This window comes from Tachypleus tridentatus, chromosome 13 (genome assembly GCF_004210375.1).
Source record: "Tachypleus tridentatus isolate NWPU-2018 chromosome 13, ASM421037v1, whole genome shotgun sequence".
NCBI classification, from domain to species: domain Eukaryota; kingdom Metazoa; phylum Arthropoda; class Merostomata; order Xiphosura; family Limulidae; genus Tachypleus; species Tachypleus tridentatus.
In genome coordinates this window covers 268,447,662-268,577,597 of record NC_134837.1, presented here as the reverse complement: position 1 = coordinate 268,577,597, position 129,936 = coordinate 268,447,662, and the positions used below count along the sequence as shown (strand labels likewise).

The window sequence follows — 129,936 nt, the reverse complement described above, 5'->3', positions numbered from 1 at the left end:
ATTATAATTTCAAATTCATTTATTTGTAGACTATATGTCTACAAGTAAGCTATTCGAATGACACGCTTTATTATAGTTAACAATTCCAATTGTGTCAAGAGCATTATTTAGGTATTAAAAATAAACTTTGTATTCCGAAAATGATTAAATATCGAAGTATAAGTTTAAAGAAAGTCCAGTTCAATCTATACTTTGATCAACGTGTGTTATTTGGTTATACTATTTTCGGAGAATTCCATTCCCCATCAAAAACCCTGAACACAGGTTAAACAAAGAGAAATAAGCTAGACCTGTATCACACTGAAAAGTACCAAACATACTGTTGGTTTAAACGTGCCTTGTACTTACTATGAGGAAAACCTATACACTAGATTGGTGAAGTGAAAGGTGTCATTGGCCACCATATAATGTGAAGAACTGAATAGTGGCCAATGACACTTTTTTTTCGCTTCATATGTCCAGTGTATAGGTTTTCCTCATAGTAAATACAAAGCACGTTCACACAAACGGTATGTTGATTATTCAGATATGTTGATATGCTCTTCACTCGTCCACAACTACTGCTGTTAAACCAGTCAAATAGTTGAATACTGTCTCATAAAAACCTGTACAATTATTATATTATTAGTTTCTTTTCATTCAACTAAAGGAAAAATTGAAAATATAATCTGTAATATAGAGGCCAAATGCATTCTTTGATTGGCAACAACCTGTACTGTGACGATTGTTTCTTTTGTTAAGGGCTCTTTAGTACAAACTGCAGGTTGGGGCAGTAAACCAAAGAAATACAGTCAGGGTTCTTATAATAATTATTTGTATAAATAGCACCTGAACAAATTTTCTCACTCCTTTGTTTAAGACAGTAGTATATTGTCAGCCGCAACGTGGAATCATAAAGAAAATTATTAATAATTAACTAGCAGTTACGCCCAGAAGATCGTAAATGCTTAACAATCATGGACATAATTTAATTTTCTATCTGAGTAACTACTGGTTTCATGTCGTATTTTGACACTAAAATATCCCCAAGAGATTCTGAAACTCGATTTTAAGTTATAAAATCTGAAAATAAAACTAAAAATCTATATATATCTAACATAGAAATGTGCAAGTTAAGAAAATTTAAGACAACTTGATACATAATAAATCATGACATAACTTAAGTAGATCTTTTTATATTCATGTTAGTTTAATTTATAAAATTTCAAAAGTTCCAAAAAGCATTCGGAATTTAGAGGCAAATTATTCGAGTTATACCATATCCACTAACTGAAAACGATTTCTATTTTCAAAAGTGAGAGTTGGTACAATTCACTCAGTGGACTAGCTGTTCTGTGCCTATTACGAATATCGACGCCCGATTTATAGCAGTATGAACTTTAAGACTTAATGCTAACCCATAGGGGGAACAAGCCAGGTGGTTAAGGCACTCGACTTGTAATCTGAGTGTCGCGGGTTCGAATGCCGTCACACCAAACATCTCGCCTTTTCAGTCGTGGGGGCGTTATAATGTGACGGTCAATCTCACTATTCCTTTGTAAAGAGTAGCCCAAGAGTTGGTGGTGGGTGTTGATGACTAGTTGCCTTCCCTCTAGTCTTACACTGCTAAATTAGGGACGGCTAGCGCAGATAGGCCTAGTGTAGCTTTGTGTGAAAATCAAACCAAACCAAACCTAGGGAGCAAATAAATAAATAAGAAAGAGGTGAACAGAATAACGAGGTTCGGCACATATTAACAATTAGCATAATGCTAGGACTAACGTGTTGTTACTAAGGCTGGTTATTAGTTGTAACAAGTTGTTGCTAAAGTTGATTATTAGTTGTAACAAATTGTTACTAACATTGGTTATTTGGTATGAACCATGATATTATTCTTTAGATTTGCTCGTGTGTAGGGTTATTGATGATAAATGTATTTCTCTTAAACCGGTATAATTTGTAGGTGGTGTGAAGTTTGTTTGTAGTACTCTGTAATCCAGCTTATAAAAGAAGTTCAAATAGACTGTTATAAAGCAGCATTATGATCGTGTCTGTTTGTAAAAAAATGATACAAAAATGTTTCTGTCAGCGAAAAGTTCATATATCCGGTGATTTAGGGTGTGAAATGTCCAAGAATTTAATAACGTGTTTACAGAGATCACCACTTCGCCCTTCAGAGAAAAACAGTCGATAGTAATAGCAGGGTAGTGATTTCCGCTTTTACAGACAAAAATCATGAATCTATCGGTTTATTTCTATTAGTAGTCATGAGATGTTATTTTTGTTCATCAAATTATTCAGAGCAGTTTCTTCTGTCCATGGTGCTTTGTTTACAAACTGAAAGTACGGATCCCTGTTGATGGTTTTTAGACGATATTTAAAGGTTATTACTTGAGATGAAATATAATCAACGTAATATAGAAACTATATTGTTTCCACGTTATACTTATATAGCTTGTTCCAAGTAGCAGATGCGGTAGGTATTCCATAAATAATTATTTTCCGTCTGTCCGGTCGACAGATAAATACGTATTGACAAACTGAATACGTGGGCATAAGCTTCCACAGATATTTCTCCGAGAGGGGCAATTTCTAAATCAAAGATATATATATATACTGAATTAATAAAGAAATGTTTTTATCATCTTCAAGGAGGAATTGTCCCCTTGCGAACACCCATGAATATGGTTGGATATTCCTTATTCTGTTACAATCAGCATTAAAATAAGACTTGTTAGCTATTGTTGTTTTTCTCTCGTTTGATTCGGTTTCATGTAAATTACCACAATTTATTTTACGACTTTAAGTAACCTGTTGGCAGGATTAGAGTACCTATTGTTAATGCTAAGACCCTCCGATATGGCCGGGTTGTCACGAGATTCAGTCCCGACCCTGAATATGTTCCTTCTTTTAGCCGTGGGGTTGTGATTATGTAATGATCAATCCTACTATTTGTTACTAAAAGAGTAGCTCAAGAGTTGGCGGTGGGTGATGTTTACTAGTTGTCTTCCCTCTAGTCTTTAACTGTCAAATTAAGGAGGGCTAAAACAGATAACTTTCGAGCAGTTAGTGTAAAATTTACAACAAACAAACTTTAGAGTTTTGATATCTGTGTTACAGAAGTTTGCTGCTACTGGTACTTTAGTTGAAACTTTTATTACTAATTATAAAATTGATTATATTAGTGTTGCTGTGGCAAGTACGTCTACGCTCTACAATATAACTAAACAATATGTTAACCTTAGAAGTCTGTATTACTGAGCCGTTGCTGCTGTACAATTAATTATAAGACTAGACGATTGAGACTATTTGTTTTGGTTATCTGTTGTTTCTATCGTGTGGAGTCGAACCACGAATTTTAGATTTGTATTTCTGTAAAGTTACTCCTGTCTTAACCAGGACTTATTTTAAGTACGGTAGTTTTTAGTATAAGGGATTGACAAGGGTTTTAAATACTTCAAAGTATGGGTTTCGATATATTATGTGCACACATACTAATAATACTCTAAAGAAGTCACTTACATTACTGGTATAACATTTAAACATTTCTAAGAGAGCAACATTTTTGTCTCCTACCCACCTACCTGATCACGTCAGGGGGACTGGACTCTAGGCAGATCGAATTAGCGATACAAAATTTATCCAGCTAACTTGAGTAGTTCGTGGGCATCCGCTTTAAAAATTTCGATGAAATTCTGTATATGCACAGGTATAATATAAATGGTAAATATATTATGCACGTACCTAAATATATATTAAAGCCAATTTAATCCACATGATGGCGCTACATATTAGTGAATAGGCACACGACGGTTTCCAAAGATAAAGTATATACTTTATACACGGGTATAACATAAAAAGTCAATAAACAAGGCTATTAAAAATGATGAAACTTAACATAAAGAAGAAATGTTGTTGTAAAAATAATGAAACCAGAATTACAATCACAAGCACGAATTTATAAAAATTAATCTCTACTTTAACAGCTTTATATAAAGTTAAAATAATGATTAAATTTTATATATTTGAGATTGTGATTTTAATTATTGTTTTATTATTTTATAACAAGATCTCTACTTCATTTTGAAATTCATAATTTGTTTAACATTCTTGTAGGAAGTAAGAAAGTCGTTAACACTATTTATAAACGTTCAGGTATCGATTGTTTTTCCTCTTTATTAACTTGAACTAAATAACTGCACAATATAAATTAAAGGACGTTTTTGTAAACATTTAAGGAATGTTCTAAGCCAATCCGATCCATGCATTTGGTATTAACAAATTCACATATTTTCTCTTGTTCAAATGACACGCGTTCATAAAATTGTTCAATTGCTGTTAGTGTGTCTTAAGACTTTTTAGAAAATATTGTAAACCAGTTTATGATATTATACTTAATATAATTTAAGATGTAGGCATTCAAACCATTGTCATGTCAAACTCACGACAGCCAGGTTGTCACGATTCGTGTTTTACGGGAAATGTTCTAAGAATGTGTCGTTTCACATTTTGTCAAATCGTATCCAATTAGAAATGGTCACACATGCGTCTTCTAATTAGAAATGATTAAACATATAATTATTTTAGGATAACTGTAACACAGACGTGGATCATGTGGTGTTCCAAACTTACGACATGGTTTGAAATGACCGGTATTAACGTATTTAACATGTACGAATGTATATAAAACATTAAGTTGTTAACACATTTAACAAGTATGTATATACATAACACGTTAAGGATGTCAAGACAAATATGTATATATAAAACACACTAGGTTGTTAACACATTATTATACACTAAACTGGAATTTTTCATTTGTTCTCCAATGTTGTTGTGTTTTTCACACTCGAACTTGGACAATAAAATAAAGACAGGTGCTAAGCGATAGTTGTAAACATTTTATAACTTATTTAATGTTTTCTCAGTTGTACAGACATCGTTTATTTAATTGTCATGATATTTCAAATCAAATTATACTAAATCACAAAAAAGTACATATTTTTACTCTTTAACTTCCAAACTAAAATAAACATCTGCTTTGAAATATCATGGCATTTTGTACGAAATACGCCTTATCGCGTCAAATTAAACATTTTTTTTGTTTTCTCCTATAAAACTGATTTTTTGGCATGACAATGGCGACTTCTTATCGACTTTGTAGCGAATTTTATATAATTACGTTTTGTAGAACACAAATTCTGATATTTTTTATATTCTTTTACACTAATTATGAAATGTTTAAAACATAATTTAATGTATTATCCATGAAATAAGTGGTAGTCTAAATAGTCTAAAATTAAAGAGTTTTACAGTTTGTTTAGATTCAGCCATGATGGCGCCAGTACTGTTGACGTTGTACCATCATATTTGGTGGTAAGTCAGTGTAGAATAATTATAATATTTTATTGTTTCAGAATTATCCCGGATATGTAAAACTTATTAATCTCGAAAAGCTGCCAGCTACTTGGGGCACACAGGAACAAAGAACTTGATTAACATGAAGAGTCTGGGAGACGGCTCCAGGCTGGCCTCATTATCTTATTCATTTCTCTGTTTTCACATTGGTACCATATTCCCATTTTCTACTGGGACTGAAAGGTCCTGGCGCCGTCAACAAATGCCTCAGCCGCCGAGTCCACCGCTTTTTGACGCTCTACTTGGGCGTGCTGCCAGCAGAACCCTGGCGTCCGGCAGATTACAAACACGCTTCGTTAGGCTAGACAGAACTTTTCGGCGCCCTCAGTCACTCTACTGATAGTCCACCGCCCATCAGCGTCAGAAGTTTGCTATTAGTCGTGCAGATACAGCGGGGACTTAAAAAAAAACTTGTCTTACACAGTTGTTGTCTCTCCACTATTAGTTTGGTTTGGCGGCTAGGGGTAGTAATAGTAACTTATCACGATAGAGTCGCCAGGCGGGTCGTGGATACTACATGAACCAACAACCACTAAAAACGTTATTGTTAACTTCATTGAAAAACATTAATAAATTCTACTTTCTATGGACAGTAACTAAACTTCTTTTTATTGTTTTTTAAATAAGAGAGAGACAGTAACTAAACTTCTTTTTATTGTTTTTTAAGTAAGAGAGACAGTAACTAAGCTTCATTTCATTGTTTTTTAAATAAGAGAGAGACAGTAACTGCACTTCTTTTCATTGTTCTTTAAATAAGTTTGTTTGTTTGTTTTTGGAATTTCGCATAAAGCTACTCGAGGGCTATCTGTGCTAGCCGTCCCTAATTTAGCAGTGTAAGACTAGAGGGAAGGCAGCTAGTCATCACCCTTTAAATAAGAGAGAGACAGTAACTAAACTTCGTTTCATTGGTTTTTTTTTAAATAAAAGAGAGATAGTAACTAAACTTCTTTTCATTGTTTTTAAATAAGAGACAGTAATTACCCTTCTTTTTATTGTTTTTTAAATAAGAGACAGTAATTAAACTTCTTATTGTTTTTAAATAAGAGAGAGACAATAACTAAACTTTTTCATTGTTTTCTAAATAAGAGAGAGACAGTAACTAAACTTCTTTTCATTGTTTTTATAAATAAGAGAGAGACAGTAACTAAACTTCTTTTTATTATTTTTTAAATAAGAGAGAGACAGTAACTACACTTCTTTTCATTGTTTTTTAAATAAGAGACAGTAATTAAACTTCTTATTGTTTTTAAATAAGAGAGAGACAATAACTAAACTTTTTCATTGTTTTCTAAATCAGAGATAGACAGTAACTAAACTTCTTTTTATTGTTTTTAAATAAGAGAGAGACAGTAACTAAACTTCTTTTCATTGTTTTTAAATAAGAGAGAGACAGTAACTAAACTTCTTTTCATTGTTTTAAATAAGAGAGACAGTAACTAAACTTCTTTTATTGTTTTTAAATAAGAGAGAGACAGTAACTAAAACTAAATCAGAGATAGACAGTAACTAAACATTGTTTTTTAAATAAGAGAGAGACAGTAACTACACTTCTTTTTATTGTTTTTAAATAAGAGAGAGACAGTAACTAAACTTCTTTTCATTGTTTTTAAATAAGAGAGAGACAGTAACTAAACTTTTTATTGTTTTTAAATAAGAGAGAGACAGTAATTAAACTTCTTATTGTTTTTAAATAAGAGAGAGACAGTAACTAAACTTTTTTATTGTTTTTTAAATAAGAGAGAGACAGTAACTAAACTTCTTTTATTGTTTTTTTAAATAAGAGAGAGACAGTAATTGTTTTTAAATAAACTTCTTTTCATTGTTTTAAATAAGAGAGAGACAGTGATTAAACTTTTTTTATTGTTTTAAATAAGAGAGAGACAATAACTAAACTTCTTTTCATTGTTTTTTAAATAAGAGAGAGACAGTAACTAAACTTCTTTTATTGTTTTTTAAATAAGAGAGAGACAGTAACTAGACTTCTTTTCATTGTTTTTTAAATAAGAGAGAGACAGTAACTAAACTTCTTTTCATTGTTTTTAAATAAGAGAGAGACAGTAACTACACTTCTTTTTATTGTTTTTTAAATAAGAGAGAGACAGTAACTAAACTTCTTTTCATTGTTTTTAAATAAGAGAGAGACAGTAACTAAACTTCTTTTCATTTTTTTTAAATAGAGAGACAGTAACTAAACTTCTTTTTATTGTTTTTAAATAAGAGAGAGACAGTAACTAAACTTTTTCATTGTTTTTTAAATAAGAGAGAGACAGTAACTAAACTTCTTTTCATTGTTTTTTAAATAAGAGAGAGAGAGTAACTAAACTTCTTTTCATTGTTTTTAAATAAGAGAGAGACAGTAACTACACTTCTTTTCATTGTTTTTTAAATAAGAGACAGTAATTAAACTTCTTTTTATTGTTTTTAAATAAGAGAGAGACAATAACTAAACTTCTTTTCATTGTTTTTAAATAAGAGAGAGACAGTAACTAAACTTCTTTTTATTGTTTTAAATAAGAGAGAGAGAGTAACTAAACTTCTTTTCATTGTTTTTAAATAAGAGAGAGACAGTAACTACTTCTTTTATTGTTTTTAAATAAGAGAGAGAGAGTAACTAAACTTCTTTTTATTGTTTTTTAAATAAGAGAGAGAGTAACTAAACTTCTTTTCATTGTTTTTAAATAAGAGAGAGACAGTAACTACACTTCTTTTTATTGTTTTTAAATAAGAGAGAGACAGTAACTAGACTTCTTTTCATTGTTTTTAAATAAGAGAGAGACAGTAACTAAACTTCTTTTTATTGTTTTAAATAAGAGAGAGACTTTTCATTGTAACTAAACTTAAACTTTTTCATTGTTTTTAAATAAGAGAGAGACAGTGATTACTCTTTTTATTGTTTTTAAATAAGAGAGAGACAGTAACTAGACTTCTTTTCATTGTTTTTAAATAAGAGAGAGACAGTAACTAAACTTCTTTTCATTGTTTTTAAATAAGAGAGAGACAGTAACTACACTTCTTTTTATTGTTTTTAAATAAGAGAGAGAGAGTAACTAAACTTCTTTTCATTGTTTTTAAATAAGAGAGAGACAGTGATTACCCTTTTTATTGTTTTTAAATAAGAGAGAGACAATAACTAAACTTCTTTTCATTGTTTTTAAATAAGAGAGAGACAGTAACTAAACTTCTTTTTATTGTTTTTAAATAAGAGAGAGACAGTAACTAAACTTCTTTTCATTGTTTTTAAATAAGAGAGACAGTAACTAAACTTCTTTTCATTGTTTTTAAATAAGAGAGAGACAGTAACTAAACTTCTTTTCATTGTTTTTAAATAAGAGAGAGACAGTAACTAAACTTCTTTTCATTGTTTTTTAAATAAGAGAGAGACAGTAATTACCTTCTTTTATTGTTTTTAAATAAGAGAGAGACAGTAACTACACTTCTATTCATTGTTTTTTAAATAAGAGACAGTAATTAAACTTCTTATTGTTTTTAAATAAGAGAGAGACAATAACTAAACTTTTTCATTGTTTTCTAAATCAGAGATAGACAGTAACTAAACTTCTTTTTATTGTTTTTAAATAAGAGAGAGACAGTAACTAAACTTCTTTTCATTGTTTTTAAATAAGAGAGAGACAGTAACTACACTTCTTCTCATTGTTTTTTAAATAAGAGAGAGACAGTAACTAAACTTCTTTTCATTGTTTTTAAATAAGAGAGAGACAGTAACTAGACTTCTTTTCATTGTTTTTAAATAAGAGAGAGACAGTAACTAGACTTCTTTTCATTGTTTTTAAATAAGAGAGAGACAGTAACTAAACTTCTTTTCATTGTTTTTAAATAAGAGAGAGACAGTAAATTAACTTCTTTTTTCATTGTTTTAAATAAGAGAGAGACAGTGATTAAACTTTTATTGTTTTTTAAATAAGAGAGAGACAATAACTAAACTTTTCATTGTTTTTTAAATAAGAGAGAGACAGTAACTAAACTTCTTTTTATTGTTTTAAATAAGAGAGAGACAGTAACTAAACTTCTTTTCATTGTTTTAAATAAGAGAGAGACAGTAACTAAACTTCTTTTTATTGTTTTTTAAATAAGAGAGAGACAGTAACTAAACTTCTTTTCATTGTTTTTTAAATAAGAGAGAGACAGTAACTAAACTTCTTTTATTGTTTTTAAATAAGAGAGAGACAGTAACTAAACTTCTTTTCATTGTTTTTAAATAAGAGAGAGACAGTAACTAAACTTCTTTTTATTGTTTTTTAAATAAGAGAGAGACAGTAACTAGACTTCTTTTCATTGTTTTTTAAATAAAGAGAGACAGTAACTAAACTTCTTTTATTGTTTTTAAATAAGAGAGAGACAGTAACTAGACTTCTTTTTTCATTTTTTAAATAAGAGAGAGAGAGTAACTAAACTTCTTTTCATTGTTTTTAAATAAGAGAGAGACAGTGATTATCCTTTTTATTGTTTTTAAATAAGAGAGAGACAGTAACTAAACTTCTTTTCATTGTTTTTAAATAAGAGAGAGACAGTAACTAAACTTCTTTTCATTGTTTTTTAAATAAGAGAGAGAGAGTAACTAAACTTCTTTTCATTGTTTTTAAATAAGAGAGAGACAGTGATTATCCTTTTTATTGTTTTAAATAAGAGAGACAATAACTAAACTTCTTTTCATTGTTTTTAAATAAGAGAGAGACAATAACTAAACTTCTTTTCATTGTTTTTAAATAAGAGAGAGACAGTAACTAAACTTCTTTTTATTGTTTTTAAATAAGAGAGAGAGAGTAACTAAACTTCTTTTCATTGTTTTTAAATAAGAGAGAGACAGTGATTACCCTTCTTTTCATTGTTTTTAAACAAGAGAGAGACAGTGATTACCCTTTTTATTGTTTTTAAATAAGAGAGAGACAATAACTAAACTTCTTTTCATTGTTTTTAAATAAGAGAGAGAGAGTAGCTACACTTCTTTTTATTGTTTTAAATAAGAGAGAGAGAGTAACTAAACTTCTTTTCATTGTTTTTAAATAAGAGAGAGAGAGTAACTAAACTTCTTTTCATTGTTTTTAAATAAGAGAGAGACAATAACTAAACTTTTTCATTGTTTTCTAAATAAGAGAGAGAGAGTAACTAAACTTCTTTTCATTGTTTTAAATAAGAGAGAGACAGTAACTACACTTCTTTTCATTGTTTTTTAAACAAGAGAGAGACAGTGATTACCCCTTTTATTGTTTTTAAATAAGAGAGAGACAATAACTAAACTTCTTTTCATTGTTTTTAAATAAGAGAGAGACAGTAACTACACTTCTTTTTATTGTTTTTAAATAAGAGAGAGACAGTAATTAAACTTCTTTTCATTGTTTTAAATAAGAGAGAGACAGTGACTTACCCTTTTATTGTTTTAAATAAGAGAGAGAGAATAACTAAACTTTTCATTGTTCTTTAAATAAGAGAGAGAGTAACTAAACTTCTTTTCATTGTTTTAAATAAGAGAGAGACAGTAACTAAACTTCTTTTCATTGTTTTTAAATAAGAGAGAGACAGTAACTAAACTTCTTTTCATTGTTTTTTAAATAAGAGAGAGACAGTAACTAAACTTCTTTTCATTGTTTTTAAATAAGAGAGAGACAGTAACTAAACTTCTTTTCATTGTTTTTATAAATAGGAGAGAGACAGTAATTACCCTTCTTTTATTGTTTTTTAAATAAGAGAGAGACAGTAACTAAACTTCTTTTTACTGTTTTTTAAATAAGAGAGAGATAGTAACTAACCCTTACTTTATTGTTTTTTAAATAAGAGAGAATGTAACCATCCTTATTTTTCGGTTTTAAATAAGAGAGAGATAGTAACAACCCTTATTTTTATTATTTTTATAAATAGGAGAGAGATAGTAACTACCCTTATTTTTATTATTTTTATAAATAGGAGAGAGATAGTAACTACCCTTATTTTTAGGTTTTAAATAAGAGAGAGATAGTAAGTACCCTTATTTTTAGTTTTTAAATAAGAGAGAGATAGTAACTACCCTTGTTTTTTATTATTTTTATAAATAGGAGAGAGATAGCAACTATCCTTATTTTTAGGTTTTAAATAAGAGAGAGATAGTAACAACCCTTCAATTTATTATTTTTATAAATAGGAGAGAGATAGTAACTATCCTGTTTTTTTTTTTTAAATAAGAGAGAGATAGTAACAACCCTTCTTTTTATTATTTTTATAAATTGGAGAGAGATAGCAACTATTCTTATTTTAATTGTTTTTAAATAAGAGAGATAGTAACAACCTATCTTTTTATTATTTTTATAAATAGGAGAGAGATAGCGACTATCCTTATGTTCATTTTCTTAAATTAGGGAGATAGTAACTACCCTTGTTTTTATTATTTTTATAAATAGGAGAGAGATAGCAACTATCCTTATTTTAATTGTTTTTAAATAAGAGAGACATAGTAACTACCCTTCTTTTTATTGTTTTTAAAATAGGAGAAAGAAAGTAAGTAACCTTCATTTTTTTGCTTTTAATAATAATAAACAGATCCTAGATAAACATCCAAATCTTAAAAATAATATTAAACAGATCGTAGATAAACAACCAATTCTTAATAATAATATTAAACAGATCGTAGATAAACAACCAATTCTTAATAATAATAATAAACAGATCGTAGATAAACAACCAAGTCTTAATTTTAATGATACTGAACAGTAGACTTCAACTTGTTTATCACCTGTACGTGATATTATATTATTATTATGATATTATATTATATTATATATTATATTATATTATTGTCATTATCTTAATATTATGATATTATATTATATTATATATTATATTATATTATATTATATATTATATTATATTATTGTCATTATCTTAATATTATGATATTATATTATATTATATTATTGTTATTATCTCAGTATTATGATAATATATTATATTATTATTATATTTTTTAAACAAATATTTAGGGCAAATGTCTATGTTTTATTCAGAAGGGGCTTGCTGGCTCTTGTACTTCAGTCAAATACCTTTCTTCTGGAGATATCTTGGCTGATACATCCATTCCAAAACACATCAAACTTTTCTTGCAGACCATTGAGGATATACCCATTAAGGTACTCCCAATGCTACTTTGAATTAGTCACGAGGAGTTGTCGTTGAGAGGGATTTAAAGAACATTCCCGAGTCGGAGATTTTCGCTGGTTTTTCCAGGTAGGGCATTTCTGCGGTGTGCCGTATCTTCACTCTGAAGGACGGAATAATGCTACCTACAAATGGTTTTTATTTTTACATCACCACGTTCACTTGTCAGATGTTCTGTCATTCATAGACATTATACAAATGGTTTTTATCTTTACATCACCACGTTCACTTGTCAGATGTTTTCACTGTCATTCATAGACATTATACAAATGGTTTTTATCTTTACATCACCACGTTCACTTGTCAGATGTTCTGTCATTCATAGACATTATACAAATGGTTTTTATCTTTACATCACCACGTTCAGAAATGTATATGCAAAAACGGCTCATTTGGGCTGAGAAAACACTTTACATAGAAGAGCGAACAACAAGTGGGTTTCTCGTCATCACTGATCACCACGTTCACTTGTCAGATGTTCTGTCATTCATAGACATTATACAAATGGTTTTTATCTTTACATCACCACGTTCACTTGTCAGATGTTCTGTCATTCATAGACATTATACAAATGGTTTTTTACATCACCACGTTCACTTGTCAGATGTTTTCAGTGTCATTCATAGACATTATATCGTGGTTCCTTTACGTATGTTCGTTGCGGTGGTTAGAACAAAATACCAATGATTGTAACTAATTGTGTTAACTATAGCGGCTCCCACCCCTTTTACATTCTTTCTTACCCTAAGTGAGTGGAGAAAAAAGAAGTACAGCATTTGAAACATTTCTTACCCCAAGGCTCGAAAAGTTACTGTCCACCACTACATTTTGGATATATGCTGCTGCACTGCACTCCATTGCTATAGTAGGTGTGGAGACAAAATCTCTTCATTCCTCTGACAGAGCCATTTTCAAACCACGTGAAGAGTATTTTGTCCTCTGTGGTTAACAGAGTTGTCGAGTCAACACCAACACCTATCTCTCTCCCCACCATTCTTTCCACTGGCTCCCCAGATCCACTTTCTTTGGCTCTGTCTTCTGGCATTTCCTCGGTTCCATCTTATTCTTCGGGCCAAGGATGTTTAACGATTTTTTGTTCCCGACCTCAGTTACTGGACTCTACATCTACTGACAAAGACCTCTTCACTTGATCCAGGGCAGAATCTATGGAGGTCGAAAGTCCTCCTTCTAATAAATAAAAATAACTTGGCCATAAATCTAAATAAAAATGGCCACATTGATATAGTGGAACTGTCAAGGTTTCTGTTCCAATATAGATGATATTGAGGATTTGATTGATTTCTGTCATCCCATGTGTCTCTCCTTACATTTGTGAAAATCTGTCGATGCAGTCAACTTTCAGCAGTTTTCCTTGTACATTTGGTCAATCAGCACATACCCACCCTGCCACTTGATACACCCTTGGAAGCTATAACCATCCATGTTTCCTTGGGTCATACTATTTGTTTTTCTCTACCTGTCTTCTGGAGAGACATATAATCAATGAGAGCATCAAGGGGTCGCCATCTTTTTTAAATCCTGGAGACTTTTAATAGACATAGTCCTCTCTGGAGTGGTGTTGACATCGATGAAAGAGATCATCTGTAGAGCATATGCTCTCGAATCACAACCTGTCCCTCTTCAATACTAGTTATCATACTTATTTTCATGCACCTAGTCAGCCTTTTACTGCCACTCCATTTGATCCAGGGCCCCTTCATTTTTCTCTCATTTCTCTTGGGGGGGATGATAGATGCCCACGCGGCAGTAATCATTTTCCTGTCATTTTGAGAGAGACTGGCCATGTTGATGCCACCCAACCCGCGTGACTCGGTGGAAGCTGGATCAGGTAAACTAACCCTCTTTCACAGCTCTCTTGGAAACTAATCTTGCTATTGTCTGTAAGCCATCAAAAGACCACTGCATGGGAGAAGTGACTGACTGTATTACCCAAACAGTTGCTCAATGTAATCCTAAAATCTTGACAGGTTTTCCACAGTGGTAGAATCCTGCCTGCGAATGGTATGGAAGGCTCAAAAATGGCCCTGGGATACCTTTCATAAGTATCCTACACTTTTAAACCACATTGATTTTATGGGGGCTTGTGCACGTGTTTGGTAGGTAAGACTTCATAGCCAAAAGAAATCTTATATTAAGTTCACAATTACAATATCTTCTTTCAAAGTAATATGGGACAAGATTCGAAATGTCAGTGGGCAGTATACTTTCCCTCCCCTTTCGATCTTCCTCTCTGATGTCCAGAGCATCGCCAATCCTATTGACAAAAGCTTTTCTCGTGTATCTAGTGCTTCTGTTCCCCCCACTTTTTATCCATCAAGGCTCGGGTAGAGCGATTGCTTATTTCCTTTCAGGCTAATTGCCTCTATGACCATAATCGTCCCTTTACACTGGTGGAATTCAAGCTTGCTCTTCATTGGTCTGGCAGTACATCAGTGGAACTTCATGATATTCACTATGAGATGCTGCACTATCTCTATCCTGTCTGTTTTGTTATTATTTTGGTTCTTTTTAATTGGATCTGGAAGGATAATTTTCTTCCTGATCCTTGGCACCAGGCTATTGTCCTCCATTTTTCCAAGCACGGGAAGGATCCTAAAATTCCTTCAACCTACTGTCCAATTGCTTTCTCGAGGTTTCTCTATAAAATCTTAGAGAGGAAGGTTAATGCTTGTCTTGTTTGGTTCCTCGAATCAAACAACCTCCTCTCGCCCATCCAGTATGTGTTCTGATGACAACACTCCACCATGGACCATCTGATTCGACTTGAAACGTCAACCAGGAAAGTCTTTCTCAAGTGGCAACATCCTGTTTCTGTGTTTTTTACCTCAAAAATGCTTATGACACTACATGGAGTTATGGCATTCTGCGAGACCTCCACCCATATGGGTTGTTTGGCCATTTGCTCAAATTTAATAAACATTTTTTAATGCAGTGGCGATTCCAAGTCCATGTGGGTTCGACACTTTCCCATTCTTTCCCACAGGAACTTGGAGTCGCTCAGAACTGTATTTGTGAGCGTCACACTTTTTATTATAAAGATTAATTCCAACACTGGACAACTCCCTCCTACAGTTGTAAACAGGCTCTACTTCGACGACTTCGCATCTCGTGTAGGTCGTCGAGCATGAGATTTATTGAGCAGCAGCTACAGATTGTCCTCAGTCGTTTACTAAAGTGGACCACAGAAAACGCTTTTAAATTTTATTTCTCTATGTCCGTTTGCATGCACTTTTGCCACCAGTGGGGTATTCGCCCTCATCCTGAGCTCTGTCTCAGTGAAGTTGTGCTTACTATGGACACTGAGGCAAAATTCATGGGGATTATATTTGGCTATAAGCTGACTTTCATTCCATACACCAAGCAGCTATATATCAAGTGTACAAGGGTGCTGAACATCCTCTGTGTCCTCTCTTCCACCCCTTTGGGAGCAGATTGATATTTTATGCTAAAGATCTATTGTGCCCTCATTCAATCAAAACTAGACTATGGGTCTCTGATCTATGACTGCCAGAATCTCACCCTTGAAGATGTTGGACCCCACTCACCATCAGGGTCTTCAGCTGTGTATGGGAGCTTTCTGCACTTCTGGACCCCACTCACCATCAGGGGCTTCAGTTGTGTATGGGAGCTTTCTGCACTTCTCCAATTCAGAGTTTGTACACTGAGTCTCAAGAACCTTCTCTACACCTCTGCTGTTTGCAAATGTCTTTACTGTGTTCTTCAAAACTTCGATCCTTACCCCATCTGTTTATCTTCCTCATTGGGCCATGCTTTCTCAGAATACAGAGTCTGCCATTGTTCCTTATGGGCTTTGTATCCAGGTGCATTTTACTGAATTGGGTCTGTTCTTCCATGGCTTGTTACCGTTCCCTTCTGTGACCTTTCTTTGAGTCATCTGAGGAAGGTGGATATTCCCGATTGGAAGTACAGTCTCCTATTTGCCGAAATCTCTTCGAATCACCTTTTCATTCCCATATATACTAATTGTCCAAAACGAGGTGACTATGTGGGCTCTCCCATGGCTGTTTGTGGTTTGGTGGTTGCACACAGGGTCCCCTCTACAGTTTCTGTGTTCACTGCCGAACTGTATACTTACCCTGGATCAAGGAGAAGCTATGCAGTACATACTATTTATACTGACACGCTTAGTTCTATACTAGCCCTGGAATCGCTTCACGTTAGTTCTCACCCTGTCCTCGCCGATATTTAAAACCGACTGGCCCATTTCTGCTATGCTCTCACCGCCGTGCATGTCCTATATAAGGAGACTACTGTCCTTTATTCGGCTCTGCGACTTCGAGCAAAGTGACTTTGGCTGTCTTGCTTCCGTAAGGATTGGAAGTTGTCCTGGCTAGGATACACACTTGTCAGAGTTTTTTAACTCATCATTTTCTTTTATCTGGGACCGATGCACCAATGTGTGGCACTCAAGTATAATAGCCCACATTTTACTGTTGGTAGGACTGTGATTGACGGCACTATTTTAGTATGTTTTTACTACAGATTTACCCCTACATTGGACAGTGTCGTTGAGGATGGTGACACTGTTAACCTCAGTCGTGTTTTGAAATTTTTAAGGGCCATTGGCCTTTTAACTCTATTTAAGTTTTGAATTTGAAAATTGGACTTTTTTAAAAAACATGATTTCGTTTTACATATTATAATAATTTCACATTTATTGTTAAGTTGTTACCGGTTGTTTGCCACAGATACTATAGTTGCTTTGCATGAATAATCGCCAAACAGCCAACTTTTTATTGGAGTTTAAATAAGAGAATAATGGTAACTAGCACTAACTACCCTTCTTTTTATTGTTGTTTAAGTAGGGGAGAGATCGTTCTTAGCTCGTGACTTTTAACAATCCGTGTGTTTCTGGAACAGGTTTTTATTTATTTAGTTAGCTAATTAGGTAATCGCTTATCGGTCATGACAACCAGATACCACGTCGCTTCCTGAAAGCGAAAATGATAGTAAGAAATACGATCTCAGAAAGTAACTCTGTAAAAGACAATTGATGCTGTACCCATAATCCTTATCGTGCTCAACAGTGGTGTCATAAAAATTGTAGATGGTGACATCTAGTGAGGGGCCCAGGAAAGTGACACGCCCTTCTTTCTTATAGCATTCTTATTTCAAGTTCAAAAGTATCATAGAATTATTAGGGGTCATAAAAGAACAGACCAATAAGTGTCACTAATGACGAATCTTAATATAGCAATTGACCAATAAAAATCAATATTGAGAAGCAGATCTTCTTTTGTGAAACATAACCAATGTGAATTGAAATATATGAAGTTATGAAAATTATTAAGCAACTCATGAACGTAGAGCAGTGATATATTTATGGACTCATAATGCTAAAATCCAGGATTCTATTCTACACAGCGGATGGAACATTGTGTAACGTTATGCTTAGACACCAACAACTCTAAGTTAAAATCCAGGATTCTATTCTTCACAGCGGATGGAACATTGTGTAACGTTATGCTTAAACACCAACAACTCTAAGTTAAAATCCAGGATTCTATTCTACACAGTGGATGGAACATTGTGTAACGTTATGCTTAAACACCAACAACTCTAAGTACACTAAGTTTTTTTTTTTATTTTATGTCGTGTACATATGAAAAAATTTAAGTCATTATTAAATTACAGGGACGTAGATCCTGGGGGGGATAGAGGGTATACATCCCCCCTTCACTTTAGGTGGGGGCATGGTGCATACAATCATCCCCCCCCCCTACAGTTTGGTCTGTTGAATTGTTTTATTGCATCACAGGCTTACAAATTGTTTGTTCTTGTGATTCTCATGTTCTTACCAATCGAATTACATAATTAGGCCTAGATGTAGGCTTTTTCAGTAGCCGAAATGTACATCTTTAATATAGGCTTGCTTCTAAGCTTTCGATCTAAGCGATAGATCGTAAGTATCAGTCAGTAGGCCTAAGTATAATGCAAGCACTATCACAGAATCTACCTACGTCTTGTACGTAGTGTAAGATTAAGTAAAATTTTCATCACAACAGATTGAACAGAGCATGAAATACGAAAATATTACCCCCAAGCGTAAACTCCTGTGATCTAGATACGGCAGGCCATTTGTAGCTTGTAGCTGCATCAATCTTATATGTATATTGTGCGGTTTTCCTACGCCATTTGTTCTTATGCATGTCTAGCCGGTTTTATTGTCGAACGCCTTACTCTCCTTAGCTGCCGAAGTCGCTGACCATAGTGTACGTTTAGTGTACAGATAACGACAGGTTCAGGCCGCTCGGATCCAGATGTGCCCTACATCACCCACCTCTGCTTCCTTTAGTCTCAGCCTCGATTTTACAACAGGGCTCATCAGACCTGTGTTTGTGGTCCTCATTAATCCATGAAATTTCAGATTATCACCGACCTCTAATAAAGTGCTGGTGCTTTATGGTAAAAGAACAATATGTTCTCTTATCATAGATAGTTAAAATATTGTATTTTCTTGTATAATTAGAACACAAAAGAAGCGATTTCCACAGCCTGAAGCCTCTACTCTAATTGTATTGCTAGTTTTTGTTTAGGTTTTTATTTAATAGACGTGCTTATAGATATTATATCACAACGTGTTTGATGAACTTTAACAGGAATATAATATATTTGTGATTGTTTAAGTATTTTTCGAGAAACTTGCAATAACTTGTGTTGTAATTAGCACACATTATTGTCCCAGCGATGCCCAGGAGGTCAGTCGGCTCGGTAATTACTCTGAAGTTTGCGCGTTCGACTTAAATACGTTGTACAGTTCAGTCCTACTTTCATTCTGTTCTATCTTCGTTCGTTGTACGTTAGAGTTTTTCAATAAAGACTGTATTTTAGCCTGTTGAGTCATCTGGGAAACAAATTCCAATTATGATAAGCAAGCGTCTGAAACTTTCCAATATTAGACAGTTCTGCAAGTCAGTTACTGGTACTACAAGTGACAATGTAGATGCAGATAATCCAACAACCTCAAGCAAAGGAACAGAAACTTGCCCTACAGAGGAAATACCATGTTCATCAGAGGACGAGTGTGAAAATGGTTGTGCAACTATTGCACATCATGAACCACCAGATAGTTGTGAAACAAGTTTGTGCAGTAATGAAAAATCTGACACTCCACAGATACAGTGTGGAAAGTCATATCATCCAGACGCACAACTAATACCTACCACGACAGAAAGAAATAACGAAGTTATTATTATAAACTACTAGAAATGCTGAAGTTGTTATTATTATAAACTACTAAAAATAAAGATGCTATTATTATTATAATCTACTATAAGTAACGTCGTTATTATTATCAACTACTAAAAATAACGAAGTTATAATTATTATAAAATACTAGAAACAACATAGTGATTATTATTATTATAAACTACCAGCAATTACGTAGTTATTATTATTATAAACTTCTAGAAATAAAGAGGTCATTATTAGAAACTACTAGAAATAAGGAAGTTATTATTATTATAAACTTCTAAAATACCCAAGTTGTTATTATTATTAACTATTAAAAATACCCAAGTTGTTATTATTATTAACTATTAAAAAAATATTAAAATAACGCAGTTATTATTATTATAAACTACTAGAAATAACGTAGTTATTATTATAAACTAATAACAATAAAGAAATTATTATTATAAACAACTAGAAATAACGACGTTATTATTATAAACTAATATAAATAACGAAGTTATTATTATTATAAACTACTAGATATAACAAAAAAATACCCATGACGTAGTTGTTATTATTATAAACTACTAAAAATACCTAAGTTGTTATTATTATTAACTATTAAAAATAACGCAGTTATTATTATTATAAACTGTTAAAAATAACGCAGTTATTATTATTATAAACTACTAGAAATGACGTAGTTATTATTATAAACTACTGGAAATAACGAGGTTATTATTTTTATAAACTACTAGAAACAACGTAGTGGTTTTTATAAACTGCTAGAAATAACGAGGTTATTATTATTATAAACTTCTAGTAACAACATAGTTATTATTATAAACTACTAAAATAACGTACTTATTTTTATAATTTAGTAGAAATGACGTAGTTATTATTATAAGATAATAAAAAAATATTATTATAAACTACTAGAAATAATGAATTGTTATTTTTATAAACTACTAGAAATAACTTGTTTATTTGTTTTATTTTTTCTTGTAGCAAAACCACATCGGGCTATCTAATCAGCCCACCGAGGGGAATCGAATCCCTGATTTTAGCGTTGTAAATCCGGAGACATACCGCTGTGCTAGCGGGAGGCACTAGAAATAACGAAATTATTATTATATAGTCTATAAATAACGTACTTATTATAAACTACAAAAAAGTAACGAAGTTATTATTTTTATAAACTACTGGAAATAATGAAGTTATTGTTAAAAACTACTAAAAGTAAAGTACTTATTATAGCCTACTAAAAATAACGACGTTAATATTATTATAAAGTACTAGAATCAAGAAAGTTATTATTATTATTATAAACAACTAAAATACCGTAGTTATTAGTATAAACTAGTAAAATTAAAGAAGTTATTGTTATTATAAAATATTAGAAATAACGAAGTTATTATTACTGTAAACTACTAGAAACAACAAAGTTATTATTATAAACTACTAGAAATGACGTAGTTGTTTGTATTGTAAACTACTATAAATAAAGAAGCTTTTGTTATTATAAACTACTGGACATAACGAAGTTATTATCATTATTATAAGCTACTAGAAATAAGAAAGTTATTATTTTGAGAAACTACTGAATATAAAAAGGAGTTATTATTATAAACTTCTAAAAATAACGAAGTTATTATTATAAACTACTAGAAATGCCGAAGTTGTTATTATTATAAACTACTAGAAACAACAAAGTTATTATTATAAACTACTAGAAATGACGTAGTTATTATTATTATAAACTCCTAGAAATAAAGAGGTTATTATTAAAAACTACTAGAAATAACAAAGTTATTATTACTAAAAACTACTAGAAATAACGAAGTTATCATAAATATAAACTACTAGAAATAAAATTGTTATTATTATAAACTACTAGAAATGACGTAGTTGTTATTATTATAAACTACTAAAATTAAAGAAGTTATTATTATTATAAACTAATAAAAATAAAGAAATTATAAACTACTAGAAATAAGGAAGTTATTATTATTATAAACTACTAGAAATAAGGAAGTTATTATTATTATAAACTACTAGAAATAAGGAAGTTATTATTATTATAAACTACTAGAAATAAGGAAGTTATTATTATTATAAACTACTAGAAATAAGGAAGGTATTATTAATATAAACTACTAGAAATAAGGAAGTTATTATTATTATAAACTACTAGAAATAAGGAAGTTATTATTACTAAAAACTACTAGAAATAACGAAGTTATTATTATAAACTACTAGAAATGACGTAGTTATTATTATTATAAACTCCTAGAAATAAAGAGGTTATTATTAAAAACTACTAGAAATAACAAAGTTATTATTACTAAACACTACTAGAAATAACGAAGTTATCATAAATATAAACTACTAGAAATAAAATTGTTATTATTATAAACTACTAGAAATGACGTAGTTGTTATTATTATAAACTACTAAAATTAAAGAAGTTATTATTATTATAAACTAATAAAAATAAAGAAATTATTATTATTATAAACTACTAGAAATAAGGAAGATATTATTATTATAAACTACTAGAAATAAGGAAGTTATTATTATTATAAACTACTAGAAATAAGGAAGTTATTATTATTATAAACTACTAGAAATAAGGAAGTTATTATTATTATAAACTACTAGAAATAAGGAAGTTATTATTATTATAAACTACTAGAAATAACGAAGTTATTATTATTATAAACTACTAGAAATAACGAAGTTATTATTTTTATAAACTAGTAGAAATAACAAAGTTATTATTATAGACTACAAAAATATCGAAGTTATTAATTTATAAACTGCCGGAAATAATGAAGTTATTATTATCAACTACTAAAAATAACGATGGTATTATTATTATATAATACTAGAAAAGATGTAGTTATTGTTATAATGTTATAAAATAATAAAAATTAAGAAATTATTATTATAAACTTCTTGAAATAACGAAGTTATTATTGTAAGCTAATAGAAATGACATAGTTGTTGTTATTATAAACTATTAAAAATAAAGAAGCTATTATTTTTATAAACTACTACAAATGACGCAGTTATTATTATAAACTACTAAAAATAATGTTATTATTATTATAAGTAAGGTGCGTTTTGTTTTAGTGCGTGTTCTCTTGTAGCAAAGCCACATGGGGCTATTTACTGTGTCTACTGAAGGGAATCGAATCGCTGATTTCGGTGTTATAAATCCGTAGACTTACCGCTCTACCAGCAGGGAACTGGTTTGTTTTTGTTTAAGTTTGGATCACTTGGAACAGACCTGGCATTTTTATGAGAGAATATAATTAAAATTGCAAAAATTATATCGATAAATAAGTTTTATTTCTGGTTAGAAAGCAGTGAATGTTAGACGGTAAACCCAGCTGGTCGCTCAGTGGTAAGTTTGAGGGCTTATAATATTAATAATTACTTTTGGATCGACGAACAAGACACAACTCACGTAGCGTATTGTGCAGTGTACCCGAAAACAGCCAAACAGTAGATTAGTTAAAAATTAATACAGAAACATTATGATTATTTGATCACCTATAACTAATAAATATTGCATTTTGAGAAATACACCACATAAAAATGGAAACAGTGGGTTCACATGACACACAATAAGTTTTATACAAACATAAATCACCGATGTCTTTAGATCAGTGGTTTATTTTCATTGTTATATTTTATATATAATTACAAAATAGGTTTGTTCTTCAGAATTGTGGGTAATAAATTATAAGCACAGATGTTACTGTCTCGTCTGTTTTAACGAACATAGACAAAATATTTCCTGCTTTAACCAGCGTACAACAACAAAAACAACTAAAAAATAAACATTATTATACAAGAAACTAACCATATTACAAATAAAAGAACGAAACAAATCTCGCTACTTTACCCAACGGCCCGGCATGGCCAAGTGGGTTATGGCGTTTGACTCGTACTCCGAGGGTCGCGGGTTCGAATCTCGGTCGCAATAAACGGCTCGCCCTTTCAGCCGTGGGGACGTTATAATGTAACGGTCAATCCCACTATTCGTTGGTAAAAGAGTAGCCCAAAGTTGGCGGTGGGTGGTGATGACTAGCTGCCTTCCCTCTAGTCTTACACTGCTAAATTAGGAACGGCTAGCGCAGATAGTCTTTGAGTAGCTTTGTGCGAAATTCGCAAAAACACAAACACTTTACCCAACGAAGCCAGCATATCGCTTACTTCAACCAGTCAGTGTAGCATGTATCCAACGTTGTCTTACTGACCTACAGTGTGCTCGTTTAGGTCTGCCATCTAGTGTCAAAAATAAAAATGCAATAAAAATGTACGTATCTTAATTTAAACAAATGAAATAGAAACCCTGTAACCCGAACGGTTTTGAGAGGTGGATCTTTCTTCTTCTGTTTGCTCCTGAATAAGAAAGATCTACCCTTCGAAAGCGCTTGAGTTATAGGATTTTTATCAATACTTCTTGAACCTAAGTGTTTTTATAACATCATTAATTTAAAGAAAGTAATTCCAAAAATTAGCATTTATTGTTGTTGGAACGTATCAAAATCAGAACAATATTATTATCGGTTAATTAAATTTTAACATTTTTTTTTAAAATAGCTAACACCGCATGAATCATTTGTTTAGTATTAAATGGGTATTGTACTCTTAACATAAGAATTGTCTTTAACACTAAAAATTGATATACATTTTGTTAAGTGCAAAACTAAAGCTTAAATGGCACTAGCTAGATTAGAGAGAATGCAGAAAGTCCCCACCATATCTTGGACTGCTTCTAACCAATGAACAGTACAATAGCTTTACAACGTCCTTATCGAAAGCGTGAGCATATTCAGTGACGGATTTCGAAACCGTGACCTGAGTGTATGAGTTGAGTGCCCTAACCTTCATGCCATGTCAACCTTCAAAGTAAAAATACATAGTATAGAACCACGACAATGGTGATGTTTGTTGCGTTATCATAAGTTGTGGAATAAGTTCAGTTGATTGTTTTTCCAGTAATAAAATATTGCTTTATAATTTAATCATAGCTTGTTATTGAAAAGTTCCGAAGGTCGAGATTTAATTAATGACTTTCAAAACTTTACACCAAGAAAGCTTTAACTGTAGATTGCTAACTAAGTGTGACTTCAATTTGATGTGAAAAGAAATTCTCAGATAATTTTAATGGCCAAAGAAATAAGTTTGGTATCCTCATTACATAAATGTCGGTAGCTTTATGTACGGCATATTAGTGGAGAACTTATATAGGATTCGAAGAATAGTAGTAAGCATAATAAGTCATTATTATAAAAAAAGGAATAATCTTTGTGCTGGTGTGCAACATAACCAAACAACTCTTATAACATTTATAATATTCAAAAACTGGTTCCGATACTCGAGGACAGATAGACAACTGTGTAACTCTGTGTTTTACAACAAATCTTCGTGTTTCGACTGCTGGAAAAGGTAACATATTTTAATATTTTTCTTATAAAATATGCATTTTCTAAAAATGAAACCTTCTTACTACGAGTACAAAATATTGTCAAAATCGACATTTTTTTTTTTTTTTAAATATACAACTCGTAATTTCTTAAGTAGAACGCGACATGACGGCTGGCCTAGTAAACGCCTACCGCATTTCGACCGGCTGTACATATGCCGTATCAAGGCACTGAGACATGATGGCGACAACATGTCGCAGATAAAACAAAGTAACGCAGTGCCCCAGGTAATCTCCAGATAAGAATGAATTTCTAGTTTGTACGAAAGGTGTTTTAAAAACACTCGAAACCGTAGATTCACACGTGCGTTCGTTACTCCGCAAGGATTACCTCTAAATGACGAATTACTCTAAATTTATCCTTCGGTTAGGAGGAGCTAATTCTAATATAGTAATTTGAGCTCTTATTTGCGCAACAATCGCCTCAGACACCAGCGCGCCAAAATGTCTAGACGCGTACGTAATATACGTAGCCAATAGCTGCAGCTTATTTACAACATCCCTCACACCGTGGAGGAGTCTATTCAATGATAGGGAGGTTGTTGTATAACCAGAACGCCAAGTACTTCTATAAAATCTGATATTAAGAAAATGCTTACTTTCATTCAGTCGTTTTTAAAAATCGGACAGTATAACCATTGTGAACTCTAGATGATGAAGGATTATTTCATTTAGAGTAAGAAAATTAACTTATCCTTGATAGTAGTGTTGTTTCTTCCCCCTTCGAACGAGTCTACTACGCGGAGAGGTTATTCAGACTTAACACGACAAAAGCTCGTAGCGAGAAGAAGATATTCAAAATGAAACAGTGATTGTGTAGACGTCTGCTACACGAGAAGTTTAACAATATAGATCTGTGTAGCCGTCATAACTTCATGAACATGGAGCGTTTGTGGATTTAGTTCTGGAGGAGTAAAAGTGTTAAATCCATCTTGTTTTTTTTAGGCAAACAAGCTGGTTTTGTAATTTTATTTATAAAGTTACGACCTGAAAGGTGGAGAGTTCTGAAGCACACCTCGTTAGTTGACACAGCGGTTACCCGGGAAATAGTGACCTTACCGTGTCATTATTGCAGACAACACGAGATTGAATGCTACCACGAGCTCGGAAACAGAAGATTCGCAGAAATTATGCTGCGTGTTCATGTTTCGGCCTAAGCGAAACGCTTTAGTGAAACGGTTGTGGAAATATCGGATAGTAAACAACACTGGTGATGATGAAGCCGCATGTGCGCTGGAAAACAGTGAATACTTTGAGATGAAGTCTGTTGTTCATTCAGTGTTGAAACGTTTAAAAGAGGCCCAACTCGAGAAGCTCGTGCAATCTGTGGAGAGTCGTGGGGCAGATGTTTCAGACTGCGTGCTGGTTCCACGCGGAGACCTGCGTTTTGGACGACGGACAGCGGCGCCCCATGTGCTCTGCTGTCAGTTATGGAGGTGGCCTGATGTCCGGCATCCGTTTGAGTTGAAGAGGCTTCATTGGTGTCAAACTGCCAATGATCCTTTGTACATTTGTTGTAACCCTTATCACTGGAGTAAACTGTGTGAACCTGGTTAGTATGTGTAGACGTTTAGTGTAAAGCAGAACAACATGTTTAAGATTCACCAATAAATGTTATATTAGTAGGTTAATAATAGATATAATATAAAAGACTGCAGTTCTTGTACTTTTAAAATAAAATATATTAATTATTGTTCGTTTTCAACTGGTCAGTGATACATTTAACTCAATAGGAGGTTAATTTTTGTGGAAGCGGTTCAGGCATGTTTCTGTTTATCATAAAATATTAACACAGATGTCGCTGATATTTGTCTTTGTAATATTAAAAAAAATCAAAGATGATAATAAATTTTATTAACTTTTAATTATTTCACCATATTCAGTAACATATATATTGTGCACTTTTTCAGGAGATAGTTAGAAGTTAAAAGTGATAAAAATTGTTATTGGTGAGGTTAATGCACGAACTTAGGGATAGGTCTTCTCTCACATCTTCATTTTTACAGTAAAATGGTATTTGAATATCCACTCGTTATCATAACCTTAAGCCTAATATAGTGGGAAAACAACAACTGCCTTGTTTATACGAATTGCTTAAGTTTCATAAGCAGTTTCTGGTGTTTAATTATCACTTAATGTTCATGAGGTACAGAAAATAAGCTGAATGATTAATACTCATTTTTAAGAAACTGAAATTGTCGTAGAAACGCGTGACTATCTCGTGTTAGTCTGGTAGACGCCAAACAATTGATTTATCCAAGTTATTCATTAGAGGTTAAAGGTGGTGCTTCTACGTCACTGAATCGTGTAGGTAATGTAAGGCGTGCAAAAAAGTTTCTCGTTCGTACTATAATAGAATTGTGTTACTGTTTGTGAACTAAAATATAACTCTTGAATCAAAATTATGTGGCAAAGGGTGAACGCTTTACAAAACTTAGACTTTTTAGTAAATTTGTTAGCTAAAGTCACAATTGTATTTTCCCTATAAACTGATTACTGTTGGTGTGTAGAGTTAACTTTTATCTAATAACTTTATCCGTGCTATATATAAATAACTTCGTTATGTATAAATAATTAGTTACAATTTCTGGAAATAACTGTCTTGTCATTGGGTTTGTTAGAAGGGACTAGACAGGTATCTAACGTCTGCTCGTTATTGACTCTTATTAAGGTACAAGTTTGACTGTGGAATCTTATGGTTCTACTATGTTTTTTTTTCGTTAATATTGTTAGTATCTAAGACAATTTTTAGGTGTTAGAGACGTAAATCGCTGTTAGAAGTCACATCCATGAAATTTTATGATCGTTGATCAGGTATTAACGGATGTTGTCGTCCCACAACGTGGATCGGTTAGTCGTAATGTCACTGGGTGAGGCCCGTACATATCGAGCCTCAAAATTCGCTCTAGTAGCGTGGTGAGGAATGGGGACTTCCTGAGCCCCAGTGCCTCGAGCAAGCGACGGAGTGGCGCTGCGATTAGCGTAGGCAGTACTGAAGTCTTTTTTTTTTTTTCTGTTTCAAAAGTTATTCTGCTTTTTTTGTTTTTAAACAAACTGTATTACCACCACTTAAAATAAGTAGATCAAACACTGCTCTTTAAAACTTAACTACTAGTATTCAAATTAATTTAATCAGTGTCTGTAATGTAACAAAATAATTACGCGTGATATTATAAGGTTTTATGTGATGAGTCGTTTTCCTTCTGTTGTTTTTTGTTGTTGTTCATTTAGATGAAATATATCAGGGAAGCAATGTTAATTTACTGTGAAGTTGGTTACCTATGTAGAAATAGGTTATGCTGAACCCAACAGCGCAAGCACTTTCTAATAGGACGTGCTTATTGGCTAAGAATGTTCTGTGAATGTAGCTCTGGTGACAGTAGGGAGGAAGCTAGTTCTGGCCCTTTCTACCTGCCTACACGCGTGAACGGACAGACAGACGCCAAGTGTGCATCTACGTCTGCGAATAGATTAAGTAGTAGGATTGGCGGAACAAGCGCTCATTAAAGAGAATGCGATTAAATAATCCAAGGGATGTATGTGTGTTTTTCGGTCCTTATTAAGTAGTCACAGTTCAGCTCACCCCCTCGGTGCATACACATTGGAAGAACACGCACGTTCGTTATAATTTCTAATGATAGGGTTAAGCGTAAATGACAGAAACGGAATAACCAAGAACGTATAAAACCGTCTGACATGAGAAAAACTGTTCTTACTTTTTCCATGTTTCCATCATTCTTTCTTTGTATACGTATAAAACTGTATTCTATACGTTACAGCGATGTATTGCATTTCAAGTCTGTCGCTTCTTGGTGTTAAGCTTTGATTGTACAGATTTTTTTAATCACATGGTTTAATATCCCAAGATGGGGTCAGTGTAATCCAGGTTTCTGGTTTAATTTACTCAAAATTTTTAATATACAAAAGTATATTTATATTACGTCAACATTCTGTAATTTATTAGCAAGTATTGTCAGTTAAGATATTATTTTAACTTTCCCAATTTCACTGTTTTCTTGTAGAGTTGGACTCGTCTAAAATTTTTTTAGCTTAATAATAACTTTGAAGACTTTTTATGTATACAGTATAGGATTTCCACCTTTTAATGGAAGAGTTCAGTTATCGGCTGTTACTGATTTTCATTTGATTAGACACCATTTAGTGTTGATACAAACTCCTAGTTTTGTTACGTTGACTAGTTTATATTTCAGTATTTATTTAATTAATTTTAATTTTATTTGAAACTGACCAAACTTTGAGTACTGTTTAATGATATTGGATAAGTTTAAGTTTTAAACACACACATATATATATATATATATATTTTATGTTCGAACAAGTTTCGGCTAGCTTTGAAATAACTTCCAGCTTGTCATGTCAGTACGTAATCTTCTGGCACGTGATTTACAGTCCACGTGCTCACTTCTATGTAATTGATTTACACCTTCCGCGAGTTTCGTCTAGACATATTTTCTGACATAGTGCCATTACATGTTTATTTTGTTTTGTATTTATTATTAAAGTGAAATACAACATACATGTAGAAGTAGCTTCACAAAATACGTGGAAATTTATTAGTTCTTGAAATACGATTAAAAATATTACTATAGTTTTGATTAAATTCAATTTTGCAGTAAAGTGAAACATCGTAGACGAACCGTATTGTCGACATTTACTAAGCCAGTTAATATACTGCATAAAAATGCTACATACATACTAACTTTAACAGTTTCAGGAAACTGGTTTAGAATGTGTAGAGAACTGCAACGAATTGGTCGTTCAGGCTTACTTTTCTTGGTTACTATAGATGGTCAAAATGACCGATTTAGTTGACCTACACTGTTCTCATTGCAATTAGCCAGACTAAAGTTCGATAACTGTAATAAAACAGAAAATATAAAATATAACTAAAAGTAATGAATCAATAGCTAGTGTTACCAAGACCTTTAAACTCTGTTTTACTTTTGTTACGTGTTATAACTTACTCGGATGAGTCACCAATTTATTGTTACGTATTATAGAATTTAATTGAATGTCAACAATATTAAATTTATGGTAATTCCCACATCATTGATACACACAATTTTCATGTATAAACAACAGTCCAGTTTATAGTAACAGTTATTACAAATAATGATTTACGTACAAAAGTTGTGCAAACTTACAAACAATATTGAGTCTTCTATCTGGTCTGGAATTGAATATTTTATCGACCCTTTACGATGATCAAGTTAATTCTATGTTAATACACAGGTACTGTTCACTTAACGGGAAGCTAGCTATCTATTTTTGGCTAGCATCACGCGGTTTACAAGGAAGATATCTAATGTCCTTGTAGAATTATTAACGACTAAAGTTAATTCACTGAATTTGAACGGTCTGTAAAGTTCGAAATCTATAGAGATTCCTGATCAAATATCTGTAGTTTTCCGATTAATAAGCGTTAATCATAATTATAACTTCCGCGGTTTATAGTATCTTAAGTGTAGCAAACTAACATTATTAAAACTCTCTTGGCTAAACTTTAGGCTAGAGTTGAGTTGACGACAATATTTTACTTACACATATAGTACACTATTATTAATTGTTACATTCGAGAATCTTCTACAAATTTATAAAATAGGCGGGAATTTCGCAAAACATATTTAACATTATAAGCACTCGCTGACAATACTTGGACTTGTCTATTAACATGCGATTTGACCATTGGTTTAATAACACATCTACTCTCCTATAGTAAGATTTTGCGGCAAACGAGCAAGTTTCGAAATATGGGTCTACAAGCCGGCACTCAAAACACTAGGCCACACTAAGTACGGAAGATGTTTCGTTTGTTTGTTGTTTTTTTTTTAATTTCACGCAAAGCTAAACGAGGACTATCTGCGCTAACCGTCCCTAATTTTGCAGTGTAACACTAGAGGGAAGGTAGCTAGTTATCACCATCCACCGCCAACTCGTGGGCTACTCTTTTACCAACGAATAATAGGATTCACCGTACATAATAATGCCCCCACGACTGAAAGGACGAGCATGTTTGGTGTGACGGGGATTCGAACCCGCGACCCTCAATTACGAGTAGAGTGCCTTAACCACCTGGCCATGCCGGGACAAGACGTGTCGTACTAGAAAATTAGTCAGTCTGAAGTTGTGGATAGTATCTAACATTGACTGTTTCCTCCTCGCTAAACCGTTACTGTAGATCTATCGCCGTGAATTTCAAATTTTAAAATTCCAGTTTTCTGCCAATTGCTTTTGCGTGAAAGAGATTCGTGTGCGTGAACCTCCTTGGGGAGGTGATCTCCAAACTACTGCTTTTGTTTCCTGTGTTTGTTTTGTAATTTCTGGGAAAGAGAAGAAACATAGTTTGTTAAATTAATTGAAAGCTAAATCTAAGAACCTATAAGACGTTGAATACGTTGCATATCGTGTGAAGAAACATAGTTTGTTAAATTAATTGAAAGCTAAATCTAAGAACCTATAAGACGTTGAATACGTTGCATATCGTGTGAAGAAACATAGTTTGTTAAATTAATTGAAAGCTAAATCTAAGAACCTATAAGACGTTGAATACGTTGCATATCGTGAAGAAACATAGTTTGTTAAATTAATTGAAAGCTAAATCTAAGAACCTATAAGACGTTGAATACGTTGCATATCGTGTGAAGAAACATAGTTTGTTAAATTAATTGAAAGCTAAATCTAAGAACCTATAAGACGTTGAATACGTTGCAGATCGTGTGAATAACTCGTCATTTGAACATACACCAGTGAAATTACAAGAGTAACTTCCGCGGTAGTACGAGATTTGTTTTATAATTCAGCTGAAAATCACAGAGTAAGGAAATATTTCGGTTCATTATAAGCCTGGAGGTTTAAACACTATAGAATCAGGTTTCGATACTGGTCGTGGGCAGAACACAGAATGTGTAGTTGAACCAAGTGTGTTTTTAGTGTTTATTTGACCTGTTTTGGTTTTTTTATATTTAAATTTGACGTGACCAATATTTTAAAAACAATAGTCACAGATTGTTTTCTCATAGTTCTGTAAAATCTATATAATGCATTTATATTTTGTCGACTCAAATCAATCCGTAGAATTCACCACTAATTAGATCAGTATGTAGGATCCACCACTAATTAGATCAGTATGTAGGATCCACCACTAATTAGATCAGTGTGTAGGATCCACCACTAATTAAATCATTGTGTAGGAGCCATCACTTATTAGATCAATGTGTAGGAGCCATCACTTATTAGATCAATGTGTAGGATCTACCACTAATTAGATCAACGTGTAGGATCCATCACTAATTTGGTGAGTGTGTAGGATCTACCACTAATTAGATCAGTGTGCAGGATCTATCACTGATTTGGTTAGTGGGAATGACCATCCGTCATATTGTTAATGGGGAGTACCGTCCGTCTGACGATTTCCGTCAAGGTTTGACTACCCTGTAAGTTGTTCTCGTGCCATGTAATGTTTAACATACATCATTCTAAAGATTCTTATACTGCATACGTCATGAGCATGTGCCGCGTGCCTATCGTGGTATAGTTTTTCATTTTTATAAAACTACTTTATAGCATGAGTTGTATACGACCTACCTTCATAAAACTTAATTAATTCTTCGTACATTATAACGTGATGTTTAAGTCAGTTCTGTTAGGACAAAGACATGGATTTTATTTAGCAATTACGTTAAAGACCAGTCTTTGTTATATTTTTATCCCTGTGCAAATTAGTAAGATTTTCAGATTTATTATTAACGTTTATTGGATACCATGTGACTCCCAGTAGGGTGAGTTGTTCAGAAATATGGTGTACTAATTATATAAAAAAACATTTTAAAATTTAAATTAATTGTTTAGGACTTAAAACTAAGACTTCCATCATGAACTGGGGCTATAAACATGGATGGGAGTGTTCGTTGAACACTTGGTTTTAGTGTATTGTGTGTAAGTGTTTGTGAAACTTTAACAATTTCTACTAATCTAAAACAAAAAAATGTTTGTTTTACGTAATACACTTCGTTCATAGCCGATTTTGACCCAAATTATATTTTTCTTCTCAAGTCAGATACGTTTTTTGATCTAACAGTTGATAAATTGATGGACACGCTACTGTGTGATGTTACATTCTAGTTCTCTAATCAAAGTTCGTGCATATACATATAAAACAAAGTGTAGATTAATTTCGACGAAGATTTCATACTGTGTAATTACAAGAAGAGCTGTTTTCACCTTAATTTAGTTAAATCTATATAACTCTTATGTACAGGACCACATTTAAAACCCTTTGAAGTCCCCTACGATACTGGAGGGTCCTTGTTTGATACTTGGGAACCCCATACAATTACCTGTGCTGCACCCCCTCTAAATCCAGTGCTACGTGTTTCTTAACTTAAAATAGAATGAATAATAACTACAGCACATGTACATGAACTAACACTGACCATGCACAAGTCACGTGCGTTACGTGTATCGCGAACTAACACTGACCGTGTACAAGTCACGTGCGTTATGTCTATCACGAGCTAACACTACCTGTGTACTTATCACGCATTTTTCTTTATTTTTTTATGAATATTTTGAGCCTGATGTGCAAATCAAGTTAACATACAATTAAATGTCCAGTTATATTTCGTAACGAAACACCCTCTTGTAGCGACTCGTTTCCATATATAAACGCACTCCGAACCTTGGTGTCGATCACATCGGACTATTTGATAAATGTTTTGCGGAAGATGTTATTGACTATTTCATGCCATGTAGTCTGTAGGTATATTTAAGGATGACCATGTGTAGTTTTGGGCGAAAATTCTAGAACATTAACATAAACTTTACAACTCACCTTAGTCATACAGAGCTGTGAAAAATATAATGAAGTATTGGTTATAGAGAATAAAACAGTCGGGGTTATTAAGTATTGTCTAATGCGACAGATTTTTAATGTTATAAGCATACTGGCTTATCACCGAGTCGGAGGGGGATATTGTTTGTCTAACAAGTAAGTTGATCGAAGTTTCTAGAAATTTTAACTGATTCAGTATTGAAGATCTTGGTGTTGACTGGGAAACTACGGTTGGAAATGGTACGGATATCGAAGATACGGCAGCAAGAGCGAATTATGATCATGACGTCATAGAAGATTGGTCAGTTAGTGTAAATATATTAGACATATTGTTGTGAAATGAAAATAGATATCCTAATAATTTAACCTGATAATTTGTTTGTTATTCTATTATAACGGTTATTCAACATTTAAATCGTTATTGAAACGACAGATAGAATGGTTCATTACAAACCTCGTCAAGTTTTAGATCGTTGTTGAAACGACAGATGAAATGGTTCATTACAAACCTCGTCAAGTTTTAGATCGTTGTTGAAACGACAGATGAAATGGTTCATTACAAACCTCGTCAAGTTTTAGATCGTTGTTGAAACGACAGATGAAATGGTTCATTACAAATCTCGTCAAGTTTTAGATCCTTGTTGAAACGACAGATGCAATGGTTCATTACAAACCTCGTCAAGTTTTAGATCGTTGTTGAAACGATAGATGGAATGGCTCATTATAAGTCTCGTCAAGTTTTAGATCGTTGTTGAAACGACAGATGGAATGAATGGTTCATTACAAATCTCGTCAAGTTATAGATCGGTTTTGAAACGACAGATGAAATGAATGGTTCATTACAAATCTCGTCAAGTTTTAGATCGGTTTTGAAACGACAGATGAAATGAATGGTTCATTACAAACCTCGTCAAGTTTTAGATCGTTGTTGAAATGACAGATGAAATGGTTCATTACAAATCTCGTCAAGTTTTAGATCGTTGTTGAAACGACAGATGGAATGGTTCATTACAAATCTCGTCAAGTTTTAGATCGTTGTTGAAACGACAGATGAAATGGTTCATTACAAACCTCGTAAAGTTTTAGATCGTTGTTGAAACGACAGATGAAATGGTTCATTACAAATCTCGTCAAGTTTTAGATCCTTGTTGAAACGACAGATGAAATGGTTCATTACAAACCTCGTCAAGTTTTAGATCGTTGTTGAAACGATAGATGAAATGGTTCATTTCAAACCTCGTCAAGTTTTAGATCGTTGTTGAAACGACAGATGAAATGGTTCATTACAAACCTCGTCAAGTTTTAGATCGTTGTTGAAACGACAGATGAAATGGTTCATTACAAACCTCGTCAAATTTTAGATCGTTGTTGAAACGACAGCTGAAATGGTTCATTACAAATCTCGTCAAGTTTTAGATCGTTGTTGAAACGACAGCTGAAATGGTTCATTACAAATCTCGTCAAGTTTTAGATCGTTGTTGAAACGACAGCTGAAATGGTTCATTACAAATCTCGTCAAGTTTTAGATCCTTATTGAAACGACAGATGAAATGGTTCATTACAAATCTCGTCAAGTTTTAGATCCTTGTTGAAACGACAGATGAAATGGTTCATTACAAACCTCGTCAAGTTTTAGATTGTTGTTGAAACGATAGATGAAATGGTTCATTTCAAACCTCGTCAAGTTTTAGATCCTTGTTGAAACGACAGGTGGAATGGTTCATTACAAACCTCGTCAAGTTTTAAATCGTTGTTAAAGCGACTGTTGAAATAATTCAGTGCAAACGTACTTCTAGTTTTTATTAAAGTTTTATCGTTGTAATTAAAGTCGTTTTAATGCATAATCGTTTTGATTGAATTACTAATAAAAAGGTTGTAAGTCCTAACGAACTTCAATATTTTGCCAACTCCGGTATTTTAGACCACAGACTATTTTTTTAGTGTTTATTTTCAGTGCATTATTAATATTAGTTTGAGATTAATTACTTTTATAATATTCTTGAAACTTTTTAATTTCTTTTTAATAAGACACATCGTTCTATTATTAGCTGAGCTCAATATGTCAGATAGGGTTGTATGAAAATCTCTTATAAGTTTACGTGTTTTATTAATTATACAAAACTTTTATTGTAATAACAATAATAAAGTTTTACTGGCCATCTTTACATAAATCATCGATTTGCATTATGCAATTTGTATTAAAAATAGTTCGTCTGACTGTTATTACGTTTGATTAGATCTTTTAATTTATATTCCGTGGTATTTCAGTCGTTTGTATTATACAACCGTCAGGTCTTACCTAAACCTGTAGTGATAAGGTATTTATAAAGTAAAATATTACTCATAAAAGATTAAACACTTTACAGCATAACTGTCATTTCGTAGTTAGGCTTACTAACGTGTCATCAAGTCCGTTACACGTAACGGTACCAAGATTTGAAAAATTTTAAAGTTAGGAAAGAAAGAGAAACTTTCCTATTTGTATTCCAGCCAACGCTTCGTCATTGGGGCTAATAGTACAAGAATACGTTTGTTTTCGTCGATTGTTGAAAATTATTAATTTTTCAGAATTTGTAATGCTGTTTAAAACTATTATCTGTACAGTTAAGGTCGTTTTTTTCTAACTTTATTGCCAAAACATAAATTTCCTCAGTATGCACTACAAATTCTGAAAACAACAAAAGATTAGGAACTGTGTACCATCCTTAACATTTATATTTTTGTGAACGGAGCTTTGTACTTCGTAAGCTGCTTCATTTAATAAAATAGGAGCATGCGCTATTTTCACAGTGATGTCTTCATGATGAAAACTACAATGGCCTACGTGAAGAAAAAGTCTGTTAGTGTGTATAGATATCAAACATTCGGATGAGGCTAACATAATTTGTGTATACTTTGTTTTAAATGATATAACTGTGACTTGGATAAGGTAGATAGCTTTATGATTAATTTTGTATTATTTGTTATTAGTTTATAATAAGATGTGACCTAATGCAGAAAGGTGTGGATGCATATAGTGTCCGTGTTGGTAAAAAAAAGTTCTGTTGCGTAAGTTTTTTGATATAAAAATCAACCCAAATAGTGGGGAGCTGACCGTCACTCTAACAGAGCACTTTTATTGCAGTAACGAACTTTTGAAACTTTACATTCGGTTTTGGCTCAATAACCATTGTGTCACGCTCCCACCTAATGCATAAAGACAGGTGGTAAAAAGAAAAAAAAAATGTTAATAAATGTGAAGTAATCAAATTCTGTATAGATGGAGAAGGAGTACTGGTAAAATGAAACTTAAACATTTTATATGAATTATCGTCATTGTATATAATACCTCCTGTAATCACACGATAATGGAAGTCTTGCTTATATGATCCTGGGAAAACTTTTTTGTTACGCGATATGCATCCACCAACTTTGCGAAATTTTCATCCTCTGTGCATTTAGATTTGTAATAGGTATCACAATTTTCTCATTTCACCTCCGTTTCCCATCACGGATAACTTTATTTTTATCTATTCTCAGGGTGCAGATATGACGTCATGAATACGTCACACACAGATCTAATGCACTGGCGTCATGGGAAATCGGCTAGTATTATTAAAGCAACGTTTAGATGTACGAAACCCAACATAGAAATTGTAATAATATAATTACATAGCCTCCAATGGATTTGCATAAAGTAGGCTAGTACTAGCGTTTTAATTTATATTTTAAAATTATTTCAACATGTGATAATTTCACGATACTCTTGCTTCAGAGAATACTTAATTTTTTTCTAAATTTTTTGATACCTTGAGAAAGGCATTGCCCTAAACGTTGTAACGACAATAGTGTATGTGCATATATATAGTTAACTTCTTGATGGATTTTACCTTCAACATTTTTCTTTTATAATTGTTTTCGAAGAAAATTTTCCGACGTGTCTGATGATATGTATCATTGATATACAAATTTTCCTCTCTTATCTAAGACGATAGCTTATAAAATATTCCTTATGATATAATGCAGTAAGAATGAAACAAATGGTTCAGTGTGTTTGACTTAATATATTTCAAAAGCCGATTTTTATTTGCTTTACCATGAACGCTTTTATGAACGTAAGAATTTCTATACCAGAGAGCTCTTTAATTTTTGTTGTTGTTAGTAAAAAACATTATAGGCTACTCGCTGACTAGCCAAGTTTTGTTGTTGTTTTCAAAATTATTAGGCAGTCCTAATGTGTGAGGTTTATGACTGATATTTAATAACAGCATTAAGAGTTTGGAAGTTTATGTGTATGTTAAGATAGTGTAATTGAAAGTGCACCTTAAAATTTGTACGCCTGTCGGAAGTTTTTTGTTTTTTACTTGATATTTACGTCTGCTCAAAGCATCCCAATAATTTGAAAATAATAACTACGAGAAGGCCTTTCATTGTTTTCACTTATTCGAGTAGTTTTGACCTTATTTTCCTATGTTACTGACATATTTTATTTTTGTTACTAAATAGAGTAGTTTTGACCTTATTTTGCTATGTTATTGACATATTTTTTATTTTACTATGTTACTGTCATATTTTATTTTTGTTACTAAATAGAGTAGTTTTGACCTTATTTTCCTATGTTACTGACATATTTTATTTTTGTTACTAAATAGAGTAGTTTTGACCTTATTTTGCTGTTACTGACATATTTTTTATTTTACTATGTTACTGTCATATTTTATTTTTGTTACTAAATAGAGCAGTTTTGACCTTATTTTCCTGTTATTGACATATTTTATTTTTGTTACTAAATAGAGTAGTTTTGACCTTATTTTACTATGTTACTGACATATTTTATTCTTGTTACTAAATAGAGTAGTTTTGACCTTATTTTGCTATGTTACTGACATGTTTTATATTTGTTACTAGAGTAGTTTTGACCTTATTTTCTTATGTTACTGACAAATTTGGATTTGTTACTAAATAGAGTAGTTTTGACCTTATTTTCATATGTTACTGAAAAATTTGGTTTTGTTACTGAATAGAGTAGTTTTGACCTTATTTTCCTATGTTACTGACAAATTTGGTTTTGTTACTGAATAGAGTAGTTTTGACCTTATTTTGCTATGTTACTGACAAATTTGGTTTTGTTACTGAATAGAGTAGTTTTGACCTTATTTTGCTATGTTACTGACATAATTTATTTTTGTTACTAAATACAGTAGTTTTGACCTTATTTTGCTATGTTACTGACATATTTCTTATTTTACTGTTACTGACATATTTCATTTTTGTTTCTAAATAGAGTAGTTTTGACCTTATTTTCCTATGTTACTGACATTTTATTTTTGTCACAAAATAAAGCAGTTTTGACCTTATTTTGCTATGTTACTGACATATTTTATTTTTGTTACTGAATAGAGTAGTTTTGACCTTATTTTCCTATGTTACTGACAAATTTGGATTTGTTACTAAATAGAGTAGTTTTGACCTTATTTTCCTATGTTACTGACAAAATTGGTTTTGTTACTGAATAGAGTAGTTTTGACCTTATTTTCCTATGTTACTGACAAATTTGGTTTTTTTACTGAATAGAGTAGTTTTGACCTTATTTTCCTATGTTACTGAGAAATTTGGTTTTGTTACTAAATAGAGTAGTTTTGACCTTATTTTCCTATGTTACTGACATATTTCTTATTTTACTATGTTACTGACATATTTTATTTTTGTTAGTAAATAGAGTAGTTTTGACCTTATTTTACTATGTTACTGACATATTTTATTTTTGTTACTAAATAGAGTCACCTCCGCCACCGTACAGACGATATCCTCAAGAACTCCTCAAGCCAGAAGGTAAGGGCTACTTTCTTAAGCGTGATTCGAGTATGGCCCGTTTTAGGTTGCGTTGAAAATATGTGAAGTATGTATACTGATTATGTTTTTAAATATTGTTTAGATACCTTATGATAATAGTTTAAGATAGTTTAAATAATATAAACACAGTCTTATTTATTCGCATGCCATCAAACGATTATTTTGTATATTTATATATTTTTATAAAATCCGCTATTCGATTTAATAATATTTTCGATGAAAAAGAATGTGCATACTTTCGTCAGGCATAATAATGGTAAATTTAATTGGGTTTTGTCAGGTTCGAATGTAAACAGAATTAAATTGGTAGAAATATTTTGTAAGCGTATATTTGTATCCATTCTGTCAGTTAAAATACGGTCAAGTATTTGTAGTGACTGTATGTTGTGTGACTGTTGTGGTTCATTTCAAATAAGGAGCTTAAAGCTACCTAGCGTTAGATTAGCAATCACGTGACACGAATATTTTGCTCTTTTCAGATCGGGCGCCAAGTGAGCCTGTTTCCTTGGAAACTGGAGGTACCAATCAGTACGGGTCTTATCGCAGCCATTCATCTGGTAGGTAACTTAATTTTTTTTTTGGAAGTTTGGTTCTAGTGTTAATTTTTCTATATGTATTTTTTATTTCAAATACCTTTTGTGAAATTTTTAATTGCTTTGTTTTAAAAAATTAATCTGGTCTCTTTTACAATATGGACGAATGTTTATACGTTTTTAGCCATTCATCAAGATACTTTTATCATTTTTTTTCCTGAATTAGGGTAAAAGGTAGCTCAGATTCGTTACATTTTTTTTCAGCAGAATTAGATAGAGATCGAAGTGTTGGTCTGTCTTTGTATAGTCTTGTATTTATTGTGTGTGTGTGCATTTAACCTCTGTTTTTTTTTAATCTTGAAAGTCATCTGAACCAAAATTTACTATAAAATTATAGTCCTTGTGTCTTATTTATGATTAAAAGTCAACATTCTTACAAAGGTCTTGGTAACACAATAGTCAAACTTCTAGTTTATATAAGTACTTATTGTACATGGAGATCGAAACTGTTCCAAAGGTCAGGGTCACACAAGGTGATTGTAATACATCGTGTGAGAAAAAAATACACTAAACCGATTTTCTCACTCATAGATTTTCGTAAGTCACCTTTCATTGAGAAATACAAAGTGATTTATATTGATGAAAATAGGGTAAGTCGAATTACAGCCCAGCCTCGAAGTAGAAGACTCGTATTCTCTCTAATTGTTATATAATCTGTAGTTTCGATTTTGTGGCCTTATGTCAGTAATGTTTAATGATCATTTAAAATGAACATGCGTTATCTTCTGACACTAATATAAATAGTATAAAGAACCATTTAAAAGTCCCTGTTGTTGGCATTGGAAATTATGTAATATAGAAAAAGGTTTTACTGCTGGACATCATGTGATGGACTTACAAGTGACACATCACAATGGCCAACGCAAGTCTACACCCCTACCTGCTCGAGGCTCTTGGCGCCCTCTACAAAAGGCCTCTTGTTTTTTTTAGGTAAATACAGGCGGGCGGTGAGGAGACCGGTTAGGGAGAGATAAGTATACCATTCAGAACGCGCCCCTTCTGAGTGACTGCTAAGTACTTGTTTGCTAGTTTTCTTTACTTACCAAAACACGGTAACATGGATAAATAATGACTAAGTAACATGAAGTTTCAGTTAAAATAACATTCAACCAACTCTCTCCTATACTTGAACACCATAACTCTTGGTATTGAAAGACAAGATACGTCTCATGCCATAGCTCCGTCTTTTGAAGCAAAAATAATATAAAACGAGATGCATTACCCTTTCGTAAGGACCTGAGCTACTTGATGTGTGCCACGTGAGACGGGCACAGTGTAGCCCTCTGCCCACGACCTTCACCTCTAACGCTTTCAATTCACTATAGAAAGCTCCTTATCTGTACAATAACACTATGTAACACAAATTTTGTTCCTGGATAGTATGTGTTATTTCTTAATTGCTTGTGTTGTAAAAGTACAGAATATGGCCATTATTCCCTTCAAACTTTGCTTTTGTGACCTGGATAATGAAATTTAGAAATTAACCTATTTTCTATGTAAAAAACGAATAAATTTTCACATTTTCATTTACATCAGGTCTGAATAAAATAACATATGAGTCGATATTTACATGTATTTATACTAAAGTTATACAAAAATGTTTAGAAGTGAGTAGTTTTTTGAGATTTGCGACTGTGATGTAAATCACTTTCACGTATCAGCCCCCAAATATAGTTTCCCATCATGTTTTCGTTATACGCCCCTTGGTAGAAGTGTTCAAAGTCCAGTATATCTTGGTAGAAGCGCTCACCTTGCTCCTCTGAGTATGATCCCATGTTCTCGTTGAATTTATCAAAATGAGCCTAAAAGATATGGACTTTCAAGGATATCCTGCAGCCCATTTTGCCGTAGTTCTTCATTAGAGCCTCAATCAGTTCCACATAATTTTCGTCCTTGTGATTGTCCAAGAAGCCCCGAACCACTGCGACAAAGTTGCCCCAAGTTTTTTTTTCCTACCTACTGAGCTTCTTGGGGAATTCTGTGCACTCCAGAATCTTCTTTATTTGTGGTCCAACAAAGACATCAGCTTTGACCTTTGCCTCAGACAGCTCAGGGAAGACATCTCGAGGAACTTGAAGGCTGCAGACTCCTCATCAAGAATTGTGACAAATTGTTTTATAAGACCCAGTTTTATGTGCAATGGTGGGAACAACACCTTCTGGAGGTCCACTAGTGGCTCACACTTGACATTGTGCCTTCCCACAGAGGACTCGGTCTATTGTGGCCAATACTTCCTGTTGTAGTGTGCTGCAGTGTCCCTGCTGTCCCAAAAACAAAGATAACAGGGAAACTTGGTGAAGCCTCCTTGGAGACCCATCAGGAATGCCATCATTTTGAAGTCTTTGATAACCTCCCAGCCATACTCATCATACTTCAAGGCTTCTAGCAAGGTCTTGATACTGTTGTATTCCTCTTTGAGGTGCACCAAAAGATATATAAATTTTAAGAGGTCTAAAATTTGTATGATATAAAATCTTACTATTCAAGTAAGAAAAAATTGTCCATCTTACCTTCTGGTAAAACGAGGTGCCCAGGGTTTGTCTTGATCCCTGATAGGCATGCTGAAATATGACTTGTAGGCTTCACACATTTTAGCAGATGCTGTCACAGAGTACTTTTTTGCTCTTGTCTTGATAAATTGGCCACATACATAGGAGAATGCTTGCAGCTTCTATATGCCATCTCTGATAAAATCAGATAGGTCTATGTGTTTGTTCACTTAGGCAGCTAGAACTAAACTGATTTGTTTGTTTGTTTGTTTGGGAATTTCGCACAAAGCTACTCGAGGGCTATCTGTGCTAGCTTCTCTAATTTAGCAGTGTAAGACTAGAGGGAAGGCAGCTAGTCATCACCACCCACCGCCAACTCTTGGGCTACTCTTTTACCAACGAATAGTGGGATTGACCGTCACATTATACACCCCCACGGCTGGGAGGGCGAGCATGTTTAGCGCGACGCGGGCGCGAACCCGCGACCCTCGGATTACGAGTCGCACGCCTAACGCGCTAGGCCATGCCGGGCCTCAAAAACTAAACTGAAGTGGTGAGTGGTGAGCCTCTGTACATATATATTACTATGGAATGTTCTAGAAAATTATAAAAGGTTCTTGAAAATTCTCATAAGTTTTACAACATTCTAGAAAGTTCTTGAAAATTCTTGTAAGTTCAAGAAAATTCTCTATCAGCTGCTCAGCACTGAATCTACCTGGGATGTTCTGGAAAATGGGTAAATTTGAAAATTTCATTACACAGGTCACAAAAGCAAAGTTTGAAAAGAAAGATAGATCTTTTCATTTACTTTAGACATAAGCAATTGGGAAATAACACTTTCTGTCCAGGAACAAGAAAAAAATAAATATATTGGTACATAGTGTTATTAATTCATGAAACACTGTGATAATGACCATGATGAATATTTAACATATGAAGTTAGATACTAATGGATGGATAACATATAGTACATACCCTAGAATATAGATACTTATGGATAACGTACAGTATATATATCCTCTGATACATATACTGATGGATGGATAACATTTAGTACATACCCTAGAATATAGATACTTATGGATAACGTACAGTATGTATATCCTCTGATACAGATATTGATGGATGGATAACATATAGTACATACCCTAGAATATAGATACTTATGGATAACGTACAGTATATATATCCTCTGATACAGATATTGATGGATGGATAACATATAGTACATACCCTAGAATATAGATACTTATGGATAACGTACAGTATATATATCCTCTGATACAGATATTGATGGATGGATAACATATAGTACATACCCTAGAATATAGATACTTATGGATAACGTACAGTATACATATCCTCTGATACAGATATTGATGGATGGATTACTGATATATCTTCTGATATAAATACTGATGGATGGATGACATATATTCTTTGATACAGATACTGATGGATGGATTACTTATATATCTTCTGATATAAATACTGATGGACAGATGACTTACATATCCTCTGATATAAATACTGATGGACAGATGACTTACATATCCTCTGATATAAATACTGGTAGATGGATGACTTATATATTCTCTGATATAGATACTGATGGATGGTTTATATATCCTCTGATATAAATACTGATGGATGGACTACGTATTTATCCTCTGATGTAATCATACTGATGGATTGATGACATATCATCTGATATATTCACACTGATGGATGGCTTATATATCCTCTTATATAGATACTGATGGATGGACTACTTGTATATCCTCCGATATAGATACTGATGGAAGGACTACTTGTATGTCCTCTGATATAAATTCTGATGCGTGGATGACTTATGTATATCTTAAGAAGTTCGACAACAATATATTTATTTTCTTTCAAGAATTGTGAAGATACAAAGACTGTAAAAGTTTGTGAATGTGAAGATTCTCTGTTCGTGTCCTGTTGTCACAAGATCGTACTTTGAGGTCGCGGATGCGTTAAAGGAGTGACAACTGAGTCCCACTAGTCGGTCAGACAAGGGCAGTGGGTGCTGCTAACAATCTGCCTTCCCTTTTATCTATCAGCTGAAAATAAGGGAGGGCTATAGGCAGGTACTCCTTGAGTCGCTAAAAGGAACAAACAAAATGAATTACAGATGGACAGTGAAAGTGTAAATAAAAACGTTTCATTTTAGAAACATGTTAGAAAACGCGCTCATTTCAAATGGTCACTAGTAGAGGTAGAGTAATTTATCCGGTATTTGTTTTTTTCTGAATATTAACATTAAGAGTACCAACGGAGGGTGTCGAAGAACGACTTAACGGAAACTATTTGCTGGGCGGGGAGGAAAGCTGGCTTTTGGAACAGCGACCCAGACTTTCCGGAGTCAGCGCCGGCTAAGATAGTAGTAGCTCGGAGAAACTTTCAGCTAAGCAGGCTGGCGTCGAGTCAAACCAGCGGTACAAGGTTAGTGACGCACGCTCTGGTAAAAACACAGGCAACACAATATTCATGTGAACGACAAGTAACCCTTGGCAAAGTTGGTTGACGCCAGTGTATGGGCGCCTAATAGTCCAAACCTCTGTTGCTGGCCTACTTTTCACTCAAGTTTGAACGAAGGCAGCTTTGCACACGATCATCAGATTTGTTTGTATCTACCGCGAGGTAATGTGAAAGATACTTAAATTTATCTCGGTAGAACCGTTACAGTAGGCGGTACTAGGGGTATTATATTATCGTGCGTCTAAACCAGACGACATTGAAGGTGAAATTTGTTTAATTTCCACGTATGATTGATACACGTCATGAATTACTTTCTGTCCATCCTTACAAGGAGAGCTTCCTCTAAGTGAATGTTGTTTTTTTCCCGGCACGCAACATTGTTTACAGGTCCTTACATCTAATGTCGACAGTAAATACACTTCGATAATTCTGTGACCACTCATTTCGGATAACCTCGTAGTTAGGAAATCAAACACTGAACACACTAATTAAAGCGTCCAACCTTTATACATGTATAAATGTCTGTACTATCTTTAATATGTGAAAATGTTTTAAGAGCTGACGTATGTTCCTATAACCCTGAACAACATGACATATTTCGAGGAACCAGGACAACCATAATGTACTTCGAAATGTCTGTATATTTGATATTTCTTAATGTTTGGACAATATGACATACGTTCGGACGTACCGTAACATACGTAGTATTATTTTTTATCTGAACAATGCCACAGTATTTTTCTTCATATTTCAAAGTATTAACTCTTTAAAAGTTTCGTTACTGTTTGACTGGGTTATGAAATGACTTTATTATAAATGCAAAACTTGTCATCCTTCGTCAACATTACCCACTCAAACCGTCTCGAACCTTTTACTGAACTACCACGTATTAACGTTCTGTTATACTCTGAAACAACGATGTTTTCGAGTGACATTTTGGATACTTCTGTTTATACAAGAAGTTAACTGACAGGTAGTAGTAGTTATACACACCTCTCTGAACACACACACACACATATATATATATATAGTAATAGAGCAGTTAGGTTAACGATATATTTTCACTGAATTATTTATGGTTTATGTTAAATTGAAATTTGGAGTCATGTAGGATAAATAAATAAAAACAAATATGTGAAACTGCAGTGAAAACGATTCGCACGTGTTAATTTATGACATTTTTGTTGTTAAATTTTGCGAAAAGCTCCTTGAGGACTATCTGCGCTAGGCGTGCCTAATTCAGTATTGTAAGACAACAGGAAAAATAGCTAGTCAGCACCACCCACCGCCAACTTTTGGGCTACTCTTACCAACAAAGAGTGGGATTGACTGCACTTTATAACGCTTCCAGGGCTGAAAGGGCGAGCATGTTTGGTGTGTCGGGGATTCGAATACGCGACCCTCAGATTACGAGTCGAGTGCCTTAACCACGTGGCTATTACCGGGGCTTGAGATTTTTGCAAAAACAGTTTATAATACGTTCTCACTATAAACCACTCAGGATAGAAAGGGAAAAAAGTTACATCAACAAAAAGTAAAGCCTGACGGCGCTTTACAAGTATACATTCTAGTTGTTTAACACCACTATTTACAAGTACACATTCTAGTTGTTTAACACCACTATTTACAAGTACACATTCTATTTGTTTAACACCACTATTTACAAGTACACATTCTATTTGTTTAACACCACTATTTACAAGTACACATTCTAGTTGTTTAACACCACTATTTACAAGTATACATTCTAGTTGTTTAACACCACTATTTACAAGTACACATTCTAGTTGTTTAACACCACTATTTACAAGTACACATTCTAGTTGTTTAACACCACTATTTACAAGTATACATTCTAGTTGTTTAACACCACTATTTACAAGTACACATTCTAGTTGTTTAACACCACTATTTACAAATATACATTCTAGTTGTTTAACACCACTATTTACAAGTACACATTCTAGTTGTTTAACACCACTATTTACAAGTACACATTCTAGTTGTTTAACACCACTATTTACAAGTACACATTCTAGTTGTTTAACACCACTATTTACAAATATACATTCTAGTTGTTTAACACCACTATTTACAAGTACACATTCTAGTTGTTTAACACCACTATTTACAAGTATACATTCTAGTTGTTTAACACCACTATTTACAAGTAACACATTTTACAAGTACACATTCTTGTTTAACACCACTATTTACAAGTACACATTCTGCTTGTTTAACACCACTATTTACAAGTACACATTCTAGTTGTTTAACACCCACAGTTGTTTAAAAATTTACAAGTGTACTCTAGTTGTTTAACACCACTATTTACAAGTGTACTTTCTATACATTCTAGTTGTTTAACACCACTATTTACTAGTGTACTTTCTAGTTGCTTAACACCATTATTTACAAGTTTACTCTCTAGTTGTTTAACACCATTATTTACAAGTGTACTCTGGTTGTTTAACACCATTATTTACAAGTTTACTCTCTAGTTGTTTAACACCACTATTTACAAGTTTACTCTCTAGTTGTTTAACACCACTATTTACAAGTTTACTCTCTAGTTGTTTAACACCACTATTTACAAGTACACATTCTAGTTGTTTAACACCACTGTTTACAAGTACACATTCTAGTTGTTTAACACCACTATTTACAAGTACACATTCTAGTTGTTTAACACCACTATTTACAAGTACACATTCTAGTTGTTTAACACCACTATTTACAAGTGTACTTTCTAGTTGTTTAACACCACTATTTACTAGTGTACTCTAGTTTTTAACACCATTATTTACAAGTGTACTTTAGTTGTTTAACACCATTATTTACAAGTGTACTCTAGTTGTTTAACACCATTATTTACAAGTGTACTGTAGTTGTTTAACACCATCATTAATTTCAAGTGTACTCTAGTTGTTTAACACCATTATTTACAAGTGTACTGTGGTTGTTTAACACCATTATTTACAAGTGTACTCTGGTTGTTTAAAACCATTATTTACAAGTGTACTTTAGTTGTTTAACACCATTATTTACAAGTGTACTTTAGTTGTTTAACACCATTATTTACAAGTGTACTCTCTAGTTGTTTAACACCATTATTTGCAAGTGTACTGTAGTTGTTTAACACCATTATTTACAAGTGTACTCTGGTTGTTTAACACCATTATTTGCAAGTGTACTCTAGTTGTTTAACACCATTATTTACAAGTGTACTGTGGTTGTTTAACACCATTATTTACAAGTGTACTCTGGTTGTTTAAAACCATTATTTACAAGTTTACTCTCTAGTTGTTTAACACCACTATTTACAAGTTTACTCTCTAGTTGTTTAACACCACTATTTACAAGTTTACTCTCTAGTTGTTTAACACCATTATTTACAAGTTCTAGTTGTTTAACACCATTATTTACAAGTTTACTTTCTAGTTGTTTAACACCATTATTTACAAGTTTACTTTCTAGTTGCTTAACACCATTATTTACAAGTTTACTTTCTAGTTGCTTAACACCATTATTTACAAGTTTACTCTCTAGTTGTTTAACACCACTATTTACAAGTGTACTCTCTAGTTGTTTAATACCACTATTTACAAGTGTACTCTCTAGTTGTTTAACACCACTATTTACAAGTGTACTCTCTAGTTGTTTAACACCACTATTTACAAGTGTACTTTCTAGTTGTTTAACACCATTATTTACAAGTTTACTCTCTAGTTGTTTAACACCATTATTTACAAGTTTACTCTCTAGTTGTTTAACACCACTATTTACAAGTTTACTCTCTAGTTGTTTAACACCACTATTTACAAGTGTACTCTCTAGTTGTTTAACACCATTATTTGCATGTGTACTCTAGTTGTTTAACACCATTATTTACAAGTTTACTCTCTAGTTGTTTAACACCATTATTTACAAGTTTACTCTCTAGTTGTTTAACACCACCATTTACAAGTTTACTTTCTAGTTGTTTAACACCATTATTTACAAGTTTACACTCCAGTTGTTTAACACCATTATTTACAAGTTTACACTCCAGTTGTTTAACACCATTATTTACAAGTTTACCCTCCAGTTGTTTAACACCACTATTTACAAGTGTACTTTCTAGTTGTTTAACACCATTATTTGCATGTGTACTCTAGTTGTTTAACACCACTATTTATAAGTTTACCCTCTAGTTGTTTAACACCACTATTTACAAGTTTACTCTCTAGTTGTTTAACACTACTATTTACAAGTTTACTCTCTAGTTGTTTAACACCATTATTTACAAGTGTACTCTCTTGTTGTTTAACACCATTATTTACAAGTTTACCCTCCAGTTGTTTAACACCATTATTTACAAGTTTACCCTCCAGTTGTTTAACACTACTATTTACAAGTGTACTTTCTAGTTGTTTAACACCATTATTTGCATGTGTATTCTAGTTGTTTAACACCAATATTTACAAGTGTACTTTCTAGTTGTTTAACACCATTAACAAGTTTACCCTCCAGTTGTTTAACGCCACTATTTACAAGTGTACTCTAGTTGTTTAACACCACTATTTACAAGTTTACCCTCCAGTTGTTTAACACCATTATTTACAAGTTTACCCTCCAGTTGTTTAACACCACTATTTACAAGTGTACTTTCTAGTTTTTTAACACCATTATTTGCATGTGTACTCTAGTTGTTTAACACCACTATTTATAAGTTTACTCTCTAGTTGTTTAACACCACTATTTACATTTTACTGTCTAGTTGTTTAACACCACTACTTACAGGTTTACTCTCTAGTTGTTTAACACCATTATTTACAAGTGTAATCTCTTGTTGTTTAACACCATTATTTACAAGTTTACCCTCCAGTTGTTTAACACCACTATTTACAAGTTTACCCTCCACTTGTTTAACACCACTATTTACAAGTGTACTTTCTAGTTGTTTAACACCATTATTTGCATGTGTATTCTAGTTGTTTAACACCACTATTTACAAGTGTACTTTCTAGTTGTTTAACACCACTATTTACAAGTGTACTTTCTAGTTGTTTAACACCACTATTTACAAGTGTACTTTCTAGTTGTTTAACACCACTATTTACAAGTGTACTTTCTAGTTGTTTAACACCATTATTTACAAGTGTACTCTAGTTTTTAACACCACTATTTACAAGTGTACTTTCTAGTTGTTTAACACCACTATGCCTGAACCTGTTCAAGCACATTGATATTTCGGATCAAATACAGAAGTTAATTTGTTTCTCAAAAATTCCACGTATACGAGACTTTAAGAGAAAAAAAACCCAAAAAGCGAGAATGCAGGTGATTCTTAGGAGAAATTCAGTCCCTCGAGCCGTAACCATAGCAACAAAGGAACAAACTCTAAGTTGGCCTTGAAATTATAAAAAACTCTTTCTTCATCCAACCCTTCACCCGTAAGACAAAGTGCCTCTACGCAAACCTATCGGCGAATCGAAAGAAAATGTTTCATTTTCTAAAATTACAGTTGACGAAAGAAACATTCACCTCCGTAATATTGTTGTACAGGAATAGTTTATTGTGGTTGTACACTATTGTTATACACGAATAGTTTATTGTGGTTGTACAGTATTGTTGTACACGAATAGTTTATTGTGGTTGTACACTATTGTTGTACACGAATGATTTATTGTGGTTGTACAGTTGTTGTAAACGAATGATTTATTGTGGTTGTACAGTTGTTATAAACGAATGATTTATTGTGGTTGTACAGTATTGTTGTACACGAATGTGTTTTGTGGATGTTCAGTATTATTGTATACGAGTGGTTTATTGTTGTTGTACACGAATGGTTTTTTGTGATTGTACACGAATGGTTTTTGTGGTTGTGCAGTATTGTTGTACACGAATGTGTTTTGTGGATGTTCAGTATTATTGTACACGAGTGGTTTATTGTTGTTGTACACGAGTGGTTTTTTGTGATTGTACACGAAGGGTTTTTGTGGTTGTCCAGTATTGTTGTACACGAATGTGTTTTGTGGATGTTCAGTATTATTGTACACGAGTGGTTTATTGTTGTTGTACACGAATGGTTTTTTGTGATTGTACACGAAGGGTTTTTGTGGATGTTCAGTATTATTGTACACGAGTGGTTTATTGTTGTTGTACACGAATGGTTTTTGTGGTTGTGCAGTATTGTTGTACACGAATGTGTTTTGTGGAAGTTCAGTATTATTGTACACGAGTGGTTTATTGTTGTTGTACACGAATGGTTTTTTGTGATTGTACACGAAGGGTTTTTGTGGTTGTGCAATATTGTTGTACACGAATGTGTTTTATGGATGTTCAGTATTATTGTACACGAGTGGTTTATTGTTGTTGTACACCAATGGTGTTTTGTGATTGTACACGAAGGGTTTTTGTGGTTGTGCAGTATTGTTGTACACGAATGTGTTTTGTGGATGTTCAGTATTATTGTACACGAATGGTTTATTGTTGTACACGAATGGTTTTTTGTGATTGTACACGAAGGGTTTTTGTGGTTGTGCAGTATTGTTGTACACGAATGTGTTTTGTGGATGTTCAGTATTATTGTACACGAGTGGTTTATTGTTGTTGTACACGAATGGTTTTTTGTGATTGTACACGAAGGGTTTTTGTGGTTGTCCAGTATTGTTGTACACGAATGTGTTTTGTGGATATACAGTAGTATTGTACACGAATGGTTTATTGTAGTTGTACAGTATTTTTGTACACGAATGGTCTTTTGTGGTTGTACAGTATTGTTGTGCACGAGTGGTCTATTGTGGTTGTACAGTATTGTTGTGCACGATTGGTTTACTGTGGCACAGTATTGTTGTACACGAATGGTTTATTTCGGTTCGATAGTATTGTTTATGTAAAGGAAAGGTTAATTTTACGCACACTAACCACATAGATAGTTCAGAAATATGTAAGTTGTAGATATACATTTTTTGAAGAAAATTCATTGTTAAAAGAGACATTGTATGGTCGTGTAATGTAAGATACATACAGTTATGATTAAAACCAAGTTCGTTCTATTTTGATTGTAAACTGAATAAACCTTAAGTGGGTTTAATATAACATATTACACGTCTATCCTGTTGGTTCAGTTGGAAAAATGGGTCGATAACATGAGTAGTATGTCTTGACGTTAATATTTGCTAAACAACCTAAGCCTAAATGTAATGTCAGTTTCACATCTGGTATCCAGAAAATAGCTTCCCTACGAAATACAGAATCTTTGTAAGTTATAAATTTTATTTTCTTCTGTCTTTAAATATATTCACTAAGTCTTGGCTTTAGCTTTGTAACATTATTTCCCATGTCTCACTTACCTTCTGACACAATCACTTTATATTGGGTTGTAGCTGATACATAAACACGTATAAATCAATTATTTCACTGATGTCTTCACTTGACTTGCCCATTTCTCTGTGTTAGGGATATCTTGTAATATATACAGGCACGTGAGAGTAATTATGTTCGGCGTGCAGAAGATCTCTGTACCGCCTTTTTAGGCTTAGCACATGATGTGATGGAGAAACTTGTTCGTATATAACGCGTTTTTTTGTCCGTAGGTGGGGTAATGATCTATAGTTGTGAACTATTTTTTTTATGCGCACTGAATAATTAATTCGAGTTATTATGTTTTATTGGTAACTAATGTCATTTAAATATTATGCATAATTTTTGGGGAATATGACGTAGATCAACCATTAAATTAGAATACCGGTAAAATAAACCGGTGTTAATTGGTTCATTTTAAGTAACATCCCCAAATAATTAAATGTATTGGAATGTCGAGTTAGAGAATCGGATGGTGGCTGAAAAGGAAAGTTTTAGTGTGAGAGTGACTAGTTTCGTAATAAATAATTACTTTGTTATTATGACTCACCACAGTAACCTCTTATTAAAGACGGAACTTCCTGCTATTACAGAGGTTATAGAAGTCCTAGGGCTTCGAAAGATTGAACATCCACTGGATGGACGATGATTCGGTGTTTCAAACCGTAACCATATAATCCCAAGTTTATCAGATTGAATAAAGATATCACAGCAGCTTCTTTGTAACTTATTAAGCCTGTATATGTGAAGCATATTTTAAATATTTTGTTAACATATAAGAGATAAAAGGACTGAGTTTGGATGTTGGGGTCATTGGTCACGCTCAAAATGGAAGTTTGGCCCAAAGGCATTATGTTTTTTCATAAGACTCACCAGACCAGCAAACTTCTGGAATACGTTTATTTGTATTTTCGTAATCGTCTAACCCTAAAGTATATCGTTAAAAGAAGAAAACCAGTTTGTTCGGATGCTTGCTGCGTTGTGTTCTTCATACTGTTAAAATTGACATTTAAACTGATAAATATTCACAAAATATGCAGTGGGTTTTTATATGTAGATTTTAAAAACCACGTGAATTGTAAAATCAAGTTCGACCTGTGACTGTAATTATCCAGTCGTATTCTCATTAGTTCAAATTACCACCAAATAATATTCCTTATTTAAAGTCTTATTATTTGTTTTTGCAAACCACTGTTAAAGTTTCATATATGTGTATTTTATAAACTTTGATATTACAAAATCTAAAACCAGTAACGCTTTTATTACTGCAGCTATTTTTACAAAAATATCATCACATTGGGTTGTCTTAAAAAACAGTTAACAAAATAAAATTATATTATTGCAAAATTATTCCATGTGATCTCAGTTGATCAGGAAGTCCATGATTTGTTTTATTTTTAAACATCCAACAGAGACCTAATTAGAAATTATTTTCTTGTTTTATTTTTTAAACATTTGACAGAGATCTAATTAGAAATTTCCCTACTTGTTTTATTTTTAAACAACCAAAAGAGATCTAATTAGACATTCCACGTCTTGTTTTATTTTTTTAACTTTCGACAGAGATCTGATTAGAAATTCCATGATTTGTTTTATTTTTAAACATTCAACAGAGATCTAATAGGAAAGTCCATGATTTTTATTTTTTCAACATCCAACAGAGACCTAATTAGAAATTCCACATCTTGTTTTATTTTTTGAACATCCAACAGAGATCTAATTAGAAATTAGAAGTCTTGTTCTATTTTTGAAAATGCAACAGAGACCTAATTAGAAATTCCACGTCGTTTTATTTCTTAATCATTCAACAGAGATCTAATTAGAAATTTCCCGACATGTTTTATTTTTTCAACATTCAACAGAGATCTAATAAGAAATTCCACGTCTTATTTTAATTTTTGAATATCCAACACAGACCTAATTAGAAATTCCACGTCTTGTTTTATTTTTTAAACATTCGACAGAGATGTCGTTAGAAATTCCCCGACTTTTTTATTTTTTGAAAATCCAACAGAGATCTAATTAGAAATTCCCTGTCTTTTTTCATTTTTTGAAAATCCAACAGATATCTGATTAGAAGTTCCACGTCTTATTTTATTTTTTAAACATTCGACAGAGATCTAATTAGAAATTTCCCAACTTGTTTTATTTTTAAACACCCAACAGATATCTAATTAGAAATTCCACGTTTTGTTTTATTTTTAAACACTCGACCGCGATCTAATTAGAAATTCCCCGACTTTTTATATTTTAAACAATTAACAGAGATTTAATCAGAAATTCCATGTCTTGTTTTTCTTTTAAAAATTCGACAGAATCTTAATTAGAAATTCCACGACTTGTTTTATTTTTCAATATTCAACAGAAATCTAATTAGAAATTTCCCAACTTTTTGTTTTTTGAACATCCAAGAGAGATCAAATTAAAAATTCTACGTATTGTTTTATTTTTAAACATTCGACAGAGATCTACTTAGAAATTCCATGTCTTGTTTTATTTTTTGAACATCCAACAGTTATCTAATTAGAAGTTCCACGTCTTGTTTTATTTTTTAAACATTACACAGAGATCTAATTCGAAATACCCAGACTTGTTTTATTTTTAAACATTCAACAAAGATCTAATTAGACATTCCCCGACTTTTTTATTTTTTGAACATCCAACAGAGTTCTAATTAGAAATTCCACGTCTTATTTTATTTTTTGAACATCCAACAGAGATCAAATTAAAATTTCTACGTCTTGTTTTATTTTTAAACATTCGACAGAGATATACTTAGAAATTCCATGTCTTGTTTTATTTTTAAACATTCAAGAAAGATCTAATTAGACATTCCCCGACTTTTTTATTTTTTGAACATCCAACGGAGTTCTAATTAGAAATTCCACGTCTTATTTTATTTTTTGAACATCCAACAGAGTTCTAATTAGAAATTCCACGTCTTATTTTATTTTTTGAATATCCAACAGAGATCAAATTAAAATTTCTACGTCTTGTTTTATTTTTAAACATTCGACAGAGATATACTTAGAAATTCCATGTCTTGTTTTATTTTTAAACATTCAAGAAAGATCTAATTAGACATTCCCCGACTTTTTTATTTTTTGAACATCCAACAGAGTTCTAATTAGAAATTCCACGTCTTATTTTATTTTTGAACATCCAACAGAGATCTAATTAGGAATTCCATGACTTTTTATTTTTTGAACATCCAACAGAGTTGTAATTAGAAATTCCCGACTTTTTTATTTTTTTAACATCCAAGAGAGATCTAATTAGAAATTCTACGTCTTGTTTTATTTTTTAAACATTCGACAGAGATCTAATTAGAAATTCCCCGACTTGTTTTATTTTTTGAAAATCCAACAGAGATCTAATTAGAAATTCCCTGTCTTTTTTCATTTTTTGAAAATCCAACAGATATCTAATTAGAAGTTCCACGTCTTATTTTATTTTTTAAACATTCGACAGAGATCTAATTAGAAATTTCCCAACTTGTTTTATTTTTATACACCCAACAGATATCCAATTAGAAATTCCACGTTTTGTTTTATTTTTAAACACTCGACCGCGATCTAATTAGAAATTCCCCGACTTTTTATATTTTAAACAATTAACAGAGATTTAATCAGAAATTCCATGTCTTGTTTTTCTTTTAAAAATTCGACAGAATCTTAATTAGAAATTCCACGACTTGTTTTATTTTTCAATATTCAACAGAAATCTAATTAGAAATTTCCCAACTTTTTGTTTTTTGAACATCCAAGAGAGATCAAATTAAAATTTCTACGTCTTGTTTTATTTTTAAACATTCGACAGAGATATACTTAGAAATTCCATGTCTTGTTTTATTTTTAAACATTCAAGAAAGATCTAATTAGACATTCCCCGACTTTTTTATTTTTTGAACATCCAACAGAGATCTAATTAGGAATTCCATGACTTGTTTTATTTTTAAACATTCGACAGAGATCTAATTAGAAATTCCCCGACTTGTGTTATTTTTTGAAAATCCAACAGAGATCTAATTAGAAATTCCCGACTTTTTTATTTTTTTAACATCCAAGAGTGATCTAATTAGAAATTCCATTTCTTGTTTTATTTTTTGAACATCCAACAGATATCTAATTAGAAGTTCTACGTCTTGTTTTATTTTTTAAACATTCGACAGAGATCAAATTAGAAATTCCCCGACTTGTTTTATTTTTCAACATTCAACAGAGTACTAATTAGAAATTCCACGCTTTGTTTTATTTGTAAACATTCAACAGAGTACTAATTAGAAATTCCCCGACTTTTTTATTTTTTGAACATCCAACAGAGATCCAATTAGAATATCAAACGTCTTGTTCTATTTTTAAACATTTGACAGAGATCTAATTAGAAAGTCCATGATTTTTTATTTTTTCAACATCCAGCAGAGATCTAAATAGAAATTCCACTTGTTTTATTTTTAAACATTCAACAGAAATCTAAGTAGAAATTGTCTTATTTTATTTTTTAACATTTGATAGAGATCTAATTAGAAATTCCACGACTTGTTTTATTTTTAAACATTTGACAGAGATCTAATTAGAAAGTCCATGAGTTTTTATTTTTTCAACATCCAGCAGAGATCTAAATAGAAATTCCACTTGTTTTATTTTTAAACATTCAACAGAAATCTAAGTAGAAATTGTCTTATTTTATTTTTTAACATTTGATAGAGATCTAATTAGAAATTCCACGACTTGTTTTATTTTTACACATTGAACAGAGATCTAATTAGAAATTTCTCGAATTGTTTTATTTTTAAACATCCAACAGATATTTAATTTGAAATTCCACGTCTTATTTTATTTTTAAGCATTTGACAGAGATCTAATTAGAAATTCCCCGACTTTTTTTATTTTTTGAACATTCAACAAAGTTGTAATTAGAAATTCCCGACTTTTTTATTTTTTGATCATCCAACAGAGATCTAATGAGAAATTCCATGTCTTGTTTTAATTTTTGAACATCCAACAGAGATCCAATTAGAAATTCCACGTGTTGTTTTATTTTTAAACATTTACAGAGATCGAATTAGAAATTTTACTTGTTTTATTTATAAACATTGAACAGATATCTAATTAGAAAGTTCATGATTTTTTATTTTGTCAACATCCAACTGAGATCTAATTAGAAATTACCCTACTTGTTTAATTTTTTTGAACATCCAACAGAGATCTAATTAGAAATTTCACGCTTTCTTTTATTTTTAAACATTCAACAGAGATCTAATTAGAAATTCTCCGACTTTTTTATTTTTGAACATCCAACAGAGTTCTAATTAGAAATTTACGACTTTTTTAATTTTTGAACATCCAACAGAGATCTAATTAGAAATTCCCGACTTTTTTATTTTTTGATCATCTAACAGAGATCTAATGAGAAATTCAATGTCTTGTTTTAATTTTTGAACATCCAACAGAGATCCAATTAGAAATTCCACGTGTTGTTTCATTTTTAAACATTTACAGAGATCTAATTAGAAATTACCCGACTTTTTATTTTTTAAACGTTCAACAGAGATCTAATTAGAAATTTTACGACTTGTTTTATTTATAAACATTGAACAGATATCTAATTAGAAAGTTCATGATTTTTTATTTTGTCAACATCCAACTGAGATCTAATTAGAAATTACCCGACTTGTTTTATTTTTTTGAACATCCAACAGAGACCTAATTAGAAATTCCACGTCGTTTTATTTCTTAATCATTCAACAGAGATCTAATTAGAAATTTCCCGACATGTTTTATTTTTTCAACATTCAACAGAGATCTAATAAGAAATTCCACGTCTTATTTTAATTTTTGAATATCCAACACAGACCTAATTAGAAATTCCACGTCTTGTTTTATTTTTTAAACATTCGACAGAGATGTCGTTAGAAATTCCCCGACTTTTTTATTTTTTGAAAATCCAACAGAGATCTAATTAGAAATTCCCTGTCTTTTTTCATTTTTTGAAAATCCAACAGATATCTGATTAGAAGTTCCACGTCTTATTTTATTTTTTAAACATTCGACAGAGATCTAATTAGAAATTTCCCAACTTGTTTTATTTTTAAACACCCAACAGATATCTAATTAGAAATTCCACGTTTTGTTTTATTTTTAAACACTCGACCGCGATCTAATTAGAAATTCCCCGACTTTTTATATTTTAAACAATTAACAGAGATTTAATCAGAAATTCCATGTCTTGTTTTTCTTTTAAAAATTCGACAGAATCTTAATTAGAAATTCCACGACTTGTTTTATTTTTCAATATTCAACAGAAATCTAATTAGAAATTTCCCAACTTTTTGTTTTTTGAACATCCAAGAGAGATCAAATTAAAAATTCTACGTATTGTTTTATTTTTAAACATTCGACAGAGATCTACTTAGAAATTCCATGTCTTGTTTTATTTTTTGAACATCCAACAGTTATCTAATTAGAAGTTCCACGTCTTGTTTTATTTTTAAAAATTACACAGAGATCTAATTCGAAATACCCAGACTTGTTTTATTTTTAAACATTCAACAAAGATCTAATTAGACATTCCCCGACTTTTTAATTTTTTGAACATCCAACAGAGTTCTAATTAGAAATTCCACGTCTTATTTTATTTTTTGAACATCCAACAGAGATCAAATTAAAATTTCTACGTCTTGTTTTATTTTTAAACATTCGACAGAGATATACTTAGAAATTCCATGTCTTGTTTTATTTTTAAACATTCAAGAAAGATCTAATTAGACATTCCCCGACTTTTTTATTTTTTGAACATCCAACGGAGTTCTAATTAGAAATTCCACGTCTTATTTTATTTTTTGAACATCCAACAGAGTTCTAATTAGAAATTCCACGTCTTATTTTATTTTTTGAATATCCAACAGAGATCAAATTAAAATTTCTACGTCTTGTTTTATTTTTAAACATTCGACAGAGATATACTTAGAAATTCCATGTCTTGTTTTATTTTTAAACATTCAAGAAAGATCTAATTAGACATTCCCCGACTTTTTTATTTTTTGAACATCCAACAGAGTTCTAATTAGAAATTCCACGTCTTATTTTATTTTTGAACATCCAACAGAGATCTAATTAGGAATTCCATGACTTTTTATTTTTTGAACATCCAACAGAGTTGTAATTAGAAATTCCCGACTTTTTTATTTTTTTAACATCCAAGAGAGATCTAATTAGAAATTCTACGTCTTGTTTTATTTTTTAAACATTCGACAGAGATCTAATTAGAAATTCCCGACTTGTTTTATTTTTTGAAAATCCAACAGAGATCTAATTAGAAATTCCCTGTCTTTTTTCATTTTTTGAAAATCCAACAGATATCTAATTAGAAGTTCCACGTCTTATTTTATTTTTTAAACATTCGACAGAGATCTAATTAGAAATTTCCCAACTTGTTTTATTTTTATACACCCAACAGATATCCAATTAGAAATTCCACGTTTTGTTTTATTTTTAAACACTCGACCGCGATCTAATTAGAAATTCCCCGACTTTTTATATTTTAAACAATTAACAGAGATTTAATCAGAAATTCCATGTCTTGTTTTTCTTTTAAAAATTCGACAGAATCTTAATTAGAAATTCCACGACTTGTTTTATTTTTCAATATTCAACAGAAATCTAATTAGAAATTTCCCAACTTTTTGTTTTTTGAACATCCAAGAGAGATCAAATTAAAATTTCTACGTCTTGTTTTATTTTTAAACATTCGACAGAGATATACTTAGAAATTCCATGTCTTGTTTTATTTTTAAACATTCAAGAAAGATCTAATTAGACATTCCCCGACTTTTTTATTTTTTGAACATCCAACAGAGATCTAATTAGGAATTCCATGACTTGTTTTATTTTTAAACATTCGACAGAGATCTAATTAGAAATTCCCCGACTTGTGTTATTTTTTGAAAATCCAACAGAGATCTAATTAGAAATTCCCGACTTTTTTATTTTTTTAACATCCAAGAGTGATCTAATTAGAAATTCCATTTCTTGTTTTATTTTTTGAACATCCAACAGATATCTAATTAGAAGTTCTACGTCTTGTTTTATTTTTTAAACATTCGACAGAGATCAAATTAGAAATTCCCCGACTTGTTTTATTTTTCAACATTCAACAGAGTACTAATTAGAAATTCCCCGACTTTTTTATTTTTTGAACATCCAACAGAGATCCAATTAGAATATCAAACGTCTTGTTCTATTTTTTAAACATTTGACAGAGATCTAATTAGAAAGTCCATGATTTTTTATTTTTTCAACATCCAGCAGAGATCTAAATAGAAATTCCACTTGTTTTATTTTTAAACATTCAACAGAAATCTAAGTAGAAATTGTCTTATTTTATTTTTTAACATTTGATAGAGATCTAATTAGAAATTCCACGACTTGTTTTATTTTTAAACATTTGACAGAGATCTAATTAGAAAGTCCATGAGTTTTTATTTTTTCAACATCCAGCAGAGATCTAAATAGAAATTCCACTTGTTTTATTTTTAAACATTCAACAGAAATCTAAGTAGAAATTGTCTTATTTTATTTTTTAACATTTGATAGAGATCTAATTAGAAATTCCACGACTTGTTTTATTTTTAAACATTGAACAGAGATCTAATTAGAAATTTCTCGAATTGTTTTATTTTTAAACATCCAACAGATATTTAATTTGAAATTCCACGTCTTATTTTATTTTTAAGCATTTGACAGAGATCTAATTAGAAATTCCCCGACTTTTTTTTTTTTTGAACATTCAACAAAGTTGTAATTAGAAATTCCCGACTTTTTTATTTTTTGATCATCCAACAGAGATCTAATGAGAAATTCCATGTCTTGTTTTAATTTTTGAACATCCAACAGAGATCCAATTAGAAATTCCACGTGTTGTTTTATTTTTAAACATTTACAGAGATCGAATTAGAAATTTTACGACTTGTTTTATTTATAAACATTGAACAGATATCTAATTAGAAAGTTCATGATTTTTTATTTTGTCAACATCCAACTGAGATCTAATTAGAAATTACCCTACTTGTTTTATTTTTTTGAACATCCAACAGAGATCTAATTAGAAATTTCACGACTTTCTTTTATTTTTGAACATTCAACAGAGATCTAATTAGAAATTCTCCGACTTTTTTATTTTTGAACATCCAACAGAGTTCTAATTAGAAATTTATGACTTGTTTTAATTTTTGAACATCCAACAGAGATCTAATTAGAAATTCCCGTGTTGTTTTATTTTTGATCATCTAACAGAGATCTAATTAGAAATTCAATGTCTTGTTTTATTTTTAAACATCCAACAGAGATCTAATTAGAAAGTTCACGTGTTTTTTATTTTGTCAACATTTACAGAGATCTAATTAGAAATTACCCGACTTTTTTTTTTTTTAAACATTCAACGAAGATCTAATTAGAAATTTCACGACTTGTTTTATTTATAAACATTGAACAGATATCTAATTAGAAATTCACGATTTTTATTTTGTCAACATCCAACAGAGATCTAATTAGAAATTACCCGACTTGTTTTATTTTTTTGAACATCCAACAGAGATCTAATTAGAAATTCAATGTCTTGTTTTATTTTTAAACATTCAACAGAGATCTAATTAGAAATTCCACGTGTTGTTTCATTTTTAAACATCCAACAGAGTTCTAATTAGAAATTACCCGACTTTTTTTAATTTTTAAACATTCAACAGAGATCTAATTAGAAATTTTACGACTTGTTTTATTTATGAACATTGAACAGAGATCTAATTAGAAAGTTCATGATTTTTTATTTTGTCAACATCCAACTGAGATCTAATTAGAAATTACCCGACTTTTTATTTTTTAAACGTTCAACAGAGATCTAATTAGAAATTTTACGACTTGTTTTATTTATAAACATTGAACAGATATCTAAATAGAAAGTTCATGATTTTTTATTTTGTCAACATCCAACTGAGATCTAATTAGAAATTTCCCGACTTGTTTTATTTTTTTGAACATCCAACAGAGATCTAATTAGAAATTCCACGTCTTGTTTTATTTTTGAAAATCCAACAGAGACCTAATTAGAAATTCCACGTCTTATTTTATTTTTTAAACATTCGACAGAGATCTAATTAGAAATTTCTCGACTTGTTTTATTTTTTAAACATCCAACAGAGATCTAATTAGAAATTTCATGCTTTCTTTTATTTTTAAACATTCAACAGAGATCTAATTAGAAATTCCCCGACTTTTTTATTTTTTGAACATCCAACAGAGTTCTAATTAGAAATTTACGTCTTTTTTAATTTTTGAACATCCAACAGAGATCTAATTAGAAATTCCACGTCTTATTTTATTTCTAAACATTCAACAGAGATCTAATTATAAATTCCACGACTTGTTTTATTTTTAAACATTTGACAGAGATCTAATTAGAAAGTCCATGATTTTTTTTTTTTGAACATCCAACAGAGATCTAATTAGAAATTCCACTTGTTTTAAATTTTAAACATTCAACAGAAATTGAAATTCTGTCTCATTTTATTTTTAAACATTTGATAGAGATCTAGTTAGAAATTCCACGTTTTGTTTTATTTTTAAACATTGAACAGAGATCTAATTGGAAAGTTCATGATTTTTTATTTTGTCAACATCCAACAGAGACCTAATTAGAAATTTCTCAAATTGTTTTATTTTAAACATCCAACGGATATCTAATTTGAAATTCCACGTCTTATTTTATTTTTAAGCATTAGACAGAGATCTAATTAGAAATTCCCCCACGTTTTTATTTTTTGAATATCCAAGGTTGTAATTAGAAATTCCCGGCCTTTTTAAAATTTTGATCATCCAACAGAGATCTAATTAGAAATTCCCGGCCTTTTTAAATTTTTTATCATCCAACAGAGATCTAAATAGAAATTCCATGTCATGTTTTTTTTTTAATATTCAACAGAGACCTAATTAGAAATTCCACGACTTGTTTTATTTTTTGAACATTCGACAGAGATCTAATTAGAAATTCCACGTCTTGTTTTATTTTTAAACATTTGACAGAGATCTAATTAGAAAGTCCATGATTTTTTATTTTTTCAACATCCAACAGAGATCTAATTAGAAATACACGTCTTGTTTTATTTCTAAACATTCGACAGAGGTCAAATTAGAAATTCCCCGACTTGTTTGATTTGTAAATATTCAATGGAGATCTACGTAAATTTTGTTTTACACGTTTGATTAAGGCTAATGTAGATAGAGTAACTACGTGGATTTGAAACATTGTCGTGAATAACTTTATAATGATATGTGGTAATATATAAGTTTAACAAATGTTTATTATGTAAGTTCTACACGCATGTGTGTCTGCTGGTGTTAATTTAACTCTGTAGATAAGGATGTAAAGAACTATATTTTAAAGTATAAGGAGAATAAAAGCTAATCGATCGGTTAATAGATCCATTTACACAAACCTGAGCGGTTGAAGTTTCTCGTGGATTGTAATGCGGGTATTATTTGCGTGTAGATTTTGAATAGCAACTTTATTTTTTATGGTATTTTAAAACGTTTTGCGATCGCCATCTAGTGGGTACTTTTATCAGTAACTTGGAATTGTTAATAAAATACAGTTACATGAAATATCGCATGGTTAAAACGAATGAATGTCACATATATATTATAGGAGACCTTTTTGTCCTATAACTAATCAATTGTTGAGTAATAACATATTTCGTTTCACAATATACTTACGTTAGTACATATTTTTTTCCTTTTAAAACATTAACATTTTTCTCAAAAATCGTTAAAGACGATGGCCCGGCATGGCCAGGTGGGTTAAGGCATTCGATTCGTAATCTATAAATCGCAGTTCGAATCCCTGTCGCATCAAACATGCCCGCCCATTCAACCGTGGGGGCGTTGTAATGTGACAGTCAATCAAAGAGTAGCCCAAGAGTTGGGCTAGTCGTGATGACTAGCTGCCTTCCCTCTAGCGCAGATAGCCCTCGAGTAGCTTTGCGCGAAATTAAAAAATACAAACTTCATTCGTTTTGACACATGTTTCCTGTCAAATAATCCCAGATGTTATAAAGGTATTCTGTAAATGTTCACGGGGGGGGGGGGCGTGTATTACTCGAGATAATTTTTGAGTGTAGACATTTTCATTATCCCGTACAGTATCGTGTTGGTTAGCTTTCCAATAACTATAAAAAGTTTAAAGCTAATATAAATGCTTTGGAACCTTAAATGTTAATTTGATAAACATATGTCTTGTGACCATAAAATACTGAAAAACAAGGCGTGGTCACATATATTGTTACTATATAGTGGAAGCACACTTAGCACCGTGTTCTCTAGGTATCTCTCTATCATAAATGTTTAATGTGGGAACTATATTAAATATTGTTGTTGATACTGTGAAAGTGGAATGATAGAATAGCTTCTTGTCCCTGGAGTTAGTATTGTATTAAATATTGTTGTTGATACTGTAACAGTGGAATGATAGAGTAGCTTCTTGTCCCTGGAGTTCGTACTGTATTAAATATTGTTGTTGATACTGTGACAGTGGAATGATAGAATAGCTTCTTGTCCCTGGAGTTTGTACTGTATTAAATATTGTTGTTGATACTGTCGCAGTGGAATGATAGAATAGCTTCTTGTTTCTGCTCTAGTGTTTGTTTCACATTATATTAACTTAACTCTATCTCCTTTTTTGACTAATAACTAGATTAATTCCATTCATTTGTTAAAGATAACTTTGGCATCTCTCTGAAAAAAATCTTTGCCTGAGTTTATACGAGTAGACCATTTCTCACTGTAATTTTAATTATTTTCATGTCATCGTGTGCTATGTTTCCTGACAGAGAACAGGTTATGTTGAATTTTGTTTAGGTAGTTAGATTTTTATTTGAGTCATAGTGTAACATTTTGTAAGAAGTTCTAAACCTATTTTCCAGGAGACATGAGTGCAGTTTTCCCCTCACAACAACTCTGGTGTACGCTGGCCTACTGGGAACTCAGGTCCAGGGTTGGCCGTCTCTTCCCCGTCCACAAGAATGCTGTTGACGTGTTTTACGATCTACCTCACGGGGACGGTTTGTGTGTAAGTGCTCTGACAGAAAAGAACCAGAATGATGGAGGACACCGAACCAGACAGAAGATTGGATTAGGGCTCACACTGACCAGGGAAGAAGATGGTGTGTGGGTGTATAATCGGTCAGATTTCTCCTTGTTTGTTAATTCACCAACTCTGGACTTTCCCCACACCCGGCCACAAACTGTCCACAAAGTTTTACCAGGTTGTTCCATAAAAATATTTGATTATGAGAAGTCTAAATATTATCAGCGCTTCGAGAATGTGGAACTGTCTGATGGGCCTTTTAACCATAATGCCGTCCGCATTAGTTTTGCCAAAGGCTGGGGTCCTAAGTACACTCGTCAATGTATCACATCCTGCCCCTCTTGGCTAGAAGTGATGTTCTCTGTGGTCAGGTGACAAGAAGACATATCATGCTAGTCGACTTGTGCAGTAGTATCATTAGCAGATAAGAACTAAAGCCCAGGGTATTTATTATAAAGGGAAGTCACAGCTAGAATTTCTGGGTTTTTTACACCTAACCACTATCTGCCTAAATTAACCCTTTGATGACCTTTTGTATTTTATTTTCTCATATTAGATTAAACAAATCAAGGAACAAACAAAGTACAAATTTCAGAAAATTGTTAAAAGGTCCGGTGAGTTGGTCCAGAAACTTATGTACATCCACTTGTTAAAAGGGTTAAAAGGTCTGGTGAGTTGGTCCAGAAACTTATGTACATCCACTTGTTAAAAGGGTTAAAAGGTCTGGTGAGTTGGCCCAGAAACTTACGTACATCCACTGTATCATAAAAACAAACAAACCGGAGCTCCAAAGTTGTGTATTTAAGTATTTTTTTTTACTTTGTGCAATAACTTTTATGAAATCTCATTAGCTTTGGTTCCAAGTGCCAGAGATCACATCAGGACAGTGTATCAACGAAATAAAGCTTGTTATATTGAGTATGCACACCAAAAAACAATGTAGTTTGTGAACTGTCAAAGCCATCTTTATGTAGACTATACAGTGGTAAAGGCAAATGGTTACTCTATCTAACATGTTTTTCTATAATAATTAACAGGGTATTACAGAGAAAAACAGTGTGTCAACAGGTTATTCAGTTATGGGAAGCTATTCCATAGATTCTGGCCTTCTAAGCATTAATTGTGTTAACACGATCTTTAAAAACTTTAGTTCTTTAGGTGGTAGAAAATCTCTTGATATAAATCACTAGTATCATTCCATAAGTTTTGTTTTCATTCTTGTTAAGTACAGTTTTGTAACCTCATGTTTGAAAGCTCACCACCTTGTAACTCCTGTATGGACTACAGTTAGCCAGACTAACCACCTTGTAACTCATATCTGTTTACATGGATTACAGTTAGTCAGACTAACCACCTTGTAACTCAAATGTGTTTACATGGATTACAGTTAGCCAGACTAACCACCTTGTAACTCAAATGTGTTTACATGGATTACAGTTAGCCAGACTAACCACCTTGTAACTCATATCTGTTTACATGGATTACAGTTAGCCAGATTAACCACCTTGTAACTCATGTATGGATTACAGTTAGTCAGACTAACAATCTTGTAACTCGTGTTTACATGGACTACAGTCATTCAGACTAACAATCTTGTAACTCGTGTTTACATGGACTACAGTCATTCAGACCAACAATCTTGTAACTCGTGTTTACATGGACTTCAGTCAGTCAAATTCTGGATGCTAGTCCTTCCTTTTTTGTTTTCCAGCTGGTGTGTTTTTTTCTATGCTGTAATGATGCATTAATTCCATAATAGGTTTAGAGCCTCCAGAACTGTCTCTTGTCACTTTCCAGGTCCAGATGTTAAAATCTCCACAGAGTGTTACTTTGAGTAATCATTAGTAATCTCAAGTGGCTAAAGAACTGTGTATTATTATTACTACTGGTAATTATAACAGTTATAACGTAAGTAAAGATAAGGTTCTATTTACAAAATGTAATAATTTACACTTCCCCTCCTTCTTCTAGATAAAGTTACCTCAAATAACATTTTGAAAGTAATTTTGAATATTTGTAACATAGAATTACACATGGAATAGCTCAAGTGTAGACTCTCCACTTTCATTTTACTGTATACATAAATATACCTGAATTGTGCGTGTTATCACTTGAAACTATGTACAGTCAGGTTGTTTTTTAATCAGGTTATGATATTTAATATGTTAAGTACACTTACTTTAGGGATAGCCTACCATTGAAACTAGATAACAATCGTACAAAATGGATGTTACATTATTAGCTATTTAAACAGTATAAAAATAAGTTTATTATTTTTCAACTGTTACTTCCTGTATGAATTGCTTATAGCAATCTCAATATTCAGAAAAAAAACAAAACCTTATTGTGTGTCTGGAAGTTTATTACCATTTGTTTTATACAGCCGACTGGTGAAAACATCTGATGTGTATGAACATTGTTTAAGTGTTCTATGATATATAAAAGTACTAACCTGGAAATATTGAAAATATGTCAGTGAAGCCTTAAGTTTTGAAACTTATTTTGAGGATGGTAGCTATAACTCAGTCCTAGAACTGTCATTAGAGATTTCACATAATTTGTCATCAGTAAAATAATATCTTATGTAATTTGTTTCTCTCTGGACCAGTTGAACTGAAATTTAAAACCTCAACAAGTTTATTGTAAAGTTTCGTAAATATCAAGTATGATTAATGTGGAGAAAAGTAAAAATTCCTAATTTTTAGGGATGTTTTAAAAACTTATGCTGATTGTTAATTGTGAAAACATAAATCAAGCATTCCACGGACCAGAATTCTTTTAAATTTGAACTCTAATAAATCAAAAATTGGTTACCTAACGAAACACTGTACATAATAATCACCAGTGTTTGATTATATATTTTGTGGGAGTTTTAGGTGTATTTGATTTTGTCATTTTGTGGTGATTTAAATTAGGAATTTATGTTTTAAAAATTAAAATAATACAGAGTTTGAACTTTTAGAAAGTGAAACATTTTTATAGAACTTGGTCAAATAAGATAACAGTAAAAAACAGCAAACTCTGACCTAAGAATATTTATACAAACCTTACATATTAATTGTATACTATGGGTTGAAATGTTGTACTTATTGATATCTGATCTTGTTTTTGAATGAACTATTCCATTCATTAGTTCGTTACCAAACGTTAACTGTAAGTTTAAACCTGTCTTCTATACATATAATACAGTAATTAGCTTTGCGATCGTCTTTCAATTAATGGTTAAAAACAAAGAAAAATATCTCTTTACGAGTAGTTGAAAGTAATTTAAGATTATAATATGATGTATTAATTTGGATAAGGAAATTACCACTACCTATTCGTATATACGTTTAAAGGAGTATTTAAGATACAGTATTAAGTTGGTTTTAATTCTGATACTGTTTACTGCTACAGTCCAGGCCCTAAATTGTCTACTATAAATTGTGGCAGCCATGTTAGTGTTACGAGTGGCGTTCCTCAAATGTTTGGCCTTTTGTATTAAAAAAAAACAACTGAATAGTGTAGCCTGCAGTGAGGCAACCCTCCCCCCATAAGAAGCATTTTGTATTAAAAACTGAAAAGTGTGGCCTGCAGTGGGGTCAACCCCCCATAAGGGGCATTTTATACTTGTAAAAACTGTAAATAGATCATACCAACATCACCTTACCTCATTGACTGTATAGAAAAAGTGTATATTATTGACAAGAAGTTATCTAGTATTGTACAAATGCGGGGTAATAAATTACTCCTAGTGTTTCTATTGGAACTAAATAAAATAATTGAATATAGATTTAAGAGATCTCTCTTTCTGTTCCCGTTTTAAAAATTACAGTAAAGAATATTTTACTTTAATAACAATAAATCATTACATTACACATCGAACAGAAGGTAATAATTCGGAAACTGTGGAATTGACAAATTTCATCGTTATTTTAACAATTCTCACACAAATCAAATTCCATGTTTTTACCATCATGAACTATTCATTAATTATGAAAAGTCGAACTTTATAATTTGTAGCAATGAAACGTTTTAACACAGATATTAAACAATTAGAGTAATAATCACTCAGTTTATGTTAGTCTATAACCTGTGTCCATGTATCAGTTGGTGATGCTTTACAGACTTCGACGAGTAGATATAATTATTTTGTGAAAGGTAACAGTGGAGAAACCATATAAGTCTGCTGAAATGATTTAAAAGTTAAATAAAAATTAAATGGCATGAATCTCTTATTTAAACACACATGGGTGCATTATAAGAGTGATGGTCAGATCCTACTATTCTGTCTGGAAAGAGGTTGGGATGAGTAGTGTCAACTAGCTACCTTGATTCTTGTCCCATGGAGACGCTGAAAGGGGCGGGGGCTCGCAACTATGATTTTAAGATAATTTAAATTGTATAAGTACAAGTTTAAAAATTACGTTTTAAGAACAGTTGAACAGATGTCACTACCGTTAAGTAATAACTTCTACAGAAATAGGTAATAATGGACGAAACGTTTTCTGTTATGAATTTCGCACAAAGCTACTCAAGGGCTATCTGTGCTAGCCGTCCCTAATTTAGCAGTGTAAGACCAGAGGGAGTGCAGCTAGTCATCAGCACCCAAGGACAACTCTTGGGCTACTCTTCTACCACCGAATAGTGGGATTGACTGTTACATTATAACGCCCCCATGATGGGGATTCGAACTTGTACGTCTTAACCCACCTGGCCATGCCGGGCCCAGGACGAAACGAAACGCATGTTTAATAATACTAATAAAAACGTTCCAGTCTGTCGTTTCAAAATTAGGGACAACTAACGCAGGTGGACAAACTTCGTACAGCTTTGGACGATAGTCAAACATTGATTAAAGGATTGCGAATTGAAACGAAAATGGCACAGTTTTAACGACATACTTTATCAGTAAAAATAGTTTATTAACTTTAATATCTCACAAGAAGACATTCGTTAATCAGTAAGGCTGTGCATTCTCTCTACCGTCGTTCCTAATTTTGAACTATTGACCAGAAGGAAAGCAGCCAGTCGGCACCAACCATACTGAGAGATTGACTGTCACTCTTATAAAGCACCCAGAGTTTAAACTTAAGGGGAATATTTTGTGGTATTGCGCGAATTTAAACGCAGATCTGGAATCTATGCTCAATTATGGGCAAAGGATTATATAATATGGTAGCTAAATTACACTGTAAGATAATAAACACATATAGTAGCTAGCTGATATGGTCCCTGATGATTTACTGTAGCTATTGACTATTTGATAGCATTAATTCGAGATGCAAAATGTTAAGCTGTAGCTGGAGAATTGTTTGAGAACATAGCATGCATAGTTTTGTTTAACTAAATCCTCTATATATAATGCATAGCAATGGGCAAACACGTGCCTAGACTAAGAAACAACCCTTACTAAGGGCATGTAAAATTTTACTAGTAGAAAAGCAGCCTTTTCAAATAAAACATATACATATAAAACGACTCCCCCTACCCAGTGGCACGTCTGCTGACTTACAACTCCATAAACCGGGCTTATATACCAATGGTGAGCAGAGCACAGATTGTGTAACATTGTGTAACTTTGTGCTTAACTTTAAACAAAGAAAGGTGTGTAAAACATCACACCTTCGTGTCTTTGAAAGTAACTATTCTAATAATTTGGGTAATTCAATGTTCTATGCATTGGCCTTTTTTCACTAATTCATACATAATGTAGGGGTTCTCTCCCTAAAGGCACCAGTTGTATAGTGTACAAAGCACTGACTATCTAAATGTTAAAAGTAATCTGTTACTGGCTGGTAATTTGTGTTTCACCCTGTACTTAACCGTCATCAGTACACGTTAAAATATCCACCCTTGAGTACACCTCGGGTCTTTTCGGATCCTGCATATAAACAGCTGGCCAAAATCTTAAGGCCAATGAACATAAAGAAAAAATATATATTTTGCGTTGTTAGACTCAATCACTTATTTGAGTAGAACTTTGAAAGATGAAAATAAGAATAAAAACTTATTTAGCATTTCATAGGAAAAATGTAAACACTATGAAATTAGCCTAAATACTAGTTGGTCAAAAGTTTAAGACCGTACTGAAACGAAGCGTTAATCGGTAAACACGTAACAAAATTTAGTCATTTATGTTCAAGCATTAGCGTTGTCAACATCTCCCACAGACATCTCCTGTGTTACATTGGGTAAAATCATAGCAAAGGCTAAAAAGTTGACAGAGTTTGAACGTGGCAGAATTGTCGAACTGCAAAAGCAAGGTCTCTCTCAACGTGTCATCGCCGGTGAGATTGAGCGTAGTAAAACTGCCCTTCAAATTTCTTAAAAGATTCTGAGGGATACAGAACGAGAATTTCAAGTGGTCGGCCCCAGAAAATTTCGCTGGCATTAAGCAGGAGGATTCGATGGGTTGTCTGGCAAGACACCAGCCGATCGTCGAACCAGATTAAAGCCCTTACGGACGCAGAATGCAGCTCGAGAACAATAAGACGGCATCCACGAGAGAAAGGCTTTAAAAACCGTAAACGTCTTCAAAGGCCACGCCTCCTTCCACACCACGAAACAGCTTGGTTAAACTTTGTTGAGAAGCACCAAACATAGGACGTAGAAAATTGGACGAAAGTTTTGTTCTTTGATGAAAAAAAATTAACCTAGATAGTCCAGATGGCTTCCGACGTTACTGGCACGATAAAAATATCCTACCAAAAACATTTTCTACACGACTCAGTGGAGGAGGTCCCATCATGATCTGGGGTGCTTTCTCCTTCCATGGAACAATGGAGCTTCAGGCTATACAGGGGCAACAAACAGCAGCTGGCTACATTGGCATGTTGGAGAAAGCATCCTTATTGACTGAAGGCCCTTTCTTGTGTGGAAATGACTGCATCTACAGGACAACGCTGGAATCTACAATGTCAACAGGACAAAGGATTTTTTTCATGGCGAATAACGTGATTCTCTAATTGACATCTCGCAATTAAAACTAATAAAATACTGAATGAAGAAACATTTCTCGAATATGTAACAAAAAACATAAAATTGTACGAAAATGTTTTTGGGGTCTGAAAGGACCCAACGGGGTCGAACTACATCAAACTTTGTTTCAGAGCTAAACTAATGCCAAATTTTGGACAACATGTAAGCAAAACTTATTCTGAGCGAACATAAAGTGTTTCTCACATCTTTTACCAGTCATTTCACAAACACTCATCACACCATACACCAGGTGTGGAGTGATCAGCACAGACATGGTTTCCACATGCTGTACAAGTTTTACGGACTTTCCGCGATTCTTGGGCAAAGATAACATCATTTTTTTGTTTCTGGAACACCTTGACCAGCGTGCTGTCTTGTGTCGAGATCTACAAAGGCAGTTTTGACGCTTTTCTGCACTGCACGGGGTTTCTGGAGACGTCTCTAAAGTAAGCATTCAAGAGAGATCTAAATACGTAACCACTGTTTATCACAATGTGAATCCATACACACAATGCCTGATGAAGACACAGAGCTTCAAGTGTGTATACTACTTGGGGTCCGCAAGAATTATTCGACTGCGAAACATCGAAAGTTTTATTTTTGTGTCAGAAGATGATAATGATATGAAATATAACTGGTCGCAAAAATATTTGTTTACAACAGATTTATTTATGTATTTTTAGCTTATGTATAACATAGGAAGAAACAAATAGATTTTTCAACACCCATACGATCTTCGCAGTTCCTTATCCTACAAAAGGTTTGGGTACAATGTACCAAGCTGTTGCCCCCCAGTGGCTCAGCAGTATGTCTGCAGACTTACAACGCTAGAAACCGGGTTTCGATACCCGTGGTGGGCAGAGCACAGATAGCCCTTTGTGTGGCTTTGTGCTTAATTCAAAACAACAAACAAGCTGTTTTTGTTTTAGGCTAGCTAGGGAATAATAATAAAAATAGAATTATAAACGGGCCGTTTGGAACTGACTTTTGTTGGAAGCTTACCATGAATGTTTCTTTACATTTTTAAACGTTTATTGCCTGAGCAGTCAATAGTAAAGGTTTTAAAGTGTTTATTGAGTTGAATCTTTACTGTTCAACGTGCTTTTTGCCTGAACGTTCTATTATGGTTTTGGGCACTTTCTTTCCATCTTTATTGTGGGTCGTGATAATAATAATGCTGTGATTATTTAAAGTATGAGAGACAGCTTTATCAGTGAGTGTTTATTTTCTAACTACCACCTGTTCTAGTGTTCACTTGCTATTTGTATTTTAGTTAATGTTTGAACGTTGTGCTACGCTATAGAAAATTAGTATAAATACCAAAATGGTCCCGCTATTTTAAAGTTTCCCACACAACAGTTCGGTGTGTAAACAGGTGTGTAATGCCGAAAATTAAAATAAAGAACGTGACCTGACGTGAGGAGTTGAAACATCGATAAACAAAACTGAAAGAAATCAAAGAAGAAACTCTTGAGCCTAAACAGAAACAAAGAAACAAATTAAACATCTTAGAAAGTTAGAAACTCTTGAGCCTAAACAGAAACAAAGAAATATCTTAGAAAGTTAGAAACTCTTGAGCCTAAACAGAAACAAAGAAACATCTTAGAAAGTTAATGACATAAAGGTTAATTAGAAAATGGAAAATAATAAGTTTGGAATCAGTGCTATTACAAAGAGAAATTCCATACCCTAAAGAAGCAACACATACATTAAAATGATTCTGTTGTCATAGCTATACTTTCTATAAGTGAACGTAATACGCTGAGGTCACATAATTTGTGAGGACATATTCCTTGTTGTTATATAAAAGAAACTAATAGCTTCTGGTAAAAAACTAATGCCCTTTGTGGCCTAACGTTCAATAGAATTTTAATGCTAAAAATAGGGTTTCGATACTCGCTGTCGGCAAAACACAGACAGACCATTGTGTAGTTGCGTGTTTACAACGTAATATGTAAGGCATACAGACCAACGTTTCTTCTGTCATGTGAATGAAACATGGAACTACAACCAATCTTTGTCGCTGCCCGCCTGAAAGAATTAGTCCTGACAGAGATATTTACACAGTGGAGAACAGTAAACATTCAAAACACTACAGACAGCTGTTTATGTATAAAAAGTATTCAACACTTGCCATCCAACAGAAGATAACTTCTTTTGGGGATGTGTTGGCTACACTTGAGTTAACGTAACTTCTGGCTGCAAACATAAAGATTTTTGACAAATCTTTGTGAAACATGTGCTAGAACAGTTGTTGGTTTACGCGGGGAAGCAAGGCTTGGTAAACACTGATTATATGAATGAATCTTTTCAAGTTATCATTATAATGTGTTTGTTAAGAAGACGGGGTAAACATCTCTTGAACCGTTAGGGCGACATTAAATCAGATGTTGAATTACATTTCACGTGCAACCACTGTTTTACAGACATAATGACAAGCGTAGCTACAAAGTTAATTCACATGGAAAACCTGACAAGACTTACAAGTAATGATCATAGATTAAACAAAAAGGAAAGCTGAATATAAATCACAGGTATAATTTGGTAACATGTTATACTGGTTATTAACATGGTGAAACACACATTGGTGGTAGTTTTATAAAAAGATGTACTAGTTATGAACATGGTGGAACACACATTGGTGGTAGTTTTATAAAAAGATGTACTAGTTATGAACATGGTGGAACACACATTGGTAGCAGTTTTATAAACAGATGTACTAGTTATGAACATGGTAACAGTTTTATAAAAAGATGTACTAGTTATGAACATGGTGGAACACACATTGGTAACAGTTTTATAAAAAGATGTACTAGTTATGAACATGGTGGAACACACATTGGTAGTAGTTTTATAAAAAGATGTACTGGTTATTAACATGGTGAAACACACATTGGTAGTAGTTTTATAAAAAGATGTACTAGTTATTAACATGGTGAAACACACATTGGTAGTAGTTTTATAAAAAGATGTACTGGTTATGAACATGGTGGAACAAACATTGGTAGTAGTTTTATAAAAAGATGTACTTGTAATGGACAGGGTGGAACACACATTGGTAGTAGTTTTATAAAAAGATGTACTGGTTATTAACATGGTGAAACACACATTGGTAGTAGTTTTATAAAAAGATGTACTAGTTATTAACATGGTGAAACACACATTGGTAGTAGTTTTATAAAAAGATGTACTTGTTATGGACATGGTGGAACACACATTGGTAGCAGTTTTATAAAAAGATGTACTAGTTATGAACATGGTGGAACACACATTGGTAGTAGTTTTATAAAAAGATGTACTAGTTATGAACATGGTGGAACACACATTGGTAGTAGTTTTATAAAAAAGATGTACTAGTTATGAACATGGTGGAACACACATTGGTAGTAGTTTTATAAAAAGATGTACTTGTTATGGACAGGGTGGAACACACATTGGTAGCAGTTTTATAAAAAGATGTACTTGTCATGGACAGGGTGGAACACACATTGGTAGCAGTTTTATAAAAAGATGTACTTGTCATGGACAGGGTGGAACACACATTGGTAGTAGTTTTATAAAAAGATGTACTAATTAGAGAGAGGTGGAAAACACTATGGTAGTAGTTTTATAAAAGGGTGTATAGTTATGGACAAGGTGGAAGACACCTTGGTAGTAGTTTTTAAAAATATGTATTAGATATGGATATGGTGGAACACACCTTGGCAATTATTTTATTAAAGGATGTAGTAGTTATTTACATGGTAAAACACACCTTGATAGTAGTTTTATATATGGTTGTATTGTTATGAAAATTGTGGAACACAGGTTCGTAGTAGTTTTGAAACTATGTACTGGCTATATACACAGAATTAATAGTCCGGTTGTGTTTTTAGTCGTATGTTGAAATTCTATTGGTTTATAAGACCGATTAAAAAAAAAAATCAGGAACTTTGATTTGGCAAAAGATAAGATATATTTTCAGTAAGTGATGTGTGTAAACATACTTGTTTATGAAGACGTTTTTAATCATCGTATTAACCCTTGAATGACAGCCATCATCAGTTGATGCTGCTATCTGCAACATTCCCGCTGTTTAATAATTAACGGAAAAAACAGCTTGGAGAATTATTCGCGGAAATCATTTTTGTAAGATTAGTAACAAATTAATGGTCATAACGGGATATAACGAATTCCTTTAAATAGATACACTGTTTATCGAAATTATAAGACTAAATGAAAAGATAATTTCAGAAAGTGTTTAGAACGTCATCTAATACACGTGATATCACCTACAATACCCACAGCGACTCAAGCGACACTTGCAATACATTTGGTGTAATAAATTATAAAAGCAATTAACAGTATATTATCTAAGTAGCGCATATGAAATTATTTCGACTTAAGAGGTTACAACAGAAATATTCATCGTATATTCAGAGAGTAAAGAAAAATGTTTAACAACTCGAGTTACGACGATTCATGAATGGAGTTTTTTAAAATAATGAGTTTTTAACACGAGACTTCTGTTAACACCTTTTGTTCCAACTTTACCAGACAAATACAAGTGAGAAGAATGCATATTTCAGGTTTTCTGCTTAACCACACCATACATGACATGACTGTTTCTTTGAATTTTCAAAGGTAAGCACATAAAGACTATATATTTACTCCAGATCAAAATGTGCTTGAAATATAGTTGTGTAAAGTTATCGTTTATATAAATGTAAATATTCACACATATATTTCGGGCTTTGTATTTTGCTATTTTCAAGTTTTATTTAAATAGTCTGAAATTCGGGAGTTTATTCTTTTTCTCAATAGTCTTTTCTGCACAGGGTCTATCTTAACTTGTAAATCATGGGTTAGTATATATCTAGGAATTAAATCATGTAACACTAAGAAAGGTAATAACAGTTTCCAGTACTTATTAGATACAATAAGTATTTTTATTTATCACAGTTGCTCGACAGGTCAAAATATAACTAAATACAATGTTATAAAAGCTCGTTAAGTACTATAGCGCTTTTGTGCCCAAAAGTTTCAAACTCTCTACAAATGTTTAGGATTTTTTAAATGCAGCTTTATTATAGTACTAATGAAATTTTGAAAGTAATTTCTCCTGAGAAAGACCCATGAAACTGTGAAAACAATAACGCAGGTGGGTGAAGAAGCAAGACAGCGTCAGTAGGCCCCTTAGAGCGTCTGGCCTACTAACCACAGCACCGGAAAGTTCAACCTCCACGATCACCTGCAGTCGATCTGTCGCCAGAACCAACATTAGCACGCACGAAACTGCACGCGCCAGGTGTCACAATGCCCCGAGTACCCTAAAGAAACCGGAAGTGGAAGATATCCTTGACTTAAAAACTGGTATGATTAGCATAGCGCCCTAAGCCTAACCTTGTTACAATCCATGACGCCAACAGCTAACGTATAACGTGAAAGTGTAATTAAGGTGCGAATCAAATGGAAGTTTGGAGAAAAATGGTACGTCATTAAAAACGAGTCAAAGTGGCTAGGTCACACAATTAAACCACAAAATAGTTGTTTCTTGTTAACACCACTTATTTGTAATGTACCACCTTTTTCCGTTAGCCAATCGTCTAAGCAATTTCTAACTCTATTAGTCATTTGTTAAAAATATTATTTTACTATTAACGGGTAAACTCATCTCGAAAAATAAACAGAAAATCGGCGTAAATGAATTATAACATAGATACTATGTATGACATTTGAATATTTTATGGAAAGCTCTTGTTTTTAATTATTGGTAAACACGTGTTTGAATAAATCAGGAAACAGTTATCATCACCAAATGCAAAGCGGGGTCTGTCCACAAAAATCTGAAAACCGGTTTTATAAATACTTTTATATTCAACTTTGTTTCCACCTTTTATTTTCGTTTGCTTATTTTTGTCATTCCAGTATGGAATGCGAATCAGCGCCACCTCTGGAGTACTGAAAGTTAGACAAATCTTCAAATGATTCAACAGATACCAATTACTATAATCTCTAATAACTGAGTAGAAAGAGCTCTATGCATTTTACGTTGTTATGTTTTATATTATCTAAATAAAAACTATAATATTTGACTGGACAAATCATACAAGTACTTGCTTCACCAATAAAATAAATACATTAGCGAATAACTCGCTACTGAATACACAACGTCTGTTAGGCCTGAATCTTATAACTACTAATCTTCAGTTCAAAGCTTAATTTTAATTATTTTAAAACTTAAAAAACTACTTCGATTTTTATTAATCGCCTTTGTGAATAGCTTGAATTTTTTTTATTAGTTTAGTTAGAGCTTTCTTCGCTTCAGTAACTGACTGAAATATATTTATTAAATTTACTAAAGTGAAATCCTGACACACCTGATAGATATCCCGTGATCTTCCTCACACGACATGCCTCCGAATGAAATCATTTCTGTTCACAAATGTAGTATTTTCAGTGAGAAGGAAACAAACATTTCTGCCAAAGTTTCATTCGTTTTATCATCAAGTCTATACGTCATGCCATAAACATTTGGAACGAGACACGAGGCTAAAGGTACATTTTTAGCAATGTCGTACACAGCCACGTTGATTGAAAGCATTGGCGCCAGAGGCGGCTACCGCGTCAGCCGTATGACAGTGGGACGTCCTGATGCTTAGTGTCTGTGTCACTCTTAACTTCCCTATAAGTTATCTCTTCTTGATGTCACTACAAAGGATTAGTAGTTTTTACTGTCAAGAGGTAAAAATAACTTATAGCCACTTAGAAATAAGAAATAACAATTTAATGTACATATTTTAAATTTTTTCTAGAAACTATTTCTCGCGCACACACATACAGATGGTCTATATTTTAATTTCTGTAGCCTAAATATATTACAGTTTCGGCAATAATTTACATTTTAATGTGTAGCGAGCTTTTCAAGTTAAGGGAAGATTCTTCAGTTTAGAAAAGTAATAAATACTGAAACGAACTATAGCTAATAATTAATACTAGAATAGTTAGTTGTGCTAAAGGTAATTTTAAAGATTAAATTTTATTTGAAAATATAAAAGATAAATATCACTTAATGTACCGACACGCAAACTTTTGGATAAGTTTAAATATTACACCTAAAAATAAAGACTTAAACAAAGCAATTTGAGTAAATTAAGATACAGAGGTCGAACTCGAAACGATCGCGACAGTGAATGAAACGTCGGAGGTGTTCTACAAATAATCTTCCTCAGTGTTAAAGCTGTAACTTGTATTAAAATACTTGTAGCAGTCAGTGAACTCAAACGAAGCTATTCGAACTATCAGTGAGCGAGTTTTATTCGTACAATTTTGCTTTTTGCGCCTAACGTCCAACTGTCCTATCATCTTAGTCATATGTTACAAGCTTTTGTTTCTTTGTTTGTTTTAGAATTTCGCATAAAGCTACTCGAGGGCTATCTGTGCTAGCCGTCCCTAATTTAGCAGTGTAAGACTAGAGAGAAGGCAGCTAGCCATCACCACCCACCGCCAACTCTTGGGCTACTCTCTTACCAACGAATAGTGGGATTGATCGTACATTATAGCGCCCCCACGGCTGAAAGGGGCGAGCATGTCTGGCGCGATGGGGATGTGAACCTGCGACCCTTATATTACGAGTCGCACAACTTAACATGCTTGGTTATGCCGGGCCTTGTTGCAAGCTAAACCTGATTCATTAATACCGCTAATTAACAGTTCAATAAAACGTTAAAACTACAAGACTACGTCTATAATTTTTAAGGAACATAATTGTATGTCTTTAATCAATGGAGTTTAATTTATAAACGTTATAATTTTTTTGCATACAAAGCAACCCAGATCACCAAAAATATACGGTTGACTGAAGGCCCATAAAACCACGAAAGCTTCACCCCCACTTACGTTTTCTTATAACTACAACCTCCGTGGATACTTTCACTGGATTTAGGAACCTCAAATTTCCAAACTAATTACTTATTTAAAAAAAGACTCCACATTTCCTATGACACTTACATAGTTTAGCCAGTGACGTCATCGTGTCTACTTTTAATGTTGTAAAGCTATTCCCTCAAACCTCACGAGATAATTACTGCAGAAATTAGTTCACAAAAAACGAGAACATGAAAGGGTGCATCTCATTGCACCTTCACAACTAGCCAGTGTACGTGAGAATGATCGTACCAGTGATAGAATACTCGTATTTGTTCTACAAAATAATCTTCCTCAGTGTATAAACTGTAACTTATAATAAAATATTTAAATCACTAAATAAAAGAAACTGTTACTTGTACAAAGTTGTTTATTAAGCGCTGTACAGAACACGGATCCAAAAACTTCACACTGACCGCCTGAACTCTATCGAAATAGCTCTACACACAATTACTTCGTATTCATAATCTAGCTTCGAACGAAACAAAAAAAAAAACAAAACTCGACAACTTATTAGAACTTCCGTTCTGCTCTAAACCTATCTGAAAAACACGCGCTCTCTTCCAAATATACAAATCACATTAAAACTTACTGTAATACTGTCGCTGTATTGGTAGTCGAGTCTAAGTCTTCACTACATTGTATATCACATTTTTTTTTTTTTTTAATTCCAGGAGTGCCGTTGTTGTTAACATGTTGTCTACAGATCAAAATACGAAAACAACGGAAGCGATCGGTCACCCCAGAATTTTATAAGAGATGCAACAACTATCTTCAAGTAGAAGAAATCTTATGGGGGCCAAGACAACGAAATTCCATTTATATTCTAAATTTTCAAAAAATGTATATTGCACAGTGTCACGTTACTCACTTGTAGTACCTTTCATGTGTGACCGATGTCCGAGAATTACAGGTTCGTTGAAGATCGCTCCTCGTGACGAGAAATTCCCATGGTAATAGTGGAAGCACCAATGCACTCTCCACTTTCCACGTTGAAGGTGTTATAATTGTGACACTGAAACCCGGCCTTTGGCCAAGAGTACCCCATAGACAGCAGCTACTAATTGTATGCCCTCTATTTGGTCTTCAATATTAAATTATAAAAGGTTAGACCTGATACCTATTAGTCATTGACGAGAGTCGCATAAGGTGTTCAAGTTAAAAATACCAAAACAAAGCTTTCTTTTAGACATCAGAACCTTACATTTAACGTACGTGTTGTCCATCTCATATCGTGTACTGATTATAGGAGACAGTAAAACCAATACACCTGTGGAATACATTAACACTAACTGTAGGTTTGAACTGCTGTTAATGAAACCAATATACCTGTGGAATACAGTAACACTAACTGTAGGTTTGAACTGCTGTTAATGAAACCAATATACCTGTGGAATACAGCAACACTAACTGTAGGTTTAAACTACTATCATACAATAAATTAGGTTGGAAACCAGGATATTAGTAAAAAATGTTTTATAACATTCCCAGCATATCTTTTAATGTACGAAAACAAAGCTTTCCCTACTGTTTAAACTATTTTAAAGGGTAGTGTTAAATAAACTTTCAGTGATACGTTATCTTACACAAGTTTTTACCTCTTGGTGTTAGATAATTAATATTTTATAGAAGTAATGTTTCTCACGATTGTACATTGTTAAATAATTCTGTAAATCCACACTTAAATTGTAACAGTTTTCCACTAATAAAATTACTTTTTGGTACTATATGAATTATAAGGGCTGTTTGCAAAATATGTTAACAACACAGAGATTTCAAGTGTTGATAGAGGAAATTATCCTTTCATTTTTGTAGAGAAACTGCAGCTATTTATTTTACCTGTCAAAAACTGAGAACTTTCGTCTAGATATAGAATGTAACATTTTCTTCAGATATTTTTAATGCAAGTAAACGTTATGTTTCTAATCTAGCTAGTGAATGTATTGGTCACAAGTTAAGTAGTTTTTGTGTAAACATTTTAACCACAGATTCCATGGAGTAACACTAACGAGTGTCAAAATTTCAGTTGCTATTGTCCGAGTATTGGGGCCAAATCATCTTGATAGGTGAAGAAACTGTTACGTCAGTATCAACCTCTAGCTGTATCAACGATCAGCTAGGTCTTGGAGCAGTCCTACAACAGGAGAATACATTGTTTGACGACTAAATGCACAGAATGTGTCGGGAACAATACCAACACTCCTTCAAGTAAACATCATGCACGTCTTTACTATGGATTAGCATCCACACTCAGAGTCTTCTCAGTATCGTTGAAGATGAGACAATCTCTTCATTTATGGCATTTGTACAGATTTTCTGAATAAGCTGCTTTCATCTCCTTCCCAAATCTAGTTTATCATCATCTGCATCGGGAGCACCAATAGTCAGATTCATAGCCAATGTAGTCCTCTTACAGAATGTCTTACATTGTTCAGACAGCCTGTCACATTCACAGGGTAATTATTTCCTTTAAATTTTGATCAACCATCTGAAACAAGCATGATTTACTGTTAATCTGTATGACCACACATTACTCATTACCTACTTTTATGTACAAAGGTTTCCTTGGACTTGTATTAATTTATTCATAGCATAATCCACTATCTTCTGTTACTCACTTCACTCATTGGTAAAGCATCAACATCTCTGGTACATCACAGTACGGGTAAACCAAGATGTACAACATTTTGATTCTGCATCTACTAGAACTTCCAAATTCTTCATCCCAATATATACTGAAAGTAATATAACCAACATTCTTCATTGTTGTTATTGAATGCTTATACTTTTGTACCAACTTGCAACACAAAGTCAAGCCCATGATAATGCATTTCATGAGTTAGCTGACTTTCACATTTTCCTGAATGCCATTTGTATTCTTTCAACAGACCAATAGTTCAATGTATATTAGGCATTCAAATTCACACTAGACTAGTTGTTTCCCATTGGAAAGTTGAAGAGACATTTCATCAAAAGCACACCATCTTTAGACAAGAAAATCAAGATTTTTGACCCTTTGAATTCATACAAATCCTTGCTTCTGGAACCGGTGTGATATCCTCCTAACATAGGGTTCTCTCATTACACAATCACCACGACAATGAATACTTCCTTCGAACAATCCTCCGTGCTTGTCTCATAATGAACTCACTGTAACCTCTTACAAAATTCTCTGATCAGAACAAGCTTTCCTGTTCTTTATATTACAGGTCATACAGATTCTCTAGCACTTATCTTTACATTACACAAACAACAGCACATTGGCTGTTTCTGTATTAGTCATGGCTCTACTCAACATGGAAGCTTCATGATGCCTTGGTCAATAGAACAGTTCATCTGTAATCAATCCAAACTCCAATTTCTCTATTTACTTGACCAAATTGTGTTTCATAACGTACACAGCCAGTACTTTTAACAGTTATTCTTTTCATACCAAGTTTCCACAGTTATGCCTTTCCTTAAGCTTTATGCTGCATTTCCATAATTGTTACCAGTTACAGATGTTTGTAGTCACAGCTGCTGCCAGTTACACGTGTTATTAGTTACAGATATCATATATGCTATTCCAAGACACTAGTTTCAAATCTGAAGTTGGCTATAAAAATAATCAAATAAAAACGTGTTTAACTTTATGCAAGCTGTAACTTCAATATCAGTTCCCTTAGCCTAATACGATCTGGTGTCATATTTTCAAAAACTTCTCACCTAGGAGTACTTTCTAGATGTTCAATATTACCAAAGCCTCTGCTCTGACCAAACTGTTACCATCGTTTTTTAAAAAAAGGTGCAACAGATATGAAACAGATGTCACGTTCATTACTTTCTCAAGAGAATCATCTGCAAAACCTGACCAGATCTCATAAATGTCCAACACCTACAAAGAGTTTCTACTGTCAAATCCTGCAAACTGAACCAACAACTTAGTTCCAGACTTCTTCAGTGCTCCTTAATAAATAAGTCAATCTGCAGGAATTCATGGAACATCTGTTAAACAGTGCCTCGACACCACTGCTGTGAACATCTGTTAAACAGTGCCTCGACACCACTGCTGTGAACATCTGTTAAACAGTGACTCGACACCACTGCTGTGAACATCTGTTAAACAGTGACTCGACACCACTGCTGTGAACATCTGTTAAACAGTGACTCGACACCACTGCTGTGAACATCTGTTAAACAGTGACTCGACACCACTGCTGTGAACATCTGTTAAACAGTGACTCGACACCACTGCTGTGAACATCTGTTAAACAGTGACTCGACACCACTGCTGTGAACATCTGTTAAACAGTGCCTCGACACCACTGCTGTGAACATCTGTTAAACAGTGCCTCGACACCACTGCTGTGAACATCTGTTAAACAGTGCCTCGACACCACTGTTGTGAACATCTGTTAAACAGTGCCTCGACACCACTGTTGTGAACATCTGTTAAACAGTGCCTCGACACCACTGTTGTGAACATCTGTTAAACAGTGCCTCGACACCACTGTTGTGAACATCTGTTAAACAGTGCCTCGACACCACTGTTGTGAACATCTGTTAAACAGTGCCTCGACACCACTGTTGTGAACATCTGTTAAACAGTGCCTCGACACCACTGTTGTGAACATCTGTTAAACAGTGCCTCGACACCACTGTTGTGAACATCTGTTAAACAGTGCCTCGACACCACTGTTGTGAACATCTGTTAAACAGTGCCTCGACACCACTGTTGTGAACATCTGTTAAACAGTGACTCGACACCACTGTTGTGAACATCTGTTAAACAGTGACTCGACACCACTGTTGTGAACATCTGTTAAACAGTGACTCGACACCACTGTTGTGAACATCTGTTAAACAGTGACTCGACACCACTGTTGTGAACATCTGTTAAACAGTGACTCGACACCACTGTTGTGAACATCTGTTAAACAGTGACTCGACACCACTGTTGTGAACATCTGTTAAACAGTGACTCGACACCACTGTTGTGAACATCTGTTAAACAGTGACTCGACATCACTGTTCTTCTGTGATAACACCTGACAACAATCACATGCAGAAATACATTTTATACTCATTACTTCTACATTCTTATTTAAGTTCTGGCTTTTTGTTTCTTTATTCATGGTTTCTGGCAGTTTGGGGTTGAACAGAATGTGAATGAACATGTTGAAAACCCACCTTAAGTGGTAGTTTGACAGTACATCAGTATTACGCATCTCACTTTCAATGCAGTCTCACAATATGGATCTTGACTTCCGAGTCATAGAAAGGTTTCACTGTGTACAAGACAAGCTAAAGTTTGGCTTAGCTGATAAATACAAATACAATGACATGAAAAACCAGAAATACAAACAGTTTAACAGGAGAAACTATACCTGCATATAACAGATTACTTTAAATATAGATTGTTGTAAAAAATAACTAACACCTCTGCTGTAATTAGTTTCACAGTTTAAAATTTTTGTTTTTACTGGAAACAACAGTGTGTGAACATATCACCAGAGTATAATGACACGGAACACCTGAAGTTGATTAAGCCTTGGTTAAAAAATAAAATACAGGGAAACACTCCAGTACACTCGTTTCTTTCAAAAGGGGATTTTATTGACTGAAGCCTCAACCAATGACATCACATACAAGATATCAAAGAATGGAGAATAGCTGCAGTTGTCTGGTAGTATTAATCCTATGGTCCTTAAGGAGTTCTGTTAGTAACAGAAAGCATATAACCATGTTTAAAGGTTTAAAAATGTCTCAGAAAACTTTTAAAATTACACAACTGCCATTCACAACTGTGTAGTGTAAAATAATTTTGCTAATAAAAAGGCAAGTTACACCTGTAGTCGTACCTTTAAAACTTAAGTTTCAAATAAATAGAAAAACAGCAAGTTTTAAAGAGAATATGAAACCTGTTTACTTTCTCTCCCAGAAAAAAATGAAAAAGTTTCTGAAGAAATGTTACTAAACCTATGTACCTAACGAAAGGATACATCAAAACAAAGTATTAAATATTGTAAGGTTAAAAAAATGACCAAGTTAAACTTAAAAAGACAGTAATAAAAATAGGAATTTTCAGAACAGAATTTTCTTTTATGTGTCGTTGGCCAAGATCAGGTACTGTGGATGAGATGACCAATCATTGTGGCTTTGATGTCCTTGTTTGCTTGGATGGTACAATGAGTTTTGTTGAAAATTGTCTTTGTTGCCCTAATGATTAAATAACTATAAATATCATGAGTTTTTTTACTTTTTACAAAAAATACTTTTTGTTACACTGATGAACAGAATAAACTGGAAAAAGACAAAATAGTCAAAAGAGCAAACACCGACCAAAGTACAGAAACTATAACATTTCATAATACTGTACGTTTGATGAAATATTTTATTAAAAATTATTTATTGAACAGAGTAAGGAATTCATGAAATTAAAGATTGTAACAAAGTCCTACGAAAACAAAACGTTAACTTTATCTCAGAAGTTTTTACCTTCAAACATTCTCAGTTCTAATCGTATTATTTGAATCTTCCTTCTCCACGGTTTCTGCTGCTGATTTTTCCGCTTTCTTTTTTTTCTTTTTTCCAGACTTTGGTACCACAGACTTGCTGAGTAATGCCTAGAAGGTAATTTTATACATGAGTTTGCTAAACTTCTATGTAATTGTAGTTTCTGTGATCATGCAGGTAAATCTTCAACTGCTAGGGTTTAACTAGTCTTACTTCTGAAGTGTGAATATTAGACAACTGATTATAATTGTCAAAATTAATTTTTAATTACACAATTTATAAGGAGATTAGTATCCCAGCAGGGAGTAGTCACTGGCCTACAGTACATTGGTATCCCAGCAGGGAGTAGTCACTGGCCTACAGTACATTGGTATCCCAGCAGGGAGTAGTCACTGGCCTACAGTACATTGGTATCCCAGCAGGGAGTAGTCACTGGCCTACAGTACATTGGTATCCCAGCAGGGAGTAGTCACTGGCCTACAGTACATTGGTATCCCAGCAGGGAGTAGTCACTGGCCTACAGTACATTGGTATCCCAGCAGGGAGTAGTCACTGGCCTACAGTACATTGGTATCCCAGCAGGGAGTAGTCACTGGCCTACAGTACATTGGTATCCCAGCAGGGAGTAGTCACTGGCCTACAGTACATTGGTATCCCAGCAGGGAGTAGTCACTGGCCTACAGTACATTGGTATCCCAGCAGGAGTAGTCACTGGCCTACAGTACATTGGTATCCCAGCAGGGAGTAGTCACTGGCCTACAGTACATTGGTATCCCAGCAGGGAGTAGTCACTGGCCTACAGTACATTGGTATCCCAGCAGGGAGTAGTCACTGGCCTACAGTACATTGGTATCCCAGCAGGGAGTAGTCACTGGCCTACAGTACTTTATATTGTGTGGTGTATTTTATAGATAATCAAAATATATATTTTGTCATCTCCATTAAAAATCAAGTTATTGTGAGTATATTAACAAATAAATAACAAGTTACTGAATAACAGTGGATATTTTTATGCCAGTAAAACTATGTTATCAAAAAATCGTATGTACTTCAGATTACTGGTGATGTATGAAAGAAATAAAACATGTTGAACACCATCTTGGCCATCTTAGGAAACTGTACTTCCAATAAAAGAAGTTCATTCTTTGACAGAGTATTTATGATGCAGTGTAGTTGAGTGGACAGCAACTATCTGTTGTAGAAACACAAGCATAAAAAACTTGTTTTAAAATTCTTTCGTCTTCAGATCAGCATGTATATGATGTGTTATGACTGGTTAGTTTATTCTTGTTCTGACTGGTGGAGAGAGTTCCTGTGGGTTCAACCAATGGTAACCACAGGTTACTTAACTCTAAACCCAGAATCTCTGTTTAGTGAAGGTTTTATTGTGTTAATATAAAACATTTCTGTGCATTTGTGTCTTTCTTACAGCAAAGCCACATCAGGCTATCTGCTGTGTCCAATGAGAGGAATCGAACCCTCAATTTAAGTGTTGTAAATCTGTAAACTTACCACTGTACCAGTGGGGGAACAAAAAAAATCCTTCAATTTTACTTGTATTCCAAAATTTGCCTGTGTTCATGATGCTAGTTTTCTCTGTCTCCACAAGTTTTGTATTATTCTTGTCACAATCTTCCTATTTCTCCAATGTATGTTTCACTGTTGGAACACTGAATTTCATAAATGATGTTCCATGTTTCTCATTGGTAGGTTTCCATTTTTCACACAGTGGATCTTAACATACTGTAAGGCATCTACATTGAATTTCTTTGTTTTGTGATTCACTGAAACTTTACAGATAAGTAATGGTGACTACCTTCATGTCAGTTCTACGTGGTTGATAGGTGTTGTTCGGCAGTTGTTTTCTGGTGATATAAAGGGTTTCAGGGGCTAGAACATTGGTAAACAAGTCCATTACATCAAAATACCCACACTCACAGGCCTATCATCCAACCTTGATATAATGTGGTATAAAACAGTTCATAAACAAGAGTAAATAATATCTGTAATAAGATGTTCATGAAAACAGAATACCAACAAATTTCAATAAAAACAATACCACTGTTGACCTTCCTACCTGCAACATTCAAGTGAAAAAGTCAAACACATAGCCAAGAAATTCAACACAGATGTTCAGTGTAAATCTTATAATAACACATTAAGATCCACTCTGGTGAAAAACACACAGAAACCTACCAATCAGAAGACTCAAGACAAGAAATAAATAAAGATAGTACAAGACAAAACACACACTTCAGCCATTGCTGAACATGTTAACCAGTCATAAACTGGGAAAACCTCCCCCAATCAGAACAACGATAAACCAACCAATCATAAAAAGCCACCCACAATGTTGTTCATCACACTTGTGTTTCTAAAACAGACAGTTGCTGTCCATTCAACTAAATTTCAAAATAGACTTATTTTGATGGTATTATTAGAAATCTTTGTTATGAAATATTAATATTCAGTGTTTTATTACTAAACATGGGTTTAAAACTACAGGCTGTACCTTGTTGACAATCAAGGTGCATTTAAGTCTATGTGATCTGTATTTTAATCTCAAAAGAAACTAACTGAATAAATGTTTAGAGTCTTACCTTTATATTATCATCTTTAATATCACAGTCCGTTTCATACATGTTGAGATCCACTGCCTCACCTGTGATTTTATGCGAACCAGAGGGCATGAGTAATACCGTAAATTTGAACTGTGCAACAAGCTCTCCTGTAATTAGAAAAACAATTTTTGTACCTTATCTTGAATACACTGGTATTCATGGCAGTAAAGAGAAAGCAATTATTATGAAGTAATTTAACTTTTAAATATTTCTCTTGTTGTGTCTTAATTTCAACACTTTGGAATTGAAAACTTGATTACTCACTATCTACAACATACATTTCTGTGTTGTACAAGCTAGTAACAATCTATATACCCTTCAAAAATTTAATGTTACATTCTAGATTACTTATATTCCAACTTTCTTTATAACTCTTTCATTTAACACTTTGAAAGTGGATGCAACACTTCTGCACATGTTTCACAGAATTACATCAAAATTTTATATCAAGTTTTCCGATATTTATTTCAAAAGAAAATATAAAAACAATTCCCAATCTTCCCACTGTTGTGTGTGATGTGTCGTACTTAGTTTGTAAACTTCAGTGTTACACCAACTGTCCGACTTATCATAGGCACAATTTGGTAACAGGTTTAAAATCACATACAAGGCTCAATGTACAAACTTCTTCCTGCAGTTGAAATTTTTTCCCCCATTCACAACAGAAGCCCTGCCCATCTATACTGAACATTCAGTTTTTCAAAAACACTTGCTTTTAATTTATGTACATGTTTATAACCAACAGAAATAGCTTATTTTAATTTTCAATCTTTTAAGGGTTCTTTTGAAATTGTGCCAATAAAAGTTAAACTAGTAAAGGATTTGATTAGCTACACGTTGATGCTAATAATAGCCAAGTCAGAAACCAGTTTTATCAACGTTGGTAGTTTAGGTACAATTTGTGTTAGGGTAGAGAATATAACTGGTAAAAACTATTTCTTTAAAAACACCTGATATTAAGTTAGAAGGTTCTAGAGTTTATGACAATAAAATTTAAAAAACTATAAGATAAAAGTGTTTTTATTCTTATCTTGAAAATCACCCTTCATATAGAATGATTCAGTAAAGACTTTGTAAATTCAAAGACAAAAATACATTTAAAACTCTAATTTTCTGTGTGCACTGGACAAGTAAAGTTTACTAAAACATTGTCAAATTTCACAAAGATACATTAAGAACATTCAAAGTTATTATATGAATTGTTATGGTTACGTGGTTGGTCAAAATGACTAATCCTTGATAGAAAGAATTAAAAGCATGCTTTTAATATGGATCAATTTAATTTTTACTGGACACAAGTGAATTTTTTTTTTTTTAAATAAATTACACAGTAATTTTGGACTCAAACCAGTAAAAAAATGCATATTTCTTGTATTTTAATGATTAAAAGAATTTTTGCTTCAAGCAACACACAAGACACACATGTACAAAATTCTGTGACTATAAAAAAAGCTCAGACATAAAAACTAATTTTTTCTTTTAATGATGACAAGTGTATAACTTAATACATCACATCACAAATACTGAGAAAAACTCCAAACTAAAACTGAAAGGAAACCTTTTTATTTTGACTGACGTGTGCAAGTGGTCAAGATTTGTTACATGTAACTAGTTTCAATTCTATACAGTCATTAATTTATGATAATAATTTTATGTATGAATTACAGCAGTCTTCATATAAGCCCTACTCTCTTTTAGTACACCATATACTGAATGTCTCACAATGACTGGTATTGATTAACAAAGAGTTAACACGCAGATGACCTAAGAAGGTTGAAACGTTGTTCTCTCCTTATCAATAAGTGTTAATAAGCAAACCAGCTGTTCTGAGACACATTATTTCAAGTGGGTTTCTCGTTATTTCCAGATATCTTAATAATCAAACATAAGTAAATGGTTTTATACTTTAAATGTTTCTCAGTTCTGTAGGTCTAAAGGGTCTAATAATATTAATACTCTGTCATAATTCACATGATTTAATCTTGGGTTTCCTAACACCCAAAAACTGTTGGTAATTATTTAGTTTTTAAGAAACTTCATAATGATCCAGGAAGAACCTGGTATGTATTGTACAATAAGTTAGTTTTACAGTTTTAAACAAGCCAAGAAGAGTACCACTAGCAATGATTCATCAGAATAATTAAACATGAATTTCTTGTAAAGATCATAAACAAACCTTCTTTTTCATACAGAACTGTGAAAGGTTCTATCAGTTTATGATTAACACATTCCACAACTCCCATCCTTGCCTTTATTTCATCATCTAAGGCTCTATAAGTGTGAAAAGGAGAAAGGAAAATATTCACTTGAAAACTTACACCATTATAAAACTGTAAAAAACTTTAACAAAACAACATTTGTTTATTCATGATAAAACAAAAACATTTTCAACAAGTTATTGATGAAATATTTCTGCATGTAGTCATCCATTATACATATGAAATATGTACGTACAAATACACAGATGTTTTCATTTTGTTTATCTCACACACTCTCTCTATGCTGATCAGACTCAATGCAATGTACCAAAACGAAGTTAGTTTTTCCTTCAACACATTAAACTATGAGATAATTTAACATAGACTGCTACTTATGCAGTAGCATCAATTTATGTTTTAAACATAATACCTAGAATTTTTACGTGTAAAATAGTTTCAAATATTTTAGAAACCAATGTGAACACCATAAAGTTTTTTTAAGAATTCTATATTGTAACATCACTCAAAAAATTAAATTTGTTATTAGAGATAGCATTCTAAAACAATCTCCGTTGAAATGAAAAGTTGTTGGTACAGAAAGTTATATTAAATCAACACCTTTAAAGTGGTTGTGAAAGTAACAGTTGTTACAGATGTTCTACATTTCAAGTCCCAATTATATGTTTAACACTATATTCCCAATTTACGCACTTAGCGACTTTTAAAAACTAACATAGTATATAATAATAGCAGTATTTTAACAATACATTTTCTTCAACCCAGAACTGTTTGGGTCAGCCAAGTTACAACAAACATTTATATAGAGCATTTGTTAAAACAATTTTCATAGAGTGGATGCCTTTCAGAAGCTGTTATGTGAATTATGTCTTGTTTCACTATCCTCTAAGACATCCACATGTATAACTTTATGTTCACTTCATATTCCTTTTACATCAGCACATGAAAATACTTTTTCATTTATGCATAAGCAAAGATAAAATTATTCAAAATTTTAGCCAACTTGTTTTGGTTATGCACTTATCATTACTAGCCCTGAAAATAGTAACTGTGTTATCAAAACTAGACCTAACAAACAGAACTTGTACAAATACCTTATTGTAAAGGGCATGTATCCAAACTTCTTTTCCACTTCACTGAAGAATACTGGAAAAATTAAATGAAGGTCTGTTAGCCAAGAACAGTAAAGGAACAATTATATCTAAAAAGTACTGAAACTAGAGACAGAACAGAATACATCTGAATGGCAAGAGGACACCTACTAAGTACTGAAACTAGAGACAGAACAGAATACATCTGAATGGCAAGAGGACACCTACTAAGTACTGAAACTAGAGACAGAACAGAATACATCTGAATGGCAAGAGGACACCTACTAAGTACTGAAACTAGAGACAGAACAGAATACATCTGAATGGCAAGAGGACACCTACTAAGTACTGAAACTAGAGACAGAACAGAATACATCTGAATGGCAAGAGGACACCTACTAAGTACTGAAACTAGAGACAGAACAGAATACATCTGAATGGCAAGAGGACACCTACTAAGTACTGAAACTAGAGACAGAACAGAATACATCTGAATGGCAAGAGGACACCTACTAAGTACTGAAACTAGAGACAGAACAGAATACATCTGAATGGCAAGAGGACACCTACTAAGTACTGAAACTAGAGACAGAACAGAATACATCTGAATGGCAAGAGGACACCTACTAAGTACTGAAACTAGAGACAGAACAGAATACATCTGAATGGCAAGAGGACACCTACTAAGTACTGAAACTAGAGACAGAACAGAATACATCTGAATGGCAAGAGGACACCTACTAAGTACTGAAACTAGAGACAGAACAGAATACATCTGAATGGCAAGAGGACACCTACTAAGTACTGAAACTAGAGACAGAACAGAATACATCTGAATGGCAAGAGGACACCTACTAAGTACTGAAACTAGAGACAGAACAGAATACATCTGAATGGCAAGAGGACACCTACTAAGTACTGAAACTAGAGACAGAACAGAATACATCTGAATGGCAAGAGGACACCTACTAAGTACTGAAACTAGAGACAGAACAGAATACATCTGAATGGCAAGAGGACACCTACTAAGTACTGAAACTAGAGACAGAACAGAATACATCTGAATGGCAAGAGGACACCTACTAAGTACTGAAACTAGAGACAGAACATAATACATCTGAATGGCAAGAGGACACCTACTAAGTACTGAAACTAGAGACAGAACATAATACATCTGAATGGCAAGAGGACACCTACTAAGTACTGAAACTAGAGACAGAACAGAATACATCTGAATGGCAAGAGGACACCTACTAAGTACTGAAACTAGAGACAGAACAGAATACATCTGAATGGCAAGAGGACACCTACTAAGTACTGAAACTAGAGACAGAACAGAATACATCTGAATGGTAAGAGGACACCTACTAAGAACTGAAACTAGAGACAGAACAGAATACATCTGAATGGCAAGAGGACACCTACTAAGTACTGAAACTAGAGACAGAACAGAATACATCTGAATGGTAAGAGGACACCTACTAAGTACTGAAACTAGAGACAGAACAGAATACATCTGAATGGCAAGAGGACACCTACTAAGTACTGAAACTAGAGACAGAACAGAATACATCTGAATGGCAAGAGGACACCTACTAAGTACTGAAACTAGAGACAGAACAGAATACATCTGAATGGCAAGAGGACACCTACTAAGTACTGAAACTAGAGACAGAACAGAATACATCTGAATGGCAAGAGGACACCTACTAAGTACTGAAACTAGAGACAGAACAGAATACATCTGAATGGCAAGAGGACACCTACTAAGTACTGAAACTAGAGACAGAACAGAATACATCTGAATGGCAAGAGGACACCTACTAAGTACTGAAACTAGAGACAGAACAGAATACATCTGAATGGCAAGAGGACACCTACTAAGTACTGAAACTAGAGACAGAACAGAATACATCTGAATGGTAAGAGGACACCTACTAAGTACTGAAACTAGAGACAGAACATAATACATCTGAATGGTAAGAGGACACCTACTAAGTACTGAAACTAGAGACAGAACATAATACATCTGAATGGCAAGAGGACACCTACTAAGTACTGAAACTAGAGACAGAACAGAATACATCTGAATGGCAAGAGGACACCTACTAAGTACTGAAACTAGAGACAGAACAGAATACATCTGAATGGCAAGAGGACACCTACTAAGTACTGAAACTAGAGACAGAACAGAATACATCTGAATGGTAAGAGGACACCTACTAAGTACTGAAACTAGAGACAGAACATAATACATCTGAATGGCAAGAGGACACCTACTAAGTACTGAAACTAGAGACAGAACAGAATACATCTGAATGGCAAGAGGACACCTACTAAGTACTGAAACTAGAGACAGAACAGAATACATCTGAATGGCAAGAGGACACCTACTAAGTACTGAAACTAGAGACAGAACAGAATACATCTGAATGGCAAGAGGACACCTACTAAGTACTGAAACTAGAGACAGAACAGAATACATCTGAATGGCAAGAGGACACCTACTAAGTACTGAAACTAGAGACAGAACAGAATACATCTGAATGGCAAGAGGACACCTACTAAGTACTGAAACTAGAGACAGAACAGAATACATCTGAATGGCAAGAGGACACCTACTAAGTACTGAAACTAGAGACAGAACAGAATACATCTGAATGGCAAGAGGACACCTACTAAGTACTGAAACTAGAGACAGAACAGAATACATCTGAATGGCAAGAGGACACCTACTAAGTACTGAAACTAGAGACAGAACAGAATACATCTGAATGGCAAGAGGACACCTACTAAGTACTGAAACTAGAGACAGAACAGAATACATCTGAATGGCAAGAGGACACCTACTAAGTACTGAAACTAGAGACAGAACAGAATACATCTGAATGGCAAGAGGACACCTACTAAGTACTGAAACTAGAGACAGAACAAAATACATCTGAATGGTAAGAGGACTTCACTAAATTTAATCAGGAACTTGATTTATGAAGGTTTTGTTGTTGTTGTTGTTGTTTTTTTTACACAGGCTTGAGAATCAAAATAAATTAAAATCTGATTAAATCATAAAATTATTCACACATCTGTTTATACAGTTCCAGTCAAATGATATTTGTGTAACTCCCATAATATATGAACACTTGCTGTATGTGCAACTTCCATGAAACACTAAAACTTGCAGTATATTACTAACGTTTTCCATTTATGCTACCATTTTCACAGACTATCTTGCAAGAGTTGGTTTCTAACCGATATATTAGTTTCTTATATATTTTATGTGAATTATACTGAAAATTAAGCAATATACTACAGTTTAATTCTTTTCAATGTTATTACCTCTTGAAGCCTTCATTTTTAGTTGGTATGTTTCATCTGTCTTCTTGTAGACTGTGGTCCTTGTGTCCATTTCTCTACCCTAAAATATAATGTCATTATTATAATGAATTGATTTTATATATTCTTTCACAGAGCAATTATTATTTTATCATTATGAGATTACACTAAGCATAAAATTTAGTAATAAGGATTTCAGGTTCCATAAAAATACATGCAAGTTTAGAGAGGCAAACTATAAGGGTAAAGACACACCAGAAAGTTTAGAGGTGAACTTTGTAAAGGTAGACATGCACGTTCAAATTCACAGAAGTGAGCTTCATAATGGTAAAATACAAAGCTGTAAATCAACAAAGGTAGGGTTAAAAAACTACCTGTAAAGCTAACAACATACCTATAAGGGTACAGGAATTGGACTTTGAAAGGGTAAAGACACTTGTTAGACTATATACAAGCACTTTACTAGGGATAAAACTGACCTATTATTCCAGTTTTTAATGAACAAACAGCAATATAAGGTAATTATTATTACCTAATTGGACTTTGAAAGGGTAAAGACACTTGTTTGACTATATACAAGCACTTTACTAGGGATAAAACTGACCTATTATTCCAGTTTTTAATGAACAAACAGCAACATAAGGTAATTATTATTATCATCTAAAATTTTGAATGACTTTTCTCATCAACAGAATTTTATACCTTATTAGAAATCCAAACATTGTAAGAACGCATAAAAATATACAGGTTTGTAAACATAAATAAAATAACGACCTACACCTCCAGACTAAGTTTATTAGCTCAGTATTTCACCATTAGAGTTTCATCAGGAGCTATCAAGGTCCTTATGGTTCACTAGTCAAGTTGAACTTAAATTTTGAAGTTAAAAATAATGGTTGAGCATAAAGTTTTAAAATTACTTTATAACTTCTATTGCATTGTCATTTGCTTGGAGTGTTCCAACACAGAAATTAATATCAACTATCAATTAGATCATACCATGTACTCCAATGAAAAACAAACAAAAAAACAATGTACATAGTGTTAACATTAGACCTTACCATTACAAATTAGATCATACCGTGTACTCCAATGAAAAACAAAAAAAAACAATGTACATAGTGTTAACATTAGACCTTACTATTACAAATTAGATCATACCGTGTACTCCAATGAAAAAAACAAAACAAAAAAACAATGTACATAGTGTTAACATTAGACCTTACCATTACAAATTAGATCATACCGTGTACTCAATGAAAACAAAAAAAACAATGTACATAGTGTTAACATTAGACCTTACTATTACTAATTAGATCATACCGTGTACTTCAATGAAAAACAAAAAAAAAACAATGTACATAGTGTTAACATTAGACCTTACATTACTAATCTGATTGCGAGGACAAGTTTAATGTTTACAACAACTAAATTTCATGAAATACTTTTTAGTTTATGTTTTTAAAGAGTATCTGTTGTCAGTAACAAAACTGTCACAATAAGAGAGCTCATTTGTCCTTCAAAAACCCACGTGTATGAAACCTAAAGGTTAGTGTTGAATTTCAAACATGCATGTCACCATACAAATAAATTACTATAATACTTATTCAAAAATCTGTGTATGAGGCCTAAAGGCTTACACTAAGTCCCTTATAAACATTCGTGTAACTATACAGATAACATACTGTGACTATTATCAAAAATTTGTCTATGAGGCCTAAAGGCCCATACAAATAACATACTGTGACATTCATGAAATGTAGATTTTCAGTACACATGTAGACACAGATGCTAATCATAAGTTTAACCACCCAGAAGAAACACACATGCAAATCAGTGATCTCCTTTAGGTATAAATTTTATAAAAACAAATTACAATATTCCCATCATCAGGGCTGGACGCTTTACGGTAGTTGTTAATTAGTTAAGTGTCAAACACAATAAGCTAATCTTTCTTACATTTAAAGAAATACCCTCACATTAAAAAACTTTACTGTCTAACGTGGTATCACATTACAGCCTAAAGGTAATAAACATGTAGCAAATATTTTACCCGTCCTTCTCCTGTGCTGATGAGGACGTCAATGGCATAGACTTCGTGAAATTCAAACTCACACTTCTCATGCTCCTTCCTACAACAGAGCCAATGAAGCAAGTTAATTCAAACTTAAAAATATAAAAAAATCATTCAAATGATAAACCCACATATACAGAGTTAATGAATGTTTTCAAACCTAATTGTTACCTTCAATTCAAGGACTAAACTCCAATTTTTGTTACTTATAAATTCACTTCTCCCAGCTGTTTTATTGTTTCCATTAAAAGAAAATTAACGCTTATGAAAGAATGTTAACCTACTTTTACCAGTTAATAATATACTTGTGAGTGTCCTGGTTCAATTGTTAATGATCCTGGCCACAGAGAATAATGAACAGATCCTACGAATCAAAGTTTGCCGAAACATAAACTAAGGCATGAACTCAATATGCACAATCCAGCTGGTACATTAGTACTAAAGCTATAAGTATATAGTAGATATTATTTGTTAGTATATTTTAATATTTTTTTTTCTCTTCACCCAGTGATAGACTATTAGTCTGAAAGCTCGTAATTATTAACCCTATACAAATGGTTATGGGTCAATAGGTCACATTGCATTTTTTGAACTTAATGACGTGAATTAATAAGTTTGGTATCAAACTGTTGGTTTGTTTCTTGATTTAAAAGTAAATATTAAAAGAACCCACCTAAATATATATTTTATGAGTCCTGTGGTATGTTGAATGCAGCACTGTTTAAAAATAGATGTTTGTGATGTCAAAATAGTAAGCCTATAATTTTTTACAACTTAGGTACTAAATTAATGATGTTGGCAAGCTAGCATGTCAAACAAGAACCTCATATCTTTTCAATATCCTCAGATATCCCTTATGTACTGAATCAAACATTGTGGTTCACTTCACCTCCTTCCACCCTTGGAAACAGTCCCTTATTTCTTCAATATATGACATGTGAATAACCACCTGAAAGCTCAGAATGCCCCTGTAGTCATGTTCTCAGCCATTTTAAAGTGTTTGGAAGCCATCTCATTCTTTAGAACCAATATTTCAAGCAGAAACGATGTGTATTTAGTCTGCTCAAAATTACATTACTTCAAATATTACAGTGGAATTTTGTGGTACTGGTATAATTATTTATGATTTCTTTTATTATTCTTATTTAAACTGTATATATATAAAACCTAAAAAATAAATAAATTTCATTTCAAATCCTCTACATGCAAAACTTGATAAGACTTAGCAAAATACAGCAAGCAACAAACAAGTACAAAATTCATAACTAGAAGACGTGATTGTTTTCTATATTTCTTTACTTACTCTTTATGTTTGAAGAAAAATATTAAATTTATGAACTTGCTTGCAAACAGTAATAATGTTAACCCTTATACAAAGTATAACTAAAATAATTACCAAATACTAGTCCAATTAAACATAGCCATGAAAGGTCACTTCGTACAGACTAAAGCTCAGTTTTAGTTACAGTAACATGAGAGCATGGGTGCCACACCAGTACAAGTTTTGTAATGTTAGCCAGGCATGAATGGAAGGTTAATACAATATATATAAATGTATGATGTTATGATATTTAAGCTATTTAGTATAAACACTTGTGCTTTTTATTATAATCTGTAGTCATTCTAGAATTTTTCATATTTCATGGTGGTTACAAGGTCAGTCAATCTTATAGACACCTACACAGTCAGTGTACAGAAAATGACAGTATAAAATCTTATAGACACCTACACAGTCAGTGTACAGAAAATGACAGTATAAAATCTTATAGACACCTACACAGTTAGTGTACAGAAAATGACAGTATAAAATCTTATAGGCACCTACACAGTTAGTGTACAGAAAATGACAGTATAAAATCTTATAGGCACCTACACAGTTAGTGTACAGAAAATGACAGTATAAAATCTTATAGACACCTACACAGTTAATGTACAGAAAATGACAGTATAAAATCTTATAGACACCTACACAGTTAATGTACAGAAAATGACAGTATAAAATCTTATAGACACCTACACAGTTAATGTACAGAAAATGACAGTATAAAATCTTATAGACACCTACACAGTTAATGTACAGAAAATGACAGTATAAAATCTTAGAGAAAACAAATTTTTGAAATGTATACTCTTCAAAACAAGAAACACAAAAAGGAATATTTTTGTTATTTTAAAGAGAAATATATGTAATAATGTTACAAGCTCAGAGTATGTGATGTTACACATGTTAAGGCACTGATTGTCAGACCAAAATGACAATAAAAGTTGTGCACTTTGAAAACGGAGGAAACATTGGATTTTTTGCCAAAACGCATGCATGTCCAATAAATTTGTTTGAGAGATCTACATGTTCTGCAAGTGCAACATGTACAAAATCCCTATAAAAGTGACAGGTTCTCGGTTTCCATAGCTCAGTGTTAAGCCACCGACACGCAATACAGTTATGCCATGACTGACTGAAGCACAACGCAACAACGCCATTGGTCGCTTGGAAGCAGGCGAATCTTGATCAGATGTTGCCAGAGCTGTGAATGTCCACCCAAGCACCATCACAAGGCTATGGAATCGTCACCAACAACATGGATCAACACGTGACCGTCCACGATCTGGCAGATCTCGTGTGACCACGCCTGCACAAGATCGCAACATCCGGTTACGTCACCTTCCGGATAGGACCACCACTGCGACGTCTACTGCCTCAACCATACCAGGGCTGCAAAGGATTTCCAATCAGACCTCATGCAACCGCCTACGAGATGCAGGAATCCGACCTCGACGTCCAGTCAGAGGCGTCATCCTCACCCAGCAACATCGTCAAGCACGACTGCAGTGGACTCGGGCACATCGGGTATGGCCTCATCGATGATGGAGGCATGTTTGGTTCAGCGATGAGTCACGTTTTATGCTTCATAGGCAGGATGGAAGGACTCATGTTTACTGCCGCCGAGGTGAACGTTTTGCAGCAAACTGTGTGCAGGATGTTGACAAATTTGGTGGTGGCAGCATCATGATGTGGGCTGCCATCGCCTACAATGCCAGAACAGACCTTTTGCACATTCGAGGGAATCTTACGGCTCAACGATACGTGGACGAGATTCTTAGGCCCCACGTGCAACCCATCATGGTGAACGTCAACGATGTTTTTCAACATGACCACGCCCGTCCTCACACAGCCCGACTCACCACTGTCTTCTTGAGACACCACAACATCAACATTCTTCCCTGGCCCTCCAGATCACCAGATTTAAACCCCATCAAACATCTTTGGGACGAGTTGGACCTACGTCTGCGACGGTGACAACCTCAACCGCGGACTCTACCTCAGCTTGCAGCAGCTTTGCAGGCTGAGTGGACAGCCATTCCACAGGATGTGATTCGTCATCTCATCGCTTCCATGGGCAGGAGATGCCAAGCAGTTATTGATGCTCACGGGGGCATAGTCGTTATTGAAGTTGAGTGACGTTAAACTTCACCTAGTGAGCGTGAACTTCTCCTTTGCAGACTTTGGATGTTCAGCAGTGAATGTGCACATGTCATACAGAACTACCCAGAATAAACTTGTTAACAATTTGTCTCATATTCTGCCTTTTGCATTTCTTTTTTTGAGGAGTATATTTACAAGGTTTTAGAAGCTACACATTATTTGAGATGAAGAATAGTTATTTTAAAATCATAACATAAAAATCACTTTACAGTTGGACTAATAACAAAATGAACTCTATTTTCACACAGAAATCTTTAGTAAAAACACTTTATTAAAGCTTTTGTGTATTAAAAACTTGTAATCTTTACTAAAAGTCTAAGAAATTTTGTGAAGGTACATAATGCATAAAAAATTATAGTACAAATAGTTAACTTGTGTATATTATACTGATACTATCATGAAAGGGATGTTTAAGTTATACGATAAAAAGTAGGTTTTATTTAAGTTTTTAACGTGTTCTCTGCCAATTACGAGTTAACTCATAGTTGACAGAAAGGTCGACATTGCCAGATACAAGAAGGTTCATTACAACTTTTATTTTCATATCATCTTATCTTCTTTTTGGCCCCAAGAGTTAACATTTATATTTGAGATTGGCAATCTCAAACATCAGTTCTTCACTTAAGATAGTACAAGATATGTTGTATAGTGGTATAAAATGACTACAAAAGATGTTTTATCGCAAGGTTATAATAAATGTACACTAAATGTTTCTTTTATTATTTTGACTTACAAAGAGGGAAATTATTTATTTGGCACATAAAATAAATTTATTTTAACAAAAAAAAGCAGTGTTTGACATAACATAAATTACGTTACACAATTTTCAGAAAAATTGTAACACAAAGAGCTGGCTTTTCAGTGCAAACTGCACATCGTGTTTCCTTCCTTACTTTTTCTTTGTGCACATTCAGCATGGACTGGTAGGCCTTGCTTCCTGTTCTGTTAGTGTAACAGATACTAAGTAATGAAAAATTGTAGAAATGGGGATCTCAAGAGGTATATGTTTTTTTTTTTGTGGCATATAATCACCAACTAAGCAATCACTTAGTTCACTTTTGGTTTACGCTGGCCCTGTCTAAAGTTACTACAAAATTGTTTGTATTTAGCACATAGAAAGAAAAATCATTTGAACTTGCCATATGCATGGTAACTCAGTGTTATTATGATTTGTCATGTCATAAAAGATATCCTTATACATATACATAAGCACCGAGAAACACAAAAAAACTAATTTGCTTATGGCTGTGAATTTTTTTTTTATTTGGGGGGGGGGGAGAATAATCTTATATCATTTTCATCATTGTTACAGCTATTGGCACAACAGATTTTTCTCCTTCTATAAAACAGACTTGCTGTATTGACCAACGACTTACATTTCTTAAACAAGTGCTGTTTGTTACTGTTCTGAATTAAAAATTAAACTCACAACGTAATCCAACCACGAATGAGAGTTTACAACTCTTACTTTCCTTACCATTAACAGGGCATTACTCACTAGTGAGTTCAGACAAGATTCTATCATTACTAAATAATAAAACATTAGAATAAACTCAAGGCAAGTCCTACATACCTCAAGTCATCATATTGGTTCCCTTCAAACTCAAACTTCAAACACTGTTGAAGCAAATGCTAATCTTTATAAAGTTTTCTAGTACTTTTTTGTGTGAATATTATAATACACTGATAATTCTAGGACGATATGAATATTACTGTTTCCTAGCCTAATTTGAGACTATTAAGCTTCCTTCCTACAAACACACATAAATTCAAATTCCACAAATTATATATTTCTATTCCATTTTTATGCATAAAATCAAGTACTAGACTAATAAAAAGTAAGAGTTATGATGAATATTACTCATTCAAGTTATGTAATTAAAACTACTAGAGTGAGATTGTTAAATAACTAGATAATTTGACTGAATTACATGTACCAATAAATTTACTGTTATAACAGAAGGAAATAAGTATAATTTGACCCTCTACATGCGAACCACTAGAAATGATAAGTAATGTATTATATTCATAAAACCATCTAATTAAAGATCACTTTAATAATCAGTGACAATAGATGGTTAAGAAGAAATAGAAATTGCTTTAAAAAAATAGTTACAAGAAATTAGCTGTTGCTCACCTCTGTGCTTCTGTGGGGTTCTGAATTATAGATTTTTCACCATCAATTTGAAACTGTTTCAGTTGGTGTGATGGCATGCCTACAACAGAAATGCATAAAGTTAAGAAAGTGAAATTTAAAACAAGTTTTTACTTCAAACTTACTTAGAGAATAACCTACAGGTGTGAAAAACTCAAGTAACTAACAAGAATAAATTTTTTCAGTCTTGTTACCGATATAAAAATTTAAGTACTCATTTGTTTGATACTAAAGTAAAATTGTTTTTACAACTGTCAGTGTTTGTAGTACATCATGTACCGATTCAGACTTTTTACCAACAATATTTACAATTATTAAAGTTAATGTTACTGGAATAATTTGGAACTTGTACAAGAATCATTAATAAATATCGAACATTATATTCCTTTCAACATAACCCTTGGTCTACTGGCTCACAAACTCTATAATTCAGTTCTTGACCCACCTTCAACAGGCTTACAGTTGAAAGATTCTGCAACCTTCTGTATTGCATCTGCAACAGCAATATTCTGAAAAGTAGAACAAAAATCCACGTTCTACTATTTTGTTTGTTATGTGCAAAAATTGAAGAGAACACATTATACCAATATCTTCTGTACACAGCCTGCAAACTTCCTGTTTCCCTCTGAGAACCAAGATGCACTTTTCCCTTGATCAAACGAGCAATTAATTCCAAAGTTTACATGTTGTGTTCTTACTTATTTAACCTGTTTATAATATGACTGGATATAATTTTAAAAACATGTGGCCATGAAACATTTGCTATAAATTATACCAATAATGAAACTCTGTAGTTAAAAATAATAATATATATTGTTAACACAGACCTCTGTTAAACAAGGGTGATCTTGTTGTTAACCTTGATTTTGTTAGCTAAGAACTATTGTATGATTTGACGAATAAACAGTTCACAAACAAATAAGTGTTATAATAACTACCAGAAGAAAAACTATTTGATCCTAAACTAAAATACAGTACTGGTAAAACATCAATCACATTGATGAAGAAACTTTAGTCAAGTGTTCACACTCAAACGGAAGTTGTCTAATTACACTTACGTCTCTTCCTGGTTTCACCATTCGAAGAGCAGTTTCAGCTGCAAAATAAGCAGCACGTATAACATCTGCTTTTCTTCCTGTCACTTTATTCTCCTGTCAAATAACCTGAATTTATCAGACATGTCCTACACGTTCTCAAAAGTGAAATTTATCAAGACAAAAACCATAGATTTACTTAGCTATGATTCTTACACGTACCGATGTACAGATTTACTTAGCTATGATTCTTACATGTACCAATGTACGAAACCAATTTTCTTATTCTGCTGTTTTTTTATAGCAAGTGCAATTACTAACCTGATAAAAACAATAATTCAACTTTATCTTTCATGTCTGATGAACAAACTTTACTTTTTAATAATTTTTATGTATCAACAAATAAAATTACCTGAAAAAAAACAACAAACAAATTCAAGTTTATTTTACACATCTGAAAAGTGGACAAGTTGAAATGACAGCAGATACTGGTTTAAACCTAGTACGTGAACATGGCTGATGGGCATTGGTGTAAACACGACTGATGGACAGTACAAGTTAATGTAATAATGGATGTCAGTGAAATCTTTGATGACAGCAGCAACTGAGGCGATATAAACTAAATCCACTAAATCAGAGAAAAACAAAAATGAGAACTGGATATTCTAAGTTAATCTTTATATTTTTTGCACTGAATTTTTTAAAAATTAAAAGTAATTTTTAGCACTGAAAAAAAGTTTTACCTTGCAAGTGCCAACCACTAGTGTATGTGCAACAACAGCTATAAAGCCATCAATGTGAGCCCCAAGATCTCTGAAACAAATATACTTGTGATATATATAATGTAAGTAACGGAGCAAATATATCACTTTTTATCTAATGTTAACAATATAAAAACATATCTAAAAATGAATTCTCCATGATGTTTGGAAAATTCGTGATGATGAGAAACCCACATGAAGTAAAAATGTATCTCAAGATGGCTGATGTGGGTTTTAAAACTTTTATTAATAAAGCAGAGAACAATGTTTAGTTCTTTTGTGAAGATAAAACTATCCAAGAAAGTTGCAAACATTTTCTTTGTTAACCTGAAGATGACCTTAGAAAGTTAAAACATTGTCCTCTACTTTACTTTAATACTAAAACCAGCCATACTGAGACACGAGTTTTGGAAAACTTTTAACCAAGTCTTCAAAGCCTTCTTTTCTGTTTTGTGTATCAGAGCTGAAAAAATGGGTTACAGTAGAAACAACGTGTTTACTCCAAACTATCTTTGCATCAGGATAAAAGTTTTACACTTCTGACAAATGCAGCTGAATGTAGTTTAAAATATTTTTGTGTCTGATATTAAATCAAGAGTTTGGAAAACAGTAGAAAAAAGAAAAAAAAGGTCATAGTCTGTTCTTTTTATATTTAACATATTTTTACCCACATACTAGTTAACTCAAATTACTTTAAGCCTACTCATACCACTACTAATATTCAGCTTAATTTCATAATGTTTTATGTTACTCCTACACTTTAAATTTTCTGATAAACATTTTTCTACAAAAAATGTATTCTAAAACTGAAAACATATTTCCAATAAGTATTTCTCTCTGTTCATAAGATTAGCTATTCTTGTTCATTGCTGCCCTCTATATGCAAACTTTTTCTTTACACCTGTCAAAAGCCTTCTACAATCTCCTCTTTGAGTCAAATTTTTCCATTGTGTCTCTCATGTAAATCATTATGCATCACCCTTCCACCAACAAAATCATAGTATACTTACATAATGCATGTGAATCCCTCTATCAAACTATCACTTTGAAGTTTGGAAGCAGATGAAAGCATTGGATTTGGAAGAGTGTAGGGAGAAATACATTTTCAGTATACGAAAATTATAGCTTCCACTATGGTACTTCCCTCCACTCAGAAGACTACCTGGAATCCCACAATGATTAGGAAAATGGATCAGTGTGAGAGAAGAACAGATATACCACCCCAAAAGTGTGAGAAGGATACCCCTGTACATTAGAGAGTAAGATCTGATGAGGGGAACCACACCAGTTCTGAAACAGGTATACTCTTTGTCCATGTGTAAAATGTACAAGACCTCAGGGTGGATAATGAAAGGAGCACATCTGAGTGGGAGAGAATGTGGTGGAAAAATTATCGTAACCAGAGAGAAATATTGTAACCCAATCCCCCTATAAGAAAAGTGGATAAACAAAGACACACCCCTGCTAGGGCACACAGCAGACTGAGATCCACAGGAGGGTAGGATGAAGATCATACTGTCTACCTCAAACCTGAGAACCACGGAATTAAGAACCAGTCTGTTTCCTGGGTGTGACACAAGGATTAGCTCTGAGCTATTAACCCAAGAACTTGACATTCACACAATGGTTTGAACTTTCCCACAACTGACCCATAATTTATCTCCAAAGGGATGTGTCCATGAAAAGATTGTACCCAAATGCCATTTTGGTGAAAATGGACAAAACACTGAGTGGGTCAGAGGAAGGACATCTCCAATTTGAACCACCAGTCCACCTGAGCTACTACACAAAGTAGCTGCTGATAAGAACTGGCTGACTCCTGTGAGGAATGAACTGGAATAAGCAAGCCTCCATGTAATAAGGAAATTGCAGTCCTTGAGCATGGAAATACAGTGTAAGAGCCCAGATAATTCAACAAAACAAGACTGAAGCAAGTCCAAACTGTAAAACCACCTGGACATAGACAAACCAAAGATAAGAATGAGACTGAGGTGATAGCTATACATGTAGGTGAAGACATATCTCAATGTCATCCACAACCCAGGAAAGAAATGATTCCATGGTGAACTGGGATAGTGAAATGAAGTGGCTGAAGCAAGATCAATGATTCCATGGTGAACTGGGATAGTGAAATGAAGTGGCTGAAGCAAGATCAATGATTCCATGGTGAACTGGGATAGTGAAATGAAGTGGCTGAAGCAAGATCAATGATTCCATGGCGAACTGGGATAGTGAAATGAAGTGGCTGAAGCAAGATCAATGATTCCATGGTGAACTGGGATAGTGAAATGAAGTGGCTGAAGCAAGATCAATGATTCCATGGTGAACTGGGATAGTGAAATGAAGTGGCTGAAGCAAGATCAATGATTCCATGGTGAACTGGGATAGTGAAATGAAGTGGCTGAAGCAAGATCAATGATTCCATGGTGAACTGGGATAGTGAAATGAAGTGGCTGAAGCAAGATCAACCAGTTACCAATCCTTATTTTTCATGGGAGCAATGAAAAAGGTAGGAAAAAACAAACAAACAAACTTTGAAGTAAGGGGAACAGGTATGATTGTCCCTGCAAAAGCAATAACTGAACCACTTCAGACATTTGCTGGCAGGTTGCAGGAAATCAAGGAGAAAGGAAGGAAACAAGCAAAGGAGAAATCAGAGGTGAGAAAAGAAATGGGAATTAGAGGCACATAACAGATCATAGGAAACATGTGGAATGTTGATGGACCAACATTAATCGAGGATTGATATTATGAGGCTGGAAGAGTCTCATTATATAGTGTCACAGAATTAGGGCCATGCACCAATCCCTAAGAGATGTTGAGGATAAATGGATGAAACCATTATGGTATTACAACCTATAAATGTCCCTACAAATAAGAAACCACATAGTAAACACTACAGATCAGGACGAGATGCACTTTGAAGTGAATAAGAGAATAACAATAGTATCTGCAGAAACTCCACAAGATTTCTGTGGACAGCCTCAGAGGAAGGTTTATATAAGTACAGTGTAAAAAGTTGATAAAGATTCAAAAATTAAGCAAGGATATCAGGCATGAGAAATATAAACAGATGATTCAGGAGCCACTCTCCTAATTAGGTAAAAACCTAACAACTGTTGAACTAAAACCAAATAGACAGCACAATGTTAAGAAAACAACATATCCAGCAAATCAACTAGAATGGAACCTCCTCCAACTACATTTTTTTATTTCAGGAGCCACTCTCCTAATTAGGTAAAAACCTAACAACTGTTGAACTAAAACCAAATAGACAGCACAATGTTAAGAAAACAACATATCCAGCAAATCAACTAGAATGGCACCTCCTCCAACTACATTTTTTATTTCAGGAGCCGCTCTCCTTATTAGGTAAAAACCTAACAACTGTTGAACTAAAACCAAATAGACAGCACAATGTTAAGAAAACAACATATCCAGCAAATCAACTAGAATGGCACCTCCTCCAACTACATTTTTTATTTCAGGAGCCACTCTCCTTATTAGGTAAAAACCTAACAACTGTTGAACTAAAACCAAATAGACAGCACAATGTTAAGAAAACAACAGATCCAGCAAATCAACTAGAATGGAACCTCCTCCAACTACATTTTTTATTTCAGGAGCCACTCTCCTAATTAGGTAAAAACCCAACAACTGTTGAACTAAAACCAAATAGACAGCACAATGTTAAGAAAACAACATATCCAGCAAATCAACTAGAATGGAACCTCCTCCGACTAAATTTTTTCCTAACCTCTTATTTAGTTCCACCTACTTTTGTTAAGGGTGTTTTTATAACCAATAGTAAAAACAAATTGTACTTCATGTGATTCTGACATCTATGAGGTACAGTAAAAGCAAATGATGCAATGATTCATAACATTTGAAAATGTACACAAATATTTACTCACAATGTACATTCAAGAACTGAAACAAATGTACAGTTATACACTGTTGTTAATATTCTTAAACAGATTGTATACAACTGTTCAGTGTCCACAACTACTGGAAAACACATTCAACAGAAACTATATATGAATATCAATCTAAGTAAGAAAGTTTTCCAAAGAAGACTAGACTTATAAATGGTCAGACAGGTAATAATGACATTTTACTGGTTGACAAGTAAGTTCTGAAAAGGAAAAAAGAATTTTATAAACATGCACTCAAACCACATCTTTCTTCACCTGTACCAATAAATTCTAAACATAAAAAAAAAATAACCATTACTCACAGAACTGCATTATTTATTGTACTGGCATAAAAGTGCATAAAAAAAGTTCTGACTATTTTAAAGTGCAGTGTTTTTAGTCTGAAAAAGTCGTATTGTGAAAACTGTATAACGTGTGCATAAGCCTACAGATTTCACATCCTCTTGTCAGCATAAAATGTTTTCATTGATTACTCTGAATTTTCCACTTTAGTACATACAATCTGATACATTAGAGATCCTGTTCTTGAAGCAGGGTTTGAGTTGACTACTTTATTCGTTCAAGCCTTGTTGCTTTCAAGGATATCGTATTATGGTGGCATCACAAACAGACTACTGAAACAAGTGACAATTTACTGGTTTACTTCCAACAGGGTTATACATTAGCTATTGACAGTGACATAAACACAGAAAATATGAAATATTTAGCAGTTCAAACATTCTAAGAAGTTGCAGGAAACTTCACAACCAATATTAACTAAAGAAAGCACAGATGCTCTTTTTATTTTTAATTTTATGATTTTTCATTATACTTTCTGGATTTGTCACACACTGAAGACTCAAATATATCATTAAATAATCGATATAGTTTTATTGAAAACAAATTTATTTAAGAGGTTTTAAAAATACACACAAAAAATGTAAGACTACCGGGACAAAAATCAGTATTTTAATAATGTGAAAATCACTTCTAGACTAACAATGAAACAGACTTAATATATTCACAAACAAATCTTTAGTAAAAATAATTCAATAAAAATATTTTTTGTACAAAAAATGTATAATTTTTACTAAAATTATCAAATTTTGTGAAGATTCATAACCTGTATCAAAAGTTATAGTATAAAGTCAGTCTGCAAATGTGTAGACAAACATGTGTAGATTATACAGAGCCCACCTGAGAAATGGTTAAAGTTTAACATATTATATACAACTCTAGTTACAAATAAAACAATGGAAATGTACATTTTAATTGAAACAAAAACATTCAGTTAACCATTTATATTTATATTTCAACCTTTTAAATTGTTACACTTTCCTAAAATAACTGCACAAAAACCTTGCTTGTAATACTTAAATAATTAATAATATACAAGTACATTATTAACTCTAACAGTGTATAACTTTACAAGTTAAAGATAAATACAGAACTGTTTCAACCCAGTTTAAGTTTACTTACCTAGAAATTAGTTGGTTGGTTTTGTTTTTCATGGCACAAAGCAACTTGGCTAACTGTGCCAAACATCCAGCAAAAAGTTAAAATTAAAGTAAATTTAGTAAAATTCATAAAAGTAAATTAAGGTAAAACAAAACAAAGTTAAAAAAACAAAACATAAATAACATGAAACCAAAGTTTACATCTAGTCTACAATGTTAAGAGAAAAACTACAGTAATACAAGCTGTAAAGGACTTTCTGCAGCATAATTGTAATAATGATAACTTGCCAGGAAGACCAACAGGTAAGTACAAAAACCAGTCAGTCACCAGAAGTTGGTCTTTCCAGTCCTGGTTGAGTTATTTGATGTTATGGCCATTTTCTGATTTCAAATCGAACTAGATGGACTTTGATTCTCAAAAGGCAATCACATTAAAAAAGGTTTAATGTATAAATTAAAAAAACTTAAATAGCATTAAGAAGGTTAATGGCTTTTAAAAAACTAAAAACATTTCCAAGGTGGACAGTGTCACCGTCACCAATAACACTGTCTAACATTATGGACAAACCTTGGGACAGAACATGTTTAAAATGGTGCAGTCGTTGTGAATCATAACGATGACAAGAAAGTACAATATGACTTATTGTGATCTGAGTGTTACACAAACTACACACTGGAGCATCAGATCCAGATAAAAGAAAACGATGAGTTAAAAAAACTGATCAATATGTAGTCTAGTTAGAACAATTTCCTCTTTCTGAACCTTAAGGAAGCAAGACTGCCAAAGTCGAATATAGGGTTTTATTTGGAAAAGCTTGTTTTTTGCATTGCTTACTCCAAGTCGACTTCCAGCTAGCACGGAGCCAAGCCTTGAATACAGGACCATAGTCCATGTATGGGACAGGCATAGTGGTGAGAGTGACAGAGCGGGTAGACTGAGCCGCAGTGTCGGCAAGTTCATTCCTTCGAATACCAACATAGCCCGGTATACAGGAAAATTGGATAGAAGTAGATGTTAAAGAGAAATAGGCCAGTCAGTTTTGAATATTGGCAAAAACATGGTGTGAACCAATGTGAAGTGGTTCCAGAGCCAGCAGAGAACTAAGTGAGTCAGTACAAATTGTGCAGTTCGAGTACTGCTTAGCTACTATGTGATCCAGGGCAAGATAAATGGCATACAGTTCATCAGTGAACACAGAAGCTGAAGAGAGGATTCTGCACACAACCACTGAACCACAACAAACCATGACAGAGCCCACACAGTTACCTGATTTCAAACCATCTGTATAAATAGGAATGGAAGGATGGTTCAAAAGATGTTCAGCAAATAGCAGACAGTATTTCCAATCAGGAGTGTCTACTTTTCTCAGATGAGATAAAGATAGGTCACAATTGGGGACTGTAAGAAGCTATGCTGGGATGGACTAACCAGTAGATTAAGCAATGTTATTCAAGGACAGACCCAATTCATCTAACTGAGCCTGGATACAAAGGCCTAAAGGAGCAATGACAGACTGTCAAAAGTATAGGAAAATGATCACTGCCTTGTGGATTATTGTCAACCCTCCATTAAAAATGGGAGAATAATGAAGGGGAGCAAACTGAGAGATCAATAGCAGTAAAGGACTGACTAGGTGCATGAAAATAAGTGGAAGAACCAGTATTGAAAAGAGAAAGGTTGTGATCAGAGAGCATATGCTCTACAGAGCAACCCCTCCCATCAATAACAGCACTTCCCCAGAGGGGATGATGTGCATTAAAGTCCCCCAAGAGTAAAAAAGGAGACGGCAACTGTTGAACAAAAACATCAAGGTCTGATTGATCATATGTCTCTCCAGGAGACAGGAAGAGAGAACAAACAGTGATTGTGTGACCCAAGGAAACACGGATGGCTATGACCTCCAAGGGTGTATTGAGTGGTAAAGACAGGGTGGGCCCATGCTGATCAACCAACAGTGCCACTCGTCCATCACACAGCCTGTCATTTCTGTACAAAGAAAACTGCTGAAAGGTGACTGTATCAGCAAGTTTTAGAAATATTTCCTGTAAGGAAAGACATACAGGATGGTAAGAAGCAATAAGTGTTTTGCTGTCATCCAGATTAGAATATATACCTAGGTAGTTCCATTGTATCAAGGTGGCCATTTTTTATTTATGTGTAGGCGAATTGGGTGGAGAACCCTTATGTTTATGACCACGTCTTTATTCGAGGGAGGTCTATTGACCTCCATTGATCCTGCAATGGGTCGATTGGGTAGGTCTTTGCTGTTGGAAAGTGATTCCAGTGACTGAGGACATGAACAAATGATCATTTTGCATCTTGGGATGGGAAATGAAGATGTATCTAAGGAAATGCCTGTACCTAGAACCAAAGGAAGTGGATCTTGGAATTTGTTGGAATGTATGTCAGGAACAGAGATGGGTGTTGAATTTGATTCATCAACTTTTTTTTAACCACGGAGGTCAAAAGACTTTTCATTTGTTTTGAGAATGAATTCTTTTGGAGGCATAGAGAGATCTGTCTGCACTCCCACTGTAGTAGTGGAACGAAGTGCAGTAGCATACGTCCGAAATGAAGTGGTGGACAGCAATTTTCAAGCCTCAGGATAAATAATGTTATGAATCGTTTTCAAACACTGTACCTCTTTTTCTTCCACCCATTTGGGGCAAGAGTGAAAGTAGGATGGGTTGAGAGCCATTGCAATTGATGCAATGAGGGTCCATTTCACACTCGTAGGTGTGGTCCTTGCCATAGCAAGGAGCACATGTCAAGGAACCACGAAACGATGTCTTAGGGTGACCGAACTGCTAACACTCTAAACATCTGAGGTGGTTTGAAATGTATGGCCATACCCTGCAATTAAGATGGTGGCAGGTGGACATGGTGATGTCAATGTCAGAATGAGGATATTTGTTGGCATTGTAACTCCATCTTTGTGACTGGAGATGTGCCTCGCTGCAGAAACTACTTGAGTGGAGAAACCAGTGAGAATCTCTGACTTGGGGATGTTCTTTAAATCCCTCTTAACAATTAATTACTTGTGATAAATTCAAAGTAGCATGAGGTATAACCTAACTAGGTATATCCCTAACTGCTTTTGAATGCAAGAGGAGTTCACTGTGTTAAGATGTGGATGTTTCCACCAATATGTCATCAGATTGAAGCTTCTTTACTGAATTTGGAGAGCCAGCAAGTTCCTCTAGTTCCTTCTAAATGAAAAAGGGAGACATTTGCCCTAAATGTTTGTCTGAAAGAGAATGTAGGATAAGAAAACAAGGTGCAACAGGTGTTACAGATGTCAAAGATTGCTGCTCATAATCATCAAGATGTGGTCATTTACCTATGGACTGTTTTTTCACTACTTTAAGTTTTTATTTGGAGGATACATAATAAAAAAAAAAGGAAATTGTGGTGCCCACTGACCCCACCTACCATGGAGCCCTACAAGGTGACACACTACAATGTCAAACAATCCTGGTGTTGCTACAGTTTCCTTTCATGAACACTGTACCCAAGCACCAGCATCAGATACAATGTCCACAACACCTGTTGAGAACATCCAAAACACTAGTACTTCGTTGACCCTAGTCCATGTGGACCAGCTAAATGACCCAAAGGAGGCCACTCCCTAGGCTGTCCATCTACAGGAATTTGAGGCCAAAGTGGTGTGTTCGGGTTGGACCCCTCAACCACCAGGATCCTCTTCTCCCCTTCACGGGTCACCACACATGGCAAACACATTACAGCTTTACTCAGCTAGAAATACAAAACTCTTTCAACTCACAGCTTTACTCAGCTAGAAATACAAAACTCTTTCAACTCACAGCTTTACTCAGCTAGAAATACAAAACTGTTTCAACTCACAGCTTTACTCAGCTAGAAATACAAAACTGTTTCAACTCACAGCTTTACTCAGCTAGAAATACAAAACTGTTTCAACTCACAGCTTTACTCAGCTAGAAATACAAAACTGTTTCAACTCACAGCTTTACTCAGCTAGAAATACAAAACTGTTTCAACTCACAGCTTTACTCAGCTAGAAATACAAAACTGTTTCAACTCACAGCTTTACTCAGCTAGAAATACAAAACTGTTTCAACTCACAGCTTTACTCAGCTAGAAGTACAAAACTGTTTCAACTCACAGCTTTACTCAGCTAGAAGTACAAAACTGTTTCAACTCACAGCTTTACTCAGCTAGAAGTACAAAACTGTTTCAACTCACAGCTTTACTCAGCTAGAAGTACAAAACTGTTTCAACTCACAGCTTTACTCAGCTAGAAGTACAAAACTGTTTCAACTCACAGCTTTACTCAGCTAGAAATACAAAACTGTTTCAACTCACAGCTTTACTCAGCTAGAAGTACAAAACTGTTTCAACTCACAGCTTTACTCAGCTAGAAGTACAAAACTGTTTCAACTCACAGCTTTACTCAGCTAGAAGTACAAAACTGTTTCAACTCACAGCTTTACTCAGCTAGAAGTTCAAAACTGTTTCAACTTACAGCTTTACTCAGCTAGAAGTTCAAAACTGTTTCAACTTACAGCTTTACTCAGCTAGAACTACAAAACTGTTTCAACTTACAGCTTTACTCAGCTAGAAGTTCAAAACTGTTTCAACTTACAGCTTTACTCAGCTAGAAGTTCAAAACTGTTTCAACTTACAGCTTTACTCAGCTAGAAGTTCAAAACTGTTTCAACTTACAGCTTTACTCAGCTAGAACTACAAAACTGTTTCAACTTACAGCTTTACTCAGCTAGAAATACAAAACTGTTTCAACTCACAGCTTTACTCAGCTAGAAATACAAAACTGTTTCAACTCACAGCTTTACTCAGCTAGAAATACAAAACTGTTTCAACTTACAGTTTTACTACATCTCCTTCCTTCAGTGTGACATCTGGATCACTTCTGAGGGGTGAAAAATGGCAGATACAGTTATTCACTGAAACACATGTTGGAAAAGCAACACCTGAAACACATAACACTATTTCAGTTTAGCCCTAAAATCACATATGCAATCCACTTCATTTTCAGTGCACTTAATACAAAAATCCTTTTCCTACAGATAAACTATTTTTAGTCATTGTAAAGTATTTTACTTTTTCTGTGAAATTAATCTTTCATTTCATTTGTAAACACAGACAGTAAACCAACTGTAAAATATAATCTCATGATACCTAAATTTTCCCACCATAAGCACAATTATTGCTATCCAAGCTGAAAGTAGCAACAGTCCATGATCTTTGACACAGTTAACACCACACTATAATTGTAGAACATTATCATCATTATATGTTAAATGTATGTAGTTTAGAGTTCATGTTTTTATGTTACTGAAGTTTCAATTCCATAATCTGAAATGTTTTAGAAGATTTATAATATTCATTTTTTTTATCTTATTAACAGCTAGAATCATAGCCAATATTAAATTAATTCTGGTTTAAAAAATTAAATCTTAAGTAATAAGGCACTTGTAACAATTTTCAACCAATCAGAAACACACTAGAGATAATTACAAACATAAATATAAGATTTGAACCTCCTGTCTTCATGCCAATAAGTTTATCAAACTGACCACAGAAGCCTCTTAACACCCCTTTCTATATAGTCTTTACTAAAAGTCCTTTAAAGGCTAATTAATGGGCTGATAGAGATAATTTTACCATTTACAAAAACCTCAGAAAGCTGTTGTCTCTTTATTACGAAGTTCTTAGTTTTAGTAACCTCAGATATTTGCTCCAAGAGTTTACAAGTTTTTCTAAGCCTAATTATAACTTACTTAGAAAGCCAAATAAATTATAATCATTTTGGGATATTCTATTATAGTCTGTGTTACAAAAACCATATTTCAATATACATTAATTGCTTTTTGTACAACCAATACAGCATGAGAAAAATATGGTGACTCATGGAATCCACATCCAAACGGGTCTCAAGAGAAATTGTTAAATTTTATTTGTATGTATATTTTTAATTAATATTTTATTAAGTACATAAAACAAAAGTTAAATAAAATTATACTTTCACTATATTAGTATGATGGAGAAGGCCAGCTTGCAGGATGCAATAACTAAACTGACCATTTGTTGGTCTTAAGCTCTACCTGGGTTCTTGTGGTTTATTCTTTATCATGCACAGAGAGGGTCCAAATATATAGTAACAAACCCATAACTTTAATAAAACAAATGTGGAAAAGATTAAAAGTCTCTAATTGTTACAATATACAGTAATTATATAAAAATACCTACTGATTTCATTTCCAATACTTCACTTTTCAACATACAAATTATGTACTTAAAACTCTTCAGATTTCATGAAGATACATTTTGCAAGTTCAGAGACAAAAAGTAAAAACAGGCACTTGTTACATTTTGTTAAAAATTAAAGAACATGAAACTAACCTGTTTGATAAAATAACCATGGTTATTTGTATACATGGAAATTAAATAAAAACTGTTTCCTCTCACACTCACCCTTTTTTAACTCCTTCTCTTTCTTAAAGACCTTCCCTGTTTCTTCAAGCAAAAGACTGTCACCAAGTTCGCATAAACTTAGTACACTTACCCCGTCTCTGCATCTTTCTATCAGTTTCTTTAACACACCTTCATCAGAAGAAAGACATTTACCATTAGTATAATGCAATGAAATACTTAACTTTTTACAAAATGTACACATACAAGGACTGGCTTGATAGTAAAGTTACCCCTGGAAATAAGTGTTTCAGGTTGTTCATCTCACATGAGCTGATCTCTTACCATATCCTGCTATCCTCTATAGAACTATCTTTTCTTGCTACATTTTAAAATTTCCATTCTCATTGTACAGTGGTAAGTTTACTTTTATTGTACTATTCCTACACTTAGCTTACTTCAATCAGTCAGGAACTATAGCAACATCTACTGATAACACACACACACACCTTTCTTTATTCCACTAATACAATTTCATTTCTGACCTGAATATTATCAGTGAAGTCTGCTTCATTACTATCTGGATCAAACATTATACAGATGTTCAGAAGGTTACTGATCTCTGATGTAGGCATTCTGCACAACATTCCTTGGAACATTAAAACATGGCACAGTACCTTATTCAACAGGATATTCCTCCTAATGGTAACAGGACCATTTATCTGTTAGCTACACACACTGTTTACTGTCATGTAATGTGCAAGTTCAGTTAGTATGTGTCTGAAGTATGAATTATGGCAAAGTAATTACATTGTCTGCTGCACTCCCTAATTTTAAACTGCTAACCAGAAGGAATTCAACTGGCTAACTGTGCCCACAAACAATACTTGGGCTACTTTTTAACAATGAATAGGACTGATTGTAACATTATAACATTCCCAAGTCAGTATAGCCAGTGATTGCCTCACAAACTCAAGTTCATGGATTCGATACCCAGTGCCACAATAAGGACATTCTAACATCAAGGTGAATCTTATCCTACCCTGGTATAAGATAGCCCGAAATATATATGTTGTGGGGGGTACTGTGACCTAAATTAACACAATGGAAAAGTCCTTCTTGTGCTTTGCCTAGGTTAACCGACATCTTTCTCTCAGTCACATCACAGCCCATAATAAATAATATTCTGAAAAATATGAACTCTGATGACATCTACAGGTAAAACTGTGGTTCACTCTCAGTCATAACCATGGCTAATGAAAGATCCACAGTAAAATAAAGAGAAAAATGGTCAGGAATAAATGACAACAGAAATGGTAGACATAAGGATGAGAGAGGGAAGTCTCAAAAACCTCATCTGGATGGCTTAGGATGCTACTTATAAAGAATTTGTAACTTAGGACTGCATTATAAGATAACTGTACTAAACATGAAGTGATTGTACAAAGTATAATGTAATCAACAATGACTGTCAACCTGTTTTCGAACCGTCACTTGTATTCTTTATTACTACCTTATTACCCAGTATATTAACCAAGTTCTAATCACCTTCACTACAGAAGTTATGTGAGTTTTGCTTCAAGTGTCTAACATCATGAAGTGAGAAATTCCACACACTAAATAGTTAACATAAAAGGTCTCATTCTTTACTCTTTTACAGTTGTTTAGTGTATGTGACAGATTTTTTTCTCAGTTTTCAAAATCACCAATTAGATTAAAGTAACTTTTAAAATTTGAAAACTTGGAATGTTCAAACACTCCCACTTTAAAACACTGGATACCAATAAGACTTCGAAAGTCACCTGCTGGTAACTTTTATTAGAATTTGATTTCATAGACACTATTATCTGTATTTCACACTCCCTGTATCTTTTTATTATCATGCATTTAGGATTAAAAAAAATTGAGGGAGAAAAAATACATAGTGCAAAGTAATGGAAAATGTTATCTCAGCTTGTGGTTTAAGTGTTCCACACATGAAGTATAGAACAGTCACGTTAAGGGCTAACCACTGGTGGGACAACCACATGCCGAGTTGTGTGAAATTATGAAATGAATACAGATACATCTTTATTATTTTCTAGATCAATATATTTTTATATCACAAACCTAACTGAAAAAAACAAACCTTCATGTGTAGTGCACTTGAAGAAAAACTTTTGTAGTTTATCAACATTATTAGTTAGACTACATATCTTAAATTACTCTAATGTTTCCTTCTGCGAGTTTCTAGTTAATTTATTGAGATATTTGTTTAGTGTGTATTTAATACTAACAGTTCTCAGTAATATTTTTCTTTCAGTATTTAAATTTCATTGATTTTGCTTAAAATTTTGCACTATGACAGACATATGAAGCTAGCCGAGCTTCCCATAGTTTTTTTAGACACTATTGTTTAACATAAATATTTAATACAATCAGCACCTGTCTTTGGACCATTCTGTTCTTTACTAATGTTCATGAGTTTGAAAATTATCTATATTTTTAAAATAAAATCTTTTTGAGCTATCAAAGTTAAAATTATTTTAAAATTATATTTGAAAGTAGATATATTTTGGAATTATTTATAATTAAATATTATTAGAGTAACTTCTTGTTTCTTTTAGAGTTCAGCTGTAAATTAATAATGTATTCATATTTAATTACTAAAGGATAGTTTTAACCTTACTGTCAGTTTCATTGCATTAACCTAAAAGAATTTTTGGTAATATAGAATCATTCCTCCAAGTTATTAAACTTGTTTCATAATTTCATGATACATTCGTTTATTCATTCGAGTTTATGCACTTTCTTAACTTATTGCAAAATAAAAGAGATGAACTGATATGCCAGCCTTTCCAAAACCATTCATTAAATTTAAGTGAACAGTATTTAGTAGCAGTACTGCAATGTTATGATTATATAGTTTTGCCGCCAGCGGTAAGGCACGACAAGATTAGGCTTACCAAACGCAGTAACCTACGCTATACATCCACATGTGTTATGTTACCGTATGTTGTAAATGATCTTGAGGTTATAAAACACAAACAAAAACTGAATGAATTAAAACAAATTAAAATTAGATAGAAAATTACTAAAACTTACGATTCACCATTTCTCCTGCCATTTTATACTTGGTAACAACCAAGTCTTGGGCAATTGTTGGCTCATTTTCATCCTTATCAGCCATCTTAGTCACCTCACCAAAATATTCCCACAATTCGTTGCATGTATTTGAAAACTACTTGTATATCACATGCTTAGGGTTAGTAAAACCACGTGCTATTAATACTTAATAACGTGTTACAACCCCATTTGAACTGCAATAACGTATGCGTATCATAGTAACATGTTTTTCCGAGTTAAATATTTATGAAATCAACTTCTATTATTCAGTTACTTTCAATGCAAATGTATGATTTATAAAATGTCACAACACCGTAATACTCCATCGTATCACATAATACTGACTCTCCTGGTGGGTCAATGGTAATATTTGAGATTACAACGCTAAAAATAGAGTTCAATACTCACGGTGGGCAAAGACCAAATAACTTATTGTGTAGCCTTATACAGGCTTGCAAACAAGAGATTTTTACAAACTTAAAACACATAATACTATTAAACTGAACTTTGTCAGTTATATTGTTAGTCATAGTTACTGGTCATGGAAATGAAACTTTTCAGCGCAAGAATCAACAAATGAGCCCTACATTTGACAGCGCTTTAGAAAATGTTGAGGAATAGCAAAAAAGAGAAAAACTTAGGTAATTGAAAACATCATATTTGTACAAAGTGACATTTATCACCGTGTTTACGTCCAAGAAATCTTCATCTTCAATTTCCTTTGTGTCGGGTGTGTCCTGAAGATTTATGGACACATTCTGTTGCTTCACTTTGTGGATATAAGTGAACTAAAAGAGTGACTGTTAAACCTCACTATCCTTCTTTCTAATAACACTTTAAATTTAAGGACGGTTGTTTAGAATTAAGCACAAAGCTAATTTCATCCTAATTTTACGTTAACCAGAAAAACTGTTATACCAAAAATATTAAAATTCAAAACGTAATAAGCTTTACGACAGACAAACATATTTAAGTCATATCTCTTTTCTCATGTGCGTTGTTTCAAAAGTGCTTTTAACCGACTCATAAATATCCGATGACTTATGTGCAAATAAGAGAGCTTATAACGCTATAAATCAGATTCAGATATCTGAGGTATTCAGAGCACAGATAGACCGTTGTTCGGATTTGTTTTTAACAACAAACTTTGAAAGTAACACATGTAGCTGGCATTAAGTGTCATACATAAACAATATATATGGAGTCTCTTTGCAAATTTATAGGTTCAAGTTGATGTTCTGTATAAAAACGTAGCGCTCACATTTATCATGTTTTACTCTCTAGTATAACACGAAGTCACGTCCGTTTAACATATTTCCTCAGTATTTTGTTTTGTTTTTTTGGAATTTCGCACAAAGCTACTCGAGGGCTATCTGTGCTAGCAGTCCCTAATTTAGCAGTGTAAGACTAGAGGGAAGGCAGCTAGTCATCACCACCCACCGCCAACTCTTGGGCTACTCTTTTACCAACGAAAAGTGGGATTGACCGTCACTTTATAACGCCCCCACGGCTGGGAGGGCGAGCATGTTTTAGCGCGATGCGGGCACGAACCCGCGACCCTCGGATTACGAGTCGCGCGCCTTACGCGCTTGGCCATGCCGGGCCATTTCCGCGGGAATTCTTACAAATTTCTCGATAAGTGAGCATTTAAATTCTATCCAAGATCCCATTACCGCAGATTTTTTTTTCATCATTTCATTAGTTTATGACGAGCGAAAATGGGTAGAATCCAGAAGTTATTCGTTCGATTCCCAAAGTTCAGGATCTAGTTATTTCCTCCTGGCAGGATCTTCATTTGATTTTCAATGTTTTGAAGACTGGTATTTCATTTCCGGACGAGTTAAGTTATATATACATATAGCTTACAAACAGTGTTCAACTGTGAATATTTCCATACTGAGTTAAGTAAAAAATGTATGTATTTATAAATTAAAGACAATTACAGAACGTATATATATTTGTACATCTCTGGAAGACGATTACATAATATCTAACTTAAAAAGCCTACATTTTGTTTAATAAAGTGTAAAACAAAATTGTATCTGGAACTGAAAGTGTATTATGGTTTGGTTTGTTTGGAATTTCGTGCCAAGCTATTTGAGAGCTACGAACACTAGTCGTTCCCAATTTAGTAGTAATGGACCAGAAAGAAGGCAGCTGGTTATCACCATTCATCGTCAAATCTTGAGCTACTCTCTTACCAACAAATAACAGGATTGACCTGATGGTAATACATGTATAATAATGTCCCCACAGCTGGAAGATAGAGCATGTTTCGTGAAGTCTATTCCGTTGAAGAACCTGTCTCAGATTAGCTGTGTCTCAGTTCTCACATTTTTTGCAAGTTATAAAGAAACCTGTAGTAACATAAAATCAAGGTGGGCCAACACGATTATCAGGTATAAACTACTGTTCAAAAACTTTAGTCAGCTGGTAATCCAGAGATGACTCAGCTTATTTTCAACCGTAATAAAAAATATGAGAACTGATTTCTTGGATGTTATGGTTGCTAATATCTTAATTAGTAAATCAAAGTATAAACTAACTAACTTAGAAGTAAGAATGATTTAGCAGAAGCTACCTGCAAAAACTAAACTTAATATGTGAGAAGGAAGCGATTTTGTTTGCTGTGAAGGACAAAATTACATAAGTTAAATGTAGAACTAAAAACACCGATACAGATATCATCTCTTATCTAGCCACTGTACCCAAACCTGACCTCATTCAAACCCTGTAAAAAAAAAGATACCGACTGTACCCAAACCTGACCTCATTCAAACCCCCTTAAAAAAAAAGATACCGACTGTACCCAAACCTGACCTCATTCAAACCCCCTAAAAAAAAAAAAGATACCGACTGTACCCAAACCTGACCTCATTCAAACCCCCTTAAAAAAAAGATACCGACTGTACCCAAACCCGACCTCATTCAAACCCCCTAAAAAAAAAGATACCGACTGTACCCAAACCCGACCTCATTCAAACCCCCTAAAAAAAAAGATACCGACTGTACCCAAACCCGACCTCATTCAAACCCCCTAAAAAAAAGATACCGACTGTACCCAAACCCGACCTCATTGAAACCCCTGAAAAAAACAAAAGATACCGACTGTACCCAAACCCGACCTCATTCAAACCCCCTAAAACAAAAGATACCGACTGTACCCAAACCCGACCTCATTGAAACCCCCTAAAACAAAAGATACCGACTGTACCCAAACCCGACCTCATTCAAACCCCCTAAAACAAAAGATACCGACTGTACCCAAACCCGACCTTATTCAAACCCCCTAAAACAAAAGATACCGACTGTACCCAAACCCGACCTTATTCAAACCCCCTAAAACAAAAGATACCGACTGTACCCAAACCCGACCTTATTCAAACCCCCTAAAACAAAAGATACCGACTGTACCCAAACCCAACCTTATTCAAACCCCCTAAAACAAAAGATACCGACTGTACCCAAACCTAACCTTATTCAAACCACCTAAACAAAGATACCCACTGTACCCAAACTTACCTTATACACCTGCTTACTACATCTTGATAAACAGAGCTACATAATCACGAAACAGTTGAAAAAATTATGTAACTCTTACTAACCCTAGATTGACCTAAAAGTTATTATTATTATATAGTTATTATTGAACCCAATTTCTGACTGAACATTTCATTCGCTGACTGCGCATTGTTCACACCTCGTCTGTTTATAAGCATACGTGCGGAGACTGTAAAGTCTCTTGCGTTGGTGAAACCAAAAATGAAATTCAAAGTGAGCAGATAAATACATGGGTATATAAAACTGTAAAAATGGTTACAAACCATCCCAACAACGCTATCTATTAGCAAAATAGAGAAACAGAACATCAGATTTCTTTCTTCAATTTTAAAATTCTCTTAAGAGCGAAACATGATACTGACCTTATTATGACGGAAACATAATGAAACATTATACATAAAAACACTCCTTCCACCCCTAAATAATACACAAAGTCTGCACTATATTTAAACTTGTTTTAATTTAACTATTTCGTTTGTGTCACATATTACATTCTGTCGTCTTACATTTGTATATTAATATTGTTTATTTATTTTGTATATATTTCTGTTGTAATTACAAATAACAAATATTGTTTGTTTGTTTTGTACTTGTGGAATACCGACGATTCTGAAACGTTTAATACATGCTTCCTATTATCACGTCTGTATTCTGCTCTATCGTTAACACTGCACTAGGTTACACTGAAACGTGAAAAAATACTGTTTTTATTTTTTACATTTTATTCGGTTTATTTCCGCCGCTTAAGAGAAACGTGGCACTAATAAACACATGCAGTAAATAATTAGTAACCTGTTTAAACAAACGTGATTTAATCGGTGATGACAAGAAATCCACTTGAAGTAAAAATGTATTCTCAAGACCGCTGGTATGGGTATTAAAACTTTAACTAAAGTACATAACAACGTTTCGACCTTCTTAGATCATCTTCAGGTTAACAAAGAGAGAGTTTGCAACTTCAATTTAAACAAACTCTCTCTTTGTTAACCTGAAGATGACCTAAGAAGGTCGAAACGTTGTTCTGTACTTTATTTTAACTAAAGTGCTAATACCTTTACCAGCCATCTTTAGAATACAAACTCGATTTCATATCCTGGTCCATAATATGTGAGGTCGACACGAGCAGTTAGGTGGGCATCGAAGCTTCATTAATTTTAACATGATCTATATGGTGATATTTTCGTTCTTAAGACTGATTTTACATATAAGTTTTTAACATCGTATACGAAGTTATTTGTTTCTGTTGAATATAGTGTCACTAATATTGTGCTTTGTTAAACAGTTTTTTAAATAAATGATTTACTGTAGAAGAAATCCAATCATTTGTGTAAACTTTCAAAAACAAACAAACAAAACTGTGACAGAAATACACGACAAATAAATAGCAACACCTACCATTTTATGATTTATCATAATATTCAATTTCTATAATTTTCTGCAGAAGTACGAAACGACAACTAGCTCAGACAATTGGTAAGTATAACTTTCTTAACATAAAGTAAATACTCGCCAAACGTTTATTTTTAGGACCAACTAAACTTGTATCCATATAACATAGTGTAATTTGCTTTAAAATTACATACAAGCACGGTTTACTCGCGTGCTAATTTTTCAGAGGTCAGTCTTGTAACAAGAGTCACACAGCATTCATGCAGAATTTAAAATTTATAGTATAAGCTGAGGAGTTATATTCATTATTAAAAAAACAAAATCACGACCAATTACTCCAAGTTTTTATTAGTTGTTTTAACATAATTTAAATTTTGTTCTGTGAGTGTTGGACATTTGTTTTAGTTTACTTTGTGGATGATACTTATATTCTCATTTTAATTTCAAAATGTTTCGTACAATTCATACGAGATTCTTTAATACAGGAAAAATAAAATCTGCCGTTTCATATCCTTTCACAAATATACAAGTGTTAGTCTTCAAATTTATAATTTAAAGGTTTCTTTTCACATAACGTTTGAACATTTTAGGTTATGTTTATGTAGTACACCTTTTTAATTTAAATGTAACCACAAGCTTATATATTGTACATTATCGTGATACATCTGTGATTTAGTGAAAGTTGCAAGGGTAAAATTATAATAATATTTGTCTACTAATTTCAACATTCAAGCAAATGTTAAGTGTTTGTAAAAATTAGATAAAATATACATTTCACTCGTGTTTCATATCTGTTTATTATAATACTTTTATATTAGTAAATTATGTAACACAAGGGAGAAAATGTTAACCCTAAATTTATATCCAGTCACTTACTTTGTAATAAATATATTAACTGTATTAACCGTATATAATTCATGTCGCCATATATGTTTATTATTCTGTATTTGTTTCTGTTTAATAAAAATCACATATTTTCAAATATAATTTTTGATACTTTTGTTTTCAGTATGAATCAGTTATTATTAAGTATCGGCTTAGTGCAAAATTATTGTATTTCTGTATCACATGTAATATGTGATGTTTATTATCATAAAACATGATTTACACCAAAAAATACATTTAATCTTCAAAATTCATTAAGAAGTGTGACCTAACTAGATGACGAAGTGTTTTGTAAGCCATTGGATTTTGACCTTAACGGTTATAAAAATGTGTTTACTGATATTTTCTCTTTGCACAATGGCCAAGCGCGTAAGGCGTGCGACTCGTAATCCGAGGGCCGCGGGTTCGCGCCCGCGTCGCGCTAAATATGCTCGTTCTCCCAGCCGTGGGGCGTTATAATCTGACGGTCAATCCCACTATTCATTGGTAAAAGAGTAGCCCAAGAGTTGGCGGTGGGTGGTGATGACTAGCTGCCTTCCCTCTAGTCTTACACTGCAAAATTAGGGACGGCTAGCACAGATAGCCCTCGAGTCGCTTTGTGCGAAATTCCAAAACAAACAAACAAAACAAATCTTTGCACAAAATAAAAAATAAATAAAATTTGCAGTCACGGTATTCTTTTTCTCAGTATTTGGTGTTTCTAAAATGACCTTTAATTATAAATCAATAATTAGGCTACATAATTGTCTTCAGAAGATGAATACCTGTCATCTTCTCCATCCTCTGGACGAATCCTCATTTGTGAAACAAGATAATATTTGTTCAGAACTTCAACAGTTCAGTAATTCTTCTAGAATATTGACATGTTGAATCATATCATTACACAAATAAAACACAAAGATTGGGTATCAAATTATCATAAAATATATGTTTATATTTGAAAGCTACCAAACATATGTGAATTAATTATATTTATCATAGGACATTATGTTAGGCCTATTGCATTTTAAAACACTACATTCTTAACCTATCCCTTAGATATTTTCATGAATTAGAACTGTATTCGAAACACATATCTATTGCTGACGACACGTTTCGTTCAAGCCATGTCTCTTCTGGCTAGCTGGGATACAACAAACACAGTAATTATTAGTCACTATTTTTTAGAACCATAATTGCTATAGTGCGGAAACCTTTTAGAAGCTGGTGTAGCATAATATGCTTAACTGTTTTGCTAATAAGATATTATGTTAGGCCTATTATATTTTATTTTTACACTACATTTCCAATCTAGTCTATTATGGATTTCCAAGAATTAGAAGAGTGGATATTATTATTTCGACCACACTATATTCGTCTTATCCATTACCGACGACGTGTTTCGTTGAATACAGAACTCGTCTTCGGCAGTAAATGTGACAAATGTAGTGTGATTGAGATACTATTACTAAATACTCTTTTACATCATAGTTTTTTGGTATGTATAATCAAAGTTCGACGAGTATGCAAAGATGTTTTAGAAGGAGTTTCAGTTGTTCACTAGTACATTTAATCTGTACTGTTATCTATTTGTTAAGGACATTAGACTATACAACAATGTGAATCGTAAATGAAGGTGAATAGATCAGTTCGATCGTATAACAATATTAGTCGAACATCAAAGTTACTTGAACAGCACTGTTAACCATTCAAAACACGTCACCTTCACAAAGTGATGAAAATGGCTTTAAATATCCTAAAGTATTTTTATTAAACCAATCATGTTAATCGTTATTTAAAAAAAAATCAAAATTATTTCTTCACCTAACTAAATATTTTTGATTGAAATTAATAAAAATATCAAAGCCTTCGGGCAACAAAATTGCTAAATCTGTATTAATCTGAGCTAAACTTGGTACATAGCTTTCGCTTCTTGCACGTGATTTATACGATATTTCAAGTTTTGGTGTTCTGATTTCTGCTCTATAGTTAACTGTCATTCACAGCACCCTCTGACTTTAATATATTTTCATTTATTGAAGAAATGATTTATTCTCTTCTTGTTCAACATTTTATAGGTGATTATTGCGAGTACATGTAAGCAAAGTGACAGATATGGCTGTAGTAAGCCATTTTAGTTAAAGGACTTTGTGCATATATTCGAGAGAAAGCACCAGCTTTTTTTAGTTAAAGAGAGAAAGAAAGAGCAGATAAGCAAAGGAAAGCTGCACGAAGTTTTAAAATCATTTTAACACATAGCTAATCATGAATAAAATGATAAGAAGTCCTCACACAGAGAATAAACCCAAACAATAGTCCTCCTGATCACAAGCTATCAACAACAAGTCCGGACTTTTCAATTTGAGACCAGTTGGGTGTTATATTTGTGAAAAAATTGCTATATTTGTCACTTTGGCCTCTAAAAGGTCTCTGAAGCCATGAATACATAGACTATGTTACTTTACCCATAAAGTTGTATTTGAACCTCGAGTGTGTAGCTTTAAAGATGTAACAGTGTGTAAAAAACATACTCAAAATGTTGATCTATTTGTTAATTTTTTCCAAAAGACTACCTGAGGACTGCGGTAGCTGTCTGTAATTTTGAAGTGCTTTAGAAAGGTGGGCCATTTTTCTCTAGGGGCAAATTGGGAATGGTGTTATAAAAACTAACTTGGCAGTTGTTTTGGTTTTTAATATCAAAAACCATGAAGTGGCTCGAGAGAAAACCAGGGGCGCTCAGAAACTTTTGTTTCTCTTCAGCCTCACTCGCGGAATTAGAGTGAGGTTCTATTGGAAATAAAATTTAAAACCTCGTCGGAGATCCGAACTGAGAACAAATCTGTCAGAAAGGAATGGAGGCATAATCGCATGAGTGATATATATAAAGGGAGTTGAATGATGTCATGAAGGTCGTCCAGTTTTGAAAAAATGTTTAGAATATTTTTGCATGAACTGTTGTGTCTCATTTTCAGTACAATGTAGTCGCTGACGAGAGCATTAGGGATATTTTGTTTTAGAATTGGTTTGGTTTGTTTTGAATTTCGCGCAAAGCTACACGAGGGCTATCTGCGCTAGCCATCCCTAATTTAGCAGTGTAAGACT

The 129,936-nt window shown here is 33.3% G+C and overlaps 2 protein-coding genes and 1 long non-coding RNA gene across 4 annotated transcripts; 1 reads left to right on the top strand and 2 right to left on the bottom strand.

The window, feature by feature from the left end:
• The first annotated feature begins 25,782 nt into the window (after positions 1-25,782).
• Positions 25,783-69,775, top strand: LOC143236660 (mothers against decapentaplegic homolog 6-like). Its single transcript, XM_076475046.1, has 4 exons — positions 25,783-26,807; positions 39,864-39,917; positions 40,418-40,495; positions 65,840-69,775. The coding sequence occupies exons 1-4, from the start codon at positions 26,399-26,401 to the stop codon at positions 66,376-66,378; spliced, it is 1,080 nt and encodes a 359-aa protein (XP_076331161.1). The 5' UTR covers positions 25,783-26,398; the 3' UTR covers positions 66,379-69,775.
• LOC143236662 (uncharacterized) lies at positions 44,890-79,604 on the bottom strand. 2 transcript variants are annotated; one of them, XR_013019648.1, is made up of 2 exons: positions 79,323-79,604; positions 44,890-45,146 (listed from the first exon to the last, which is right to left on the bottom strand). It is a non-coding gene; the product is annotated as an uncharacterized LOC143236662 (long non-coding RNA). The 2 variants fall into 2 exon arrangements; XR_013019649.1 differs by lacking the exon at positions 79,323-79,604 and adding an exon at positions 52,860-53,422.
• A 6,837-nt stretch (positions 79,605-86,441) lies between these two features.
• On the bottom strand, positions 86,442-121,371 carry LOC143240095 (proliferation-associated protein 2G4-like). The gene is made up of 14 exons (XM_076481949.1): positions 121,000-121,371; positions 117,979-118,107; positions 116,369-116,474; positions 106,115-106,184; positions 105,396-105,488; positions 104,783-104,846; positions 104,320-104,398; positions 98,678-98,756; positions 96,628-96,706; positions 93,295-93,346; positions 92,161-92,255; positions 89,964-90,091; positions 87,346-87,473; positions 86,442-87,066 (listed from the first exon to the last, which is right to left on the bottom strand). The coding sequence occupies exons 1-13, from the start codon at positions 121,082-121,084 to the stop codon at positions 87,348-87,350; spliced, it is 1,185 nt and encodes a 394-aa protein (XP_076338064.1). The 5' UTR covers positions 121,085-121,371; the 3' UTR covers positions 86,442-87,066; positions 87,346-87,347.
• Between the last annotated feature and the right edge of the window lie 8,565 nt (positions 121,372-129,936).

Coding starts and splice junctions, on each gene's coding strand:
- LOC143236660 (XM_076475046.1), top strand. CDS start 26,399: ATGTTTCGGCCTAAGCGAAACGCTTTAGTGAAACGGTTGTGGAAATAT. Junction 39,918..40,417: donor AGAACTCCTCAAGCCAGAAG/GTAAGGGCTACT, acceptor TGCTCTTTTCAG/ATCGGGCGCCAAGTGAGCCT. Junction 40,496..65,839: donor TTATCGCAGCCATTCATCTG/GTAGGTAACTTA, acceptor CCTATTTTCCAG/GAGACATGAGTGCAGTTTTC.
- LOC143240095 (XM_076481949.1), bottom strand. CDS start 121,084: ATGGCTGATAAGGATGAAAATGAGCCAACAATTGCCCAAGACTTGGTT. Junction 116,475..117,978: donor AGAGAAGGAGTTAAAAAAGG/GTGAGTGTGAGA, acceptor TATGTGTTTCAG/GTGTTGCTTTTCCAACATGT. Junction 104,847..105,395: donor TGGTGAAACCAGGAAGAGAC/GTAAGTGTAATT, acceptor TCTACTTTTCAG/AATATTGCTGTTGCAGATGC.